The 144179-nt window shown below is 49.4% G+C and overlaps 3 protein-coding genes across 5 annotated transcripts; all 3 read right to left on the bottom strand.

Annotated features, from left to right (window-relative positions):
• Nucleotides 1-10708: 10708 nt before the first annotated feature.
• On the bottom strand, nt 10709-12959 carry LOC142302799 (E3 ubiquitin/ISG15 ligase TRIM25-like). The gene has a single exon (XM_075343911.1). It carries the CDS (start codon nt 12945-12947, stop codon nt 11352-11354), a length of 1596 nt encoding a protein of 531 aa, XP_075200026.1. The 5' UTR covers nt 12948-12959; the 3' UTR covers nt 10709-11351.
• A 40154-nt stretch (nt 12960-53113) lies between these two features.
• LOC142302798 (E3 ubiquitin/ISG15 ligase TRIM25-like) lies at nt 53114-55476 on the bottom strand. The gene is given in 2 exon segments (XM_075343910.1): nt 53114-54191; nt 54193-55476. Coding segments are annotated over 2 exon segments (1602 nt in total). The 3' UTR covers nt 53114-53873.
• Nucleotides 55477-70224: 14748 nt separating this feature from the next.
• On the bottom strand, nt 70225-142729 carry BRAF (B-Raf proto-oncogene, serine/threonine kinase). 3 transcript variants are annotated; one of them, XM_075343906.1, is made up of 20 exons: nt 142423-142729; nt 132832-132933; nt 131920-132174; nt 131136-131239; nt 118665-118767; nt 100066-100214; nt 90882-91001; nt 89578-89737; nt 89282-89321; nt 86954-87073; nt 84861-85000; nt 84670-84787; nt 83760-83844; nt 80659-80835; nt 80513-80559; nt 80272-80390; nt 80063-80194; nt 73658-73792; nt 73198-73351; nt 70225-70664 (listed from the first exon to the last, which is right to left on the bottom strand). In XM_075343906.1, exons 1-20 carry the CDS (start codon nt 142543-142545, stop codon nt 70642-70644), a joined length of 2406 nt encoding a protein of 801 aa, XP_075200021.1. In that variant the 5' UTR covers nt 142546-142729; the 3' UTR covers nt 70225-70641. The 3 variants fall into 3 exon arrangements, with proteins under 3 accessions (XP_075200021.1, XP_075200024.1, XP_075200022.1); XM_075343909.1 differs by lacking the exon at nt 142423-142729 and adding an exon at nt 136278-136358; XM_075343907.1 differs by lacking the exon at nt 86954-87073 and having other exon boundaries at nt 142423-142728.
• Nucleotides 142730-144179: the final 1450 nt, after the last annotated feature.

Below are 144179 nucleotides of genomic sequence, written 5' to 3'. Positions count from 1 at the left end.
CATAAGTGATCCATGTATACCATACGGCTACTAAAATAGACTAGTTCACTAGGTGGACACAAACTAAAGGCTGGCTATCCCTAATTGCACACATCTGTCAATGGGTGTTATCCAACACACATAATTACAAGCAAGAAGTTGACCAGGTAACATGCCATAGTAAACCAAAATTACATGCATGCATATCAAAATGAACATACACACCCTTAATGTTGGTAAAATTATTCCAACAGATCATAATGTTTTAAGAAAAAAAAAAATAAAAAAAAATATATATATATATATATATATATATATATGTACATACATTCTGATATAAAAGACTGCCCATATAAGAGTATGTAAGCGCATAGGCAGAAATGTATAGAAAGACATATGTATATAAAGAAAACCTCCGATTGTAAATATGCAATATCCAAAACCATCCGGGGATCATACAAAAATATTCATCCAAAGAGGAGAGAATGTCCGGCCAGAAAAAATGTGTATGTCCAGATATACATGCATGTTCATTTATATAAATGCCTATGTGAAAAAAATTCCCTTTTCCACCAAAATAAATACCGGCATTATGTTCACATTATAGCGATTATATATTCATACATAACTTGAATTTAAAAATTCCTCTAAACCGAGTATAAGGCAATAGACATCACACCGAATGTCCTCAGCAGATGAAAATACAGGATGATGGAATATAAAAATAATCTAGATGTATCAAAAAATATAACGCAAATCAGAGCGGTAATTAAAACCGCCAGGGTATCTTGAATCCAACCGCAGGATCCATTTAGCCTCCGCCAGTAAAAGAGCCTGAAGCCAATCACCTCCACGGGGGGGTCTGGGAACAGACTCCACACCCGTGATTATCAGAGATGAAAAATCTGCTGAGTGACACTCAATGTAATGCCTGGTAAGGCCAGACAGAGAACGTTTCCTAACTAATGCCACATAATTCAGAGAGGTTTTATCTTGGGCTGCTGATGGTATTCGGACATGCTCAGAAATCCTAGCCCTCAAAGCTCTGGAAGTGCAACCTACATAATTTTTACCGCATAATGTGCATGTGGCTACATAAACCACATGTGTGGAAGCACAATTAATAAAAGATTGAATGTTGAAACACTCTCCATTGCTGTTGAAAAAGGACTTGTTATTGCGCATAAAGCGACAAAGACCGCAACGATTAGACCCACATTTATATGAGCCGGTGACATTAAGCCAGGTTTTATTAGTCTTCCTAGAAGAATACATACTAGGGGCCACTAAATTTCCGATGGTACAAGCTTTTCTGGCCACAATATTAATTCCTGGATGAAGGATCGTGTAGTTCGCTTCATGAGAGGCTGTGTATAATGATCCAACCAATCACTCAGGTTGCTAGTTGAAGACCCAGTACTGGCAACTATTGGTCTTAAAAGGGGAGGAAAAATACCCTTGTGGATCTTCGGAAGACCCTGGAATATGGGACAAACCGGAGAATCAACAAGAAGGTATTCATAAGTTTTTTTATTCAAAACCCCCCATTCAAGTCCCCGTAATAGTAAGGTATGCAGCTTGGAAGAAAAATCAGATGTAGAATCACAGGGAAGCCGTCTATAGGTGGAAGTATCACTCAAAATCGCATTAACCTCCTTCTCATACAGTGTGCTATCCAGCACTACTACTGAACCTCCCTTGTCTGCCTTGCGAACAACAATATAATCATTACCCTTCAGACAATATCCACAAGGGTATTTTTCCTCCCCCTTTAAGACCGATAGTTGCCAGTACTGGGTCTCTAACTAGCAACCTGAGTGATTGGTTGGATCATTATATACAGCCTCTCATGAAGCGAACTACGGGATATATAAGGGACACCAAAAGTTTGTTACAGTGTTTGGAGAGAATACCATGGTCTGACAACCTTTTCTGGATAACAAGTGATGTAAATTCGTTATATCCCAGTATACCACACAGGGAAGCCCTTCAAGCCCTATATTTTCCCTTGGAGAAATACAGCCCATTAGATGATGTAACTAAAGAATTTATTCTTATGACCACTGGTTTTTTGCTGACCCACAATTTTTTTCAGTTTAATGGGGTCTTTTTTCTCTAGACAGCCGGTTGCCCTATGGGGGAGAGTTTTTCATGTGCTTTGGCCAATATTTACATGGCCTGCTGGGAGGAGCAATATATCTATGTGGATAACAAACCATTTTTGGATTTACTTTTTTGGTACGCAAGATATATTGATGACCAGATCCTGATATGTAGGGCAGATGGTTATAATTCCCCCCAGCAGGCCATGGAGGCCCTCAATATTTATTCCAATGAGAATTCTCTTAATTTGAGATTTATTATGAATTTGCACATGGAATCGGCCCCCTTCTTGGACATCTTGCTGTCTGGGAATTCTCTGTCTGGCGTTATTCACTCCTCTTTGTATAGGAAACCTATTTGTGGGAACACCTCCCTCCATGCCAGTAGCTGCCACATGCCCCACACTTTACTTAATTTACCCGTGGGAGAATTTTTGCGAGCAAAACGATCGTGTTCATTGGAGGTGTCTTATAATGATGAGGCAGCCCGCATTAAGCATAGACTTAGTGAAAGGGGATATTCTAATCATGTTCTAAATAGAGCCACTTCTATAGCAGCCAGTAGAACTAGATCTAATTTATTGAAGGATCGCTCCATACTGACCACCCCTAGTAATCGGGTTACCTTCTCCACACCGTTCAGTACTGACTTATGTAGCCACATGCACATTATGCGGTAAAAATTATGTAGATTGCACTTCCAGAGCTTTGAGGGCTAGGATTTCTGAGCATGTCCGAATACCATCAGCAGCCCAAGATAAAACCTCTCTGAATTATGTGGCATTAGTTAGAAAACGTTCTCTGTCTGGCCTTACCAGGCATTACATTTGTCGTGGGCGGAGGAGGGGACGCCGCGCTCTCCCACTGCTCGGGTCCGGCTGCCGCTGCGGCTGCGGCCCGCTGCTGCTCGGTGGCTCGTGCGGGCATGCACATCCACTCTACACCCCTCTCAGGCATCGATCTCCCTACGCAGCTGCCGTTGCCGCCGCTCCAAGCCGGGAGCACTTTCTGTTTGCTCCGGTTCAGCGTGTGCTGGGGATGGACTCAGCCAGAGTCCCTCCGTGTCGGCTACGACCGGCACCTTCAGTAATGAGGGACCCCGCTGTGACATGGCCTGCTCTGCCTCCTGGCAGCTGCATCCCCGCCGTCCCTCCGGTGCATCTTTGCTGACGGCCTCAGCCTTCGGCTTCTCCCATGGAAGCGGATCAGGGCGGTCACGAGCTTCTGCTGCAGGTCGGTCCGCCGGGGCGGATTGGCAGGGTACCGCTACCGGTGGTGGTGGTAGCGGGCCTAGTGGCGGGGCAGCAGCAGCCAACACGGGTAGTGGGGGAGGTAGCAGGGCGAGCGGGTATGGACCGGGTCCCTCAGCCGCGATGACCGACCCACTAGGGGTACAGGGGCGTGGGTCACTTACCCTCCCTTCCAAGACTCCCTCCACTTCGCGTCTCCGTATGGCCGCCACCACTTCCGCCATGTCGGCCTCCCACTCCTCCAGGAGGAGCTGCATGCGGACCTGCAGACGGCTGCTTAGCTGGACGGTCCGGACTTCCACCCACGCTGCGGGGCCAGGCGCGGGGACCACGGTGTTGTCGGTCGGACTCAGCATCTTTAGCAGCGGCCTCTTCCAGGAATCAGTCAATGGCTGCAGGGTCCTGGCGTCCCCGCTTCTATAGCCGCGGCTACATGCGACCAGTCGCCATTTCGTCCCCCTTAGCCTTTTTCCGGCTCCTCCTCTATCGGGGCGGGGTCTTGGCCTTCGCGCCTCCGCTACTCGAGAAGACGCTCGAGCGGGAACTTTTCGCGCCAAAGATGGCGGCTTCTGAGATTTTTCGGCCGGACACCTCCGGCGGTCACAAGGCGCACCTCTACCCAACGGCAGAGCGGTAAGATCTTGTTTGTGACGCCAAGTTGTTGCGGGCGGAGGAGGGGACGCCGCGCTCTCCCACTGCTCGGGTCCGGCTGCCGCTGCGGCCCGCTGCTGCTCGGTGGCTCGAGTGATGGGCCGGATCCCGGGGACTCGAGCGGCGCTCCTCACCCGTGAGTGAAAGGGGATTGGTTTTTGGGATTGTTTATTGTCCGTGACGCCACCCACGGTTGTGGTGATTGAGTGGACACCACCGCTGCTCTGTATGGGGATCCCGGGAGCGGTGACAGGGAGCAGCAAAGTTGTTGGTTCTCCCCTCCGTGGGTAGGGGGTAGTTGTCCCGGGGCCCAGTGATGAGGTGGGTGATGAGGGATGGCGGGGCCGGTGCAGGGCTTGGTGGGGTGCAGGGACGCGGGGGCAGCGCTGTGCCTCACGGCACTGTGGTACTCACTCAGCCTGAGACGGGGACACAGTTCTCGGTAAAACACACGGCTGGAAAGACGGTTCCCACGGACGGCTGCAGTTGCTTTTCCCCAGTAGTTGACGGTGACGGTCCCTTTTCCTGCACCTAAGATGATGTTGGTAGCGATGGGTTCCCACCGGTGACCCGCTCCCCGGCTTGGATATGGGCCGGAGGAGCCTCTCTCTGCCCGCAGGCGCTGGCCCTGAGAAACTGGTGCCTTGGCGGTGGCGGTGTCTCTCTCCTACGGTTGGATTGTTGCCTTCATTCGGGACTTGGTTGTGGGGAGACCCAGAGGTCCCCTTCACTGGCGGATTTGGCAAATTCACGGCGACTCCTAGCCTTGCCGGGATCCGAAAGGCCCCTGCCAATGGTGCTGGCTTCTCTTTGTATACCGCTCCGGTACCGCCGGGCCACCACCCGTCCACGGTCCTTTCGGCAACCTCCAAGCAGCCTCTCCTGCAGACAGTCACCGCCGTCTGCTGACCTTGCTGTTCTCAGTCCGGGGCACACACCCGGACCAACTTCAGGCTGCTCTTTTTCTACTTTTCCTCCTTCTACTTCAACCTCCACAACTAGCTCCTCTACCACTTCACTTCCCTAGCTTAACTGCCTGGTTTTCCTGCCTCCAGGGCTGTGAACTCCTCGGTGGGTGGAGCCAACCGCCTGGCCCACCCCCTGGTGTGGACATCAGCCCCTGGAGGAAGGCAACAAGGATTTTTGGTGTAGCTTTGGTGTACCTATCTGGGGTGTAGGGTGTGGAGGTGTCATGACCTGTGACCCCTGGCTTGCCCAGGGCGTCACACATTGAGTGTCACTCAGCAGATTTTTCATCTCTGATAATCACGAGTGTGGAGTCTGTTCCCAGACCCCCCCGTGGAGGTGATTGGTTTCAGGCTCTTTTACTGGCGGAGGCTAAATGGATCCGGCGGTTGGATTCAAGATACCCTGGTGGTTTTAATTACCGCTCTGATTTGCGTTATATTTTTTGATACATATAGATTATTTTTATATTCCATCATCCTGTATTTTCATCTGCTGAGGACATTCGGTGTGATGTCTATTGACTTATACTCGGTTTAGAGGAATTTTTCAATTCAAGTTATGTATGAATATATAATCGCTATAATGTGAACATAATGCCGGTATTTATTTTGGTGGAAAAAGGGAATTTTTTTCACATAGGCATTTATATAAATGAACATGCATGTATATCTGGACATACACATTTTTTCTGGCCGGACATTCTCTCCTCTTTGGATGAGTATTTTTGTATGATCCCCGGATGGTTTTGGATATTGCATATTTACAATCGGAGGCTTTCTTTATATACATATGTCTTTCTATACATTTCTGCCTATGCGCTTACATACTCTTATATGGGCAGTCTTTTATATCAGAATGTATGTACATATATATATGTATATATATATTTTTTTTATTTATTTTTTTCTTAAAACATTATGATCTGTTGGAATAATTTTACCAACATTAAGGGTGTGTATGTTCATTTTGATATGCATGCATGTAATTTTGGTTTACTATGGCATGTTACCTGGTCAACTTCTTGCTTGTAATTATGTGTGTTGGATAACACCCATTGACAGATGTGTGCAATTAGGGATAGACAGCCTTTCCTTTGTGTCCACCTAGTGAACTAGTCTATTTTAGTAGCCGTATGGTATACATGGATTACTTATGATTAAGGACTCTTTTTTGTTTTAATGCGGAAGTCCGAAACGCGTTAAGCTTCCATGGATTAACACCTCTTTCGGTTTCACGGATGGAAATAAAGTTTGGATGATTTTATCTTAGAAGAGGTTGTGCCGGATTTTTTTCCCTTCTTTCCATTACTATTAATATGAAACCACTTATGAACACATATCCCTAGACCAGTGTATTGCCCATCAAAGATGCAAAGATGGCCAAAGTAAAACACAAAACACAGCAACACAGCAAATGTAATTATACAGAGACTGTCCCAAATTCCGTGCTTTGCAATCTATGGAATCAGTTAATGGACGGACAACAGATTATCTTATTACTCTACTAGAAGGTGGCCCGATTTTACGCATTGAGTATTCTAGAATTTACGTATTGTGTAGTTCATGTATGATTTTTGTTATAGATATAGATATAGATGTTGTTGTGTGTAGTTACCAAGTGTTTGTGTAGGGCGCTGTACATGTTCTGGGTGTTGTCTGGGTGTGGCGGGGGGTGAGAGCGGTGTTGTATGTGTCTTACGTTGTTTGTGGAGCGCTGTGTGTCTGTCGCGTTGTGTGTGTGTTGCATGGTTTGTGTGAGTGTGGTGTGTTTTGGGGGGAGGTATGTTTTGTGCAATGTGTGTGTTGTGCGGTATGTGCGTATATTTATGTATGCCGCGGTGTTTGTGTGTTGGGTGTTGTGTGTGTGCAGGGTTGTCTGTGTGTGTGGGTGTCTGTGTATGGCGGTGTTTGTGGTTCCCTGTGTGTGTGTGTGTGTGTGTGTTGGGGGGAGGTGTGCACCTCCCATCGTGCTCCATCCCCCATGCTGCGCACCCCCCATCGTGCCCCATCCCCTATGCTGTGCATTCCCATCGTGCTCCATCCCCCATGCTGCGCACCCCCCATCGTGCTCCATCCCCCATGCTGCGCACTCCCCATCGTGCTCCATCCTCCATGCTGCGCACTCCCCATCGTGCTCCATCCTCCATGCTGCGCACTCCCCATCATGCTCCATCCCCCATACTGCGCACCCCCCATCGTGCTACATCCCCCATGCTGCGCACCCCCCCTCGTGCTCCATCCGCCATGCTGCGCACTCCCCATCGTGCTACATCCCCCATGCTGCGCACTCCCCATCGTGCTACATCCCCCATGCTGCGCACTCCCCATCGTGCTACATCCCCCATGCTGCGCACCCCATCGTGCTACATCCCCCATGCTGCGCACCCCCCATCGTGCTACATCCCCCATGCTATAATAGTTCTCCTATTATAATCAGAGAGGAGTATAATAGGAGGACTGTAATAGGAGGAGTAGTCCTGGGGGGAGAGGAGTATAATGCCGGCTCCCTGCACATGTGTACCGGGAGCCGGTGTACGCTGGTAACTATGATACACATCGGGTAACCAAGGGACCTTAGTTACCCGATGTGTATAATGGTTACCAGCGTTCACGGCCTCCGTCAAGATCCCAGCATCGCAAGGTTATGTCTGGCGCTGCTGGGATCGTGACGGAGCCGGTGTACACTGGTAACTATGATACACATCGGGTAACCAAGGGACCTTAGTTACCCGATGTGTATAATGGTTACCAGCGTTCACGGCCTCCGTCAAGATCCCAGCATCGCAAGCTTATGTCTGGCGCTACTGGGATCGTGACGGAGCCGGTGTACACTGGTAACTATGATACACATCGGGTAACCAAGGGACCTTAGTTACCCGATGTGTATAATGGTTACCAGCGTTCACGGGCTCCGTCAAGATCCCAGCATCGCAAGGTTATGTCTGGCGCTGCTGGGATCGTGACGGAGCCGGTGTAGAAGCAAGCGATATCCCAGGATGTTGTGAGTGTGTGGATGTGATGTGTGAGGTGTGTGAGAGTGAGTGTGATCTGATGTGTGTGTGTGTGTACTCACCTGGGAGTCGGAGCTCCGTGTCAGTTGGGCCAGAGCGAGCGTGCATTGCGTGAGGGGGGCGGGGCCTGCAGAGAGCCGGGGCGAGAGGCCAATCCGTGTGGGGGAGTGGGGCCATGGCGAGCCGAGCGGCCAATCAGCTTTGTGTCACCGTAAGGACACAATTTTGGAGCATGACAGACAGACAGACAGACAGAATAAGGCAATTATATATATAGATATTTCAACTCTCATTCAGACATGCATGAAAAAACAATACTCACTGGTGATGCCAGAGTTCTTGAACCATGTGTACAGCCTTAGGCCTGAAACACACATCCGTGAAACACGTGCGTGTTTGGTCCGTTTCCGTGTATACTGGAGACACGGCCAAACGTGCACCAATGTTATTGTATGATAAAAGCTCCACATGCGTTTTTGATGCATGTCCGTTTGTCCGTGTCCGTGATCCGTACCTGTGTGCGTTTTGTACGGAAGCATGACCGTTTTCTGCACGCAACACGCAGCACAGACCCAATGAAAGTCAATGGGTCTGTGCGCACGTCCGAGTGACACGGACGCATCTCTGTTTGCTCCCTGTACGTTTTGTGCTTTTTTCATGTCATGTCGGTCTTTTTTCTTTTTCTGTTTCGTTCTCTCCCTCAGTCCGTCGGTCGGTCTCTATGTCTGTCGGTCGGTCTCTCTGTCTTATCTGTCCCTCTCGCTGTCTGTCGGTCAGTTCCCCCCCTCTCTCATACTTACAGTTCCCCGATCACCGGCGCGGCGCTGCACTCCTGTTATAAAAACTCCGGCGGCTTTTACTATTTTGAAAAAGCCGGCCGCCCATTAATCAATCTCGTATTCCCTGCTTTACCCGCCCACCGGCGCCTGTGATTGGTTGCAGTCACACACGCCCATCACGCTGAGTGACAGCTGTGTCACTGCACCCAATCACAGCAGCCGGTGGGCGTGTCTATACTGTGCAGTAAAATAAATTAATTAAATAATTAAAAAAAACGGCGTGCGGTCCCCCCCAATTTTAATACCAGCCAGATAAAGCCATACGGCTGAAGGCTGGTATTCTCAGGATGGGGAGCTCGACGTTATGGGGAGCCCCCCAGCCTAACAATATCAGTCAGCAGCCGCCCAGAATTGCCGCATACATTAGATGCGACAGTTCTGGGGCTGTACCCGGCTCTTCCCGATTTGCCCTGGTGCGTTGGCAAATCGGGGTAATAAGGAGTTATTGGCAGCCCATAGCTGCCAATAACTCCTAGATTAATCATGTCAGACGTCTCCCCGAGATACCTCCATGATTAATCTGTAAGTGACAGTTAAAAAACACACACACACCCGAAAAAATAATTTATTAGAAATAAAAAACACTAACAAAGTCCCTCATCACCAATTTATTAACCCCGACAAAGCCCTCCATGTCCGGCATAATCCACGGACCTCCAGCGTCGCTTCCAGCTCTGCTGCATGCAGGTGACAGGAGCTGCAGAATACACCGCCGCTCCTGTCAGTTCCACGCAACAAATGAGGTGAGTAGCGCGATCAGCTGCTGTCAGTCAGGTAACTCGCGGCCACCGCTGGATCCAGCCCCAGAACTGTCGCATCTAATGTATGCGGCAATTCTGGGCGGCTGCTGACTGATATTGTTAGGCTGGGGGGCTCCCCATAACGTGGAGCTCCCCATCCTGAGAATACCAGCCTTCAGCCGTATAGCTTTATCTGGCTGGTATTAAAATTGGGGGGACCGCACGCCGTTTTTTTAAATCATTTATTTATTTCTATACTCCATAGTGACACGCCCACCGGCTGCTGTGATTGGGTGCAGTGAGACACCTGTCACTCAGCGTGGGGGCGTGTCTCACTGCAACCAATCATAGGCGCCGGTGGGGGGAGAAAGCAGGGAATACGAGATTGTTTAATGAGCGGCCGGCTTTTTCAAATTAGAAAAAGCCGCCGGAGCAGTGTGAACGCCGTGCAGCGCCGGTGATCGGGGATCGGTGAGTATGAGAGGGGGGGGACACTTCAGTCACTCGGGGGATTAGCGGTCACCGGTGAATCCTTCACAGGTGACCGCTAATCAGTACACGGCACACAGACAGAGCCGCAGCATGACAATGAAGTCGGGTGAAGTTCACCCGAGTTCATTCTCATCCCGCTACTCTGTCTTCCGACATGTAGTAACGTAACGACATTTTGCATCACACACGTACATTTCACATGGACAACACACACATATGTCAGTTATTTCACTCACGCACACACGGACATTCCACACGCACATACGGCTAGCATACGGGATACACACGCAGGCCACACATACCATAAAAACGGACCTAAAAAACGGAAAACGGACCCGAAAAACGGCCCGTTTTACACGTGCGTGGTTTTCAAGGACGGGTGTTTTAGGCCTTACCCAGAATATTCGGAAAATCAGAGAGAGTGAAATAAAGTGTAAGAATAAAGCTTCTTACCTTGCTGCAGCTGAAATTTCACTGTCTCAAGAGTCCCCAAACCTTCTTCCGAATAGGCTGGTTGGCCACGGCTCCACGTTGGGCACCAAAAACTGTTGTAACTGTTCTGTTTCAAAAGTAGCTTATGGGATCACCAGTGAGGTCCTCTGAATTAGGCCTCTTCAGGCCTAATCAAGATCGAGCACTCGGAGAAAAGACCTGCATTCATGTGAACATGATCACCTTTCTCTTTATTCAGCCGAGATACAGTTTATTTATACCATTTACAGATCAATGTGATATTGCAAAAAAGGCTTCTAGCTGGACTTTACAAGTTGCTCATATGACCTTTAAGTTTTAGCAAAACAAAAATGTAGAGTCATGCATATAAGATAAGAAGGAGATAAGAGGAACATTTAGCAGATAATAATAATCCTTGAGCCTGTTTCTCATTCCGAAGGCTCCATAATGACTATGAACTACCACCAGATATACTTACTAATGGAACAATAAAATATCTTTAATAAAGAAATAGAGAAACTATTAACCCTTCTATATCAAAAGCATGGGTAAAAACTGCGGAAAAGCAATAAAAAATGCACATTTTTTCAGCTGCTTTTTTTCTGCAGATTTACTGCACATAAAAATGCAACGTGGGTCCATAGCCTTAATAGTCGCCTCATCTATGGAGAAAAACTGAAGAAAATCTTATCAGAGATTCCATTATAGAAGAAGAGAACAAAGGTATAAAAATGTCTTCTAGTAACAGAGGGAATTGTAAGCAGCGTATAGATATATGATCAGGAGGATATAATATTAGCATCAGATTATCAGCAAAAGTCACATGATCATTTCACTATTATATTCTTTATCACCAGTTTCTTATATTATGATGGTTTCTTCCTGCTGCTGCTTCCCCCTAATATCTTTATAGAACAGTCCCTTACACATAACGCAGCATGAAGGGGCTCGGAGAAGGCGGCAGTGAAGGTGCGCAAGTGTCTGATGGGGTCACACAGCTCATAAAAGGACAACTGCCCGGCCTCATAATCCAGACAGATCCTGAATCTATCACTGGAGATCTTGTCAGGTAACCGGATCTCTATCCTGTCATGTATCACTGAATACTGATTATTATATCTCAGCAAACTCCAGGACTTGTTATTCTCTCCAATCAGTGACAGCCACCCCCTGTCTATACTGGGGTAACACATCCCTACACTCCACCCCCCGGATCTACTGATCTCCACATCCCAGTAATGTCGTCCTGAGGTAAATCCCCTCCTGCTCATCACCTGATTATACTTGAATCTCTCTGCTGTTTCTGGACGTTTCTGCTTCTCTTCTGTGCAGGTCGCAGTTTTCAGGTCGTCTGATATAAGGAGATTATTACCAGCTGTGTTTACATCCAGTAATATGTCTGCAGGACCCTCCACATAGATCCCGCTCCTTATACCTGATATTACCTCACATAATGTGTGTAATGTGTGTGAGATCACAGCCACATCCAGGTCATCTCCATCATGGAGCTGTTTATCATGTCCCCCTGTGTCCTCATCACCTCCCTCCTCCTCAGGATCACACAAGTCCCCGGTGTCTGGTTCCTGTAAGACGGTCGATGGATCAGTCATGTTACACAGCTCCTCAATGTGCCTCATTTTCCTGGACAGCTCGTCGTTCTTTATTTCCAGCTGATGGATCAGAGCAGACAGTGACAGTGACTCTTCCTTTTCCTGCCTGGAGATCTCACTCAGGACCTTCTTCTCCAGGTCGTCCACCCGTCTCCTGATGTCTGTACACAGGGCAGTGACTCTCTCGGCTTCTCCAGCTGCTTTTTCTTGAGCTTTTCTCCTGCGCTCCTCCAGTCTCCGGGTTCTTTCCTCAGTCTCCTCTCTCTTTGTTTTCAGGTTCTGGAGAACATTTCTCAGTTTCTTCTTCTTCTCTGAGGCCTCATCCAGCATCTCCACCCGGTGTCCCCGATGTTCTCCAGCCAAACTGCAGGACACACAGATACAAGCAGCGTCCTCAGTGCAGTAACATTCCAGGATCTTCTTATGGACAGAACATTTCCTTTTCTCCAGAGAAGTGCTGGGATCAGATAAGACATGTTCTGGTGATTTGCTGTGAGCCCTCAGGTGTTTCTCGCACAAAGACGCCTCACACAGCAGACAGGATCTAACAGCAGGTACAGGAGAGTCCACACAGTAAGTGCAGTAGATCCCAGTGATCTCTTGTTCTTGCTGAGTAATCAGGAAACGTTCTGCGACATTATGAAGATTTATGTTCCTCATCAGCGCCGGCCGCTCCTGAAACTCTTCTCTGCATTCAGGACAGGAATAAACTCCAGACCCGTCCTGTGTATCCAGCACACGATCAATACAGACCCGGCAGAAGTTGTGTCCACATCGCAGCATTACAGGATCCTTAAAAATAGATAAACAGATGGAGCAGAGCAGCTCGTCATTCAGAATAGCAGATGCCATGCCTGATGGAGGAAGGAAGAAATGAAACTAAAAGTGCCTGATACTCAGAAAGCAAAGGTGGAGAGCTTTACTATGTAGACATAGGGTGCGGCAGAATTGTAAGGGTATTTGCACATGCTGCGTTCTGTCAAGTGCAGAAGAAATGCAACCTCTAGAATACTGGACAACTGTAAACACTGCGTTTGACGAAAAAGCCGTTAACGGATTTCGCTATTTTCCATAGCGGTGGATTGCGACGAACGCAAGTGTGAAAGTAGCCTAACCTGAGTGACGTCACTGCTGATAGCACGACTCACTTCAGTTGCTGCGTGAAGCCCATAGAGAGCGGTCATGGTCTGTGGCTGCTCACTCACAGCTTCCGATGTAGCAGAGATGAAAGCGTCGTGGGACCTCGTGTGGATTACGTCGGACCTGAAGGGCTGTTTGGTGATTAATAAAGTGGTGAAAGAGGGTGTTTTTTTGTCTTTTATTCCAAATAAACACATACACCCAAAAAATCCTTTATTTTCTTTATCTTACAGATTAATCATGGGGGGTGTCTCATAGACACCTGCCATCATCATTACGCTGATTGCCACCGTACCAGGGCAATTCGGGATGAGCCGGGTAGAGTCTCGGGACTGTCGCATCAGCTGCTGGCTGATATTTTTAGGCTGGGGGGCTCCCCATAATGTGGGGCTTCCCCATCCTGAGAATACCAGCCTTCAGCCGTGTGGCTTTACCTTGGGGGGGATTGCACGTCATTTTTTTTTTCATTTATTTTACTGCACGATATAGACCCGCTCACCGGCAGCTGTGATTGGTTGCAGTGAGACAGATGTCACTCAATGTGGGGGCTTTTCTGAATGCAACCAATCATAGGCGGCGGTGGGCGGGGGAAGCAGTGAAACTAGATGGAATAATGAACGAGCGGCCAGCATTTTCAAAAGCCGGAGCTTTGTGACAGCTGTGCAGCACTGCGCCGGTGATCGGTGAGTATGAAAGAGAGAAGGAGCAACCGACAGAGAGAGAGAGAGAGAGACCGACCGACAGACAGAGAGAGATTGACTGACACCGACAGAGAGATTGAGACTGAAAGACCTGCTTTTTTTTTGTCAAAAAAGCATGCAGAATGCAACAAAAATGCAGTCCAAGAGCACAGCTAAACATTTTGGTTGCGCTTTGACACACCTCTTTGATTTCAATGGGTAGAAAATGCAACCAAAACGCACAAAAGAAGTGACATGCTGCTTTTTTAAACACATTGATTTTGTCAAATATTTGGCATCCAAAACGCTGCGTTTAAAAAAGTAACGTGAGCATGGAATTTGCTAACTTCTCATAGACTTTGCTGGGGAAGCACAACGCATGCATTTTGACAATGACACGCTGCAGTTTTCAACGCAGCCAAAACACAGGAAAAAACGCAACGTGCACACACAGCCTAACAAGTATTTAGTCCTCTAAATTTGATGTATGACTATGTTATTCCATTATAGTCTTAAGTCTTATAGATATGTATGTATATATATATATATATATATGTGTTTGTCACAATTATGTTTCAATTATTAAAAAAAAAAAAGTAGTGATGAGCGGGCACTACCATGTTCGGGTGCTCGGATGGGCTCAACTCATGAACCGAGTATAATGGATGTCATTGGGAAAATGCATTCCCCTATTGACTTCTATTATGAGTTGAGCCCTCTCTAGCATTCAACTGCTCGTAATTAAGTCCCTTGGGATGAAGCTTATGCGAAACGTGCATCAAGGTGGCCAGGAATCCCTCCAGGTCTTTTGGCTTCCTCCATTCTTGCAGCCAGACAACAGGTCTTATTGTATTTTCTTGTCTGCTGTGTGAATCTTTTCTACTTTATCTACAGTATCTGTTTCTTGAGCCCACACATACTGTATATACATTTTTTATATCTATGAATTGCTTGTTTATCCCTTGTTATCTACCTCTTGCCTTTTGCACAATCTGGGTTATTGTTATTCTTTTTATGTCATTTATCACTTGATATCTATTTATTCATCTTTGCACAATTAGGGTTACAGTGTGTCCATTATAAATTATTATACTTTTTTCCCCAGGTCACTTTGTGTAATCTGATATGGGCTATGTACAATTATTACACGTTAAATAAATTTTTACAGTTGGATTTCATCTACTGCAGAGACCTCTAGTGGCGAACACTGTGTATTGTTTTTCTTTTTCTTATATGTGTGGCATATTTATCAATTATTGCATTTGTTCTTTCTGTCTCACTAATTGAGAGATATAGCATATCGCGTGTATGTTTGCGTCTCTTGTGCTTTGTATATGTCGCGGGCGGAGGAGGGGACCCTACGCTCTCCCACTGCTCGGGTCCGGCTGCCGCTGCTGCTTCGGCCTGCTGCTGCTCGGTGGCTCGAGCGATGGGCCGGGGGTTGTTTATTGTCCGTGACGCCACCCACGGTTGTGGTGATTGTGTGGACACCACCGCTGCTCTGTATGGGGATCCCGAGAGCGGTGACAGGGAGCAGCAAGGTTGTTGGTTCTCCCCTCCGTGGGTAGCAGGTGGTTGTCCCGGGGCCCAGTGATGAGGTGGGGGATGAGGGATGGCGGGGCCGGTGCAGGGCTTTGTGGGTTGCAGGGATGCGGGGGCAGCGCTGTGCCTCACGGCACTGTGGTACTCACTCAGCCTGAGATGGGGACACAGTTCTCGGTAAAACACACGGCTGGAAAGACGGTTCCCACGGACGGCTGCTGTTGCTTTTCCCCAGTAGTTGACGGTGACGGTCCCTTTTCCTGCACCTAAGTCTATGTTGGTAGCGATGGTTTCCCACCGGTAACCCACTCCCCGGCTTGGATATGGGCCGGAGGAGCCCCTCTTTGCCCGCAGGCGCTGGCCCTGAGAAACTGGTGCCTTGGCGGTGGCGGTGTCTCTCTCCTACGGTTGGACTGTTGCCTTCAATCGGGACTTAGCTGTTGGGAGACCCAGGAGGTCACTGACGGATTTGGCAAATTCACGGCGACTCCTAGCCTTGCCGGGATCCGAAAGGCCCCTGCCAATGGTGCTGGCTTCTCTTCGTATACCGTTCCGGTACCGCCGGGCTACCACCCGTCCACGGTCCTTTCGGCAACCTCCGATCAGCCTCTCCTGCAGACGGTCACCGCCGTCTGCTGACCTTGCTGTCTCAGTCCGGGGCACGCACCCGGGCCAACTTCAGGCTTCCTCAACTGTCACTTTCTCTTCCACTTTTACTCCTCTCTCTTGCTCCTCTACCACTTCACTCTCAAACTCATCTCACACTGTCCTCTTCTCAAACTGTTCTCACTAAAACTGCCTGGTTTTCCCACCTCCAGGACTGTGAACTCCTCGGTGGGCGGAGCCAACCGCCTGGCCCACCCCCTGGTGTGAACATCAGCCCCTGGAGGAAGGCAACAAGGATTTTTGGGTAGCTTCGGTGTACCTATCCGGGGTGTAGGGTGTGGTGGTGTCATGACCTGTGACCCCTGGCTTGCCCAGGGCGTCACATTCGCCCTTAGCAAAATGCAGACCGTCCGCGGGCTGCCCGTCCAACACCGGTTTTATTTTTCTGAAAAGATGAAAAACGGTAACATATACAAGTAGAAGAACATCATCCCACAACGGGAGGCACTTTTTCTTAAACGTTACGGTAACATTTTAACGGTTGCTACTGCCTCTCTCTCCCGCCCAAGTAACCTGGCCCTGATGCTGCCTCTAAGAAACAGGCAGCACCCCTTGACCCCAGTCCTGAACCAGTTAACCGAGCGGGATCTGTCCTTCCCCTCCAGAGGGTAGCCACCGGTTTCGGTGGTGGCTGGGCCCCAGCCTGCTCCACTGCGGGCCCTCCCTCCAACCTGCCTCTCCGGAGGCAGTAACGGTAGCTGCAACAAACATACAGTCAGGGCCAGAAATATTTGGACAGTGACACAAGTTTTGTTATTTTAGCTGTTTACAAAAACATGTTCAGAAATACAATTATATATATAATATGGGCTAAAAGTGCACACTCCCAGCTGCAATATGAGAGTTTTCACATCCAAATCGGAGAAAGGGTTTAGGAATCATAGCTCTGTAATGCATAGCCTCCTCTTTTTCAAGGGACCAAAAGTAATTGGACAAGGGACTCTAAGGGCTGCAATTAACTCTGAAGGTGTCTCCCTCATTAACCTGTAATCAATGAAGTAGTTAAAAGGTCTGGGGTTGATTACAGGTGTGTGGTTTTGCATTTGGAAGCTGTTGCTGTGACCAGACAACATGTGGTCTAAGGAACTCTCAATTGAGGTGAAGCAGAACATCCTGAGGCTGAAAAAAAAGAAAAAATCCATCAGAGAGATAGCAGACATGCTTGGAGTAGCAAAATCAACAGTCGGGTACATTCTGAGAAAAAAGGAATTGACTGGTGAGCTTGGGAACTCAAAAAGGCCTGGGCGTCCACGGATGACAACAGTGGTGGATGATCGCCGCATACTTTCTTTGGTGAAGAAGAACCCGTTCACAACATCAACTGAAGTCCAGAACACTCTCAGTGAAGTAGGTGTATCTGTCTCTAAGTCAACAGTAAAGAGAAGACTCCTTGAAAGTAAATACAAAGGGTTCACATCTAGATGCAAACCATTCATCAATTCCAAAAATAGACAGGCCAGAGTTAAATTTGCTGAAAAACACCTCATGAAGCCAGCTCAGTTCTGGAAAAGTATTCTATGGACAGATGAGACAAAGATCAACCTGTACCAGAATGATGGCAAGAAAAAAGTTTGGAGAAGAAAGGGAACGGCACATGATCCAAGGCACACCACATCCTCTGTAAAACATGGTGGAGGCAACGTGATGGCATGGGCATGCATGGCTTTCAATGGCACTGGGTCACTTGTGTTTATTGATGACATAACAGCAGACAAGAGTAGCTGGATGAATTCTGAAGTGTACCGGGATATACTTTCAGCCCAGATTCAGCCAAATGCCGCAAAGTTGATCGGACGGCGCTTCATAGTACAGATGGACAATGACCCCAAGCATACAGCCAAAGCTACCCAGGAGTTCATGAGTGCAAAAAAGTGGAACATTCTGCAATGGCCAAGTCAATCACCAGATCTTAACCCAATGGAGCATGCATTTCACTTGCTCAAATCCAGACTTAAGACGGAAAGACCCACAAACAAGCAAGACCTGAAGGCTGCGGCTGTAAAGGCCTGGCAAAGCATTAAGAAGGAGGAAACCCAGCGTTTGGTGATGTCCATGGGTTCCAGACTTAAGGCAGTGATTGCCTCCAAAGGATTCGCAACAAAATATTGAAAATAAAAATATTTTGTTTGGGTTTGGTTTATTTGTCCAATTACTTTTGACCTCCTAAAATGTGGAGTGTTTGTAAAGAAATGTATACAATTCCTACAATTTCTATCAGATATTTTTGTTCAAACCTTCAAATTAAACGTTACAATCTGCACTTGAATTCTGTTGTAGAGGTTTCATTTCAAATCCAATGTGGTGGCATGCAGAGCCCAACTCGCGAAAATTAAGTCACTGTCCAAATATTTCTGGACCTAACTGTATTTTATTTACATGCCACTAATGTTTGTGGTTGCCCTGCAAGTTCTCGGGCCTGTTCATAGAGAGTTCCCTATGCAACTAGCTGGTCCCTTCGGGGACAACAATGACGGCAACGGCCGGTTCCAAATCACGGTTAATCAGGTGAACTTCGGTTGATCACTCATTTTCATTCTTTAAACTATTCAAACTTTTAAACACACACACTTCCTCCCCCCCCCTTTTAAAGAACGGTTTCCCTGTACCTAAGTGGGGGCCTACCTAGGTTGGGACGGGTGGACCTCCGGGGTCCGATGTAAGTGGGGCTAGGTAGTGGGGCAGAGGGAAGAATCAGATCCTCCTCCCTGCTATCGTGTGGGGCAGGCGGAGGCATAGGGGAGCTGGGTACAGGTTCATCCCTGGGCACTGGTTCTGGCTCACGGTTGACCACCTCCATCACTTCTTCATCCACGGTTTGTGGGAACAGTATCACTGGAAGAATCACCGCGCCGTTCTGTGTAGGCCAGTCTGCTGGGAAGTCACCCATCACAGTGTGGATCACCTCTTTTGCCTTCTCTGCTGGTGGAGGAACCGGTACTTCAGCCGTTGCCCTCAATGCTGGTTGGCACCTTTTCAGATGGTCCCGGGAAACCGTGGCCAAAGTGCCCCCTTGGTCACAACTGATTTGGTAGGCCTTCCCATCTTCCCATCCTGTGGGCTGTATGACGTATGGGGTTTGTTCCCATTGATCATCCAGCTTGTGGGTTCTCCTCTTCCGCTTCAGCACTACATCTCCGGGCTGAAAAGGGCCAGCAGACGCCTTTTGATTGAAGCGCTGCTCCTGCTGTTCCCGACTCCGACTCAAGTTCTTCTCGACATATTCTTGAATCTGCCGGTATTGTACCCTCCGCCGAGTTTCCCATTCAGCTGTCGAAGGGAGTGCTTCTGGGGCCTCCAATCCCATGTCCAGATCCACCGGTAGCCGACCGGGCCGAGCCCTCATCAGGTATGCTGGGGTGCACTTCGTCGAACTGGAAGGGATACTGTTGTACATATCGACCAAGTCGGGTAGCTTCTCTGGCCACCGGTTCCGCTCTTCCAGCGGTAACGTCTTGAGGAGTCCCAGGACCAAGTGGTTCATCTTCTCACACATGCCGTTGGTCTGGGCATGGTAAGGGGTGGTCCGGATCTTCTTGCAGCCGTACAACTGGCAGAACTCATGGAACACCTCCGCTTCAAAGGCCGGGCCTTGGTCAGTAAGCACTTTCTCTGGGTATCCATGTGGTCGGCAGAAATAAGCCTGGAACGCTCTAGCGGCAGTACGACCAGTTAGGTCCTTGACTGGGACAACCACCATGAACCTCGAATAGTGGTCTACTATGGTCAACACGTAGGTGTACCCACTTCGGCTGGGGGTGAGCTTGACATGGTCCAGGGCGACCAGCTCCAATGGCTGATGTGTAATGATCGGGTGTAGGGGCGCCTTCTGGCTGGCCTCGTCCTTCCTCCTCAGCGTGCAAGGACCGCACTCTCGGCACCAGGCCTCTACAGACTCCCGCATCCCACTCCAATAGAACCGCTCTCTCAACAGCATCTCCAGCTTCTTCCATCCGAAGTGTCCGGCACCATCATGGTATGCCTGCAGAACAGTGGGCACATCAGCTTGGGGAATAACCAACTGGCGGATTTTCTCATGAGTCTTCGGGTTCATCAGCTCACGGTACAACTTCCCTTGATGTAGATACAGCCGGGTCCGTTCCTTCCACAAGCGTTGGGCTTCAGCTGGGGCGGCAGGGTCCATCCCAGCAGCGCCTTGCTCCACCAGGGTCTTGACTAGGCGGACAGCGGGCGCCCGGTTTTGAGCTTCCTGCCACTCCTGACTGGGCAGTGGATCCAGGTTCACCCGTTGTTGGTGGACATGTACCTTCTCAGTTGGTGGCTGGTGAAATGCAGGCAACTCGATCTCTTCGAGGTCGTCATCCTCGCACCCTTCTTCTGACAAGTGGGGCATCCGAGAGAGTGCATCAGCATTAATGTTGACACGACCGGCCCTGTATTTGATTGTGAAGTCATAGTTGGCTAGCCTGGCCACCCACCGCTGCTCCAACGCGCCCAACTTGGCCGTGTCCAGGTGAGTCAACGGATTGTTATCCGTGAAAGCGGTGAATTCTGCTGCGGCCAAGTAGTGGCGGAACCGCTCGGTGATAGCCCATACCAGTGCCAGGAGCTTGAGCTTGAAGGAGCTGTAGTTCTGAGGGTTCCTTTCAGTCGGCCGGAGCTTTCGGCTAGCATAAGCAATCACTTTTTCCTTCCCGTCCTGGACCTGGGATAGGACTGCCCCCAAATCCACATTGCTGGCATCTGTGTAGAGGATGAATGGGCAGCCGTAGTCAGGGTATGCTAGGACCTCCTCTCCGGTCAAGGCCGCTTTCAGCTGGCGGAGGGATTCCTCATGCCTTTCTTCCCACACCAGTGGAGCTCCGATGGGTCTACCACCTTTGGTCTGTCCCACGAGGAGGTCTTGCATGGGGGGCAGCCATCTTCGTGTACCCCTTAATGAAGCGTCGGTAGTACCCCACCAGACCCAGAAACTGCCTTACTTCTCTCACTGTGGTTGGTCTCGGCCAGTCTTGGATGGCAGTAATTTTCTCGGGGTCGGGGGCGACACCTTCTGCACTCACTACATGCCCCAGGTACTGCACTCTGGGTTTCAGTAGATGACACTTAGAGGGCTTCAACTTCATCCCGTATTTGGCAAGGGACGCGAACACCTCGGCCAGGTGCTCCAGATGGGCTTCATACGTCTGAGGGTACACAATCACATCATCCATGTATAACAGGACGGTCTCGAAGTTTAGATGTCCCAGACAGCACTCCATCAGCCATTGGAAGGTTCCAGGGGCGTTGCACAGCCCGAACGGCATACTATTGAATTCACAGAGCCCCAATGGGGTGGTGAAGGCGGTTTTCTCCCGGTCCTACGGTGCCACTGCCACTTGCCAGTACCCACTGGTGAGGTCAAGGGTAGAGAAGTAATTCGCAGTTCTCAGTGCGGCCAAAGACTCTTCAATACGGGGCAGTGGGTACGCATCTTTATGCGTTATCTGGTTAATCTTCCGGTAGTCCACACACATCCGCATGGTGCCATCCTTCTTCTTGACCAGTACCAACGGGGCGGCCCAGGGACTACAGCTGTCCCGAATAACCCCTGCCTCTTTCATGTTCCTCAACATATCTTTGGCACATTGGTAATGCGCAGGGGGAATAGGCCTGTACCTCTCTTTGATAGGGGGGTGCTCACCGGTGGGGATGTGGTGTTGGACCCCTTTGATCTGCCCAAAGTCTAGTGGATGTTTGCTGAAAACTTGCTCATACTCCCGCACCACCCTGTATACCCCTTCTTTGTGATGTGTAGGGGTATCGTCAGTGCCCACGTGTAGCTGTTGGTGCCACTCATTTAACTCCCCTTGGGGCGGGTGAGTGCTGGTAGTAGGTGGGGAAACTGGGGGAGCTGCCTCATGGATGGTGTGGGGATCCAGGGTGAGCAACTTGGCAAGGGTGGCATACCGGGGAAGCCTGACTTCTTCCTCCCCACAGTTCAGCACCCTCACGGGCACTCTCCCCTTCTTTACATCTACCACCCCTCGGGCGGCCATTACGGTGGGCCAGTGCTCGGAGGGCATGGGCTCTATCATGGCAGGGTAGTCACGCCCCTGAGGCCCTACTGCTGCTCTACACCAAATCATCATCTCACTCCTAGGGGGCACAATCAACGGAGCAGCATCCATCACTCTCACTCCACCAATCTCTCCTCCTGTTGAGTTTACATGCTGGCGGTACATCAAGGCTCGGATCTCACGCTGCACAGCTCTCTGTCGGCTCCCTGCCGCCGTGGCGGCCAGTTGCTGCAGTAGGGCCAACACATCACCCATACAGTGCTCCATCACATTGGTTCCTAGCACTATCTTCGGGTTATGATCACTGGGTTCATTCATGATCACAATCATACCCTGGTGTTGCAGTTCAGCTCGCCCCACTGTCATAGCCACTTGTTTATACCCCACTTGGGTCAATGGGAGTCCATCAGCAGCAATCAGTGTTATACTAGTATCTGGGGGAGCCAGCTCGTCTGTCCCCCAATACCGTTGGTATAATGTGTATGGTATGGTGGTTACCTGTGATCCAGTGTCCAAGAGAGCCATCACCGGTATGCCGTCCACAGCCACGGGGATGATGGGCCGGGCCCCGATATACCGGTCCCGCCAGTCTGGGGGGTCACGGGGTTCTACTCCTGAGGATTGGCCCGTGGCCCCAGGGGTTGCTCGTTTAACGGGCACTGTCGGAAGTAATGGCCAGGCTTGCTGCACTTGTAGCAGGTTGGAGGTCTGTTCCGCGAGTTGTTAGCACTTCTCCGCTGCATCCAGGGAACATCCTCAGGGCGAGGGAGTCCAAAATGGCCACCGTCAGGAGCAGACGTGAGTGAAGGTGCTCCTGACAGATCCATCAGCATCTGGCCTCCTGACGGTTAATTCACCTGTCTGGCTCCTCCATTCGGACCCCCAGACTGCCAGAAGGGTGGGGAGACCACCATTTTCTGTGTGCATACACAAGGGCGCATCTGAAGAACCCCCTAAAGTGGTGGCCTGACGGGGCATGGGGGCTTACAGAGCCTGAGAAATAAGAACTCAGAGAATCGGAGGCACCCACCTGAAGAATAACAGAGCACTTCAGGGGATCCCTGAGGAACAGACCGAGAAGGCCGGACGACCCCTGCCTACCCTCACCCCAGTACAGGTTGGTCTGGCGCTCCGGACAGCAGCGGGAGAGGAATAGCAGCCGCCATCTTAACTTGGCAGCCGGCCGGGCCCGAGGTGGGAGGACAGGGCTGCGGCCTCACGGGACGCCAGAGCAAGTCGGAGGACCTGAGGAGCTAGAGCGCCCGGATACTCACCTGCCTGTCGGGTGGCTGATCTGCGGTGAGTGAGCGGCGAGACGCGAAGGCTCCAGGGAGGCCGCGTGGAGCTCCGGGGAGACGGCGGGAGATCTCGCGGCGGCTGGGAGCGGCATCTCAGAAGTACTCTGCAGCGCTCGGCGGTGAGTGTGGTCCCCTCTGGCAGCGGACGTAACGCCGACTCCCCTTCAGCACCGAAGTCCGGGACCCGCACTGCGGTGCCTCTCGGGCCTAGCCGAGGCACTTGCATTCCCGGCGCTCCCAGACACAGTCCCCCCTCCCCCCCCCCGAGCCTCAGGGAGCAGATCAGGGCTGAGAGAAAGACATTGGACATAGTCCCCCTGCACTGGGCCCATATTCGTCCTTCCTGACGCCCCGGAGGGCCGCGGGTGGAGAACGGCCGCCATCTCGAGCTCTGTCAGCGCGCGCGCTGCTCCATCGCACCGAAGCCCTGAGCCTGTGGCCCAGCTAGGGTCCTACCACGTGCAGCCGGCGTTCTGTGCCCACCGACGTCTACCTACACAGATTGCCCTCGCGGCTCAGTGACAGGACACACCGCTGAGGGTTGCTGACAAGGGATCCCTGAGTCCAGAGGCTAGTGCTGGGGACGAGTCGCTGGGAAGCATTCCCCTGTGCTGGGGGTCAGCTGAGTGGAGGGCGAAGGTGGAGGAAGGGTTCAGGCTGAAGGGGATCTCCCTTCTAACTTGCAAGTGGGCACCAGGAGACACAGGGGGTTACCTCGCTCCCCAACCCTCCACCTACTTCACACACAGCAGGGAACCCTGTCAGATCTGGACTTCCATCAAGTGGCGGGCTAGCTGGAAGTAGGGAAATCTCCCAAATACCAGTCCCATACACCTGCACGGGCACTGAGGCTACAGAAGCGGCCCCTGGAGGAAGATGACATAGAGAGAGGCTACATAGTCATATTGCCAACATAAAGACTCTCTCCTCTCGCCTCTCTCCACCTCTTTGAGGGAATATAATGTTCTAAAACCGGTGCCATCTAGGGGGAGCGGAGTGGCCTAACCCATACTATACATTCTCTCAAGCATAAAAACACTTATGTCTGACTTTACCATGGTCAAAATCGGCAACGCACGGGCCAGCTCTTTGCCCAGACCAGCCAAATCTACTACCCAGGCGGATCTAGATAAATTTCTTAAAAAACACCTTCATCCAGCTGACGCTAAAACAGGCAGCCCTCAAAGTACGTCTACTAATGACATACAGGATATGGAAGATGATGAAAGTGACACTGAAGGAGCGGATAATAGCAAGAGTCTCCCCATCTCAAGATCCTTTATAAAACGAATCCTTAAAAATGCGTTGGAGCCGATGGCAAAGGAGCTTTCAGATATCAAGCAAGAAATTGGCCAAATTGGACACAGGGTGGAATCCCTCGAAGCGGCCCAAGCCACAATAACCTCTACCTCCAATTCTGTCATCTCCTGTCTACGTCAACAAGAGGATAATATCAATCAAATACATGCTATTCTGGAAGACCATGAAAATAGAGAAAGGCGAAACAACCTCAGATTAAAGGGCCTTCCAGAATCGATAGCGAATGAGGCTTTGATCCCGACCCTACAGGGCATATTTGCTGATTTGATAGATACAGATCCTGCTCCAACACTGGAACTGATAAGAGCACATAGATCGCTGAGACCCAGACCTAAACAAGGGGAACCACCAAGGGATGTTATATGCCGCTTCCTGGATTATCGAGTTAAAGAACTTATTCTGAAAAAAGCCAGAGAAGCGGATTCTATAAGTCATGAAGGCTCTAACATTATGATTTTTCAGGACCTCGCTTCTACCACCCTGACCAAAAGAAGGCTCTTACAACCCTTCACAACGGTGCTACGCCAACGCCAGTTTCCATACCGCTGGTTATATCCGTTCGGCATTGCCATAACTGCCAATGGAAAACATTACCAAGCCAAAACCTCGGTGGAGATAAGAAGGATTTGTGAAGATTTGGGGATCATTCTGGATAAATATCCGGAGTTGGAAATTCACCGCTCGGCGGCTACACTGCAATTGCTTCCTGATCCAGCCCCATGGCATAGCCTTACCCCGAAGACCCACAGAGCCCGGCGCAAAGCGGCGAAGAAACTGCAGATGTACTCTGAGGGCGAACCTCCCTGAAGGGGTTTCCTGATTGGGTCTTCTGATATATCTAACTGATTATGCTAACCTAAAATGTGAAGTTATTACAGGGGTTTTGCACTTATTGCTCCCTCTTAAGGCACACTCTTTTTTTTTTGTTTGAACTTCAACTAGTTGAAAATGTTGATACTAATACCTTGTTCTTCTTTAAATCTTTTTCTACTCCCCAATCTATCTGTCTTCTTCACTCTTTCATTGGTCATAGGTCCGATCCATCCATCCCAAAGGGATAAGAACAGATTGTCATCCCGTTTGCACCAACATGGCGTCACATCATAAGGTATTTACGGTAATAAGCCTTAATGCGCATGGCCTGAACTCCCCTGTACAAAGGTCACAGACCTTGCATAGTCTAAAAAAGAGACATGCGGATATGATATTCTTCCAAGAAATGCATTTTCGTGAATGCAAAATCCCAAGCTTTACCAAAGCACACTACAACACTTGGTTTCATGCTCCTTCCACACGCAAAGGTTCTAGAGGAGTTTCCATAGCACTCGCTAAGGATATACCCTTTCTAGCTCAAGATATCGCTACTGACCCTGAGGGTCGATATATTTTCGTCAAGGGTATGTTGGCGGGTTCTATGGTGACCCTAGGGAATGTATATGCCCCAAATGTCAAACAGATTCGATGGTTGCTGTCCACGCTCAAAAAATTCCGCAATTTTTCAGAAGGTACTCCTATATTGTGCGGTGACTTTAATGTGGCTATGGAGCCCAAATTAGACTCTACTGCAAGGAAAAGCCACCTCTCTTTAAGGGACCTATCTCGGATTAAATGCTCTCTCCAATCCCTCTCTCTAATAGACATCTGGCGCTACCAACACCCCACAGCAAAAGATTTCACATTCTTCTCGAATCCTCATAAATCGTACCACAGACTAGACTACATTTTTCTACCTAGACACCTATTACCCAATGTAAACGATTCAGAGATCCAATCTACACCCTACTCTGACCATGCTTATGTTGCAGCTAGTTTCTCACTCCTGAGGCCGTATTGGCTACATCGTACGTGGAGATTGAATGAGTCAATTCTCTCCTCGGAAGAAAACAAGAAACGCATATCTGAATGTCTCCGTAATTACTTTGCAGAGAACAAGGCACCAGATATTGCGGCCCCGTTGTTGTGGGAAGCGCATAAGACGGTCATTAGGGGAGAACTAATTTCCATCTCCTCACATCTCAACAAGTAGAGGAATTTGTTCTTGCAGACTCTGTATGCTGAGATAGCGACGTTGGAGGCTCAGCATAAGAAATCTCTTTCCCAACAGACATTAGAACAATTGACGGCGAAGCGCATTGAACTGAGAGATATACTCAATAAACAGTCGGCTAAGTTCTATCTCAGTTGGAGGAATCGTATGTTTCTACATGGGGACAAGGCCTCTAAACTTATGATGTCCATGATAAAAAAAAGACAGGCTCGTACGTTCATACATGCAATTAAAACCCCACAGGGCCACCGCACGCAAGACTATTCTCAAATATCGGAAGAATTCCTTCGCTTTTATAAAAATTTATACCAAATTCGACCGGAAGAGTCGGCAGTGGAGAGAGATAAGAGGAAATGTGATATACAAAACTACTTAACTAAATTAAATCTTCCGAAACTCTCTAAAACACAACAGGCGTCCTTAGAAAAACCGTTCTCCCGAACGGAGGTTCAGTCCATCCTGTCCAAGAGCCCCGTGGGAAAGGCTCCAGGTCCAGATGGCCTTCCCATTATCTATTATAAGAAATTCTTTGATGTTTTGGGGATCATCTCTTAGCTTCATGCAACGCTCTTCTACTCGGCATCCCTATACCCAAACAAGCACTAGAGGCACATATATCATTAATACATAAAGATGGGAAGGACCCAGAGTGCTGTGGAAACTATAGGCCCATCTCACTTCTGAATGTGGACCTAAAGATATATACAAGCTTAATCGCCAACCGTGTGGCAGATATTCTCCCAGATCTCGTCTCCCCAGAACAATCAGGTTTTGTCAGAGGGCGAGAGGGGAAGGATAACGCACTAAGAGTACTGAACTTGATGCAATACGCCAGGATTCATAAGCTGCCTCTGGTGCTGCTGGGAACGGATGCCGAGAAGGCGTTTGACAGGGTGGACTGGACATTCTTGCGGGGGACGTTGGAGGCCTTCCATTTCCCACCAGACATCATAAGCGCAATACTACAGATGTACACATCACCCACGGCCAGGATTAAAATAAATAATACCCTCACCGACCCTTTTGACATTAAGAACGGTACAAGGCAGGGTTGCCCCTTGTCCCCCTTACTCTTTGTCCTGGTCATGGAGCCTTTGCTAGCCTCCATTCAACAGGACCGGGACATTGAGGGGTTCAATTTACAAGGAATTCACCACAAGTCCGCCGCCTTTGCTGACGATTTGTTGGTGGTAATGTCCAAGCCGGAGAGGGGCTTCCCTGCCTTTATGAAAATATTAGAGGAGTACGGCCGAAGGTCTAACTTCAAAATTAACTTATCAAAATCAGAAGCACTAAGTATTAACCTCGCCAGCAAAGTTACTAAATCTCTTCAAAATTCGTTTCCCTTTAGGTGGCCAAATAGTCACATAACATATTTAGGCATTAAGTTGGGGAAAACCTTCAAATCTCTATTTGATCTCAATTACAAGCCCCTTCTTCCTACACTTTCTGCACATATAGCCTCATGGAAGGCTCCCTTCCTCTCGTGGATAGGTCGGAAAAATTTAATTAAAAGCATTATACTTCCTAAGTTTATTTACCTTTTTCAAATGCTACCCATACCAATTCCCATATCTTTTCTATCCAAGTGTAACTCTTTAATATCCAACTATATCTGGCACAAACATAAACCGAGAATCAACTTTCAAACATTGAGTTTACCAAGGGACAAGGGGGGCATGGGATTACCCAATATAGCACTTTATTATCATGCCGCAGTCCTCTCTAGAACGATAGACTGGATTAGACGCCCTCCGACTAAATTATGGATTTCTATAGAAGAATACCTACCGTGTTTCCCCGAAAGTAGGACCCCCCCGAAAGTAAGGCAGGGTGGGCGTTTCGGGGGGTCCGCCAATGTAGGGCACCCCCCGATTGTAAGGCAGGGTAGCGAGGGGGCCCGGGGAATGTAAGGCCGCCTATGGGTGGGGTCAGTGGGGACAGTATGGCCGCATATGGGTGGGGTCCCTGGGGAAAGTACAGTAACTTACCGCTGCCGCTGTTCCCTCGCTCCATCCAGGCCTTCTCCAGTCTCGTGCCACCCGTGGTCCGCCTCCGGTGAATGGCCCCCGCAATCTCGCCGGCCTGCGGCGCGTCCCGTGTCAACTTCCTTCATGCTCGATGCTGATTGGCCGATCAGCCTGTTCGTCACAGGCTCCCTGCTGGCCATCAGCTCGAGCTGTGATTGGCCAGTCAGCCGGCCAGTCAGCCGCTCCGATTGGTCCAGCGTCCCCGGCATCCGATTCGTCAGCCCGGCACCGCAGAGGAGATCGAAACAGGAGGAAAGTAACGGTAAGTTACGAAACTCTCTGTGTGTGTGTGTGTGTGTGTGTGTGTGTGTACGGTATGTGTATGGGTGCCGTATGGGGCTGTATGTGTCAGTGTGTGCAGGGGGGAGGATGCCGGACTGTGAAACATTGGGGAGGCTGCAGGGGGGAGGCTGCAGGGGGGAGGATGCCGGACTGTGAAACATTGGGGAGGCTGCAGGGGGGAGGCTGCAGGGGGGAGGATGCCGGACTGTGAAACATTGGGGAGGCTGCAGGGGGGAGGCTGCAGGGGGGAGGATGCCAGACTGTGAAACATTGGGGAGGCTGCAGGGGGGAGGCTGCAGGGGAGAGGATGCCGGACTGTGAAACATTGGGGAGGCTGCAGGGGGGAGGATGCCGGACTGTGAAACATTGGGGAGGCTGCAGGGGGGAGGCTGCAGGGGAGAGGATGCCGGACTGTGAAACATTGGGGAGGCTGCAGGGGGGAGGATGCCGGACTGTGAAACATTGGGGAGGCTGCAGGGGGGAGGATGCCGGACTGTGAAACATTGGGGAGGCTGCAGGGGGGAGGCTGCAGGGGGGAGGATGCCGGACTGTGAAACATTGGGGAGGCTGCGGGGGGCAGCTGCAGGGGGGAGGCTGCCGGACTGTGAAACAATGGGGAGGCTGCAGGGGGGAGGATGCCGGACTGTGAAACATTGGGGAGGCTGCAGGGGGGAGGATGCCGGACTGTGAAACATTGGGGAGGCTGCAGGGGGGAGGCTGCAGGGGGGAGGATGCCGGACTGTGAAACATTGGGGAGGCTGCAGGGGGGCAGCTGCAGGGGGGAGGCTGCCGGACTGTGAAACAATGGGGAGGCTGCAGGGGGGAGGCTGCCGGACTGTGAAACAATGGGGAGGCTGCAGGGGGGCAGCTGCAGGGGGGAGGCTGCCGGACTGTGAAACATTGGGGAGGCTGCAGGGGGGAGGATGCCGGACTGTGAAACATTGGGGAGGCTGCAGGGGGGAGGCTGCAGGGGGGAGGATGCCGGACTGTGAAACATTGGGGAGGCTGCAGGGGGGCAGCTGCAGGGGGGAGGCTGCCGGACTGTGAAACAATGGGGAGGCTGCAGGGGGGAGGCTGCCGGACTGTGAAACAATGGGGAGGATGCAGGGGGGCAGCTGCAGGGGGGAGGCTGCCGGACTGTGAAACATTGGGGAGGCTGCAGGGGGGAGGATGCCGGACTGTGAAACATTGGGGAGGCTGCAGGGGGGAGGCTGCAGGGGGGAGGATGCCGGACTGTGAAACATTGGGGAGGCTGCAGGGGGGCAGCTGCAGGGGGGAGGCTGCCGGACTGTGAAACAATGGGGAGGCTGCAGGGGGGAGGCTGCCAGACTGTGAAACAATGGGGAGGCTGCAGGGGGGCAGCTGCAGGGGGGAGGCTGCCGGACTGTGAAACATTGGGGAGGCTGCAGGGGGGAGGATGCCGGACTGTGAAACATTGGGGAGGCTGCAGGGGGGAGGCTGCCGGACTGTGAAACAATGGGGAGGCTGCAGGGGGGAGGCTGCCGGACTGTGAAACAATGGGGAGGCTGCAGGGGGGAGGCTGCAGGGGGGAGGATGCCGGACTGTGAAACAATGGGGAGGCTGCAGGGGGGAGGATGGGGTGGATGCCGGACTGTACAACAATGGGGAGGCTGCAGGGGATGCCGTACTGTACCATACAACAATGGGGAGGCTGCAGGGATTGCTTGCTTGTTGAACAGTCTACCGTAATGTAAAGTACCGTACTGTAAAACAGATACGGAACCAGAAACAATGCTGATACCGTATATTTTTACCCCCAGATGAGCTCTTCCGGTCCCAGTAAAAGAAAAAGCTACTCTGTGGAGTACAAAAAAGGGATAGTGGAGGAATCTCGGGGCAAGAATCTTGCGGAATTCTGCAAACAAAAAATGCTGGCTGAACGTTTGGTCCGCAAATGGCGAGCTGATTATGATCAGCTAAGTGAACGAGCGGAGACCGGAAAGGCTAAAATGCGTAAGGTTGGATGTGGTCGGCAACCAATGTTTACTGAGCTGGAAAGCCTGGTCTCTGAGTGGGTTGCTGACAGGAGAGCGAAGACATTGGTGGTGACCAGGGCTCAGATTCAGGAATTTGCTCTTGCAAGTGCACCACAGTTTGAGATTTCCCCTGAGGAATTCAAGGCCTCACAGCACTGGGTGGATAACTTTCTGGAACGCAATGACCTGTCTCTGAGAAGATCCACCACACTCTTTAGGCTGGAGGATGCAGAAATAGTGAAACGTGCTTTTGCCTACAAAAAGTTTGTGGATGACACTGACTTCACAAAGTACAGTCTCTCCAACATGATTGCCATGGACGAAACCGCAGTGTTCATGGGTCAAGCTGCTCAAACCACCATCGAACAACGAGGTGCCTCCTCCGTGTACGTTCCCTCCACTGCGTATGAAAGTGCACGTGTCACCTGCATTTTGGCAATTCGGCTGGATGGCACTAAAGTCCCACCGCTACTCATTGCAAAGGGCAAGAAGGACAAGATTGAGAGGGTGTCTGGCATTTATGTGCTGGAAACTGAGAAAGCCTGGGCCACACAAGCGGTTATAAGGAAGTGGCTTGATTTAATGTTGCCGCTTGTTATGCGAGGCACCCAAAGAGGAATGCTGATCTGGGATGCAGCCAGCACACACCGCGCCAAAGACATGAAGAACTTTCTTCATGAGCGACGAATCGACCAGATCATGATTCCGGCAGGGATGACGGCTTATCTCCAGACTCTGGATATCGCCATAAACAAGCCCTTCAAGGACTATCTCCGTGCCGAGATCAATGACTACATTGAGAACAGAATGGAGAGAAATGTGCGTGGGAACTTTGTGAAGCCCAGACTGCCAGAGATTGTGAATTGGGTCAAAAATTCATGGGCTAAGATCACGGACACTTGCATTCAAAATGCCCTACGAACTGGCTACCTGGACAAGACCTGCTCATTTCTGGACAGTGCCGTGGCTACACATGAGCGATATGGCCCAATGATTCTGCAGAAACTTGAGTCCCAAGCAATTCCAGAGGAACCTCAAAACTTGGATGTTTATGGTGATGTTCCAGAAGAGGATGACATGGTTGTCCTTGAATAAATCTTGCTTTATGTTACGGTGTTACATACGGTATTGAGACTGTTCGTTACTGTTCATTGTTTTTCATGTTATACATGAAAATACCGTAATGATACGGAACTTTAGTACGTAACAAGATATTCTTGAGACATTTGTTTGATTATTTGTTTGACCATACTGTTCAGCCTGTTAATAAATGATAATTTTATTGTTAAAAAAAATTGTTATTTTTTTTTTCCAATGTAAGGCCTCCCCCGAAAGTAAGGCAGGGTGGGATTTTTGGGGGTAAAATTAATGTAAGACAGGGCCTTACTTTCGGGGAAACACGGTAGCCCCCACATCTTTGCGAGCAATGCTACTTTCCCCTGCTAATCAGAGGGACAAAAGATCCTCCATAAATGAGCTTACGAGAACTCTCCTGCACAAATGGAAGGAGAACAGCGAGATATTGGCCCCGCCTCTCTCCCCTCTAATCCAAGTTTCCGACATCTTAGATGCCGATGTAAACCGGGCCGCGTCCACGAAATCCCCTTTCCTGACCAAGGTGAATGTTCCGTTGGCTGATCTTCTGATGGACGGCTCTCTGATATCTGAACGGGAGATGGGCATGAACCCAGGCCTCTCTAAGCTCACGTTTCTTCATCATACAAAGTTAAAACATGTGATTCAGCCATTATTACCTCATACTCATCTCGACAGACCTTTAACTGCATTCGAATCTTTTTGCATGCAAACCCGAGCTCCCAGGAAAATTCTTTCTAACTTATACCATACCCTGCTTACAAAAAAACTGGTGGTAAAGAGAGCATATATACTGAGATGGGAAAGGGACCTGAGCTCTACATTTACTGATTTACAAACAAACCAAATTTACAATGCCTCACACGGTCCGTCATGCTGTGTGAGAGTTCAAGAGAATTCATTTAAAGTGATAACGAGGTGGTACATTGTTCCCACCTCGTCTAGTACATGGAGCTCCTCCAACTCAGATCAATGTTGGCGCTGCGTGAGAGACAGGGGTACTTATCTGCACATGTGGTGGACTTGTCCGATTATCCAGACCTTCTGGAAGATAGCATCACAGTTAATATTTGAACTCACAGGCAAACAGGGGGTCCTGGAACCTGGACAGATGCTCCTGAACTTCCCAATGTGGCCTAAAGATAAAGCCTCTTCAAAACTGGCGTCATTTGTAGGTTCAGCTTGTAAGCTTCTCATAGCCCAACTGTGGCGCACAACGAAAACCCCTACTCTCGCGCAGCTTTTGACGAAGATCGACCAATTATATCACGTCGAAGAACTCTCAGCCCTCTCGCGTCAAAATATGCTCTCTTTCCTCCAGGTCTGGGAAGGCTGGCAGGTCTATAAGTCTAAACCTCAATTTTCAATAGTGACTTCGCAGAAGGCAGCATAGGGGTCTATGAGCCACCCCTCACCCCCTTCCATTGAGATGAGTGACAGATGTCTAATAATTCTTATCACGGAGTGATCGGATCTAGGACCAAAATCCTCTCCTCTCTTCTCTCCTTTCTTTCTCTCCCCCCTTTCCTATTGTCTCTTAACCCTCTAACTCTAATTATGGAGCTCAATTTCAGGCATTAAAATTCGCTTAACTAGATTCTAGCTCCCCCCTACTTCATGTTTCTTTGAATTTGTTGTTAAAAATGTTGCAGCTTAGTACAGAAACCAGGCTACTAAATTAAGTCGGACTTCCCCAGTTCCAGATGGTTCAGTCTATTTCAGGAGTAATTCGAGTCGTAGAGTTAAAACGGGAAGCATCTGACGTGAATGTTATTGTATTAGTTAAGACTGTGATTTCTGATGTATGTGAATTATTATCATCTTTTGCTTCAATAAACAAAACATTAAAACAAACAGGGAACATCCTCAGGGCTGTCGGCGAGCTGTATCTTGGTTGGAGGCTGGGATCTGGTCAAAGGTTGGAGTGCAGCGAGAATCTTGGCGAGGTCTCCGTCCATGCGGCGGACCTGGGCTGCCAGTTCTTCCATCGTGCTGCTTGGAGCTGTAGGTATTGGAGAGGCTGGTAGGGCAGAGGCCATCACGACGGGGGCTGTCTCAATTGGCCACGGGGCTGGCTCCAAGATTTCTGAAGCTGGGGGTTGCAGTGCTTTAATGGCCCGTTCCTTTAACACAGCAAAGTCCACATCAGGGTGTTCCAGGGCCCACAGCCGGAGTTGTTTGCGATCCTCAGAGGACCTCATCCCCTGCACAAATTGCTCTACTAACATCTTGTTGCTGTCCGCCTCATTGATAGTGTCCACCCGCTTTAGTGTGCGGAGGGCGGTTTGCAGATGTAAAGCATAGTCCCGAATGCTATCCACAGACCATTGCCGGCACTGGTAAAACTGCATCCTCAGCCCAGCTTCGGTACGGGTCTCAAAGGCAGTCTGTAGCTTCTCAAAGATGGTGGCTACAGAGAACCGGTCCCCTTCGGCCCAGGTCTCCGCCTCCTGCTCAGCCGCGCCGGTTAGCTGGCCCAGCACTACCGCTGCACGTTGCTTATCGGTCAGGGGGTACAATTCCAGAAGCGGATTAAGCTTTTTCCGGAAGACCTGTAAAGCATCAGGTTTCCCGTCATACTGCGGTAGCCAGGTAGCTCCGGGCACATAGGGCAAGGAGAACGGCATCACCTGAGTGAGAGCGGGGGCCGCGGCACCTCCTGCCAGCACGGCCGGGACCTGGGCAGGCCCATTCCCATCCACGGGTGCCACTGCGGCTGCGACCACCGCTCCTCCAGCGACTCCGTCGAGCGCAGACATCTTGTTTCCGTCCCCCTTAGCCTCTTTCCGGCCCCTCCTCTATCGGGGCGGGGGTTTGGCCTTCGCGCCTCCACTACTCGAGAAGACGCTCGAGCGGGAACTTTTCGCGCCAAAGATGGCGACTTCCAAAATATTTCGGCCGGACACCTCCGGCGGTCACAAGGCGCACCTCTACCCAACGGCAGAGCGGTAAGATCCTGTTCGTGACGCCAAGTTGTCGCGGGCGGAGGAGGGGACGCTACGCTCTCCCACTGCTCGGGTCCGGCTGCCGCTGCTGCTGCGGCCTGCTGTTGCTCGGTGGCTCGAGCGATGGGCCGGATCCCGGGGACTCGAGCGGCGCTCCTCGCCCGTGAGTGAAAGGGGATTGGTTTTTGGGGTTGTTTATTGTCCGTGACGCCACCCACGGTTGTGGTTATTGTGTGGACACCACCGCTGCTCTGTATGGGGATCCCAGGAGCAGTGACAGGGAGCAGCAAGGTTGTTGGTTCTCACCTCCGTGGGTAGGGGGTGGTTGTCCCGGGGCCCAGTGATGAGGTGGGGGATGAGGGATGGCGGGGCCGGTGCAGGGCTTTGTGGGTTGCAGGGATGCGGGGGCAGCGCTGTGCCTCACGGCACTGTGGTACTCACTCAGCCTGAGACGGGGACACAGTTCTCGGTAAAACACACGGCTGGAAAGACGGTTCCCACGGACGGCTGCTGTTGCTTTTCCCCAGTAGTTGACGGTGACGGTCCCTTTTCCTGCACCTAAGTCTATGTTGGTAGCGATGGGTTCCCACCGGTAACCCGCTCCCCGGCTTGGATATGGGCCGGAGGAGCCCCTCTTTGCCCGCAGGCGCTGGCCCTGAGAAACTGGTGCCTTGGCGGTGGCGGTGTCTCTCTCCTACGGTTGGACTGTTGCCTTCAATCGGGACTTAGCTGTTGGAAGACCCAGGAGGTCCCCTTCACTGACGGATTTGGCAAATTCACGGCGACTCCTAGCCTTGCCGGGATCCGAAAGGCCCCTGCCAATGGTGCTGGCTTCTTTTCGTATACCGTTCCGGTACCGCCGGGCCACCACCCGTCCACGGTCCTTTCGGCAACCTCCGATCAGCCTCTCCTGCAAATGGTCACCGCCGTCTGCTGACCTTGCTGTCTCAGTCCGGGGCACGCACCCGGACAAACTTCAGGTTCCTCAACTGTCACTTTCTCTTCCACTTTTACTCCTCTCTCTTGCTCCTCTACCACTTCACTCTCAAACTCATCTCACACTGTCCTCTTCTCAAACTGTTCTCACTAAAACTGCCTGGTTTTCCCGCCTCCAGGACTGTGAACTCCTCGGTGGGCGGAGCCAACCGCCTGGCCCACCCCCTGGTGTGAACATCAGCCCCTGCAGGAAGGCAACAAGGATTTTTGGGTAGCTTCGGTGTACCTATCCGGGGTGTAGGGTGTGGTGGTGTCATGACCTGTGACCCCTGGCTTGCCCAGGGTGTCACATATACGTGGGAGGATTCATTCCAAGTGTGAGCAATTCACAGCCTCTGAATGGATCTTACTGGGGTTAAAACAACATTTTCATATGTAGTGTGTCCAAAGTAAAAAGAACCCTGCCGTCCCTCAAATGGAAATGTTGTGCTTATGGCTGTATGTGGGCGGAGAGCCGAACTGCCCAATCCATTATGCTCATTACTCAAGTAGGGCACTTTCAGAGAGTTTGACCTGTTTGATTCGAGTACCGAGCACCCGAGCATTTTAATGTCTCAGGTTCTCTGTTCTCATCCTTTTTGGCTGTTATTTTGGTCACTTTTGTATTTTGTCTTTGCCCTCACCCCTAGAGGAAGTATGAGGTGGTGTGTACAGCCCACAGAAGTTGCTCAGGTAGTGCAGCTCATCCAGGATGGCACATCAATGAGAGCTGTGAGAAAAAGGTTAGCTGTGTCTGTCAGTACAGTATACACAGCATGGAGTAGATACCAGGAGACAGGCCAGTACACCAGAGGAGGGCAACAACCTAGCAGAAGACCACTACCTCCTCCTTTGTACAATGAGGAGCAGGAGGATCAGTGCCAGAGCCCTGCAAATTGACCTCCAGCAGGACACTAATATCCATATGTCTGTTCAAACTGTCAGAAACAGACTTCATGAGGGCCGAATGTCCAGAAGTGGGTGTTGTGCTCACAATCCAACACCATGCAGGGTTATTGACATTTTCCAGAGAACACCAAGAAATTCAACATTGGTGCACTATGCTCTTCATGGATAAGAGCAGGTTCACACTAAGCACATGTGACAGATGTGATAGGGTCTGGAGATGCCGTGGAGAACTATCTGCTGTCTGCAACATCCTTCAGCATGACCGTTTTGGCAGTGGGTCAGTAATGGTGTGGGGACATATTTCTTTGGAGGGCCGCACAGCTTCCATGTGCTCGCCAGATGTACCCTGACTGCCATTAGGTATCTTGATGAGATCCTCAGAACCACTGTGAGACCATATGCAGGTGCAGTGGGCCCTGGGTTACTTCTGATCCATGACACTGCTAGGCCTGGTGTGGCTCAAGTGTATGAGCAGTTCCTGCATGATGAAGGCATTGATGCAATGGACTGGTCCGCCCATTCCCCAGACCTGAATTGAATCAAGTACATCTGGGACATCATGTCTCATTCTATCCACCAATGCCACGTTGCACCACAGACTGTCCAGGAGTTAAATGATGCTTTATTCTAGGTCCAGGAGTAAATCCCTCAGGAGAACATCCACCAGCTCATCGGGAGCATGTCCAGGCATTGTAGGGAGGTCATACAGGCACGTGGAAGTCACCACACATTACTGAGCCTAAATTCCTTGTCTTGAGGTATTTCCACTGAAGTTGGCTCAGCCTGTAATTTGATTTTCTACTTTGATTTTGAGAATCATCCCAAATCCAGATCTCCATGAGATATTGATTTTGATTTACATTAATCATTCTTATGTATTATTGTTCTCAATGCATTTCAATCTGGAATGAATAAAGATTTGCAATTGGGAAATTTCATTCATTGAGATCTAGGATGTAGGATTTTACCGTTCCCTTTATTTTTTTGAGCAGTGTATATGTAAGACAATTTTTGAGGTAGGCCTCTAAATATTATGAAGGAGGGCATCGTACACACCCCTGAAAAATCACACTGTTGATAAATGTGCAGTAAGAGGTGAAGGGTGTAGGAAGTAGTGTAGGAGGGGGAAAATTACATATTTTTTTTGCTTCCCTTTATATGATATATTGTGGAAGGGCATAGCCACTAAATTATTGTCCACATATATAGGAATCCATTGGACAATTATATTCCCTTGAGGAAGATCTTTAAAGGGATTATACCTATTTTCGGCAAATTAATTTTTATGTGAAATGGATTTATTTTTGTTTGCATTTCATTATTACCCATAATTAATGTAATGTATGATTTATTATTATTATTATTATTATTATTATATATTCATATCAGGGTCCCTCTGTTTTTTCTGTTCTCGTGATTTTTAATATTATTGTATGTATTTTTAATCATGTTTCTATAAACATTTTATCATAAGGGCTTGCATATTTTCAGAGTGGGAGATTTTTAGTGTTGGCGGTTGGGAAAACAATAATTGAACTTAGACCTGCAATACCAGGCGTCAGCAGCACAAGAGTCATTCTTTCCTCCTAATTGTGCCCTGATATCACTGTGGGATAGCGAGGGACAAGGGGCTCCTATGCTGTCCATCACACTAGGGGACACTAGGCTACCCCTCAGCTCAGGATTACCCCTGATGGTGGAGACACCAGAGTCCCATATCTTACTCTACTCCTGAGTAAAGCTGATCTGTACGACCCTCCGTCCGGGGAAGAAAGGGGCAGGAGTGTGATGGACGCACAGATGAGACATGCAGGGATAACAGAAACTCAGTTACACTGCAAACTCACAGGAACAAACAGTAAGAGACTAAGGAGAAAAGCAAGAGAAGTAAGGTAGCAACAACAGGACAACAAGATTTAACACCACAATCACACCCACAATAGTATCACAGCCACCGATAAATCTGGATATAACATTATTATAAGTTATAAGATATAACTGGCATCATAAGAACAGAGCAGCCAGCATATACAGTGGTGTGAAAAAGTGTTTGCCCCTTCCTGATTTATTATTCTTTTGCATGTTTCTCACACTTAAATTTTTCAGACCATCAAGCAAATTTAAATATTAGACAACAATGACACAAAAAAACACAAAATGCAGTTGATAAATGAAGGTCTTTATTATTAAGGGGAAAAAAATCCAAACGTAGAAAGCCCTGTGTGAAAAAGTGATCGCCCCCTAAACCTAATAACTGGTTAGCAGCAAAAACTGCAGTCAAGCGATTGTGATAACTGGCTGTGAGTCTTTTACAATGCGCTTGAGGAATTTTCGACACTCATTTTGTTGTAATTCAGCCACATTGGATGGATTCTGAACATGAACCTCCTTTTTAAGGTCCTGCCACAGCAGCTCAATCAGATTAAGGCTGTGCGCACACGTTGCGTTTTTTACCGCGGAAACGCTGCGTTTAGAACCGCAGCGTTTCAGTGGCAAATTGCATGCATTCAGCTTTCCCAGCAAAGTGTATGAGAAAGCCAAAAAATCAGTGCACACGCTGCGTTTCTAAACGCAGCGTTTTGGATGCCAAAAATCGGTGCAGAAAGAAAAGCAGCATGTCACTTCTCTTGTGCGTTGTGGCTGCGTTCTCTCCCCCATTGAAATCAGTGATGCGAGTCAGAAAGCAGCTACAACGCAGTGAGCTGCTTTTTTGTTGCGGTCCGCGGGCTTTGTCGGCATACAGAACGCAGGCATTTACCTGGAAGTGAGGTCAAGAGGTTTCCTGTTGACCTCACTACCTGGCAAAGTTCAGGAAAGCACCCGGTGTCGCCAAAGTGCCCGCCCCGACCCCCGATCCCCCTCCCAAAAATCCAACATGGCCGCGCCCACAGCAGCGCACCGGCCGCCCTATTCCTCTGTTTCTGTCGCATGTGCAATAACACATGCGACAGAAAACTGCTCCCCAGGCCCTGCCAGGTCACCCCCTATTCCCCCCGGTGTCCTCCGGTGTCCCCCGGTAACCCCCGTACCTGTCACAGTGTTGATCCCCCGCGGCCCCCTCCTTCACAGTGCACGCCGGTCACATGTGCCGAGCAGCTGACGACTTCCTGTGTTCAGTGTGAGCTGCGCTGGCTGCTGCTCGGCACACTACAGCTGTGAGCCGGGGAGAGCGGGTGCAGATTCTTTGCACCCACTCTCCTCAAATGGAGGGTCTACACTACTAGAAAATGGGGGACACGTTCCCTGAGCGTGCCCCCCATATTCTAGAAGGTCCAGAGGCGACGTGGGACGTCAAAAATGCATACTGCGGACCCAATTTTTTTTCTTTTCAATAAATTGGTGAAAGAGGATAGTGGGGGGAGTGTTTTTTCAAATACATTTTTTTTTGGTTATCAATTTTTTTTGCTATTACTGTCAATTAGTTATGTCTGGTATCAAATAGACGCCGTGACATCACTAATTGCTGGGCTTGATGCCAGGTGACATTACACATCTGGTATCAACCCCATTTATTACCCCGTTTGCCACCGCACCAGGGCGCGGGATGAGTTGGGACGAAGCGCCAGGATTGGCACATCTAATGGATGCGCCACTTCTGGGGCGGCTGTGGCCTGCTATTTTTAGGCTGGGAAGAGTCCAATAACCATGGGTCTTCCCATCCTGAGAATACCAGACCCCAGCTGTCAGCTTCACCTTGGCTGGTGATCTAATTTGAGGGGGACCCCACATTTTTTTTTTTAAGTATTTATAAATAAAAAAAACAACAGCTTGGGGAGCCTTCCAAATTGATCACCAGACAAGATGAAGCTGTCAGCTGTGGTTTGCAGGCTACAGCTGTCTGCTTTACCCTGACTGGCTATCAAAAATAGGGGGGACCCCATGTCATTTATTTTATTTTTATTTTTTTGGGCTAAATACAAGGCTAGGCACCCTTTAGTGCCACGTGAAAGGCACTAAAGGGCGCCAGCTTAGAATATGCAGGGGGGGGTGAGACGTTATATATATGTTTGACATCCATAGACACAATTTAGGCGCTGTGTGCCCACAATCAGGGTTTGCAGCGTTATGGGCGCGGAGTGTTTTCCCTGCGTCCATAACGCTGCGTTGTGCAGTAGAAGCACAGTGGAAGGAATTTTAGAAATCCCGTGCCCACTGTGCTTCTCTTCTCCGCAGCATAAACTGACCTGCGGCGTGGCTTCCCGAGCCTCAGCATGTCAATTTATGCTGCGGAGACAAGAGTGTTCTCTGCAGGTAGCATAGAGCTCCACAGCAGCCTGAACCCAAATCGTGGGCATGGGCAGCTGCGTTCTCCTGTGGACAACACTCACATCTCTGCAGGAAGGCTGGCACTGTGTACTGGATGTACTGTGGCACTGTCACTGGATCATGTGGTCAAAAACGCACCTGAAGAAAACGCATGGAAAACGAATGAAAAACACATGAAAAACGCATGTGTTTTTGATGCGTTTTTCCAAAACGCATTGTTTACAATTCTCCCCTCTGCCAGAGGGTGCGTTTTTTTCCGCGCTGAAAAAAACGCAACGTGTGCACATAGCCTAAGGTCTGGACTTTGACTAGGCCACTTCAAAGTCTCAATTTTGTTTTTCTAAAGCTTTGCAACTCCAGTGAACCATAGTGAGAGCCATTATCCACAAATGGTGAAACTTTGGCACAGTGATGAACGTGCCCAGGAGTGGCCTGCCAACCAAAATTACCCCAAGAGTGCAGTGACGACTCATCAAGTTCAGTGTTCATGACTCCACCATAAGAAAGAGATTAGGCAAAAAATGGCCGCATGGCAGAGTTCCAAGATGAATACCACTGCTGAACAAAAAGAACATAAAGGTTCATCCCAGTTTTGCCAGAAAACATCTTGATGATCCCAAAGACCTTTGGAGAACACTCTCTGGACTGACAAGACAGAAGTTGAACTTTTTGGAAGGAGTATGTCTCATGACATCTGTCATAGAAGTAACACAGCATTTTGTAAAATAAACATCAAACCTTCAGTAAAATATGGTGGTGGCAGTGTGATGGTCTGGGGCTGTTTTGCTCTTTCAGGACCTGGAAGACTTAGGCGGGCTTTGCACACTACGACATCGCAGGTGCGATGTCGGTGGGGTCAAATTGAAAATGACGCGCTTCCGGCATCGCATGCGACATCGTAGTGTGTAAAGGCTCGATGATACGACTAACGAGCGCAAAAGCATCATAATCGTATCATCGGTGCAGCGTCGGCGTAATCCATAATTACGCTGACGCGACAGTCCGATGTTGTTCCTCGCTCCTGTGTCAGCACACATCGCTGAAGCAGAAAAGACTTGTTTGGGCTAAAGAAAACAAGGAATGGACATTAGACCAGTGGAAATCTGTGCTTTGGTCTGATGAATCCAAATTTGAGATCTTTGGATCCAACCACCGTATCTTTGTAGAAAAGGTGAACAAATGGACTCTACATGGCTGGTTCCCACCATGAAGCATGGAGGAGGAGGTGTGATGGTGTGGGGGTGCTTTGCTAGTGACACTGTTGGGGATTCATTCAAAATTGAAGGCATACAGAACCAGCATGGCTACCACAGCATCTTGCAGCGGCATGCTATTCCATCCGGTTTGTGTTTAGTTGCACCATCACTTATTTTTCAACAGGACAGTGACCCCAAACACACTTCCAGGCTGTGTAAGGGCTATTTGACTAAGAATGAGAGTGATGGGGTGCTACGCCACATGACCTGGTCTCCAGTCACCAGACCTGAACCCAATTGAGATGGTTTGGGGTGAGCTGGACCGCAGAGTGAAGGCAAAAGGGCCAACAAGTGCTAAGCATCTCTGGGAACTCCTTCAAGACTGTTGGAAGACCATTTCCGGTGACTACCTCTTGAAGCTCATCAAGAGAATGCCAAGAGTGTGCAAAGCAGTAATCAAAGGAAAAGGTGACTACTTTGAAGAACTTAGAATATAAGACATATTTTCAGTTGTTTCACACTTTTTTGTTTAGTATTTCATTCCACATGTGTTAATTCATAGTTCTGAAGCCTTCAATGTGAATCTACAATTTTTAGAGTCATGAAAATAAAGAAAACTCTTTGAATGAGAAGGTGTGTCCAAACTTTTGGTCTGTACTGTGTGTGTGTGTGTGTGTGTGTGTGTGTGTGTGTGTGTGTGTGTATATATATATATATATATATATATATATATATACTGGAATCGTTTGGGATTTGGGATATCTGCAGATCTGCCGGGCTGTGTTTGTGACAGTTACCAATTGTGATATTCATACCAACAAGAAGACCTTTTCAGAAGGAGTAATAATGCACGTGTTTCCATGCTCTATAATGAGAACCAAGCTGTGGCTACAACAGACAGGACAATTTACCAACCGTGACTCAGTTGCTGATAGGATCAAGGACGGGAAGAGAAACAACAACTTTAGAATCTGTTCAAACCACTTGGAAGCCGATTGTTACATGTTTAATTGAGAAAGAAAAAAACGCTGCTTGTAGGATTGTGATGTGCCAACAATGTTTTGCAATAAAAGTTTACTCCCTCCGCCAGCAAAAATACTTTGATTGTTTGAAGGTCATAACTATTTACTTCTGAGAAAAAGCATGAAAACAAGTGATCCGACTTGTTCAACAATATTTACTGGCATAGAGTCAGCCTGTAAACTCAGAATGTGAACTAATTCCTCAATTAAACATACAAATGGCTTAAGAGCCTCTAGATGGTTTTTGGAAACTAGCAATGTGGAACCGGATATGATTGAGTTGCTTTTGATTCTGTAAGAGTTCATTCTTAATCATAATTGCTTCATTTTTGATAAACAAATGTACCTTCAATTACAGGGAACTGCAATGGGGGCAGCTTGCGCCCCGTCCTACGCAAATTTATTTTTAGGGGCATGGGAACGAGAAATTTTTTGCAGTAATCCGATTCCAGGCACTGAGCGTATCCAACAATGGATGCGCTTTATAGATGCTATCTGGTTCATTTGGGATGGTAGTATGCAAGAATTAGATCAGATGATGATAAGGTTAAACAACAATGATGTTAATATTAAATTAACATATAAGGCAGGCAGGAAATTGGAATTTTTGGACATTTTGATCAATACCAATGAACAATGAATTCTTATGACTGATATATACAGGAAAGAGACTGTTACAAACTCTTTATTGCGAGCTGATTCTTCCCATCTTTCTTCCATAATTTATGGGTTCCCCGTAGAACAATATCTCCGAATAAAGAGGATTTGTTCAGATGAAGATACTTTTGAATATCAGGCAGATATTCTGAAAAATAGATTCCTGGAAAGAGGATATAGCAAAAGACAAGTCCATAGAGGGTACAATAGAGCGAAAAACACTCCAAGAAATGAATTGCTATATAAAAAAAAACAAAAATCTCAATAAAAAGAAAGATGACAAGGTGCGGTTAATTACCACCTATACGAAACAGTGGGGTGAATACCTAAACATCATTAAAAAACATTGAGAATTTTGAGAAGTGATCCGATTCTGAAGAATTACCTTCCAATCACTCCTTCAGTCACGGCAAGAAGATCCAAAAACATCAGAGATATTCTGATACACAGTAATTTTGAGACCAGTAAAAGTAGAAGTTGGCTTAATACCAGGGGATTCTTTCCTTGCGGGAGATGTGTAGCGTGTCCAAACATGACAAAAAGTACAAAGTTTCGTAATTCAAGTGGCACAAAAGAATATGAAATAAAACAACATATCTGATGTTACACGAAGGGGGTCATATGTGATGCAGAATGCCCTTGTAAAAAGTTGTAAGTAGGTTTAACATCTAGGGAACTCAAAATAAGAACTCGGAAACATGTACGAGATATTGATAGTGGTAAGGATTTGGAAGACCCTAAGTTATTAAAAACAATTGCAAGACATTTTTACTATCATCATCAAAGTGATTCCAAGCTCCTCAAGGTAAAAGGGATAGATGTGGTGAATTTAGGGGTGAGAGGTGGTAATTTGGCAAAAAAAAAACTATCACAAGTGCAAAGTAAATGGATTTTAAGATTGGACGCTGTAAGTCAAGTGGGACTTAATGAAAATTTTGGTTTCAGTGTATTTTTTTAGTAATTTGATGTAGTTTTATATGTTTTTAATAGTATTTTATTTTAGATTATAGATAATACTTACTGACAATGTGGTGGTTGGTTTGTGTGGTGTATCGTAGTTCCATGATGCTGTGATGATATCATTTGAAAACCTGATCCCGTTCGTAGAAATAATGAAGACATTTCCTTAAAAAGTCATTTTTTTTTAAATATAACAAAAAAATGTAACATATTTGTATTTATGGGTATAGGTTGCACATTACTGAGTATGTTAATGTATTTTAATATTTCATATTTATTATTTCTTATCACACTGATATATTAGAAATTAATAGGGGTATATGCAATAATATTGTGGTTCACTTTTTTAGCTTAGTATATTATGGTATTTTATGATATTTAAGGCAGCACAATATTTATTTTTCATATTTTTCACTGGTAGAATAGGTAGATATAATATGGAATTAATACAAACAAATATTTTCTTTTATTTGATAGGCTTTTCTATTGGGTTAACTTTAGTTGGGGTTAATTTGAACAGTATCCATACACAAAGAAATAATGTTGTTCAAAATCAGTGTCCTTAGTATAAAATCATGAATTTGAAAGATAATATTTCTTAATATAGAATTTATTACGTTATACACTTTGCCTGTGTGCTGTGCGCATGGTCCAGTTCCTGTCCTCAGTCCCTATTGTCCTCCGGCAGTTGAGGTGCGAGAATAGCGTCACTAGTTACTATGGAGACACATGTGGTGCCCTGGAGAAGCCAGGACGTCACAGGTACTGCAACAACACACCCCACACCCTGGTTAGGCACATCAGTCACACACAAATCCTTGTTGCCTCCGTCCAGGGGCTGATGTCCACACCAGGTGGGGCGGAGCCAGGCGGTTGGCCCCGCCCATCGAGGAGTTCACAGTCCTGGAGGCGGGAAAAGGAAGCAGATCAGTTTAGGGAAGTGGTAGTAGAGGAGCTGACTGACCGTGTCCGGGTACGTGGCCCGGGCACCTGAGAGCAAGGTTGGCAGATGGTGGTGACCGTCTGCAGGCGAGGCCGATTGACGCACAACTGTAAGGACTGGGGTCGGGCGGTGGCCCGCCGGTACCGAACCGGGGAGCGAAGAAAAATTCCAGGCAAAAGATCGGAGTCAACAAGTCAGCTCGTTGCAAGGTCTATCAGTTCTGGGGTGAAAAACATGACAGTGAGGCTTGAATGCCCTCATCTTCACCGCACACATCCCGACACTACGGGGTACTTTCCACGCTGTGACATCGCAAGCCGATGCTGCGATGCCGAGCGTGATAGTCCCCGCCCCCGTCGCATCTGTGATATCCTTGTGATAGCTGCCATAGCGAACATTATCGCTACGGCAGCTTCACATGGACTCACCCCATGATAATACCAGACCCCAGCTCTCTGCTTTACAATGTCTCGTTATCAAAAATGGGGGCAACCCACACTCTTTTTTTCAATTATTTATTTAAGACATTGTGCCCACTCTATTTTTCCTAACCAGCCAAGGTAAAGCTGACAACTGGGGGCTGCTTTTTCAAGGATGGAAGATCCATGAATACTGAACCCTTCCCAACCTGACATCATCCTGCAGCTGCTGCTTTAGCTGGTTAGCAAAATAGGGGGGTGACCCCACGTCATTTTTTTTTTCATTATATATTTATTTATTATTACACTACAATACAGCAGACTGACAGCAACGAATCACAGACGGTGGGTGGAGGAAGCAGGGAATATTAATTTTGTTTAAACATTGGGCCAGTGTAGCAGTCTGATGACCATGTTATCTTCAGACAAACATAGTATGTATAATTGTCCTGCTATTACCCCATTTACTTCCTTTTGTCAGTCCACTAGCCTTTACTAGGACCATTTGACAGCACTTAAGTTTTGGTTCTCAGTGAGGCCGAACACAGCAAATCCGAACATCCACAGGTCCGGCCATCCGTACTGATACTTACCCTCCCTTCCCTACCTGAGCTTACTCTTTTACTCCTCTTCCGCTCCCATCTATTACTCACTGCTTTTTCTATCTCTTTTTTTCTCCCCTTCTTTTTCTCCCTCTCCCCTTTTCTCTTTTTTTCCATTCTTCCTTTCTTCTTTACTTGGAAAATATACTCTTCTTTTTATGTTTTAGCAAAGTACACATTCACTAAAAAATTTGATAAGCAAGTTATTTCACTGTATTTTGGTTGAATGTACTTTATTGTTTGCACTTATTCAATTTAGTTTTACCTCTTTTTGTCTTTTTTTTTTTGCTGTTCACTTTAAATTAATAAACGATTATGAAAAAAATATTTCTTAATACACATTTAAATCAGAATCATCCAAAAGAAGAAAATATAGAAGGAAAGTTACAATCAGTGTGACTGAGACCAAGAATGAGATATTCCACAACAATCCCAGATATTAATGGAGGACAGTAACAATTATATCATCAGATGATCTGAGTCAGATATAAGTGACCTGTTCTTTATTATCCATCTATTAGATTGGCAAATGGCAAATTTCTACTTATCACTAAGAAGTTTCCTTACGAATTGTTGAGCACTTTATTACAATAGTACAGAAAAGAAAAATCAACAATTTCCAAAGATGATAAGAAAAGCCGATCTGACCTTTACTAGTCGCCTCATTTATGGAGAAAAAGTAAAGAAAAATCTTATCAGAGATTCCATTGTAGAAGAAGAGAACAAAGGTCTAAAAATGTCCGGGTACGTGGCCCGGGCACCAAGAGCAAGGTTGGCAGACGGTGGTGGCCGTCTGCAGGAGAGGCAGATCAATGCAGAGCCGTAGGACCGGGGTCGGGCGGTGGCCCGCCGGTACCGAACCGGGAAGCAAAGTGAAGCCAGCACAAACCGGCAGGGCCTGCGGACCCCGACCAGGCCTGGAGTCGCTGTTAAATAGGTCAAATCCGTCAGTGACCGGAACCCCAAGGGTTTTCCTAACAGCCAAGACCCGATTGAAGGCAACCGTCCAAACAGCAAAAGGGAAATACAGCTACCGCCACAGCTAGAGTTCCCAGGGCCAGAGCCTGTGGGCAAAAGGGCTCCTCCGGCACATCTACACGCTGGGGAGCGGGTTACCGGTGAGAAGCCATCGGGACCAAACTGACACAAAAGGTGCAGGGAAAGGCAGCCACCACCAACCGTCCGGGAGAAGCCACAGCAGCCAGCTGCGGGATCCGTCCATCCAGCCGTTTGTTTTACCAGAGACTTTGCATCCATTTGTGGATGAGTGAGTATTACCTTGCCATCCGGCACCGCACTGCGCAGTCCAAGCGACCCTGCACCTTCCCAACCCTGCCTCCCCGTCACCTCACCGGGCCCCGGGACCACCAACCCCCTACCAACGAAGGGGAGAGAAACATCCCAGCTGCTCCCTGCCATCGCTCCCGGGATCCCCGTTAATAGCAGTGGTGGTGCCCAACCTCACCACAAACCGTGGATGGCGTCAGGGACCAAATCCCCAAACCAAACTACCCCCTTTCACTCACGGGCGAGGAGCGCCGCTCGAGTCCCCGGATCCGGCCCATCGCTCGAGCCACCGAGCAGCAGCAGCAGCGCCGGACCCGAGCGTGGTGAGCGCAGCGCCCCGCCGCCCGCGACACTGCCACAAGTAAAAAAAAATGTAAATATTAAATCAGACAGTCTGGGGGTCTGGGGAGCTGTTGTATATGATGGGGGGCTGAATATGGGAGCCCTATGGGGGGCCTTATATGAGATACAGCCCCCCCATAGGGCTCCTATCATGTGAGCCTTATGGAGGGGCTGTATATGATATGAGAGCCCTATGAGAGCCCTATGAGGGGCTGTATATGACATGGGAGCCCAATGGGGGTGCTGTATATAAGATGAGAGTCCTATGGGGGGCTGTATATGAGATGGGAGTCCTATGGGGGGCTTTATATGAGATGGGAGCCCTATGGTGGGCTGTTTATGAGATGGGAGCGCTATGGGTGGACTGTATATGAGATGGGAGCCCTAAGGGTGGACTGTATATGAGATGGGAGCCCTAAGAGGGGACTGTATATGAGATGGGAGCCCTATGGGGGGTTGTATACAGTTTGTGTTTGTGGGGGGCTCTAGGACCCGGAAGCAGCATGTGACCGGTGACGATGTCCGGTCACATGGTGCTGTTTAAGGTCCTGCGCTGCATAAATGCTGAAATACGCAGCATGTAATAGAAGTTAGAACAAACAACATACACGGGTTATCGAGCCGTGCCATAATGTGTACATGAATAGAGCCATATACAGAACATAAATGCAGAAAAAAGGAAGAAAAACTGTACAACGGCAATTTTGTGAAATTAGAAAATGAGTTTATTAAGTATTTAATATAAACAGGAAAATGGCATAAAAGGATTAAAAGAGACTTTGGTGAGAGGACCAGCAGGTGGCGTACTCACTCCACAGCTCAGTAGTATTGTAAGAAGAGATAAAGTGAAAGAGACATAAAATTGTAGCTAGACAAAAGCACCATACAAAAATGTCCACCAGCCACCACTTACAAAGTTAAATGTAAAAGGCTACTGCCACATACCATAGAGATTAGGTATCCAAGGTAAAAAATTGTGGTATTTGGAGGACATCAAGCAGGTGCAATTGAAAAAAGCAAAAAAAAGTCAAATTCAGTAATAATATAACATATACCTGAGTCGTGGAGTGAGGATCCAGGAAACCCCGACCTATAGGTTTCGATCTAATGCCTTCTTCCGGGGGCATACGCAGCATGTGAACGCACCTTTTTCTTTAAAACAACTAATCGTTCAAATGTATTCCAGTTATTATTTATTAGTTTGCTTCTTATTTACTTATTTATTTCTGTAGGAAATGAAATTGAGAGGAAGCGACTCAGCCTAGAGACATTTAACCATAAATTCCATGTTTTCCAATAGGTGTATAATAGTGATCACTGATGAGCGAGTGTAATCATTACTATTCGCGTTATTGGTTATTCGGCCGGTATCGCTGGTGCTCGTGAGTGATGTGTCCATCAATATGGATCTGACACAATGTGACAGCTCCCTTCACTACATAAAGTGAGCGGACACTCAGTGAGAGCAGATTGAACGTTAGGCTCTCTCTGGGGGGCACTAAAAGGTGTTTTATATAGTAGAAATGTTTAAAGGCCCACTCTCCCGCCCTGTCTCGGAAAGACTCGTTTTATGACCGGATGTGTGTGGGCGGAGCCTATCACTAATTGGAAATTGGGACTGGATTGAAACAAAAGTTTTGAACAAGTTTTCTTCAAACCCAAGAAAAATTATATTAGTACAAGACGTAATCGGAAGAAAAATCTAAATTCATTTGCAAGTAAATAATTGTAATAACTAATAAAGCGCTGCTATAATTACATTCAATTCTCTTAAAATTTTCGTTTCATTCAGCTTTTCCGTTCTAATATTTTACAACCTGAGCGACCATGGCTTGCCCCCCCCCCCCTAGTTTTCATCCTGGGTACGCCCATGGTTACCATGGCAGCGATCGGGTCTCTGTGATCGCATTACAGGGACCCAATCACCAGGGAGAGATAAGTGATTCCTCTCCCTGCCTCCTGAATGCTGGGATCGCAAAGATCGCAGCATTCAGGGGGGTTAAACTGCTGGGAGCGGTGCGGGCACTGTTCCTGGCCGTGAGAGGCGGGTCCTGGCTGTAAGGTTAGCCGGTGACCCGAAGGGGACTGCGGGGGTACACTGCCTAAACCATATCTCCCAACCGTCCCGGATCCTGAGGGACTGCCCTGATTTTAGAGGTGTGTCCCGCACTCCCGCAGCTCTCAGCTGATGTCCCGGCTCCTCCCCTCAGTGCAGTGAATACATTAAATTAAATCTTCATCAGGTCTGGTTTATCAGGGTGGCCAGGACTCAAACCCGTGAACTGTGAAAGCTCACTGCTCCATAGGCAGCAGCTCTACCACTGAGCCACTGCCCGTACTGAAAAGCATAGGAAAATTTGGTAAACTTGACCTCTATATTGCAATAGAGAAATCAGAAGCAGATTATCCAGCTGCAAAGATGGAGGGATGGAGGGAGGGATAGAGGGATGATAGACTAGATAGAGGGATAGATAGATAGATAGATAGATAGATAGAGGGATAGATAGATAGATAGAGGGATAGATAGATAGAGGGATAGATAGATAGATAGAGGGATAGATAGATAGAGGGATGATAGACTAGATAGATAGATAGAGGGATAGATAGATAGATAGATAGATAGATAGATAGATAGATAGAGGGATAGATAGATAGAGGGATAGATAGATAGAGGGATAGATAGATAGAGGGATGATAGACTAGATAGATAGATGGATAGATAGATAGAGGGATAGATAGATAGAGGGATGATAGACTAGATAGATAGATAGATAGATAGAGGGATAGATAGATAGATGATAGATAGATAGATAGATAGATGATAGATAGATAGATAGATAGATGGATAGATAGATAGATAGAGGGATAGATAGATAGAGGGATGATAGACTAGATAGATAGATAGAGGGATAGATAGATGATAGATAGATAGATAGATAGAGGGATAGATAGATAGAGGGATAGATAGATGGATAGAGGGATAGATAGATAGATAGAGGGATAGAGGGATGATAGACTAGATAGATAGCTAGATAGATAGAGGGATAGAGGGAGGGATAGATAGATAGATAGATAGATAGAGGGATAGATAGATAGATAGAGGGATAGATAGATAGAGGGATAGATAGATAGAGGGATAGATAGATAGATGGATAGATAGAGGGATAGATAGATAGATAGATAGATAGATAGAGGGATAGAGGGATAGATAGAGAGATAGATAGATAGAGGGATAGATAGATAGATAGATAGATAGATAGATAGACTAGATAGATGGATGGATGGAGGCTAGATTAGATAGATGGATAGAAGATAGAGGATAGAAGATAGAGGATAGATTAGATAGAAGGATAGAGGATGAAGGATAGAGGATAGATAGAGGAAAGATAGATAGAGGATAGATGGATAGATAGAGGATAGATAGAGGATAGAGGATAGATTAGATATAAGGATAGAAGATAGAGGATGAAGGATAGAGGATAGATTAGATAGAAGGATAGGAGATAGAGGATAGATTAGATAGAAGGATAGAGGATAGATGATAGATTAGATAGAAGGATAGGAGATAGAGGATAGATTAGATAGGATAGAAGGATAGATGATAGATTAGATAGAAGGATAGAAAATAGAGGATGAAGGATAGAGGATAGATTAGATAGAAGGATAGAGGATGAATGATAGAGGATAGATGATAGATTAGATAGAAGGATAGAGGATAGAGGATAGTTTAGATAGAAGGATACAGGATAGATTAGATAGAAAGGATAGAGGATAGATAGATAGATAGAGGATAGAATAGATAGAAGGATAGAAGATAGAGGATAGATTAGATAGAAGGATAGAAGATAGAGGATAGATTAGATAGAAGGATAGATGATAGCGGATAGATAGAGGATAGATGGATAGAGGATAGATAGAGGATAGATAGAGGGATAGATAGATAGATAGATAGATAGAGGGATAGATAGATAGATAGAGGGATAGATAGATACTGCATCTCTTTGTAGGTGAAGGAAAGAGATTCATTTCTTCCCATAAAACTATTATAAAGAAATGAGGAAAAAATTACAAGTACATTTTTTTTTCACCACCTTGGATTCAAACCAGCAACTTTCAAACATGTGTCCAGCAGCCTCCTAGCTTTCTAGCTGCTCTAGCTGTTGAGCCACTAGGAATTGATGATGTAAGGAGGATTTTATATGAATAAACCTACAATGCAGCCTCTTACACAGCAGATTACACAGGACATAGAGCTCCATTGTACAGAGCAGCGTATGTGTCCTGTACAATGGAGGGAGAAGAAAAGAGGGTTTTTTTTTTTCTTCTAATAAAATTACTAAAGATAAAAAAAATAGAATAATGTCATTTTATTACACTTTTTTTTTATAAAATAATAAACATCACAAATCAGCAAATAACATGGACATATTTGTTTCCCTGTAATCGTAACGACCCGAACAACACAGCGATCAGATTATTTATAGGGATCAGTAAATGGCGGGGAAAAAAAAGGCGCAATTTATTATTTTTCTTTATTAAAACCCATAAAAAATGTAATAAAAATGTATCACTGAGGCCGTGTTCACACGAAGCGTAAATGCTGCGTTTTTCTGCAGGATCCGCACAACGAGTGCAATAACATTCTTCTCTGATTATTGCGTGTTTGCGGTATTTTTTATGCATTGTCCCCTTATTTGATACGTTTTGTGCAGATGTGAATCCTGAAGATTATAAAGAAAAAAACACCAAATCCGCACAATTCAGCGGCGACTTCAGACCGAGGACGGAGATTTCATGACGTCTCATCCACTTTGCTTGAAATTTAGTCCATGTTCACATGTAATGTAAATGCTGCATTTTTTTCTGCTGCTTTTTTCTGCAGATTTTCTCCACATAAAAACGCAACATTGGCCACATAGCCTTAATAGTCGCCTCATTAATGGAGAAAAACTGAAGAAAATCTTATCAGAGATTCCATTGTAGAAGAAGAGAACAAAGGTCTAAAAATGTCTTCTAGTAACAGAGGGAATTATAAGCAGCGTATAGATATATGATCAGGAGGATATAATATTAGCATCAGATTATCAGCAAACGTCACATGATCATTTCACTATTATATTCTTTATCACCAGTTTCTTATATTATGATGGATTCTTCCGGCTGCTGCTTCCCCCTAATATCTTTATAGAACCGTTATATACATATAACGCAGCATGAAGAGGCTCGGAGAAGGCGGCAGTGAAGGTGTGTAAGTGTCTGATGGGGTCACACAGCTCATAAAAGGACAACTGCCCGGCCTCATAATCCAGACAGATCCTGAATCTATCACTGGAGATCTTGTCAGGTAACCGGATCTCTATCCTGTCATGTATCACTGAATACTGATTATTATATCTCCACAAACTCCAGGACTTGTTATTCTCTCCAATCAGTGACTGCCACCTCCTGTCTATACTGGGGATAACACATCCCCACGATCCACTTCCCTGATCTACTGATCTCCACATCCCAGTAATGTCGTCCTGAGGTAAATCCCCTCCTGCTCATCACCTGATTACACTGGAATCTCTCTGCTGTTTCTGGACGATTCTGGTCCCTTTCTGTGCAGGTTGCAGTTTTCAGGTCGTCTGATATAAGGAGATTATTACCCGCTGTGTTTACATCCAGTAATATGTCTGCAGGACCCTCCACATAGATCCCGCTCCCTATACCTGTTATTACCTCACATAATGTGTGTAATGTGTGTGAGATCACAGCCACATCCAGGTCACCTCCATCATGGAGCTGTTTATCATGTCCCCCTGTGTCCTCATCACCTCCCTCCTCCTCAGGATCACACAAGTCCCCGGTGTCTGGTTCCTGTAAGACGGTCAGTGGATCAGTCATGTTACACAGCTTCTCAATGTGCCTCATCTTCCTGGACAGCTCGTCCTTCTTTATCTCCAGCTGATGGATCAGAGCAGACAGTGGCAGTGACTCTTCCTTTTCCTGCCTGGAGATCTCACTCAGGACCTTCTTCTCCAGGTCGTCCACCCGTCTCCTGATGTCTGTACACAGGGCAGTGACTCTCTCGGCTTCTCCAGATGCTTTTTCTTGAGCTTTTCTCCTTTGTTTCTCCATTCTCTGAACTCTTTCCTCAATGTCATCTCTCTTTGTTTTCAGATTCTGGAGAACATTTCTCAGTTTCGTCTTCTTCTTCTCTGAGGCCTCATCCAGCATCTCCACCCGGTGTCCCCGATGTTCTCCAGCCAAACTGCAGGACACACAGATACAAGCAGCGTCCTCAGTGCAGTAATATTCCAGGATCTTCTTATGGACAGAACATTTCCTTTTCTCCAGAGAAGTGCTGGGATCAGATAAGACGTGTTCTGGTGATTTGCTGTGAGCCCTCAGGTGTTTCTCACACAGAGAAGCCTCACAGTGTAGACAGGATCTAACAGCAGGTACAGGAGAGTCCACACAGTAAGTGCAGCAGATCCCGGTGATCTCCTCTTGTTCTTTCTGAGTAACCAGGAAACGTTCTGCGACATTATGAAGATATATGTTTCTCATCAGCGCCGGCCGCTCCTGAAACTCTTCTCTGCAGTCAGGACAGCAATAAACTCCAGACTCGTCCTGTGTATCCAGCACACGATCAATACAGACCCGGCAGAAGTTGTGTCCACATCTCAGCATTACAGGAGCCTTAAAAATAGATAAACAGATGGAGCAGAGCAGCTCGTCATTCAGAATAGCAGACGCCATGGCTGAGGGAAGAAGGAAGAAATGAAACTGAAAGTGCCTGATACTCAGAAAGCAAAGGTGGAACTTAACTATGTAGACACAGGGTGCGGCAGAATTGTAAGGGTATGTGCGAATTCTGCGTTCTGTCAAGTGCAGAAAAAATGCACCCTCTGGCAGACTGGACAACTGTAAACACTGCATTTAACAAAAAAGCCGTTAACGGATTGCGCTATTTTCCATAGCGGCGGATTGTGACGAACGCAAGTGTGAAAGTAGCCTAACCTGAGTGACGTCACAGCTGATAGCACGACTCACTTTAGTTGCTGCATGAAGCTCACAGAGAGCGGTCATGGTCTGTGGCCGCTCGCTCACAGCTTCTGATGTAGCAGAGCTGAAAGCGTCGTGGGACCTCGTGTGGATTACGTTGGACCTGGAGCGCTGTTTGGTGATTAATAAAGTGGTGAAAGAGGGTGTGTTTTTTTGTCTTTTATTCCAAATAAACAAATACACCCAAAAAATCCTTTATTTTCTTTAACTTACAGATTAATCATGGGGGGTGTCTCATAGATGCCCGCAATGATTAACCTAGGACTTAGTGACAGCTATTGGCTGCCATTAACTCCTTATTACCCTGATTGCCACCATACCTGGGCAATTCGTGATGATCCGAGTAGAGTCCCAGGACTGTTGCATCAGCTACTGGCTGATATTTTTAGGCTGGGGGGCTCCCCATAACGTGGGGCTCCCCCATTCTGAGAATACCAGCCTTCAGCCGTGTGGCTTTACCTTGGGGGGACTGCACATCTTTTTTTTTTTAATTATTTTTTTATTTTACTGCACGATATAGACCCGCCCACCGGCGGCTGTGAGACAGCTGTCACGCAACGTGGGGGCTCGTCTGAATGCAACCAATCAAAGGCAGCGGTGGGCGGGGGAAGCAGTGAATACGAGATGGAATAATGAGCGGCCAGCGTTTTCAAAAGCTGGAGAAGCCGCCGGAGCTTTGTAACAGCTGTGCAGTGCTGCATCGGTGATCGGTGAGAAAGAGAGAGAGAGACCGACCGACAGAGAGATTGACCGACACTGACAGAGAGATTGAGACTGAAAGACCTGCTTTTTTTGTCAAAAAAGCATGCAGAACGCAACAAAAATGCAGTGCAAGTGCACAGCTAAACATTTTGGTTGCGCTTTGACATACCTCAATGATTTCAATGGGTGGAAAATGCAACCAAAACGTACAAAAGAAGTGACATGCTGCTTTTTTAATCGCATTGATTTTGTCAAATATTTGGCATCCAAAATGCTGCGTTTAAAAAAGCAACGTGAGCATGGAATTTGCTGACTTCTCATAGACTTTGCTGGGAAAGCAGAACGCATGCATTTTGACAATGACACGCTGCAGTTTTAAACGCAGCCAAAACGCAGGAAAAAACGCAAAGTGCACACACAGCCTGACAAGTATTTAGTCCTCTAAATTTGATGTATGACTATGTTATTCCATTATAGTCTTATAGATATGTATCTCTGTATATATATATATATATATATATATATATATATATATATATATTATTCAAAAATAGTAGTGATGAGCGGGCACTACCATGCTCGGGTGCTCGGATGGGCTCAACACATGAACCAAGTATAATGGATGTCATTGGGAAGATGCATTCCCCTATGGACTTCTATTATACTGGGTACACGAGTCGAGCCCTTTCTAGCATTCAACTGCTCGTTATTAAGTCCCTCGGGATGAAGCTTATGCGAAACGTGCATCAAGGTGGCCAGTAATCCCTCTAGGTCTTTTTGCTCCCTCCATTCTTGCAGCCAGACAACAGGTCCTCATTGTATTTTCTGGGCTGCTGTGTGAATGTTTTCTACTTTATCTACAGTATCTGTTTCTTCAGCCCACACATACTGTATATACATTTTTTTCTAACTATGAATTGCTTGTTTATCCCTTGTTATCTACCTCTTGCCTTTTGCACAATCTGGGTTATTGTTATTCTTTTTATGCCGTTTATCACTTGATATTTATTTATTCATCTTTGCACAATTAGGGTTATGTGCATTATAAATTATTATACTTTTTTCCCCAGGTCACTTTGTGTAATCTGATACGGGCTATGTACAATTATATACACATTAAATATATTTTTACAGTTGGATTTCATCTACTGCAGAGACCTCTAGCGGCGAACACTGTGTATTGTTTTTCTTTTCTTATATGTGGGGCGTATTTATCAATTATTTATTTGTTCTTTCTGTCCCACTAATTGAGAGATATAGCATCTCCCCACATTATCTGCTTTTTTCTTTTTCATATCGCGTGTATTTCTGCGTCTCTTGTGCGTTGTATACGTGGGAGGATTCATTCCAAGTGTGAGCCAATCACAGCCTCTGAATGGATCTTACTGAGGTTAAAACAACATTTTCATAGACCCGCAACACACATCCGTGTCATTTGTACGTGTGCGGTACGTATTTGCACGTACCGGAGACACGTACACACGGAGACCCATGTTAATCAATGGTAGATGGCGCACACACGTAAAATCACACAAAACGTGTGTCCGTGTCGTAAGTAAGTGTGTGCGCTTTTCTACCGGGACGACATGTCCGTTTTTGGCTGGCAGCACGCAGGCACGGACCCGCTTTAGTCTATGGGTCCGTGCCTGCACGTACCGCACACGGAGTATGTCCGTGTTCAGCACGTTTCGTGCATGTGCGTTTTTACACTAGCGATCTTTTTTTAATTTTTTTTTAAATTAAATTCAGTATACTTACCTTTTTTTCTGCTGTTCTCAGTCATACTAACATTGGCGCTCGGTTTTTTTCTTCCCCCGGCTCATACCGCTCCCCGATCACCAGCGCGGCGAGGAACAGCTGTGCAGAGAATACGTGGCAACAATTACTTTGAATATGCCGGCCGCTCATGAATCAATCTCGTATTCCCTGCTTTCCCCACCCACCGGCGCCTGTGATTGGTTGCTGTCAGACACGCCCCCACGCTGAGTGACAGCTGTCTCACTGCACCCAATCACAGCAGCCGGTGGTCGTGTCTATACTGTGCAGTAAAATAAATAAATAATTAAAAAAACGGCGTGCGGTCCTCCCCCATTTTAATACCAGCCAGATAAAGCCATACGGCTGAAGGCTGGTATTCTCAGGATGGGGAGCCCCACGTTATGGGGAGCCCCCCCAGCCTAACAATATCAGTCAGCAGCCGCCCAGAATTGCCGCATACATTATATGCAACAGTTCTGGGACTGTACCCGGCTCTTTCTGATTTTCCCTGGTGCGTTGGCAAATCGGGGTAATAAGGAGTTATTGGCAGCCCATAGCTGCCAATAAGTCCTAGATTAATCATGTCAGGCGTCTCCCCGAGATACCTTCCATGATTAATCTGTAAATTACTGTAAATAAACACACACACCCGAACAATCCTTTATTAGAAAAAAAAACACTAACAAATTGCCTGGTTCACAATTTTATAAGCCAGAAAAAGCCCTCCATGTCCGGCGTAATCCACGGACCTCCAGCGTCGCATCCAGCTGTGCTGCATAAAGGTGACCAGAGCTGCAGAAGACACCGCCGCTCCTGTCACCTCCATGCAGCTAATGAAGGCAATAGCGCGATCAGCTGAGCTGTCACTGAGGTTACTCGCGGCCAACGCTGAATACAGCTGATCGCGCTATTGCCTTCATTAGCTGCGTGGAGCTGACAGGAGTGGAAGCTGGAAGCGACGCTGGAGGTCCGTGGATTACGCCGGACATGGAGGGCTTTTTCGGGCTTATAAAATTGGTGATGAGGGACTTTGTTAGTGTTTTTTTTTTCTAATAAAGGATTTTTTTGGGTGTGTGTGTTTATTTACTGTAATTTACAGATTAATCATGGAAGGAATCTCGGGGAGACGCCTGACATGATTAATCTAGGACTTATTGGCAGCTATGGGCTGCCAATAACTCCTTATTACCCCGATTTGCCAACGCACCAGGGCAAATCGGGAAGAGCCGGGTACAGTCCCACAACTGTCGCATATAATGTATGCGGCAATTCTGGGCGGCTGCTGACTGATATTGTTAGGCTGGGGGGCTCCCCATAACGTGGGGCTCCCCATCCTGAGAATACCAGCCTTCAGCCGTATGGCTTTATCTGGCTGGTATTAAAATGGGGGGGGACCGCACGCCGTTTTTTTTAATTATTTATTTTACTGCACAGTATAGACACGCCCACCGGCTGCTGTGATTGGGTGCAGTGAGACAGCTGTCACTCAGCGTGGGGGGCGTGTCTGATCTGCAACCAATCACAGGCGTCGGTGGGTGGGGAAAGCAGGGAATACGAGATTGATTAATGAGCGGCTGGCATATTCAAAGTAATTATTGCCGCGCATTCTCTGCACAGCTGTTCCTCACCGCGCTGGTGATCGGGGAGCGGTAAGTATGAGAGAGGGCTGGTAACTTCAGTCACTCAGGGGATTAGCGGTCACTGGTGAATCCTTCACAGGTGACCGCTAATCAGTATGCGGCACACAGACAGAGCCGCGGCATGACAATGAAGTCGGGTGAAGTTCACCCGAGTTCATTCTCATCGCGCAACTCTGTCTGCTCTCAGCCGACATGTATCGACGACATTGTGCAACACACGAACGAACATTCCACACGGACATTCCACGTACACATACACGGGCATTTTACACACAAACACGGACATTTTACACATACACACGGCTCGCATACGCCATCACACAGATGCCATACGTACCGGAGAAACGCCCGAAAAAAACGGAACACGGACCCGGAAAACGGGCCGTGTCACACGGACTTTTTTTTGCGGAAGTGTGTTTTAGGCCATATGTAGTGTGTCCAAAGTAAAAAGAACCCTGCCGTCCCTCACACGGAAATGTTCTGTTTATGGCTGGCTGTATGTGGATGGAGAGCCGAACTGCCCAATCCATTATGCTTATTACTCGAGTAGGGCACTTACAGAGAGTTTGACCAGTTCGACTTGAGTACTGAGCAGCACCCGAGCATTTTAATTTCTCAGGTTCTCTGTTCTCATCCTTTTTATCTGTTGTTTTAGTCACTTTTGTATTTTGTCTTTGCCCTCACCCCCAGAGGAAGCATGAGGCGGTGTGCACAGCCCACATAAGTTGCTCAGGTAGATCAGCTCATCCAGGATTGCACATCAATGAGAGCTGTGAGAAGAAGGTTAGCTGTGTCTGTCAGTACAGTATACACAGCATGGAGTAGATACCAGGACACAGGCCAGTACACCAGGAGATGTGGAGAGGGCCATAGGAGGGCAACGACCTAGCAGCAGGACCACTACCTCTTCCTTTGTACAATGAGGAAGAGGAGGAGCAGTGCCAGAGCCCTGCAAAATTACCTCTAGTAGGACACTAATATCCATGTGTCTGTTCAAAATGTCAGAAACAGACTCCATGAGGGTGGTATGAGGGCCCAACGTCCACAAGTGGGTGCTGTGCTTACAACCCAACACCATGCAGGGTGATTGGCATTTGCCAGAGAACACCAAGATTGGAAGATTCCACATTGGTGCCCTGTGCTCTTCATGGATGAGAGCAGATTCCCACTGAGCACATGTGACAGATGTGACATAGTCTGGAGATGCCGTGGAGAACGTTCTGCAACATCCTTCAGCATGAGCAGTTTGGCAGTGGGTTAGTAATGGTGTGGGGACAAATTTCTTTGGAGGGCCGCACAGCCCCCATGTGCTAGCTAGATGTACCCTGACTGCCATTAGGTACCAGGATGAGATCCTCAGAATTATTGTGAGACCATATGTAGGTGCAGTGGGCCCTGGGTTACTTCTGATCCATGACAATGCTAGGCGTCATGTGGCTCAAGTGTATGAGCAGTTCCTGCATGATGAAGGCACTGATGCAATGGACTTGACTGCACATTCCCCAGACCTGAATCGAATCAAGTACATCTGGTACATCATGTCTCATTCCATGCACCAACGCCACGTTGCCCCACAGACTGTCCAGGAGTTAAATGATGCTTTAATCTAGGTCCAGGAGTAAATCCCTCAGGAGAACATCCACCAGCTCATCAGGAGGATGCCCAGGCGTTGTATTGAGGTCATACAGGCACGTGAAGGCCTCACACATTACTGAGCCTCATTTCCTTGTCTTGAGTTATTTCCACAGACGGATCAGTCTGTAATTTGATTTTTCGCTTTGATTTGGAGTATCATCCCAAATCCAGGTCTCCATGGGATATTCATATTGATTTACATTGATCATTTTTATATTTTGTTCTCAATGCATTTAAATCTGAAATGAATAAAGATTTGCAATTGAAACATTTCATACATTGAGATCCAGGATGTGGTATTTTATAGTTCCCTTTATTTTTTTTTGAGCAGTGTATATGTGAGAGAATTTTCAAAGTAGGCCTCTAAAAATTATGAAGGAGAACATCGTACACACCCCTGAAAAATAAAGAGCAAGGGTCACATGATCACCCTGTTGATAATGTGCAGGAGGAGGTGAAGTGGGTGCAGGAACTAATATAGGAGGGGGAAAACAACATACCGTGTTTTTCCAAAAATAAGCCCTAGCACGGATTTTCAGCATTTTCGGAGCAAGGCTTAAATATAAGCCCTTCCGCGAAAATAAGCCCTAGTCCCGGATCAATAATGAAGTGTCCGTGCAGCTAAAAAAGGTTACAAATATTGCAGGACACTTCATTATAGACAGCGGCACCCGGCAATTACACTCATCCGATGCTGAGCGGCAGGACCTGCAGTGATCACACACCCACACACATCAGATCTCTCACACAAACATCGGATCGCACACACAGTCAGATCGCACACACAAACATCAAATCACACAGACAAACATCGGATCGCACGCACATCGGATCACACACACTCACCTCATCCAGCGACACCAATGTCTTCTCGCCGGCAGAATCCTGAGAGGCAGTGGAGCACAACGAATAGGACCTGCGGCGGAACATGTGACTTGCTCTCATCATTCCCTGCGGCCGTAAGCACTGGATGTGATGTGTGCGATTGGCTGTGTGTGCCTGCGATCAATCGGCTGTGTGTGCCTGCGATCAATCGGCTGTGTGTGCCTGCGATCAATTGGCTGTGTGTGCCTGCGATCAATCGGCTGTGTGTGCCTGCGATCAATCGGCTGTGTGTGCCTACGATCAATCGGCTGTGTGTGTGTGTCAGCTAGCAGCAGGGTAGGACGGCGTGCAGCACCGACCGGAGATCACAGGAAGGACCTGGGAGCCACGTAGCCGTCCAAGTCTGGTGAGTATGAGTCTCCTGGGAAGACGGGGGTTTGCTTTGGGGAGGGGGGGGGTGGGGGGGTGGCGTAAACTTACCCCCAACCGTGTTTCTTCAAGAATAAGACCTCCTCCAAAAATAAGCCCTAGTGCTTTTTTGGGGGGCAAAAAAAATATTATATAATATAGCCACTAAATTATTGTCCACATATATAGGAATCCATGGTACAATTATATTCCCTTGTGGAGGTTATTTAAAAGGATTATACCTATTTTCTGCAAATTAATTTTTATGCAAAATGGATTTATTTTTATTTGCATTTTATTACATATGAATAATTTAATGTAATGTTTGCATTATTATTATTATTATTATTATTATTATTATTATTAAATATTCATATCCGGGACCCTCTGATTTTTCTGTTCTTGACATTTTTAATATTGTTGTATGTATTTTTAATCATGTTTTTATAAACCTTACCTATTTTATCATATGGAATTGTATCTTTTCAGATTGGGAGAGTCTTCGTGTAGGAGGTGGGGAAAACCCTGATTGAACCAAGACCTGCAATCCTAGGCATCAGTAGCCATGAGTCGTTCTTTCGTCTGAATGGTGTCAGGATTTGAGGGACAATGGGTTCCTATGCTGTCCCTCACACTAGGGGATCCTAGGCTATCCCTCAGCTCAGGATTACCCGATGGTGGAAAGGAAGGGTCCAGAGTATGGTGGAAGCACAGATGAGACAGACAGGGATAACAGAAACTCAGTCAGACTGCAAACTCACAGGAACAAACAGTAAGAGACTAAGGAGAAAAGAAAGTGCTGTAAGGTAGAAACAAAAGGACAACAAAGGTTAATATCACAATCACACACCACAATAGTATCACAGCCATCAATAAGTCTGGATCACAACACCCCACCAGACCAGGTCAAGTTACATCTGGCATCATAAGAACAGAGTATACCGCCTACCTGGATCCACAGACTCAGACGGGCTGTAATGGGGAGGCTAGAGGGAAGCCACTCACCAAGCAGGACCCCCAGAACCCTGAAACCCTTTAACCCCTATACAGGGATTTGGAATTACACAGGACCCTGGTGATCACTACCTGTGGAAGGCTGCAGTCAGAGAGTAGTCGTCAGGCAGGGTCAAACCAGGAATTGCAGAACAGGGACAGAATCAGCAGACAAGGACGTAATCAGAAAACGTAGCAGAGGTCAAATCCGGACCTGGCAGCGAGGTACATAAACAGCAGGCAGGAGGGTAGTCAGAATACAAGGAAAAGTCAGAACACCAGAATCACAAAACAGAACAGGAGCCAGAATATCAGAACTATCTCTGGCAGAGGTCAGCAGACAGGAGGGGAATTAAGAAGGTTGTGGTGTCTTCCCATTGGCTGTAGCTGAATGATGGTAACTTCAGCTGGAAGATACACGCCACCTATAGTCAGCCAGTGGTACTGCAGATCCCAAGATAACCCAGCCCACTGGATGAGCGGAGCCTGCGCCCACCGGCATCGACTCATCTCCCATCACCAGAACCATCAACGGCAGGAACACAGCATCGCCTGGCGATCGGAGCAGAAGTCGCTGGAGCGGACTCCGGTGGTGACGTAACAGAGCAGCTAGCATATACAGTGGTGTGAAAAAGTGTTTGCCCCTTCCTGATTTCATGTTTGTCACACTGAAAATGTTTCAGATCATCAAACAAATTTAAATATTAGACAAAGATAAGACAAGTAACACAACATGCAGTTTATAAATGAAGGTATTTATTATTAAGGGAAAAAGAAACCCTATCCTACATGGCCTTGTGTGAAAAAGTGATTGCCCCCTAAACCTAGTAACTGGTTGGGTTGCCATTAGTGGCAACAACTGCAATCAAGCGATGGTGATAACTGGCAGTGAGTCTTCTACAATGCTCTGGAAGAATTTTGGCCACTCATGTTTGCAGAATTATTGCAATTCAGCCACACTGCAGGGTTTCCATGCTTGAACCGCCTTTTTAAGGTCAATGGGATTAAGGTCAGGATTTGACTAGCCCACTCCAAAATCTTAATTTTGTTTTTCTAAAGCTTTGGGACTTTGAACCACAGTGAGAGCCACTTTCCACAAATGGTGACACCTTGGAGCAGTGGTGAACCTTCCCAGGAGTGGCCAGCCAACCAAAATTACCCCAAGAACGCAGTGGCGACTTATCAAAGAGGTCACAAAAAACCCAACAACATCCAAAGAACTAAAAGGCCCTGCTTGCCTCAGTTACGGTCACTGTACAGGAGTCCATTATAAGGGTGCCCTCACACGAGCGTATAACTCGCATGAGTATCGGAACGCATCACCCGGCGCGGCTAGTTTCTCTGCTGACAGGAGCGGCTCAGCTGCATGTATTTCTATGCGGCTGACATGCTCCTGTCCGGAGAGTGTGCGGCCGCACCGAGTGATGCGTTCCGATACTCATGCGAGTTACACGCTCGTGTGAGGGCACCCTTAAGAAAGAGACCGGGCAAAAATGGCAGCATGGCAGAGTTCCAAGATGAAAACCACTGCTGAGCAAAAAACAAAAGGCTCAATTTAGTTTTGCCAGAATACATCTTGATGATCCCAAAAGACCTTTGGAGAACACTCTGGACTGACAAGACAGACATTGAACTTTTTGGAAGGTGTATGTCTCATGACATACATCCAGTCAAACATCAGTACAAATTACCCATAGAAGAATGTAGGATCACCACCAACGCACGTTTCGCAGAGGTACTGTTGCTTTCTCAAGGAGGAAGATCCTAAATCAGGATCTTTCTCTGATGTTTGACTGGACTGGGGTTCCCCTGTACTGCACCTGCACTTTAGGTAATTACGATCTTTTCATATTACTACTATTTTTCTAAACTCTGCATTTCAATCATGGCTATGTTGGGGACCCTGTCCAGCCTTGTGCACATGCACTTTAACATTTTTGGTGGGCTATTATGAGAATATTTCAGTTTTATTCCCTCCCCTCTCTACCCCTTAATTCAACCCTTAGGGTATGTGCGTATTACATGCAGTTACGCTGCGTTCTGCACCGCAGCGTAACTGCATGCGTCCTGCGTCCCCTGCACAATCTATGGAGATTGTGCAGGGGCCGTGCGCACGTGGCATGTTAGAACGCAGCGATTCGGCTGCTTGCCGAATCGCTGCGTTCTAAGAAGTGACATGTCACTTTTTTCGTGCGTTCTGCATGCTGTCTATAGGGAGAGGCAGCATGCAGAGCGCAAGAATCTGCCGGCACCATGCGCTTCAGAACGGAGCTTTTCAGCTACGCTCTGAAGCGCACATTTTCGGTGCGGTGCAGAGCGCACACGTGCACACATAGCCTTATCCTGCGTCTTGTATTATATCCAACCCACTAGTACCTTGTGGATTGATGAGTGGTTAATGGGATTTTCTTGGCACCTGTTATTTAATGGCCTGTTATACATCTTGTACTCCCCCTATATCTCCTGGTAGATTTTATTCTGTGATATTGTCTTTTGTTGTGTGTGATCTTTAATAATAAATTTTGTATTTTCCACTATTACTCACATTTCTCCTGGTTTTTCCACTATCTAGTACTCGCATATTCGTTACGAGTAGCGGGCGTAATGTAAGTGTAACGCCTGCCTGGATCCACAGACTCAGACTGGCTGTAATGGACAGGCTAGAGGGAAGCCACTCACCAAGCAGGACCCCCAGAACCCTGAAACCCTTTACCCCCTATACAGGGATTTGGAATTACACAGGGCTCTGGAGATCACTACCTGTGGAAGGCTGCAGTCCAGAGGAGAGTAGTTGTCAGGCAGGGTCAAACCAGGAATAGCAGAACAGGGACAGAATCGTCAGGCAAGGACATAATCAGAAACAAGCAGAGGTCAAAACTGGATCGGGCAGCGAGGTACAAAAACAGCAGGCAGGAGGAGGGTAGTCAGGAAACAAGCGGTAATCAGGACACGAAATCACAGAACAGGAGCCAGAATATCAGAACTCTCTCTAACAGAGGTCAGCAGACAGGAGGGGCATTAAAAAGGGTGTGGTGTCTTTAGATAAGCTGTAGATGAATGATGGTACTTCAGCTGGGAGACACCCGCCACCTATAGTCAGCCAGTGGCACTGCAGATCCCCAGGAAACCCAGACCAGTGGATGAGTGGAGCCTGCGCCCACCGGCGTCGCTAGCATCGACTCCTCTGCCAACACGGCGTCGCCTGGCGATCGGAGTAGAAGTCGATGGAGCGGACTCAGGTGGTGACGTAACAGTAAGTCAATGCAAGTAGTAACTCAAAAGCCGTACTATTCGCTACTCGCACGATAAGTACGGCTTTCGGGTTACTCGCAACTTAGCACGTATTTCCCCATTGACTTACATTGCTACTTGTGTATTCGTTACGAGTAGTGGGCGCAGACAGTACTAACAGCAGAGAGTACGAATAGCTAACTACTTGCTCAACACTATTCATTGCAGATCCATCTTGTACTAAACTTCAACGTAAAAAAAAAAACAAAAAAAAAAAACAACACAGACGAGATCGCTTTAAGACTTGGGTTAATGGACACGATGTAAACATTTGGAAATATGGTCTTTATTATAATTTACACACCACTTTTATACATATCCCCCAGTATTTCCAACCTGAATGTGCACTGTAAGTCAGTGACTGACAGTTATGTACAGCAACATAGAATTCGCTTTATACGGGTGCGTTATTACTGGAACCATCCGATACAAGACCCGGTGCTGGAGAGGTGCGAGATGTAGAAACACACGAGAAGAAGACGATGACGACGACTCGAAAACTCGTAAGTCATTCCAGAACGTTTAATGGAAATAACCACGGAATGTCCAAAAACAAAACAAAAAACTAAAAACAAAAATAAAATAAAATGTAAAATAAACTTGGATTTAAATCCTCTAAGTTTATCCCAAATATAAAAAGTAAAAAAAAAAAAAAAAAAAAAAGTTAGGCTTTATATTTCCTTAATCATTCAAGAAAAAAAAAAATAAAGTTGTCCTTAACATTCACTATGGATTTTAAAGCCCAGATCATCGGCCGCAGAATAACATCACTGTCTAGTAATGTCACCGAGCCGCCGGCATAAATAAGGGGCGGGTGCTCAGGCAAGCCCCGCCCCCTCATCTCTGACAACAGCCTGTCTTTTCACAGTATCGGCAGGGGGCGGGGCAAGCTAGCGCTTATGAATGAGGGCTATGCGGTAGGCAAAACTGTTTATGGAAAGTACAGTAAGAGATACATCGTTGGAATCAGGGTCTCTGTCACTAATTTATGCTCTCTAGCAAACCTGGTTAAAAATTCCCTTTAAGGGGTTAGTCCAACACCTCGGCATCGGGAAGAGTAATACCGGAAATCTTCCGTCTACTCATACCTGACAAAACGTGCGCGTGATCGGCAGTGATCATGAATTGGACTAAACCTGCAAACATCTCGGCAGGTTACGTCATCACTGGACAAGCCCTTTAAAAAGGAATCTGTCAGCAGCTTTTATGTAATCGGAGAGCACCATAATGTAGGCACAGAGACCCCGATTCCAGCGATGTGTCACTTAGTTTACTGAGTACAGGAGTTGTGTTACAATCCCTTTTTTTCACTGCTGTAGATCTAGGAAGGATGAGCCCTGTATAACCCCACCCACAATGCTGATTGGTAGCTTTCGGTCAGTGAACAGAAAAAGCTACCAATCAGTGCTGGAGGCGTGGCTGGACTAGGAGGCATGAGACAACTAGTCCTGTAGTGATAATCTCCTGCTGATAAAACACAGTAAGTGATATAGAACTGGAATCAGTTTCTCTTCTCACAGATTACATAGAAAAAAAAAATAAAAAAAATTGTTGTCAGATGCCCTTTAACTATTAGAATCTAGTGGTTTAACAAAAAATCCTTTTGTTAAAGAGAAAAAAAAAAAAGTTTTTGCCCATCTGCTATTTTACTAGTAATACTAAAGAAAATTTTCGTTTTTCTAAGAGATTTGGGGTGTAAAATTAAAAACCTCAAGAATACATCCCTTATGTACTAACTGTAAAAAAAAAAAAAAATAAAAAAAAATATAAAACAGAAAAAATAAAACAAAAAATAAAAAAATAAAAATAAGTGCAAACTGCATTGCTCTGCATTTTTAGAATGAAAAAATGCATAAAAATACAAAAAAAAAAAATCTTTCACAAGTGTGTTCCAAAGTAGTGAATATCTGTGAATATTCTAGAGAGATATGTACACTGGTCACTGGGGCAGTTTACGTCGCGGCCACAGCATGACGTCCGTCCCGCAGACGGAACCAGACGGAAAAAATAAAAACTAAAAAAAGAAAAAAAATTCAAAGCAATGGAGAGTGGGGGTGGGGATCATTACACAAGCAGCTGGTCTAGTTTTCATATCAACAAACTCTGGCCAAACTTTCAAAGCGTTCCACATTTACATAGCAAAATAAATTAAATAAATAGAAAAAAAAAAACAGAAAAAGAATGAAGAAAAAAAAAATTCTGTACAAAAGGAAAATAAAATATGACCTCGTCAGTCGCTACTGGTTTAGGCTTTGGAGTATAAATATTTAGTCATGATGTAGATACCAGTAGCGTGAACACACAAACGTACGCTCACACGCTAAAATACAGCCAGTCTTTTATAAATGACCGAAAAAAAATTAAAAAAAAAAAATGCAAAAAAATTATCCCGTTGGGGGAAACTAAAGACAGGAAAGTGAATTTATAAAGTATTCGCCTTAGCAGGGTGCGTCTTTCAGCACACAAAAAAAGAACATAAGCAGGGGTGGGGTTTATGGTGATCATGTGACTATTCAGCACGGAATGTTTAGCTCATTTTTTTCCGGGGTGCTGCCCATTACCCTTGTAGGATATGACTTGAATTCCCCCCCCAAAAAAAGTCCGGAAACACAAAAACAGTTCTGATTCAGTCCATGCAAGGCCTCACCAAAAAGAAATGAAATACCAGAACAGATTAGAGAAGATAGGCAAGAGATTCCTTGTAGCCCCTCCCCTGAGGAACCGAAAAAATAAAAATAATGGATATTGTAACAAGAGGGAAGGATAGTTTGTTTTGTTTTTTTGCATTAAAGTGTTAGGATAGTTAATAAAATGCAGAATCTCCATTTCATTGAGTAGAGAGCAATTATGTTTGCTGCCACTCCTTGAAAATAAGTACACCCTCCCAAAAAGACATGGCAGGTAAACATGATAAAACACTGATGTACTTGCTGATATGATTCTTCTACAGAAAAGGCAATATTTTAGGGGGGGGGTGATATGCCAGTTTTAACAGTTTTCAGGTAGAACAGCGCCACTGCCATCCATGGCTGTGTCTGGTATTGCAGCCTTGTAACAAATTATAGGAGCAATTGCTGGTTTAGTTGGGTGTTGAATGGGACGAATGGGGAAAGTTATTCCGTACCAGAAAAAAAAAAAAAAAAAAAAATATGGTATGGCAAAGGGGGGGGGGGGGGGAAGAGATCCAGCATTTTATTTCCCAAAAGACATTAATAATGAAAGAAAATCCTTAGCAGACAGTCCCCATCATGATTGGAGCAGGATCCACACAGAACAGGAGGGCTTCAGTTCAGGGTTAGTATTGTCGACAGTCAGACAGTCTCTGCAATGAGGAAGATCCTCCATCTCATTGCCAAGACTACGCCTCTCCTCAGGGGCGTGTCGAAGAGCGGTGCTGGGCAACTCCCTAGAGGAGCACAGGCGATTTATCTGGTCCCTTTTTCTCCCCCCCCATTGTTTTTTTTTTCCCTCCTTTGATGGTTCATGCTGCTCCCACTCACAAAATAGGTGAAATTATCAGAATTTTTGTAATGTAGTCCCAGCGCTAAGAAACTAGAGGAACACGAGACTTAAAGTAGTAACAGAGATGCTTGTGCTGACTGTGCCGTTACTTGAAGGCTGTAAATTCTCCTGCGGAGGGAGTATAAAAAGAAACAAAAAGTTTGTTAAAAAAGAAGCAAGAAAAAGCGTCTAATGCTTGTGTGAACCACAAGCAAGACCGGTTAATGCGAGCACAAAAGAACAAAACAGAGAAACAAAGGGTTACAACCGTCTGTATACACAAGGCAAGGGGTTAAAATATCAAGAAAGGAGGAGAGAGAATTTCACAAATTTTTGGATTTTTTTTTTACTGATCCAAGATAGATTTCTTTGTTTGTTTTCGGATCAGTACAGACTGAGCAACGAGCCTGTGAGCTTTCTGGTCCATAGTCATGGTAGCAACGTCTGATAAGGGACCCTCCCCAAACTTCATTTGCACTCCCCAGACTTCTCCCCATCAAATCAGTCACCATTCTCATCAATGTACACTCCCTGACGGAAGTTGTGTCGCTTATCCATGTTATGTAAATAAAAGCTTATAACCTGACTTTAAATTCATCCATTGGTTTTATAAATTACTCTTGAAAGCTGAAACCCTCCCAAATTTGGTTTAGGTTATGAAAATAAAGCTGCTCCAAAGCTGAAATATTGATCATTTAATGAACACAGAAAGGTCAGATTTTGGCAAGAAAAAAAAAAAAGTTGTCGCCTTGTCATATAATGCACCCAATCCTAGGTTACATCCTCACCTGTACTCACTAAATGATCGGTTAATTAGTGGGTGTGTATAAAAAGAAACCCAGCACCCCAGACCTTCACTTGAACTGCAACTTGACCTCTGACAACATGCCAAAAATCCACCCTGTGACTAAAGCCTTGATTATCAAGAGGCTGAAGACCAGATCCACTGCAGAGGTGGCTGGCACCTTTAATATGTCTCAGCGTCAAGTACAAAGAATTAAAAAAAAAAAAAGAGTTGAATTGACTGGAGATGTTTTTGACAAGCCCAGGTCCGGCAGACCCCGCAAGACAACTGCTCAGGAGGAACGTTTGTTGGTTAGAAAATCTAAAGCCAGCCCCTCTTCCACTGCAGCAGAGCTCCAACAGGCCTGGTCACCTCAAGTCGCTGTGTCAACTAGAACAGTTTGTCGGATTCTGTCTTGAAATAGCCTCCATGGTCTAATCAGTGCCCAGAAGCCAGTGCTAAACAAAAGGCAATTAAAAAAACGTGTGGCATTTGCCAAGTCCCACAGCCTGCTAAACAGATGGACGCTGGAAAAGTGGCAGAAGGTTGATTTCTCTGATGAATCTTCAGTTGAATTACACCACAACCGCCGCAAATACTGCAGGAGCCCTGCTGGAGCCCGTATGGATCCAGAAACAGTTCAGTTTGGTGGTGGAAAGATCATGGTCCAGGGTTACATTCAGTATGGGGGTGTGCGAAACATTTGCAAGGTGGAAGGCAATATCAATAGCCTAAAATATCAGATAGTATTAGCTACCTCTTACATTCCCAATTATAAAAGGGGTCAAATTCTGCAGCAGGATGGTGCTCCATCTCATACATCCATCTCTACAACAAAGTTCCTCCTGGCAAAGAAGATCAAGGTGCTCAAGGACTGGCCAGCCCAGTCACCAGACATGAACATCATTGAGCATGTTTGGGGTAGGATGAAAGCGGAAGCTTGGAAGACAAAACCAAAGAACCTAGATGAACTCTGGAGGCATGGAAGACTGCACTCTCTGCTATTCCTGATGACTTCATCAATAAATTGTATGAATCATTGTTGAACAGCATGGATGCAGTCCTTCAAGCTCATGGAAGTCACACAAAATATTAAATATGGCTCAAATAGCACCACAACTTCATTCACCAATGTTATGCAACATATCTTTGTATTAGAAGTTAATTTGTTTGAATGTCACATTACTTTCTGGGGGCGACAAAACTTTTGTCTTGCCAAAATCTGACCTTTCTGTGTTCATTAAATGATCAATATTTCAGCTTCGCAGCAACTATATTTTCATAACCTAAACCAAATTTGGGAGGGTTTCAGCTTTCAAAAAGAGTAATTTATAAAACCAATGGATGAAATTGAAGTCAGGTTATAAGCTTTTATTTACATAACATGGATAAGCGACAGAACTTCCGTCAGGGACTGTAATGACAGGTCACTGCTTCCTACAAGTCCAACATCATCATCTGCTCCGGTCATGATTCGATAGAGCTACAACTGAAAGACGCGAAAAGGGAATATGGCGAAAAGGGGGGGGGGGGGGTGGAGGAAGAAAAAAAAAAACAAAACAGAACACTTGAGCACGGGCAAAGTGGGATTGCAGCTCAGTTTCATTCACTGCAATGAAGCAGAGCTGCAATTCCAGATATGACCTGTACACATGGGTGGTGCAGTTTTCTGAAGGAAAAAAAAAAAAAAGTGCAATGATCCATTAAACCATAGGCGGCCGCACATCTGCACTCCCAATAAAATATATATTATTTTTATATATCTACATATGTAATAGACTGATCAGGCGCACAGACATTTACATTCTCCTGCCAGCAGGGGGTGCATTTTTTTTTTGTTTCTTTGAGTCTTCCGCGGTCAGTTTATCATGAACCCACCATATCCCCCGGCCTGGATGGGTGTTTTTGGAGAAGCACAAGCGTACAGACTGAAATCCTCTGTCTGGAAGCCGGCTCTGTTCAACGACGGCTCAGACGCACTGCGGTGAATTTTTGGCAATGACCGGGCCAGGAGTTCAATGGAGGCGAGAATCTAGAAGAGAAAAGAACAGGATAGGTTTGGGGCGTCTTGCAGACTGAAAAGTGGTGGAAGAGATTAGAAAAACATGGCGCCTTTCCCCCCTATTACAGCGCCCCCCCCCTGTCCACAGGTTGTATTGGGTATTGCAGCCGAAACTCCTTCACCGGGGCTCAGCTGCAATATCAGACACAACCTGTGGATAAATGTGTGAAACTACAACTCCCAACATTTTCTGATAGACAGTTCTGGGAGTTGTAGTTCCACAACAGTCAACAATAGACCAATTATAGTGGAGAGAACCGCATCCATTGCACTTACCTGTGGAAATAAGGGCCGCTCGTCCCTCTTCTTTTTTAGACAGTCGGCCATTAACCTCTTCATTGCTTTGGGACAGTTACTCCGAACTTTGCTCAGGTCTGGAGATAAATATCCTCGACCGACCATGAATATAATCTAAAAATAAAAATTGGATCACACTATAAAAGTATCTTATTGCACATGCTATTCTACCTACTGCCACCAGAGGGAGCCCAATGATTTATTCCAGTGTTCTAAATGGAACAGCGCCAATTCCAAAGCAGAGAGCTCCCTCTGGTGGTGACAATGGGTATTACATCATGATGAAGAAGGGAATTTTGTTTACTTACCGTAAATTCCTTTTCTTCTAGCTCCAATTGGGAGACCCAGACAATTGGGTGTATAGGCTATGCCTCCGGAGGCCGCACAAAGTATTACACTAAAAGTGTAAAGCCCCTCCCCTTCTGCCTATACACCCCCCGTGCTCCCACGGGCTCCTCAGTTTTGGTGCAAAAGCAAGAAGGAGGAAAAAAATTATAAACTGGTTTAAAAGTAAATTCAATCCGAAGGAATATCGGAGAACTGAAACCATTCAACATGAACAACATGTGTACACAAAAAAACAGGGGCGGGTGCTGGGTCTCCCAATTGGAGCTAGAAGAAAAGGAATTTACGGTAAGTAAACAAAATTCCCTTCTTTGTCGCTCCATTGGGAGACCCAGACAATTGGGACGTCCAAAAGCAGTCCCTGGGTGGGTAAATAATACCTCATAATAGAGCCGTAACTGCTCCGTCCTACAGGTGGGCAACCGCCGCCTGAAGGACTCGCCTACCTAGGCTGGCATCCGCCGAAGCATAGGTATGCACCTGATAGTGTTTCGTGAAAGTGTGCAGGCTCGACCAGGTAGCTGCCTGACACACCTGCTGAGCCGTAGCCTGGTGCCGCAAGGCCCAGGACGCTCCCACGGCCCTGGTAGAATGGGCCTTCAGCCCTGAGGGAACCGGAAGCCCCGAGGAACGATAAGCTTCGAGAATTGGTTCCTTGATCCACCGAGCCAGGGTTGATTTGGAAGCTTGTGTCCCTTTACGCTGGCCAGCGACAAGGACAAAGAGTGCATCCGAGCGGCGCAGGGGCGCCGTACGAGAAATGTAGAATCTGAGTGCTCTCACCAGATCTAACAAGTGCAAATCCTTTTCACATTGGTGAACTGGATGAGGACAAAAAGAGGTTAAGGAGATATCCTGATTGAGATGAAAGGGGGATACCACCTTAGGGAGAAAGTCCGGAACCGGACGCAGAACCACCTTGTCCTGGTGAAACACCAGGAAAGGGGCTTTGCATGACAACGCTGCTAGCTCAGACACTCTCCGAAGTGAAGTGACTGCAACTAGGAAAACCACTTTCTGCGAAAGGCGTGCGAGAGAAATATCCCTCATTGGCTCGAACGGTGGTTTCTGAAGAACCATCAGCACCCTGTTCAGATCCCAGGGTTCTAACGGACGTTTGTAAGGAGGGACGATGTGACAAACCCCCTGCAGGAACGTGCGTACCTGTGGAAGTCTGGCCAGGCGCTTCTGAAAAAAAACACAGAGAGCGCAGACTTGTCCCTTAAGGAGCCGAGCGACAAACCCTTTTCCAATCCGGATTGAAGAAAGGACAGAAAAGTGGGCAAGGCAAATGGCCAGGGAGAAAAACCCTGATCAGAGCACCACGACAAGAATATTTTCCACGTCCTGTGGTAGATCTTGGCGGACGTTGGTTTCCTAGCCTGTCTCATAGTGGCAATGACCTCTTGAGATAATCCTGAAGACGCTAAGATCCAGGACTCAATGGCCACAGTGTCAGGTTGAGGGCCGCAGAATTCAGATGGAAAAACGGCCCTTGAGACAGCAAGTCTGGTCGGTCTGGTAGTGCCCACGGTTGGCCGACCGTGAGATGCCACAGATCCGGGTACCACGACCTCCTCGGCCAGTCTGGAGCGACGAGGATGGCGCGGCGGCAGTCGGCCCTGATCTTGCGTAACACTCTGGGCAACAGTGCCAGCGGAGGAAACACATAAGGGAGTTGAAACTGCGACCAATCTTGAACTAAGGCGTCTGCCGCCAGAGCTCTGTGATCGTGAGAACGTGCCATGAATGCCGTGACCTTGTTGTTGTGCCGGGATGCCATGAGGTCGACGTCCGGCACCCCCCAGCGGCAACAGATCTCCTGAAACACGTCCGGGTGAAGGGACCATTCCCCTGCGTCCATGCCCTGGCGACTGAGATAATCTGCTTCCCAGTTTTCCACGCCTGGGATGTGAACTGCAGAGATGGTGGAGGCCGTGGCTTCCACCCACATCAAAATCCGCCGGACTTCCTGGAAGGCTTGCCGACTGCGTGTGCCGCCTTGGTGGTTGATGTATGCCACCGCTGTGGAATTGTCCGACTGAATTCGGATCTGCTTGCCTTCCAGCCACTGCTGGAACGCTTTCAGGGCAAGATACACTGCCCGTATCTCCAGAACATTGATCTGAAGTGAGGACTCTTGCTGGGTCCACGTACCCTGAGCCCTGTGGTGGAGAAAGACCGCTCCCCACCCTGACAGACTCGCGTCCGTCGTGACCACCTCCCAGGATGGGGGTAGGAAGGATTTCGCCTTCGATAATGAAGTGGGAAGAAGCCACCACCGAAGGGAAGCTTTGGTCGCCTGAGAGAGTGAGACGTTCCTGTCGAGGGACGTTTGCTTCCTGTCCCATTTGCGTAGGATGTCCCATTGAAGAGGACGCAGGTGAAACTGCGCGAAAGGGACTGCCTCCATTGCTGCCACCATCTTCCCCAGGAAGTGCATGAGGCGCCTCAAGGGGTGTGCCTGACCTTGAAGGAGAGATTGCACCCCTTTCTGTAGTGAACGCTGCTTGATCAGCGGAAGTTTCACTATCGCTGAGAGAGTATGAAACTCCATGCCAAGATATGTCAGCGATTGGGCCGGTGTCAGATTTGACTTTGGAAAATTGATGATCCACCCGAAACTCTGGAGAGTCTCCAGAGTAGCGTCGAGGCTGTGTTGGCATGCCTCTTGAGAGGGTGCCTTGATCAGCAGATCGTCCAAGTAAGGGATCACCGAGTGACCCTGAGAGTGGAGGACCGCTACTACAGTAGCCATAACCTTGGTGAAAACCCGTGGGGCTGTTGCCAGGCCGAACGGCAGTGCCACGAACTGCAGGTGTTCGTCTCCTATGGCGAAGCGCAAGAAGCGCTGGTGCTCTGGAGCAATCGGTACGTGGAGATAAGCATCCTTGATATCGATCGATGCAAGGAAATCTCCTTGGGACATTGAGGCGATGACGGAGCGGAGGGATTCCATCCGGAACAGCCTGGTCTTTACGTGTTTGTTGAGCAGTTTCAGGTCCAGGACGGGACGGAAATACCCGTCCTTCTTTGGAACCACAAACAGGTTGGAGTAAAAACCGTGACCCTGTTGCTGAAGAGGAACAGGGACCACCACTCCTTCTGCCTTCAGAGTGCCCAGCGCCTGCAGAAGAGCCTCGGCTCGCTCGGGAGGCGGGGATGACCTGAAGAATCGAGTCGGGGGACGAGAGGTGAACTCTATCTTGTAACTGTGAGACAGAATGTCTCTCACCCAACGGTCTTTTACCCGTGGCAGCCAGGTGTCGCAAAAGCGGGAGAGCCTGCCACCGACCGAGGATGCGGAGTGAGGAGGCCGAAAGTCATGAGGAAGCCGCTTTGGTAGCGGCACCTCCGGTGGTCTTTTTAGGACGTGACTTAGACCGCCATGAATCGGAGTTCCCTTGATCTTTCTGAGGCCTTTTGGACGAGGAGAATTGGGACCTGCCCGCGCCCCGAAAGGACCGAAACCTCGACTGCCCCCTCCTCTGTTGGGGTATGTTCGGTTTGGGCTGGGGTAAGGATGTATCCTTTCCCTTGGATTGTTTGATGATTTCATCCAAACGCTCGCCAAACAATCGGTCGCCAGAGATTGGCAAACTGGTTAAGCGCTTTTTAAAAGCAGAATCTGCCTTCCATTCCCGTAGCCACAAGGCCCTGCGGAGTACCACCGAATTGTCGGCTGCAACCGCCGTACGACTCGCAGAGTCCAGGACAGCATTAATAGCATAAGACGCAAATGCCGACGTCTGAGAGGTTATGGACGCCACCTGCGGCGCGGACGTGCGTGTGGCTGCGTCAATTTGCGCTTGACCTGCTGAGATAGCTTGTAGCGCCCATACGGCTGCGAATGCTGGGGCAAAAGAAGCGCCGATAGCTTCATAGATGGATTTCAACCAGAGCTCCATCTGCCTGTCAGTGGCATCTTTGAGTGAAGCCCCATCTTCCACTGCCAGTATGGATCTAGCCGCCAGTCTGGAGATTGGAGGATCCACCTTGGGACACTGAGTCCAACCTTTGACCACGTCAGGGGGAAAGGGATAACGTGTATCCTTAAGGCGCTTAGAAAAACGCTTATCTGGACAAGCACGGTGATTCTGGACTGCCTCTCTGAAATCAGAGTGGTCCAGAAACATACTCTGTGTACGCTTGGGAAACCTGAAACGGAATTTCTCCTGCTGAGAAGCTGACTCCTCCACTGGAGGAGCTGAGGGAGAAATATCCAACATTTGATTGATGGACGCAATAAGATCGTTCACTATGGCGTCCCCGTCAGGAGTATCAAGATTGAGAGCGGCCTCAGGATCAGAATCCTGATCAGCTGTCTCCGCTTCATCATCCAGAGATTCCCTGAACAATATGAAGATGTCGAGGGAAGTTCCCAGCGAGCTCGCTTAGTCGGTCTGGGGCTGGGGTCTGTGTCAGAGACCTCACCCTGGGATCTATGAGACACCCCGGGGGGACCTTGCTGGTCCAACTGAGGGGGGCCAGGGAGCAATGATTCAACAGTGCCCCTGTGCTGAGATACCGGTCTGGACTGCAAGGCTTCTAGTATCTTAGCCATAGTCTCAGAGTTTATCCGTAAAGACTGCAAACTCCGTCCCCGTCACTTGGACAGTGTCAGCAGGTGGTTCCCCCTGGGCTCCCCTTAGCAGAGGCTCCGGCTGAGTAAGTGCCACAGGGGCCGAGCAGTGCACACAATGAGGGTCAGTGGAACCTGCCGGTAGCGGGGTCGTACATGCGGCGCAGGCAGCATAGTAAGCCTGTGGTTTGGCACCCCTGCCTTTTGTGGGCGCCATGCTGTTGTCTTCCCTGAGCAACACAATAGGGTATATAGCCAGAATCAACTGTGCACCATACAGTGTAAAGTATATCCTATAAACATATAATTTATAATTACACTTCTGCACAAATGGGGCTAGCACCACAGGTGCTGCTTACCGCCCGCTTAAAGCGGTTGTGAGGCCACCAGAATCCCTGCCTGGGTCTCCCAGAATCTGTCCCCCTCTGCAGCGTTCAAGGAGCTGACAGGAATGGCTGCCGGCGTCCTGAGGAGAGGAGGGAGCCGTGGGCGTGACCCAGAAAGTGCGGGAACTGGTGCCCCACTGTGCACAGTGAGAGGGGTGGAGTATGCAAAGCATGCTCCAGCCCTCAGTGCTGCTCGTCCTGTGCAGCGTCCCGCCCTTCCCCTGACTGGCAGGGCTGGGGGCGGGAGGAAAAGAGACTAGGCCGCAAAAGCCGGGGACTCTAGTAATAAGCGCGGCCGGCGCGGAAGTCCCCGGCGCACTACAAGTCCCAGCCGCGCCGCAGTGTTAACAATGGCAGCGGCGGTCAGCGCGGTAGTCCCCATACATAAACACACTCAGCGACGCTGCAGTGTGTAATGGCACATTTAACACGGTCAGCGCCGCGGTCTCCGGTGCACTAGCACACCCAGCAATGCTGGAGTGTTGCTGTGCGCGGTCCCCACGGGGACACAGAGTACCTCCAAGTAGCAGGGCCATGTCCCTGAACGATACTCGGCTCCTATCCAGCAGAGTCCTCAGGAGCTGTGGATGGAGCACGGCCTCAGTGCCTGGAGACCGATTAGGATCCCACTTCACCCAGAGCCCCAAGGGGGATGGGGAAGGAAAACAGCATGTGGGCTCCAGCCTCCGTACCCGCAATGGATACCTCAACCTTAACAACACCGCCGACAAGAGTGGGGTGAGAAGGGAGCATGCTGGGGGCCCTATATGGGCCCACTTTTCTTCCATCCGACATAGTCAGCAGCTGCTGCTGACTAATCTGTGGAGCTGTGCGTGCATGTCTGCCTCCTTCGCACAAAGCAAAAAACTGAGGAGCCCGTGGGAGCACGGGGGGTGTATAGGCAGAAGGGGAGGGGCTTTACACTTTTAGTGTAATACTTTGTGCGGCCTCCGGAGGCATAGCCTATACACCCAATTGTCTGGGTCTCCCAATGGAGCGACAAAGAAAGTGAAATTCTGTGCTCCTTGGTGGTCTCTAGTTCCCCAAAATAAATAAAATGTCGCCCCTCACCTGGTCTCTGTTGTTGATATTCTGATACGGTAGCTGCCCAGTCATCAATTCATATAAAACTATTCCAAAAGCGTAGACGTCAGACTGAAAGCTGTAGGGATTCTTATCCTGCATCCTAATCACCTCTGGGGCCTACAGGGTGGAAAAATATTAGGAAAAAGAAAATGTGACCCCCCCCTTTTAACAGTGGACGTAGAGGACCTCCCTACCATCCATAGTATGGAGCCCGATAACTGCTCGAACTGGTGAGAGCCGCTCCACCGAGACTTCACCGTGGCCAGGCCAAAGTCACCGATCTTTACCGTGAGGTCTTCATGAAGAAAAATATCTAGAGAAGGTGAAGGGTTAAGGATAGGATGATGAGGAATACGGACGATGGGACATATTACAGACCCTCGCGGGAGGCCAAAAACAGAGGCTAACGGACGACCAACGTCAAACAAAGGATACTATTGCTTTTCAGATCTCTGTGGATGATGGACTTGGCGTGCAAGTAGCTGAAAAGAGAAAGAAAAAAAAAAAGTATCAGTGAGGTCCGAGAGCGGAGCTGGGGAGACGCGAGGGGGCGGCCAGGAGCCGCGGGGGTGGCCACTTACTCCATGCCTTGTGCAGTCTGCCGTGCAATGTCGATTAGCTTAATCATCTCGAATTTGGTCTCTATGATGTGGAGGTGGTGGTACAGGCTGGAGCCCTCGCACCACTGGGTCACTATTGCCAGCTGGGGTTTGGTGGAGTAGCCCATGAAGAGCAGGATGTTCACGTGCCGAGTTTTCCTACAAAAAAAATAGGAACAGAATAGGACAAAGAGCGAAGGGACTAACCGGCTCATACACTGCCACCTCAAAAGTGCGTAACACGGCCGCAAGCATTAGGTAGGGTCTTTAGGCATCACCAAATTACAATCCTCAGGAATGGTGGGATCCCGCTTCCCCCTGCTCCAGGAATGGGCTCCTCCGCTTCCCCCCACACCAGGAGAGGGCGCCTCCCCCTACACCAGGAACGGGCTCCTCCAGCTTCCTCCCATGCCAGGAGCGTGCGCCTCCCACATCCCCCGACACAGTTGCCCTCCGGTCACCCAAAGATTTGCAGCGAGGCCCTTGACTTAAGTAATGACCGCTTGGGGTCTTCTGATATGATCTTTGGGATCCCCACCGGCTAAATCAAGAGGCCATGGAGTGACTTTGTTGCCAAGTTCCCTTTAGTACTTCCATATCCGCCCTCCCCCAGTGCTTTCCTCCTCAAGATCCGCCCTCCCCCAGTGCTTTCCTCCTCAAGATCCGCCCTCCCCCAGTGCTTTCCTCCTCAAGATCCGCCCTCCCCCAGTGCTTTCCTCCTCAAGATCCGCCCTCCCCCAGTGCTTTCCTCCTCAAGATCCGCCCTCCCCCAGTGCTTTCCTCCTCAAGATCCGCCCTCCCCCAGTGCTTTCCTCCTCAAGATCCGCCCTCCCCCAGTGCTTTCCTCCTCAAGATCCGCCCTCCCCCAGTGCTTTCCTCCTCAAGATCCGCCCTCCCCCAGTGCTTTCCTCCTCAAGATCCGCCCTCCCCCAGTGCTTTCCTCCTCAAGATCCGCCCTCCCCCAGTGCTTTCCTCCTCAAGATCCGCCCTCCCCCAGTGCTTTCCTCCTCAAGATCCGCCCTCCCCCAGTGCTTTCCTCCTCAAGATCCGCCCTCCCCCAGTGCTTTCCTCCTCAAGATCCGCCCTCCCCCAGTGCTTTCCTCCTAAAGATCCGCCCTCCCCCAGTGCTTTCCTCCTAAAGATCCGCCCTCCCCCAGTGCTTTCCTCCTCAAGATCCGCCCTCCCCCAGTGCTTTCCTCCTCAAGATCCGCCCTCCCCCAGTGCTTTCCTCCTCAAGATCCGCCCTCCCCCAGTGCTTTCCTCCTCAAGATCCGCCCTCCCCCAGTGCTTTCCTCCTCAAGATCCGCCCTCCCCCAGTGCTTTCCTCCTAAAGATCCGCCCTCCCCCAGTGCTTTCCTCCTCAAGATCCGCCCTCCCCCAGTGCTTTCCTCCTAAAGATCCGCCCTCCCCCAGTGCTTTCCTCCTAAAGATCCGCCCTCCCCCAGTGCTTTCCTCCTCAAGATCCGCCCTCCCCCAGTGCTTTCCTCCTCAAGATCCGCCCTCCCCCAGTGCTTTCCTCCTCAAGATCCGCCCTCCCCCAGTGCTTTCCTCCTCAAGATCCGCCCTCCCCCAGTGCTTTCCTCCTCAAGATCCGCCCTCCCCCAGTGCTTTCCTCCTCAAGATCCGCCCTCCCCCAGTGCTTTCCTCCTCAAGATCCGCCCTCCCCCAGTGCTTTCCTCCTCAAGATCCGCCCTCCCCCAGTGCTTTCCTCCTCAAGATCCGCCCTCCCCCAGTGCTTTCCTCCTCAAGATCCGCCCTCCCCCAGTGCTTTCCTCCTCAAGATCCGCCCTCCCCCAGTGCTTTCCTCCTCAAGATCCGCCCTCCCCCAGTGCTTTCCTCCTCAAGATCCGCCCTCCCCCAGTGCTTTCCTCCTCAAGATCCGCCCTCCCCCAGTGCTTTCCTCCTCAAGATCCGCCCTCCCCCAGTGCTTTCCTCCTCAAGATCCGCCCTCCCCCAGTGCTTTCCTCCTCAAGATCCGCCCTCCCCCAGTGCTTTCCTCCTCAAGATCCGCCCTCCCCCAGTGCTTTCCTCCTCAAGATCCGCCCTCCCCCAGTGCTTTCCTCCTCAAGATCCGCCCTCCCCCAGTGCTTTCCTCCTCAAGATCCGCCCTCCCCCAGTGCTTTCCTCCTCAAGATCCGCCCTCCCCCAGTGCTTTCCTCCTCAAGATCCGCCCTCCCCCAGTGCTTTCCTCCTCAAGATCCGCCCTCCCCCAGTGCTTTCCTCCTCAAGATCCGCCCTCCCCCAGTGCTTTCCTCCTCAAGATCCGCCCTCCCCCAGTGCTTTCCTCCTCAAGATCCGCCCTCCCCCAGTGCTTTCCTCCTCAAGATCCGCCCTCCCCCAGTGCTTTCCTCCTCAAGATCCGCCCTCCCCCAGTGCTTTCCTCCTCAAGATCCGCCCTCCCCCAGTGCTTTCCTCCTCAAGATCCGCCCTCCCCCAGTGCTTTCCTCCTCAAGATCCGCCCTCCCCCAGTGCTTTCTCTCCCTATCTACAGCGTCCCTGAATACCTGGGTGATTTGGACGTGACAGATCACTTTGATACAAAAGGTTTTTGCTGCTTTCTATCATACTTTATCAGTTTCCAAAAGGTCACTAAACATAAGACAGCGGAAAAATGAGCTCTGAGGAGGAATATCTCCATTTACTGACAGCAAGCAGAGATCTGGAGAAGAGTGAGGAGCATATCATTATACAGTAAATGAAGAGGAGGAGCTGGCCTTGACTCCTTAAGAACCAACCAGGCTGGAGCATTATATATATATATATATATACACACACATATATATATATATATATATATATATATATATATATATATATATATATATATATATATATATATATATATATATATATATATATATATATATATATATATATATATATCTCAACATTTTTATTTTTTATTTTTACAAACTCTGCTTGCTGTTTCTCTGTAGTTCCTCCTGGAAAAGTCAAATTCAGATGTTTTCAAGAGGGCCCAAAGAAGAACAATTGCATGAACATAGCTGTAAAGTCTCTTGATAATTGGTGGATCATCACAAAAGGTGCGACTTTCATTATAATATGACGGCCCGATAATTTACCTGAGCACTCCGACTTCATTTTTAAAGGCCTGTAGTTGCTGAGGCGTCGGTGCGGTTACATTCAACATTTTTACAGCTACATCACCTAGAACAAAAAAAGATTAAAAAACATAATGGAATCGGCTGTGGAGGGGGGAATTGTACGTGTAGCTGTGAGGTCTGGGATGTTGTGGCCCTCATCAGCTCTCATCTTTGTATGCCATTCTCGTTCGGATCCTTGACAGACCGTGACATTGAGGAGTCTGAATTCCTCCTGCCTGCTGTATATGCGTATTTATCCCCATACATCTAGGCAGTGCGATTTAGCCAACCTCTTCCTATGCTTTCCTCCCCATCTACAGCCTCTGATCTGCCCTTTCTGAAAACCTGGCTGCTCCCTCCCCTCTCTACACTTGGATTTGCCTTGTGCACCCTTCCTCACCCTCCCTGATGAAAGGGCAGGAAAAAAGGCAACACTGGGTGCAGTAATCTGGTTCGGAAGCAGCAGCATAGCCGGCTATGTAAAAGGAGTTGCACAGACTCTACAGCAAAAAAAAACAAAAAAAAAAAACAATTATATAGGGAAAGTCCATTGAAAAAAGTTGCTTGGGAAAGTAAATGAACACTACTAACAAAATCTGTACCAAGATATCTACAGCCTTTAGGAGATTTTTGATTTTTTTTGTCCTGGATCCAAACAAGGGGTTAAAAGTTACTTCCATTCGCTTAAGTGCTGGCCGGCAAGACAACACTCCACCGGCACTACAGGCCCTTTATTGTCAAGGTTGGAGGCTGGACACCCCCGATCATACTAAAGTGATGCGTTGTGACTTTACCAGATGGTAATAACCCTTTAAATACTGGAAAAAATAATAAAAAAGGCAGAAATTTTCAAGTATGGCGCTATTCTGGCCAAGATCAAAGAACGTACCGTGCCACTTTCCCTTATACACCGTCCCAAAGGATCCAGATCCTATCCGTTGCCCCACGGTGATCTGTCCGTCCGGGATTTCCCAGTCGTCACTGGAGTCTCTGCGTCCGAGTGTTTTCTGGAAGAAAAACCCCGGTCAGCGCCGCCGCCGGTGACCGCGTCATGGCTGCTTAGCGTTAAAGCCGACTCACCATCCGACTCCGGTCTTCTGTGGAGGAAGAGGACGATTTCCGCTCTCTCTGCTGACCAGGAGATTTCTGAAGAGCTTTGACATTGGTGAGGGATCCGGGCAGGGAGGCCGGAGGGGTGGCCGATAAGCCCGGGGTGGTGCCTGTCAGCACACAAGAACAAGACATCAGAGGGGCGGAAGGGTCAGAAAAGGAAAATAGGCAGGGGGGAGCTAAACCTAAAAAAAAGTGTGTGACAGACAGTAACTGATCTTGGGGGCTTCCAATCAGGAGACACACCCCCCCCCCAATGGCTCAGCTTCAGTCTGGTGCTGCCACTGTCAGGAGGGACCGCCCCGAGGACTCTACTCCCTTCCTTGGTCATTAGGAAAGGTCAGTTTTATGAGCAGTTTATTTCCCCGGCGTATTCATTATATTTTTTCTTTATAGGGAGGGATAGGTCTAAATATATTTTGTTGTGGGCAAGTTGCGATTCTTATTTAAGCGGGGGGTGTGGTCTAAATAAATTTCTGTAGGTTAGAGTCATTTTTTAAGCAGGGGTGGGACCTAAACTTGAGTAGGTGTGGTCTACTGTAGGTGTAGGTGAGATACTGGAAAAAAAATAAATATAATAAAAATATGTATGAATATCAGGGGCATGGTCAAAAAAAAAATTAAAAAAGTGGCTAAGAAACTTATGAATTAAGCAGAGGTGTGTTCTAAAAAAAAGTAGGTGAGAAACTGCAAAATTTTTTTTTTATATTATATAATATATTATATAATATATATATTATATAATATATATTATATAATATATATATTATATATATTATATATATACATTTCTAATTATATATAAAATATTATAATATATATATATATATATATATATAATTAGAAATTTATATATAGCAGGGGTGTGGTCTAAAAATTAAGTGAGGGTGTTGCGGAACACGAAAAAACAACACACCGAACTTCCGGTTGTTCATTGTTCCCGAGGCAGCACACATCGCTCCGTGTGACACCCCGGGAACGATGAACTGCAGCTTACCTACGGCCGACGGCAATGAGGAAGTAGGGAGGCGGGCGGGATGTTACATCCCGCTCATCTCCGCCCCTCCGCTTCTATTGGTCGGCCGCTGTGTGACATTGTGGTGAAGCCGAACGTCCCTCCCCCTTCAGGAACAGGATGTTCGCCGCCCACAGCGAGGCCGTTTGGAAGGTAAGTCCGTGTGATGGGGGGTTACGACTTTGTGCGACAAGGGCAACAATTGGCCTGTGCCGCACAAACAATGGGGGCGGGTACGATCGCACAACTAATCGACGCGTGTAAAGCGGCCTTAAGGTTGAAACTTATTTTTTTAAGCAGGGGTGGGGGCCTGAACACATTTGTATGGGTATGGGTAAATAAATTATTCTGGCAGGTGGGCCCTTTAATTTTAAGATGGTGCGGAACTAAAAACTTTAAGCAGGGGCGTGGTCTAAAGTATTTTTTTTTTTTTTTTTTTTTTTTTATTAATTGTGACATAGGCATCACTGCAGGATAGGTTTGGGGTGGGGTTACTTATACAAAGGTGTCGGCCCAATGTTTGCTAACATTATTGGATTGTCTATTATTTCCAGTCCCATTTTTTACGACCCATTGGGCTTAATTCTGACCTGAAGACGGACACCTCAATATGGGCAAAACAGTCATAGGATGCCGACGCGCTTCAGGTCAGGCCGGCTACACTTCAGTCATATATTCAATGTATCTCACGACATCCCAACATGCACAACGGACAGACGGACAGACAGTGGTGATGTACAACTTGAAAAGTTAGTGACAGGGAAAAAAAAGTGAAAAATGAAAAAAAGGTGACAGTGAAAGTGCCAGCGTCGGGCTCCTCATGCGGGTGGGCGGCCGGACTGGGCGCTAGTAATACACATAGGACAAGACTAAAGAAAACCACAGATAACTACATCTACTGGGAGAAAAATAACATCCAGCACCGCCTGGGTTCTGCGCGTGTGCGCGAGGCGCGGAGAAATAATCAGTGGCAAATCAGAGGGAGGATTTCAGCTAAATTTAAGGGAGTAATTAAAAAAAACAAAAACAGATATAACAGCCCAACTACCTCTGCAAACGGGGTCGGACTCAAAATCAAAGACTATTTCACTGGGGAGAGAATGGAGGAGTGGGCTGGGATTCCGAGAGTGGTATTTCCGATGGCAGCGGGTCGGCTGGACCTGGGGGGCTGCGGGAGAAACACAGGCATAAAAAGGAAAAAAAACGGAGAATGGTGGAGAGGGGGGGGGAAAGAGAGCAGAAAAGGGGATTAAAATGTAGCAGCAGAAAGGGGAGGGGGGGGGGTGAGGAGAAAAAGTTTGAGTTGGGAGGGCAGAATTAAAGACATAATTAGCAAAATATACAGACATTAATATTCACAGTTTAAATTCGGGGCAATTATAAGCAAAGGGGGGGTTAGAGGGATTTAAAGGACATGTCCACCTCTGCAACCAAATGACATATTGCTCCAAACCATCCAAAATAACAATGGATATACAGCGCTGATGTGTGTGACCCTGAAAGTAGTCTTTAATACATTCTTATCATAGGATCTTAGAAAACACAAGGGAAAAAAAAAATATATCATAATTCAAAATCTGACTACACAGACTGTTTGTAGTCTGTCACCATGGAGACCGTTCTACAGGTAAATTCAAATATCTGACTACACAGGGGTTGTTTGTAGTCTGTCACCATGGAGACAGTTCTACATGTAAACAGTATAAAAAAAAGTTTTGTTTTTTTTTGTGCTGTGAAGCAAGAAGGCTGCAGAAGTCTACACACCCTTTACTGAGCATTCAGCTGTTTCTTTTGCTTTAGACATGCCCGCCATACTGTTTCCCAGCTTTCACAGACTCCTGAAGTATACAAAATCGCTGATCGGGGAGGATCTTGACAAGCCACAAGTTGAATTTAAAGGGGTAAGGAGGAAAAAAAAAAAAAATAATTAAAAATAAAAAAACAAACTAAAAAACATCCTTACCTTACTTGATCCTCTGCCGCTCCAGTCTGGATAGTTCCTGGTTCCCCGCCGGTTTCTGTCCTTCTGAGCGACACCGATTGGCTGCGGCTGTCACATGACTACATGCACTTGCAGTTTCTGTACTCTCAGGCAGATGATCATGTGCCTTCGAGCCACAGCGATTGGCCGAGTGATTAGTCACATGGTCAGATGCTGGCGAGTACAGAGACTGGGAAGCATCAGAAGCAGGTCTGGGAAAGCTGGGTATCGGGGGGTTGTGGTCACCCAGTATTTCTGGCAACAGAAGAAACAGCTGATGGGAACTTTATAATGGTCGGAGGACTCCATTGCTTTATTTTAATAAAAGGGAAAATATAAGTGTAAAAATAAAGTTAGGGAATAGAGTATATATAAAAGCAGAAATATGGGAAATTATAAAAAAATAAAAAATAAAATAAGGGATTAAAATTGCTAAATATGGAATAAAAAAAATAAATAAATAAATAAAATTGGGACAGTCCAGCATAGAAGCTATAGGCGACTATGTAACGGCAGGTATATAGGTATATACTACTAGCAGTGACTGGGAGGAAGCCTGGGAATCTAGACCAAGTGTGACGATACATAAATCCTCTGATGAGCGCTGGACTATGAGGACACAGACAGAAGACGATCGGAATCACCAGTGATGGAGACTATGGAGGTGGACTCATGTGGCTTATACAGATTGTGGTATAAATAATGGAGGACCCTTCACACACTCCTGACACATCTGGTTTGTCTTTGTCCTTATACTTAGGTTTCACCCTCTGTTGCTCCTCGGGGGCGTGTCCTATGCGCTCAGTGGACAGCAGTGCAGGACACTCCCCATTAAGAATAGTAATTGTTTTTAAATTACACTCACACTTCCAGGAGGAACATTAGAGGGACGGCACAAAAAAAAAAATAAATAAATATATTTATATATCCAAAATAAAATATAAAAATATATATATTTTCATATATCTAAAATAAAATATAAATATAATATATTTTACTAATTTATACTTTCTGTATTATACATTTGCTAAGAATCATACATCTGATAAAATTTTGGTTTGTAAATTATATTAAATCCATATTTTATATAATTAAAATGATAGATATATCTATATATACATATTTATAATTTTTTTAAAAAAAACTTATATATAACATTTAAAAAATTCTATAATTCATTTTTTTTAAATTATATAAAGTGTATTTTTTAATATAATTTACAAAACAATTTTATCAAGTATATTAATTTAATATATCATGATTTTTAACAAATAAAAAAAGTATAAGAAAATATTATATATATATATATATTTTTTTTTTTTATTTTTAAATAGCGGATTCAGGTGAGTAGAAAGGTCCTCCAATATCAGTGAGGAGATGTAGGGTGTCACTTACCTCCCTCGCTACGCTGAAGGCCCTGGTCCTGGATTAAGTCCTAAATGATAGTGAGAAAGAGGCAGATGAGTCCGGTTGCCAGAAAGATAGCATTGGTTGGGGAATGAAAGGGGTCATCTTTCATTCTTTAGGGTCTACGCTGCCATGAATTATGCAGATGACCCATGTGAATGAGTGCAGTGTAATACTTCATGTCTCCTGTGGGAGCGCTGCAGGGAAATTGCTCAGGTTTTGCTATAGGTTATCGGGTATTCTAGGTTGCGGGCCACAAATCCTGGACACGTCGGGTCACTCACATCGATATTAACAGGCTCAATGGTGTTAATGTGAACATTGGGGGCGGAGGACGACCGGTCTCGCTGGCCAAACTGGTTTCTGTGGTCTTCATCGGCAGGCCGGAAAGGCTGGGGAATAGGAATGGACTTGGACGGAGAACTACTGGGGAGACTGGGAGGCCTAGAACGAAAAGAACAAAACATTTAGTGAGATCACTCGAGAGGGAAGATCGCAGTGGTTCTCCTTAGATCCCAGCTGTTGCGGCCATGCATGGTGTCAATGCCGGTCCACTGGCAATTAGGCCATGGCAAAGAGCATAGAGACCCCTGTTCTAGCAAATGGTCCTACATTTATGTTTTTTGGAAAAGCCCCTTTAATTGGCCATCACAAGAACAAGGATACAATGAAGAGACCGGCAGCCCCTCATCCTCCGAAACTGGTGGGGTTGTGCTATCCCTCCATTGTTCCTCTTGAAAATGTATGACAGGGCATTGCCAGACCCTTGTCATCGCGTTATGTTGCCATCACCACTGATTGGGAGGAGGCAGCAACATTTTTTTAAACAAGGGGAATTTTAATGTCCAGTGTCAAAATTGCCCAAAAAAAAAAAACTAGCGCCCCCTAGTGTCAGGGAGGTCAGGGATGCCTCATATTGACATGTGGGAGGAGAACTCCCCGTTATCAAAATATTCACTCATTTCCAGGAGGAACAAAAGAGGAACATAAAAAGGAAGAGAGTTTTTTTCTTCCCCTTATGAAATTATTAAACAGGAGAGAGAAAAAAAATCCCCCCAGGTTATGTTGTATAGTTTACCTGGCTCTATCAACTGAGCAGCGGGACGATCCCAAATTACACAGAGGCACCTACCGACCCTCTCCTCAGTGACTGAACTTTTCCTTTGTAAACTCTGTTCCAAAATGCCAGATTTTACCATTATTGAGAGAGGAGCTGGAGGCTGACACTTAAGTCTATGGAGGGGGCGGAGCTAGAGGGGGCGGAGCTAGAGAACACAGACATTCTACTGAGAGATCACCTGACGTGACAGTTACAGTTTAAATTTTATTTTTTAAATCATCAACTGCCGTCTCCGGCCTCAGTGATGGGAGAATACGCGGTCACCGAGGACGGGCTGAAAGGGATCGTCCTATCCAGGAAGAGGAAGAAGCAGATTGCTCTCATACATTTCCACTGTAAGAAGCGCTTCGTAAAATAAAACCATGGCAGCTGCAGAAAGGGAGAAGGCCGCCGAGACCATTCATGGTGGGCTAAATGCCAGGGGAAGAATTGTCCTCCATGTGTCTCGGGAATACTAGTAGACCTTACCCGCTGATATCTGGAGGGGGTGAGGGGGAGCAGGATTCGACGGCTGGGGTGACCTCCTCGAAGGGACCTTCATCCTGAGATATCGGGTGGTGTTCAAAGAACTTCGAGACAAACAGCAAACTGCGAGAGAAAATACACAGAGGCTCAGGATCTTCGTGTGTGGTGAACCTGGCTAGTCTGTACAGAATTCTGCAGAGTCATTTCGAAAGGTGTACAAGAGGTACAGAGACAGCCGGACTTGACATTGAGAAGACAGCAACAGTTTATTACGGTTCCTGCCTCCCTGACTGCAATACAATAAATGCTCTGTGAGTGTATACAGGTCAAAAGCAGCTTAATGCTTCAGGGTGATCACGTGATATAGCCACATAAGAAGGAAATTAGCACAAAAAAAATAAATAAATAAATTTTTTACCACTTATTCTTTACTAGTTATATTAGGGATATTTTTTTAGTTTCCTATTGTAAAAAAAAAAAAAAGATTTTTGTTTTGTTTTACAATAGGAAACTAGTAAAAAATATCCCTAATATAACTAGTGAATAATTGGTAAAAATTGGTAAAAATTAAACAAAACAAAAAAAAAAAAACCCAAGCACCTCAGGAAAAAAAAATAAGGCAACTATGAAAATCACCTTTAGTCCTGCCCCTGAGGAGCCAAAACTATTCATACAAATTACCATGAGAAAAAAAGGGAATTTTGTTTAGTTACCGTAAATTCCTTTTCTTCTAGCTCCTATTGGGAGACCAAGACAATTGGGTGTATAGCTTCTGCCTCCGGAGGCCACACAAAGTATTACACTTTAAAAAGTGTAACCCCTCCCCTCTGCCTATACACCCTCCCATGGACCATGGGCTCCTCAGTTTTGGTGCAAAAGCAGGAAGGAGAAAACTTATAAATTGGTCTAGGGTAAATTCACTCCGAAGGATGTTCGGAGAACTGAAAACAATGAACCAAGAACAAATCAACATCAACAACATGTGTACACAAAAGAACAACAACCCGAAGGGCACAGGGGCGGGTGCTGGGTCTCCCAATAGGAGCTAGAAGAAAAGGAATTTACGGTAAGTAAACAAAATTCCCTTTTTCTTTGTCGCTCCATTGGGAGACCCAGACAATTGGGACGTCCAAAAGCAGTCCCTGGGTGGGTAAAAGAATACCTCAATAAAAAGAGCCGAAAACGGCCCCCTCTTACAGGTGGGCAACCGCCGCCTGGAGGACTCTCCTACCTAGACTGGCGTCTGCCGAAGCATAGGTATGCACTTGATAGTGCTTCGTGAAAGTGTGCAGACTAGACCACGTAGCTGCCTGACACACCTGCTGAGCCGTCGCCCGGTGCCGCAAAGCCCAGGACGCACCCACGGCTCTGGTAGAATGGGCTTTCAACCCTGAAGGAAGTGGAAGCCCAGAAGTACGGTAGGCCTCGAGAATTGGTTCCTTGATCCACCGAGCCAAGTTTGACTTGGAGGCCTGAGAGCCCTTACGCTGGCCAGCGACAAGGACAAAGAGCGCGTCTGAACGGCGCAGGGGCACCGTGCGAGACACGTAGAGCCGGAGTGCTCTCACTAGATCCAAAGAGTGCAAATCCTTTTCACACTGGTGAATTGGATTAGGGCAAAAGGAAGGCAAGGAGATATCCTGATTTAGATGAAAAGGGGATACCACCTTAGGGAGAAATTCCGGGACAGGACGCAGAACCACCTTATCCTGGTGGAAAACCAGGAAGGGGGCTTTGCATGACAGCGCTGCAAGCTCAGACACTCTCCGAAGTGATGTGACTGCCACCAGGAAGGCCACCTTCTGAGAAAGACGGGAGAGAGAGAGAGAGAGAGAGAGAGAGAGACATCCCGCAGCGGCTCAAAAGGCGGCTTTTGAAGAGCCGTCAGAACCCTGTTAAGATCCCAAGGTTCCAACGGACGTTTGTAAGGTGGGACCATGTGGCAAACTCCCTGCAGGAACGTGCGGACCTGCGGAAGCCTGGCTAGACGCTTTTGAAAAAACACGGAGAGCGCCGACACTTGGCCCTTGAGAGAGCCGAGGGACAAACCCTTGTCCATTCCAGATTGTAGGAATGAAAGAAATGTGGGTAAAGCAAACGGCCATGGAGGAAAACCGTTATCAGAGCACCAGGATAAGAAGATTTGCCAAGACCTGTAATAGATCTTGGCGGACGTTGGCTTCTTGGCTTGTCTCATGGTGGCAATGACATCCTGAGATAACCCTGAAGACGCTAGGAGCCAGGACTCAAAGGCCACACAGTCAGGTTGAGGGCCACAGAATTCAGATGGAAAAACGGCCCTTGTGACAGCAAGTCTGGGCGGTCTGGAAGCGCCCACGGTTGACCCACCGTGAGATGCCACAGATCCGAATACCACGACCGCCTCGGCCAGTCTGGAGCGACGAGAATGGCGCGACGGCAGTCGGACCGGATCTTGCGTAGTACCCTGGGCAGCATCGCCAGAGGGGGAAACACATATGGCAGTCGAAACTGCGACCAATCCTGGACCAGAGCGTCTGCTTGCCAGAGCTCTGTGATCCTGAGACCGTGCCATGAAGGCCGGGACCTTGTTGTTGTGTCGTGACGCCATGAGATCGACGTCCGGCGTTCCCCAGCGGCGACAGATCTCTCGAAACACGTCTGGGTGAAGAGACCATTCCCCCGCGTCCATGCCCTGACGACTGAGAAAATCTGCTTCCCAGTTTTCCACGCCCGGGATGTGAACTGCGGAGATGGTGGAGCCTGTGACTTCCACCCACTGCAGAATCCGCCCGACTTCCTGGAAGGCTTGACGACTGAGAGTGCCGCCTTGGTGGTTGATGTAGGCGACGGCAGTGGCGTTGTCCGACTGGATTCGGATCTGCCTGCCCTCCAGCCACCGATGGAAAGCCAATAGGGCTAGATATTACTGCCCTTATCTCCAGAATATTGATCTGATGAGACGATTCTATTGGAGTCCAGGTTCCTTGAGCCCTGTGGTGGAGAAAAACCGCTCCCCAACCTGACAGGCTCGCGTCCGTGGTGACCACGGCCCAGGTTGGGGGTAGGAAGGATTTTCCCCGGGCCAGAGATGTGGGTAGGAGCCACCACTGAAGTGATGTTTTGGTTGCAAGTGAAAGAGAGATGTTCTTGTCGAGGGAAGCCGAACTCTTGTCCCATTTGCGAAGAATGTCCCATTGGAGTGGCCATAGATGGAATTGCGCGAACGGCACTGCCTCCATAGCTGCAACCATCTTCCCCAGGAAGTGCATGAGGCGCCTTAAGGGGTGTGACTGACTCCGAAGAAGTGACTGCACCCCCGCCTGCAGAGAAAGCTGTTTGTCCCGCGGTAGCTTGACTAACGCTGGCTGGATATGAAACTCCAACCCGAGGTAAGTCAGTGATTGGGTCGGCGTCAACTTGGATTTCGGGAAATTGATGATCCACCCGAACTGCTGGAGAGTCGCCAGAGTGACGGTAAGACTTTGTTGACACGCCACCCGAGAAGGGGCCCTGACTAGGAGATAGTCCAAGTATGGGATCACCGAGTGGCCCTGAGAGTGCAGGACCGCCACGACGGATGCCATGACTTTGGTGAAAACCCGTGGGGCTGTCGCCAGGCCGAAGGGCAATGCGACGAACTGGAGGTGTTCGTCCCCGATGGCGAAACGCAGGAAACGTTGATGTTCGGGTGCGATCGGCACATGGAGATAAGCATCCTTGATGTCGATTGATGCTAGGAAGTCTCCTTGTGACATCGAGGCGATGACCGAGCGGCGAGATTCCATCCGAAACCGTCTGGTTCTCACATGTCTGTTGAGCAGCTTGAGGTCCAGAACGGGACAGAATGACCCGTCCTTTTTTGGCACCACGAACAAGTTGGAGTAAAATCCGCGACCACGTTCCTGAAGGGGAACGGGAATCACAACTCCTATCTTTAGAGCGTCTACTGCCTGAAAAAGTGCGTCGGCCTGTGCGGGGGGTGGGGAGGTTCTGAAAAAACGAGCCGTAGGTCGAGAGCTGAACTCTATCCTGTAACCATGAGACAGAATGTCTCTCACCCATCGGTCTTGAACGTGTGGCCACCAGGCGTCGCCAAAGCGGGAGAGCCCGCCACCGACCGAGGATGTGGCTAGATGAGGCCGAGAGTCATGCAGTGCCTCCTGCGGCCTTTTGGGGGCGTGACTTGGACCGCCACGCATAGGAGTTCCTCTGGCCTTTCTCCGGCCGGTTGGACGAAGAGGATTGGGGCTTGGCGGAGGGACGAAAGGACCGAAACCTCGATTGGATTTTTCTCTGCTGAGGTCTCTTAGGTTTGGACTGGGGTAAGGAGGAGTCCTTTCCCGAGGATTCCTTAATAATCTCATCCAACCGTTCGCCAAACAAACGTTCGCCAGAAAAAGGCAAACTAGTTAAGAACCTTTTGGAAGCAGAGTCTGCTTTCCATTCGCGCAGCCACATGGCCCTGCGGACTGCCACGGAGTTAGCGGATGCTACAGCCGTACGGCTAGCGGAGTCCAGGACGGCGTTCATGGCGTAGGACGAAAATGCTGATGCCTGAGAGGTCAAGGAAGACACATGCGGAGCAGAATTCCGCGTGACAGCATTAATCTCAGTCAGACATGCCGAGATTGCTTGGAGAGCCCACACAGCCGCAAAGGCTGGGGCAAAAGACGCGCCCGTGGCCTCATAAATAGACTTCACCAAGAGCTCTGTCTGTCAGTGGCATCCTTCAGGGATGAGCCATCGGCAACAGACACAACGGACCTAGCAGCCAATCTAGAGACTGGAGGATCCACCTTGGGAGAGTGTGCCCAGCCCTTAACGACTTCAGGTGGAAAGGGATAACGCGTGTCAGTGTGCCGTTTAGCAAAGCGCTTGTCCGGGACCGCTCTGGGCTTCTGGACAGCGTCCCTGAAGTTAGAGTGATAAAAAAACGTATTGCGCGTACGTTTGGGGAATCGAAATTGGTGTTTCTCCTGCTGAGAAGCCGGCTCCTCTGCAGGAGGAGGTGGTGGAGAGAGATCCAACACCTGGTTGATGGACGAGATAAGATCATTTACTAAGGCGTCCCCCTCAGGGGTATCAAGGTTAAGGGCGAAGTCAGGGTCAGAGCCCTGAGCTCCCACGTCCGCCTCGTCTTCCTGAGTCCTCAAACTGGGATCCAGAGCAGCGTGAGGAGGCCGGGGAAGAATCCCAGCGAGGCCGCTTAGCAGGTCTGGGGCTGCGATCCGGGCAGGAGTCCTCCGCCTGGGACCTAGGGGCTATCCTGGGAGCGTGCTGCGGCGCGGACCGAGAAGGGCCTGGAGGAGACAAACTAACAGGGACCGGGGCCTGTGAAGAGCCCGGTCTGGACTGCAATGCCTCAAGGAGCTTAGATGACCATTTGTCCATAGACTGTGCAATGGACTGAGTAAGTGACTGAGAGAGTTTCTCAGCGAAAGAGGCCAACGCCGGTGACTCTGTCCCTGCAGACTGCTCAGGGGGAGCCGGGGGATCTACATGAGCCGAGGGGCCCACAATTGCCCTAGGCTCCGGCTGAGCAAGCGTGGCAGGAGTCGAGCATTGATCAGTGAGGGTAGGTGGATCCCGCAGGCAACATAGCCCCACAAGAGGTACAGGCCGCGAAAAAAATCTGTGGCTTAGTAGCTTTGCTCCTTGTGGACGACATGCTGTTGTCTCTTAGGAGAGTGACCACTGAGGGTACAGTTAGGTCCAGAAATATTTGGACAGTGACACAATTTTCGCGAGTTGGGCTCTGCATGCCACCACATTGGATTTGAAATGAAACCTCTACAACAGAATTCAAGTGCAGATTGTAACGTTTAATTTGAAGGTTTGAACAAAAATATCTGATAGAAATTGTAGGAATTGTACACATTTCTTTACAAACACTACACATTTTAGGAGGTCAAAAGTAATTGGACAAATAAACCAAACCCAAAAAAAATATTTTTATTTTCAATGTTTTGTTGCGAATCCTTTGGAGGCAATCACTGCCTTAAGTCTGGAACCCATGGACATCACCAAACGCTGGGTTTCCTCCTTCTTAATGCTTTGCCAGGCCTTTACAGCCGCAGCCTTCAGGTCTTGCTTGTTTGTGGGTCTTTCCGTCTTAAGTCTGGATTTGAGCAAGTGAAATGCATGCTCAATTGGGTTAAGATCTGGTGATTGACTTAGCCATTGCAGAATGTTCCACTTTTTTGCACTCATGAACTCCTGGGTAGCTTTGGCTGTATGCTTGGGGTCATTGTCCATCTGTACTATGAAGCGCCGTCCGATCAACTTTGCGGCATTTGGCTGAATCTGGGCTGAAAGTATATCCCGGTACACTTCAGAATTCATCCGGCTACTCTTTTCTGCTGTTATGTCATCAATAAACACAAGTGACCCAGTGCCATTGAAAGCCATGCATGCCCATGCCATCACGTTGCCTCCACCATGTTTTACAGAGGATGTGGTGTGCCTTGGATCATGTGCCGTTCCCTTTCTTCTCCAAACTTTTTTCTTCCCATCATTCTGGTACAGGTTGATCTTTGTCTCATCTATCCATAGAATACTTTTCCAGAACTGAGCTGGCTTCATGAGGTGTTTTTCAGCAAATTTAACTCTGGCCTGTCTATTTTTGGAATTGATGAATGGTTTGCATCTAGATGTGAACCCTTTGTATTTACTTTCATGGAGTCTTCTCTTTACTGTTGACTTAGAGACAGATACACCTACTTCACTGAGAGTGTTCTGGACTTCAGTTGATGTTGTGAACGGGTTCTTCTTCACCAAAGTATGCGGCGATCATCCACCACTGTTGTCATCCGTGGACGCCCAGGCCTTTTTGAGTTCCCAAGCTCACCAGTCAATTCCTTTTTTCTCAGAATGTACCCGACTGTTGATTTTGCTACTCCAAGCATGTCTGCTATCTCTCTGATGGATTTTTTCTTTTTTTTCAGCCTCAGGATGTTCTGCTTCACCTCAATTGAGAGTTCCTTAGACCGCATGTTATCTGGTCACAGCAACAGCTTCCAAATGCAAAACCACACACCTGTAATCAACCCCAGACCTTTTAACTACTTCATTGTTTACAGGTTAACGAGGGAGACGCCTTCAGAGTTAATTGCAGCCCTTAGAGTCCCTTGTCCAATTACTTTTGGTCCCTTGAAAAAGAAGAGGCTATGCATTACAGAGCTATGATTCCTAAACCCTTTCTCCGATTTGGATGTGAAAACTGTCATATTGCAGCTGGGAGTGTGCACTTTCAGCCCATATTATATATAGAATTGTATTTCTGAACATGTTTTTGTAAACAGCTAAAATAACAAAACTTGTGTCACTGTCCAAATATTTCTGGACCTAACTGTATATGGGAAAAGGGTATACCAGAGAGACAGAGAGACAGATAATATATATATATCTCCATATCCCGCCACCTTAGGGGGACCAGCACCGGGTGACCGGTGTGGCTTACCAACCGCTCACGAGCGGAGTGTGTCCTCCAGATTCCCTGTCGTGGATCCCCCGGAGCTGCAGAGCCTTGCTGCTGAATAGCATCCACCGGCAGAATGCTAAAAATGGCTGCCGGAGCTCTCGGGGGGGAGTGGAGCCGAGGGCGGCGCTAGCAGAGAGCGGGAATCTGGAGTCCCCAAGTGGTCAATGAGGGGGGAGGGAGACATGCAGGATGCTCCAGCCCTCAAGGCCGACATCATGTCGGTAATCCCGCCCTTACCCCTGACAGGCAGGCTCGGGGGCAGGATTTTTCGGACTAGGCCGCGGCGAAGCCGGGGGCTCAATTTAAGGCCGCGCCCGACAAGCAGGCACGGTTGGCGCGGAAGTCCACCGAAAAAACAACGGACGGAACCACCGCGGCTTCCGGGGAGAAGGTGCGACCCCTGTACAGTCCCCACATGAGGATACAGAGTACCTTCAAGTTGCAGGGCCCGGTCCCTGGGGATGAAGAAGCTCCGGTCCGGCAGGTTCCACCAGGGGCTGCGGATGGAGCACGGTCCCAGCACATGGATGACTGCATAGGATCCCACTTCTCCCAGAGCCGCATAAGGGCTGGTGAAGGAGACGGCATGTGGCTCCAGCCTCTGTACCCGCAATGGGTACCTCAACCTTAACAACACCGCCGACTTAGTGGGGTGAGAAGGGAACATGCCGGGGACCCCATCGGGGACCTCTTTTCTTCCATCCGACATAGCTATGTATGAGAATGCATGAGTGGATGTGTGCCTCCTTCCACACAAAGCATAAAAACTGAGGAGCCCGTGGTCCACAGGAGGGTGTATAGGCAGAGGGGAGGGGTTACACTTTTTTAAAAGTGTAATACTTTGTGTGGCCTCCGGAGGCAGAAGCTATACACCCAATTGTCTGGGTCTCCCAATGGAGCGACAAAGAAAAGGCCACTATTATAACATTAAAATATGTTTAATTTTTTTTTTTTTTGAGCCAGATCAGACACCCCCATACTTTGCACTGACGAGGGGCAAGCACCCCGAAACACCGTGTCTGCAAATTGGGATTCTGATCTGGCTTATATATCCTGAGTCATATTGCAAAGGATTGTTGAAAATCCACTTGTGACTTTTAGGATCGCTACTTCCAATAGGTGGCGCTGTGCTAGAGTTTGTCTCCTTTACTGGAGAGACAATTTGAATATAAAAATAGCAAATTTATTGCAAAAAAAATAAAATACAATTAATACAATTCTAACCAAAATAAAGAAAGCTTTCAAAAACACTTTAATAGTAATAAAGCAAATAAATAATAAAAAAAATAAATAATGTCTAAACATGGAGGTTGGGGAAGGAGGTTGGGGAAGGAGGGGGGAATATGGCAAAAAGTTAATCTGGTCAATAAAGTTTATAGAAGTTAAACAGCTTCTCACAGAGCTGAAAATCCCACACAGTAAACAAGGCAAGTGATAAAATAGTGTCTGCTGCCAGTCACCACCAGAGGGAGCTCACTTGTTCAATATATGATCAGTATGCACAGCTCCCTCTAGTGGTAGCTGCAGACAGTAAGTTATTTACCCCATAGCTATAGGGGTTGATAATAATGGGAGGGGGAAAAAAAAAAAAAAAAAAAAATTTAATCAGCACAGAATTTAGGACCCAAACACCACAAAGAGTTCCCTTGACTCTCCCCATCCTAATAAATGGATATAGACCTTGGCGCCATTAGCACCGGTTGCCTTCTCCTCGGGACAACTTACTCGAGTTGGTCGTAGTTGACGCACATGAGTGGCACCTCCGTGCTGCACCGCTGGTGGAACTTGTACCCGCATGTCTGGCACCGAAAACCCTGGAACAGCAGCTTCCGGCAGAAGTCACAGAACGCTAAAGTGAAGAAGGTTTTCCGTACCTGAAAAACACAGAAGGACTCAGGTCAAACATGGCAAAAAAAGAAGGGAATTTTGTTTACTTACCGTAAATTCCTTTTCTTCTAGCTCTAATTGGGAGACCCAGACAATCGGGTGTATAGCTTCTGCCTCCGGAGGCCACACAAAGTATTACACTCAAAAGTGTAACCCCTCCCCTCTGCCTATACACCCTCCCGTGCATCAAGGGCTCCTCAGTTTTGGTGCAAAAGCAGGAAGGAGGAAACTTATAAATTGGTTTAAGGTAAATTCAATCCGAAGGATGTTCGGAGAACTGAAAACCATGAAACAATTGAACATGAACAACATGTGTACACAAAAGAACAACTAGCCCGAAGGGAACAGGGGCGGGTGCTGGGTCTCCCAATAGGAGCTAGAAGAAAAGGAATTTACGGTAAGTAAACAAAATTCCCTTCTTCTTTGTCGCTCCATTGGGAGACCCAGACAATTGGGACGTCCAAAAGCAGTCCCTGGGTGGGTAAAAGAATACCTCAATAAAAAGAGCCGACACGACTCCCTCTTACAGGTGGGCCACCGCCGCCTGAAGGACTCGCCTACCTAGACTGGCATCTGCCGAAGCATAGGCATGCACTTGATAGTGCTTTGTGAAAGTGTGCAAACTAGACCACGTAGCTGCCTGACACTTGTAGAGCCGTTGCCTGGTGCCGCAATGCCCGGGACGCCCCCACGGCTCTGGTAGAATGGGCTTTCAGCCCCGAAGGAATCGGAAGCCCCGAAGAACGGTAAGCTTCAAGAATCGGTTCCTTAATCCACCGAGCCAAGGTTGACCTGGAAGCTTGCGAACCCTTACGCTGACCAGCCACAAGCCAAAAGCGCATCTGAACGACGCAGGGGCGCTGTGCGAGACACGTAGAAACGGAGTGCTCTCACTAGATCTAATGAGTGCAAATCCTTTTCAAAGCGGTGAATTGGATTAGGGCAAAATGAAGGTAAGGTGATATCCTGATTGAGATGAAAAGGAGATACCACCTTAGGGAGAAATTCCGGAACAGGACGGAGAACCACCTTATCCTGGTGAAAAACCAAGAAGGGGGCTTTGCATGACAGTGCTGCAAGCTCCTACACTCTACGGAGTGAAGTAACTGCTACTAGAAATGCCACTTTCTTTGTCGCTCTATTGGGAGACCCAGACAATTGGGTGTATAGCTACTGCCTCCGGAGGCCACACAAAGTATTACACTTAAAAGTGTAAGGCCCCTCCCCTACTGCCTATACACCCCCCGTGGGATCACGGGCTCCTCAGTTTTCATGCTTTGTGCGAAGGAGGCACACATGCACGCATAGCTCCACTGTTTAGTCAGCAGCAGCTGCTGACTTTGTCGGATGGAAGAAAAGAGGGCCCATACTAGGGCCCCCAGCATGCTCCCTTCTCACCACACGTTTGTTGGCGGTGTTTGTTAAGGTTGAGGTACCCATTGCGGGTACGGAGGCTGGAGCCCACATGCTGTTTTCCTTCCCCATCCCCTTAGGGCTCTGGGTGAAGTGGGATCCTATCGGTCTCCAAGCACAGGAGACCGTGCTCTGTCCACAGCCCCTGGGAATCTGCTGGACGTGGAGATGAGTATCGTCAGGGACAGGACCCTGCTACATTAAGGTACTCTGTGTCCCCGTACAAATCGCGCACACACACACCAGCATTGCTGGGTGTGTTAGTGCGCCGGGGGCAGCAGCGCAGCGCGCTTGTGCTATACTCACTACAGCTTGCTGAGTGAGTTTATGTGTTAGGAACTACCGCGCCGACCGCTGATGGCGGTTTTTACAGCAGCGCTGCGACGCGGCTGGGACTTGTGGTGCGCCGGGGACTTCCGCGCTGGCCGTGCATATATGACATGACGGCCGCGCTTATAAATCGAGTCCCCGGCTTTCGCGGCCTAGTTCCGTTTAGTTCCCGCCCCCAGGCCTGCCAGTCAGGGGAAGGGCGGGACGCTGGTCAGAACGTCAGCGCTGAGGGCTGGAGTCTGCTTAGCATACTCCACCCCCCTCACTGGACACAGTGGGACGCCAGTTTCCCGCACTTTGTCTGGGGCACGCCCACGGCCCGCCCCTCTTCATAGGACGCCGGCAGCCATTCCTGTTTGCAGTCTGACTGGAGAGGGGAGACAAGCTCTGGGAGACCCAGGCACGGGATTCTGGCGACCACACACCCGCTGGCAGCGGGCGGTAAGAGGCACCTCGGGTGCTGACCCCATTAGTGCCGAAGTGTTCATTTGTACTTTATGCTTGTATGCTATACAGTGCACTGTACGGTCGCTATTCTTGGCTATATACCCTCCTAGATTGCTAGACAACAGCATGTCGTCCGCAAAAAGCAAGGGGGCCAAGACACAGGCTTTCTATGCTACTTGTACCGCATGTGGGGCTGTTCTACCGGCAGGTGCCACTGACCCCCATTGTATGCAATGCTCGGCCCCTGTAGCACTTGCTCAGCCAGGGTCTCTGCTAGAAGTGGCCCAAGGAGAACCGCCTGTGAACACTGTCCAGGTGACAGGGACGGAGTTTGCAGTTTTTGCTGATAAACTGTCGGTGACTATGTCAAAAATCCTTGAGACTTTGCAGTCCAGACCGGTACCTCAGACCATGGGCACTGTTGATTCAATGCTCCCTGGCCCCCCTCATTTGGAACAAATCCGTGCTCCGGGGGGGTCCCATGCATCCCGGTGTGATGGCTCTGACACGGACGACAGTCCCAGACAGCCTAAGCGAGCTCGCTATGAGCGACCCTCGACTTCATCACACTGGTCAGGGTCCCAGCAGGACGACTCTCTGTTTGATGAGGCAGAGGTAGCTGATCAGGATTCTGATCCTGAGACCGCTCTCAATCTGGATACACCTGATGGGGACGCAATAGTGAATGATCTCATAGCGTCCATTAATAAAATGTTGGATATTTCTTCCCCAGCTCCTCCAGTGGAGGAGTCAGCTTCACAGCAGGAGAAATTCCATTTCAGGTATCCCAAGCGTAAATTGAGTACTTTTCTGGACCACTCTGACTTTAGAGAGTCAGTCCAGAAACACCACGCTTATCCAGATAAGCGTTTCTCCAAACGTCTTAAGGATACACGTTATCCCTTTCCCCCGGACGTGGTCAAGAGCTGGACCCAGTGTCCAAAGGTGGATCCCCCAATCTCCAGGCTTGCGGCTAGATCCATAGTTGCAGTGGAAGATGGGGCTTCACTTAAAGATGCCACTGACAGACAGATGGAACTCTGGTTGAAATCCATCTATGAAGCTATCGGCGCGTCGTTTGCTCCTGCATTCGCAGCCGTATGGGCACTCCAAGCTATTTCAGCTGGTCTGGCGCAGATTGACACTGTCACACGTACATCTGTTCCGCAAGTAGCGTCCTTAACCTCTCAAATGTCTGCATTTGCGTCTTACGCTATTAATGCTGTCCTGGACTCTACAAGCCGTACGGCAGTGGCGTCCGCCAACTCCGTGGTTTTACGCAGAGAATTGTGGTTAAGGGAATGGAAGGCAGATTCTGCTTCCAAGAAGTGCTTAACCAGTTTACCATTTTCTGGTGACAGACTGTTTGGTGAGAGATTGGATGAAATCATTAAACAGTCCAAGGGTAAGGATTCTTCCTTACCTCAGCCCAGGTCAAATAAACCCCAACAGAGGAAGGGACAGTCCAGGTTTCGGTCCTTTCGAGGCTCGGGCAGGTCCCAATTCTCCTCGTCCAAAAGGACTCAAAAGGATCAGAGGAGCTCAGATTCTTGGCGGGCTCAGTCACGCCCAAAGAAAGCAGCTGGAGGAACCGCTACCAAGGCGGCTTCCTCATGACTCTCGGCCTCCTCTCTCCGCATCCTCGGTCGGTGGCAGGCTCTCCCGCTTTGGCGACATTTGGCTGCCACATGTCAAAGACCGTTGGGTGAGAGACATTCTGTCTCACGGGTACAGGATAGAGTTCAGCTCTCGTCCTCCAACTCGATTCTTCAGAACGTCTCCGCCTCCCGGCCGAGCCGAGGCTCTTCTGCAGGCGGTGTGCTCTTTAAAGGCAGAAGGAGTGGTGATCCCTGTTCCTCTTCAGGAGCAAGGTCACGGTTTTTACTCCAATTTGTTTGTGGTGCCAAAAAAGGACGGGTCTTTCCGTCCTGTTCTGGACCTAAAACTGCTCAACAAGCACGTGAACACCAGGCGGTTCCGGATGGAATCTCTCCGCTCCGTCATCGCCTCAATGTCTCAAGGAGATTTCCTAGCATCAATAGACATCAAGGATGCTTATCTCCACGTGCCGATTGCTCCAGAGCACCAGCGTTTTCTACGCTTCGTTATAGGAGACGAACACCTTCAGTTCGTAGCCCTGCCTTTCGGTCTGGCGACAGCCCCAAGGGTCTTCACCAAGGTCATGGCAGCAGTAGTAGCAGTCCTGCACTCTCAGGGTCACTCTGTGATCCCTTACTTGGACGATCTGCTTGTCAAGGCACCCTCTCAAGAGGCATGCCAACACAGTCTGAACGTTGCGCTGGAAACTCTCCAGAGTTTCGGGTGGATCATCAACTTTTCAAAGTCAAATCTGACTCCAACCCAATCGATAACATACCTTGGCATGGAGTTTCATACTCTATCAGCGATAGTGATGCTTCCGCTGGACAAACAGCGTTCACTACAGACAGGGGTGCAATCTCTCCTTCAGGGCCAGTCGCACCCCTTGAGACGACTCATGCACTTCTTAGGGAAGATGGTAGCAGCAATGGAGGCAGTCCCTTTTGCGCAGTTTCATCTGCGTCCACTACAATGGGACATTCTCCGCCAATGGGACGGGAAGTCGACGTCCCTAGACAGGAACGTCTCCATTTCTCAGGCAGCCAAGGACTCTCTTCAGTGGTGGCTTCTTCCCTCCTCACTGTCCATAGGAAAATCCTTCCTACCCCCATCCTGGGCGGTGGTCACAACGGACGCGAGTATATCAGGGTGGGGAGCAGTTTTTCTCCACCACCGGGCTCAAGGTACGTGGACTCAGCAAGAGTCCACCCTTCAGATCAATGTTCTGGAAATCAGAGCAGTGTATCTTGCCCTCCGAGCCTTCCAGCAGTGGCTAGAAGGCAAGCAGATCCGAATTCAGTCGGACAACTCCACAGCGGTGGCATACATCAACCACCAAGGAGGGACACGCAGTCGGCAAGCCTTCCAGGAAGTCCGGCGAATTCTGACGTGGGTGGAAGACACAGCATCCACCATATCCGCAGTTCACATCCCGGGCGTAGAAAACTGGGAAGCAGACTTCCTCAGTCGCCAGGGTATGGACGCAGGGGAATGGTCTCTTCACCCGGACGTGTTTCAGGAGATCTGTCGCCGCTGGGGGAGGCCGGACGTCGACCTAATGGCGTCCCGGCACAACAACAAGGTCCCGGCCTTCATGGCACGGTCTCACGATCTCAGAGCTCTAGCGGCGGACGCCTTAGTCCAAGATTGGTCGCAGTTCCGGCTGCCTTATGTGTTCCCACCTCTGGCGCTGTTGCCCAGAGTGCTACGCAAGATCAGGTCCGACTGCCGCCGCGCCATCCTCGTCGCCCCAGACTGGCCGAGGAGGTCGTGGTACCCGGATCTGTGGCATCTCACGGTAGGACAACCGTGGGCAATGCCAGACCGACCAGACTTGCTGTCTCAAGGGCCGTTTTTCCATCAGAATTCTGCGGCCCTGAGCCTGACTGTGTGGCCATTGAGTCCTGGATCCTAGCGTATTCAGGACTATCTCAAGAGGTCATTGCCACCATGAGACAGGCTAGGAAACGAACCTCTGCTAAGATCTACCACAGGACGTGGAAGATATTCTTAGCTTGGTGCTCTGCTCAAGGAGTTTCTCCCTGGCCATTTGCTTTGCCTACTTTTCTTTCCTTCCTGCAATCCGGGTTGGAAAAAGGTCTCTCGCTCGGCTCCCTTAAGGGACAAGTCTCTGCGCTATCTGTATTTTTTCAGAAGCGCCTGGCACGACTCCCTCACGTACGCACGTTCCTGCAAGGGGTTTGTCATATCGTCCCTCCTTACAAGCGGCCGTTAGAGCCCTGGGATCTGAACAGGGTTCTAATTGCTCTCCAGAAGCCGCCTTTCGAGCCTTTGAGGGATGTGTCCCTTTCTCGCCTTTCACAGAAAGTGGCCTTTCTAGTAGCGGTCACATCTCTTCGGAGAGTGTCCGAGCTAGCAGCACTGTCATGCAAATCCCCTTTCCTGGTGTTTCACCAGGACAAGGTGGTTCTGCGCCCGATTCCGGAGTTTCTTCCTAAGGTGGTATCCCCCTTTCATCTCAATCAGGATATCTCCTTACCTTCTTTGTGTCCTCGTCCAGTTCATCAATGTGAAAAGGATTTGCATTTGTTGGATCTGGTGAGAGCACTCAGAATCTACATTTCCCGCACGGCTCCTCTGCGCCGTTCGGATGCACTCTTTGTCCTTGTCGCTGGCCAGCGTAAAGGATCGCAAGCTTCCAAATCCACCCTGGCTCGGTGGATCAAGGAACCAATTCTTGAAGCCTACCGTTCTGCGGGGCTTCTGGTTCCCTCAGGGCTGAAGGCCCATTCTACCAGAGCCGTGGGTGCGTCCTGGGCATTACGGCACCAGGCTACGGCTCAGCAAGTGTGCCAGGCGGCTACTTGGTCGAGTCTGCACACTTTTTCCAAGCATTATCAGGTGCATACCTATGCTTCGGCGGACGCCAGCCTAGGTAGACAAGTCCTTCAGGCGGCAATTGCCCACCTGTAAAGAAGGGCCGTTTTTATGGCCCTATCACGAGGTATTATTTTAACCACCCAGGGATTGCTTTTGGACATCCCAATTGTCTGGGTCTCCCAATAGAGCGACAAAGAAGGGAATTTTGTTTACTTACCGTAAATTCCTTTTCTTCTAGCTCTAATTGGGAGACCCAGCACCCGCCCCTGTTTTTTTGTATACACATGTTGTTCATGTTGAATGGTTTCAGTTCTCCGATATTCCTTTGGATTGAATGTGCTTAAACCAGTTTATTGGCTTTCCTCCTTCTTGCTTTTGCACTAAAACTGAGGAGCCCGTGATCCCACGGGGGGTGTATAGGCAGTAGGGGAGGGGCCTTACACTTTTAAGTGTAATACTTTGTGTGGCCTCCAGAGGCAGTAGCTATACACCCAATTGTCTGGGTCTCCCAATTAGAGCTAGAAGAAAAGGAATTTACGGTAAGTAAACAAAATTCCCTTCTTCTGCGAAAGACGTGATAAGGAGACATCCCGCAGCGGCTCAAAAGGCGGTTTCTGAAGAGCCGTTAGCACCCTGTCAAGGTCCCAGGGTTCCAGCGGACGCTTGTAAGGTGGGACTATGTGGCAAACTCCCTGCAGGAACGTGCGGACCTGCGGAAGCCTGGCCAGGCGCTTTTGAAAGAATATTGAGAGTGCCGATACTTGCCCTTTGAGAGAACTAAGTGACAACCCCTTATCCATCCCGGATTGAAGGAAGGAAAGAAAAGTGGGTAAGGCAAAAGGCCAGGGAGTAAAACCTTTATCAGAACACCAGGACAAGAAAATCCGCCAAGTCCTGTGATAGATCTTGGCGGACGTCGGTTTCCTGGCCTGTCTCATAGTGGCAATGACATCCTGAGACAACCCTGAAGACGCTAGGAGCCAGGACTCAATGGCCACACAGTCAGGTTGAGGGCCGTAGAATTCAGACGGAAAAACGGCCCTTGCGACAGCAAGTCTGGGCGGTCTGGCAGCGCCCACGGCTGACCCACCATGAGATGCCACAGATCCGGGTACCATGACCGCCTCTGCCAGTCTGGAGCGACGAGAATGGCGCGACGGCAGTCGGACCTGATCTTGCGTAGTACTCTGGGCAGCATTGCCAGAGGAGGAAATACATAAAGGCAGTTGAAACTGCGACCAATCCTGAACTAATGCGTCCGCCGCCAGAGCTCTGTGATCGTGCCATGAAGGCCGGGACCTTGTTGTTGTGCCGTGACGCCATGAGATCGACGTCCGGCGTTCCCCAGCGGCGACAGATCTCTCGAAACACTTCTGGGTGCAGGGACCATTCCCCCGCATCCATGCCCTGACGACTGAGAAAATCTGCCTCCCAGTTTTCTACGCCCGGTATGTGAACTGCGGAGATGGTGGATGCTGTGGCTTCCACCCACTGCAGAATTCGCTGGACTTCCTGGAAGGCTTGACGACTCCGCGTGCCGCCTTGGTGGTTGATGTATGCGACGGCAGTGGCGTTGTCCGACTGGATACGGATCTGCCTGCCCTCCAGCAACTGCTGGAAAGCCAATAGGGCCAGATACACTGCCCTTATCTCCAGGACATTGATCTGCAGGGAAGACTATCGGAGTCCAGGTTCCCTGAGCCCTGTGATGGAGGAACACCGCTCCCCACCCTGACAGGCTCGCGTCCGTGGTGACCACAGCCCAGGTTGGGGGCATGGGAAGAAGCCACCACTGAAGAGACGTCTTTGTTGCAAGGGAAAGAGAGACGTTCCTGTCGAGAGAGCTCGACCTCCTGTCCCATTTGTGGAGAATGTCCCACTGGAGCGGGCGCAGATGGAATTGCGCGAAGGGCACTGCTTCCATCGCTGCCACCATCTTCCCCAGGAAGTGCATGAGGCGTCTCAAGGGGTGCGACTGAGTCTGAATCAGAGACTGCACCCCTGCCTGCAGTGACAGCTGTTTGTCTAGTGGAAGCTTGACTACCGCTGACTGTGTATGAAACTCCATCCCTAGATAGGTCAGAGATTGGGTCGGTGTCAACTTGGATTTTGGGAAGTTGATGAGCCACCCGAACTGCTGGAGGGTCTCCAGAGCGACGGAAAGGCTGTGTTGACACGCCGCCCGAGAAGGTGCCCTGACTAGGAGATCGTCTAAGTAGGGAATCACCGAGTGCCCCTGAGAATGCAGGACCGCCACAACGGATGCCATGACTTTGGTGAAAACCCGTGGGGCTGTCGCCAGGCCGAAGGGCAATGCCACGAACTGAAGGTGTTCGTCCCCGATGGCAAAACGCAAAAAGCGTTGATGTTCTGGTGCGATCGGCACATGGAGATAGGCATCCTTGATGTCGATCGATGCGAGGAAGTCTCCTTGTGACATCGAGGCGATGACCGAGCGGAGAGATTCCATCCGGAATCGTCTGGTGCTCACGTGTTTGTTGAGCAATTTGAGGTCCAGAACGGGACGGAATGATCCGTCTTTCTTTGGCACCACGAATAAGTTGGAGTAAAAACCGCGACCCTGTTCCTGAGTGGGAACGGGGGTCACGACTCCTCCTTTTTTTCAGAGCGTCCACTGCTTGAAAAGAAGGGAATTTTGTTACTTACCGTAAATTCCTTTTCTTCTAGCTCTTATTGGGAGACCCAGACGATTGGGGTATAGCTACTGCCCTCTGGAGGCCACACAAAGCACTACATTAAAAGTGCAAGGCCCCTCCCCCTCTGGCTATACCCCCCCGTGGTATCACGGGTTCTCCAGTTTTAGTGCCAAAGCAAGAAGGAGGAAGCCAATAACTGGTTTAAACAAATTAACTCCGAATAACATCGGAGAACTGAAAAACCGTTCAACATGAACAACATGTGTACCCGCAAACAACAAAAACATCCCGAAGGACAACAGGGCGGGTGCTGGGTCTCCCAATAAGAGCTAGAAGAAAAGGAATTTACGGTAAGTAACAAAATTCCCTTCTTCTTCAGCGCTCTATTGGGAGACCCAGACGATTGGGACGTCCAAAAGCTGTCCCTGGGTGGGTAAATAAATACCTCATGTTAGAGCTGCAAAACAGCCCTCCCCTATGGGGGTGTCACTGCCGCCTGCAGGACTCTTCTACCTAAGCTGGCATCCGCCGAAGCATAGGTATGCACCTGATAATGCTTGGTGAAAGTGTGCAGACTGGACCAGGTAGCTGCCTGGCACACCTGTTGAGCCGAAGCCTGGTGACGTAATGCCCAGGACGCACCCACGGCTCTGGTTGAGTGGGCTTTTAGCCCTGAAGGAACCGGAAGCCCCGCAGAACGGTAGGCTTCAAGAATTGGTTCTTTGATCCATCGAGCCAGGGTGGCTTTAGAAGCCTGCAACCCCTTGCGCGGACCAGCGACAAGGACAAAAAGTGCATCGGAACGGCGTATGGGCGCCGTGCGGGAAATGTAGATTCTGAGTGCTCTCACCAGATCTAGCAAACGTAAGTCCTTTTCATACCGGTGAACCGGATGAGGGCAAAAAGAAGGCAAGGAAATATCCTGATTGAGATGAAAAGAGGATACGACCTTAGGAAGAAACTCCGGAATGGGGCGCAGCACAACCTTGTCCTGGTGGAACACCAGGAAGGGAGCCTTGGATGACAGAGCTGCCAGCTCAGACACTCGCCGAAGCGATGTGATGGCAACAAGAAACGCCACTTTCTGCGACAGCCGAGAAAAGGAAACTTCCTTCAGAGGCTCGAAGGGCGGCTTCTGGAGAGCAACTAGTACCCTGTTCAGATCCCATGGATCTAACGGTCGCTTGTACGGGGGCACAATATGACAGACCCCCTGCAGGAACGTGCGCACCTTAGGAAGACGTGCTAGACGCTTCTGAAAAAACACGGAAAGTGCCGAAACTTGCCCTTTAAGGGAGCTGAGCGACAAGCCCTTTTCTAACCCCGATTGCAGGAAAGAAAGAAACTTGGGTAATGCAAATGGCCAGGGAGACACTCCCTGGGCCGAGCACCAGGATAAGAAAATCTTCCACGTTCTGTGGTAGATCTTAGCAGAATTCGACTTTCTAGCTTGTCTCATTGTGGCAATCACTCCTTGAGATAATCCTGCAGATGCTAGGATCCAGGACTCAATGGCCACACAGTCAGGTTCAGGGCCGCAGAATTCTGATGGAAAAACGGCCCTTGGGACAGTAAGTCTGGTCGGTCTGGCAGTGACCACGGTCGACCGATCGTGAGATGCCACAGATCCGGGTACCACGACCTCCTCGGCCAGTCTGGGGCGACGAGTATGATGCGGCTGCACTCGGATCTGATCTTGCGTAGCACTCTGGGCAAGAGCGCCAGAGGCGGAAACACGTAAGGGAGCTGAAACTGCGACCAATCTTGAACCAAGGCGTCTGCCGCCAGAGCTCTTTGATCGCGCGACCTCGCCATGAATCCTGGGACCTTGTTGTTGTGCCGGGATGCCATTAGGTCGACGTCCGGCACTCCCCAGCGGCGACAGATTTCCTGAAACACGTCCGGGTGAAGTGACCATTCCCCTGCGTCCATGCCCTGGCGACTGAGGAAGTCTGCTTCCCAGTTTTCTACGCCTGGGATGTGAACCGCGGATATGGTGGATGCTCTGTCCTCCACCCACATTAGAATGCGCCGGACTTCTTGGAAGGCTTGCCGACTGCGCGTCCCTCCTTGGTGGTTGATGTATGCCACCGCTGTGGAGTTGTCCGACTGAATTCGGATCTGCTTTCCTTCCAGCCACTGCTGGAAGGCTAGTAGGGCAAGATACACTGCTCTGATTTCCAGAACATTGATCTGAAGGGTGGACTCCTGCGGAGTCCACGTCCCCTGAGCCCTGTGGTGGAGAAACACTGCTCCCCACCCCGACAGACTCGCATCTGTCGTAACTACTGCCCAGGATGGGGGCAGGAAGGATCTTCCCTGAGATAATGAGGTGGGAAGGAGCCACCATTGTAGAGAGTCCTTGGCCGTCTGGGAAAGCGAGACTTTCCTGTCCAGGGACGTTGACTTCCCGTCCCATTGGCGGAGAATGTCCCATTGAAGTGGGCGCAGATGAAACTGCGCAAAGGGAACTGCTTCCATGGCTGCCACCATCTTCCCTAGGAAATGCATGAGGCGCCGCAAGGGATGCAACTGGCCCTGCAGAAGAGATTGCACCCCTGTCTGTAGTGACCGCTGCTTGTCCAGCGGAAGCTTCACTATCGCTGCTAGAGTATGAAACTCCATGCCAAGATACGTTAGTGACTGAGTCGGTGATAGGATCGACTTTGGAAAGTTGATGATCCATCCGAAAGACTGTAGAGTCTCCAGCGTAGCATTCAGGCTGTGCTGACATGCCTCCTGAGAGGGAGCTTTGACCAATAAGTCGTCTAGGTAAGGGATCACCGAGTGTCCCTGAGAGTGCAAGACTGCTACCACCGCCGCCATGACCTTGGTGAAGACCCGTGGGGCTGTCGCCAGACCAAATGGAAGAGCTACGAACTGAAAATGGTCGTCTCCTATCACAAAACGTAGAAAACGTTGATGTTCTGTAGCAATTGGCACGTGGAGATAAGCATCTTTGATGTCTATTGAGGCAAGGAAGTCTCCTCTGGACATTGAGGCAATGACAGAGCGGAGGGTTTCCATCCGGAACCTCCTGGCGTGCACATGTTTGTTGAGCCGTTTTAGGTCCAGAACAGGACGGAACGAGCCGTCCTTTTTTGGAACCACAAAGAGATTGGAGTAAAACCCTTGCCCTTGTTCCTGAGGAGGGACTGGGATAACCACTCCTTCCGCTTTTAGGGAATCCACCGCCTGCAGCAGAGCATCTGCTCGGTCTGGATGTGGGGAGGTTCTGAAGAACCGAGCTGGAGGACGAGAATTGAACTCGATTCTGTACCCGCGAGACAAAATGTCCGTCACCCACCGGTCTTTGACCTGTGACATCCAAATGCCGGAAAAGCGGGAGAGCCTGCCCCCGACCGGCGATGCGGAGGGGGGGGGCTGGAAGTCATGAGGTAGCCGCTTTGGAAGCGGTACCTCCATTTGCTTTCTTGGGGCGTGTGTGAGTCCGCCACGAATCTGAGTTTCTTTGCGTCCTCTGAGTCCCTTTGGACGAGGTAAATGGTGTCTTGCCCGAACCTCGAAAGGACTGAAACCTCTGCTGCCACTTTTTCTGCTGAGGTTTGGATGTTCTGGGTTGTGGTAAAGAGGAGTCTTTACCCTTGGACTGCTTAATGATGTCAGCCAATGGCTCGCCAAACAGTCTATCTCTAGACAAAGGCAAACTGGTTAAACATTTTTTGGAACCAGCATCTGCTTTCCAGTCCTTTAACCACAAGGCTCTGCGCAAAACTACCGAATTGGCGGACGCCATTGAGGTGCGACTGGTAGATTCTAGGACCGCATTGATAGCGTAAGACGCAAACGCCGACATCTGCGTGGTAAGGTGCGCCACTTGCGGCACTGCTGGATGCATGATAGCATCCACTTTTGCTAAGCCAGCTGAAATAGCCTGGAGTGCCCATACGGCTGCGAATGCCGGAGCAAACGACGCGCCTATAGCTTCATAGACAGATTTTAACCAAAGGTCCATCTGTCTGTCATTGGCATCTTTAAGTGAAGCTCCATCCTCCACTGCAACTATGGATCTAGCTGCAAGTTTGGAAATCGGGGGGTCTACCTTTGGACACTGTGTCCAGCGCTTGACCACCTCAGGGGGGAAAGGGAAACGCGTATCTTTAGATCGTTTAGAGAAACGCCTTTCTGGGTGAGCGTCGTGCTTCTGGATTGATTCTCTGAAGTCAGAGTGATCTAACAAAGCACTCAATTTACGCTTGGGATAAAGGAAACGAAACTTTTCCTGCTCCGCAGCCGCCTCTTCTGCTGAAGGGGCTGGGGGAGAAATATCCAACAGCCTATTGATGGCTGAGATAAGGTCGTTTACCATGGCATCCCCATCCGGGGTATCCAGGTTGAGAGGGGTTCCAGGAGTGGATTCCTGATCACTCTCATCAGACACATCACAGGGAGACTGATTGCGCTGAGACCCTGAGCAGTGTGAAGACGTCGAGGGTCTTTCCCAGCGAGCTCGCTTAGGGTGGCTGGGGCCATCATCTGAGTCATAATCCTCGGCCTGTGAAGCCGGGGACCCCCCTGTGGGCTGGATACATTCCAAGTAAGGGGGACCTGAGGACAGAGGCCTCGCCGTGCCCAGAGACTGAGCCCCATGCATAGATTGCAAGGTCTCAAGTATTTTTGCCATAGATACAGACATATTATCTGCAAAAACTGCAAAGTCTGTCCCTGTCACCGGGGCAGAACTTACAAGCGTCTCAGCCTGGGTCGCTACCTCTCCTGACTCCGGCTGGCGAAGCAGCACCGGGTCGGAGCATTGCACACAATGGGGGTCATCGGAGCCTGCTGGTAGATTAGCCCCACATGCAGCACACGCTGTATACACAGCCCTTTTTGCCTTGGCCGCCTTGCGTTTTGAGGATGACATGTTGCTGCTTCCACAGAGCGATCTGGGATATGCAGCCAGAAGCGCACCTCACAGTGCAAGTAATACAATAACTATATATCTGTACCAGTACACTGATACACAGTGAGGCACTAGAGGGACCAGCACAGAAAAATCGCTTACCGCCCGCTTAAAAAGCGGGTGTGTGGTCGCCAGATAGCCCCTAGCCAGGTCTCCCAGAGCCTTGCGTCCTTCCTCCAGCCAGGCATGCATGTAATGGCTGCCGGCGTCTCGAGAGAGGAAGGGGGGCGGGCCCTGGGCGTTCCTGGCCGAGAGCGGGAAGCCTGCTTCCCTCTGTGCCAAGTGAGAGGGCTGGAGCATGTAAAACAGGCTCCAGCCCTCGTCGCTGCTAGCGAACAGCGTCTCTCCCCTACCCTGAATGACAGGGTGGGGGCGGGAACGAAACGGAGCTGCCGGCGTCCTAGGCCCAAAAAGCCGGGGACTAAATTTATAACCGCCGCCGCCGTAAAAGCGCGGACGGCGGATCCCCGGCGCACCACAAGTCACAGCAGCGCCGCCCGGTCCAGAGGGGGTCGGCGCTGCGTTCCCAAACACAAACAATCCCCCAGTAATCTGTAGGGACACCAACTCCACGTTGCGGTCCCCGGCGCACTACAACACCCAGCCAGCCCGGAGTGTGTCTGTGCCTGCCGGGGACACAGAGTACCTGTATGATGCAGGGCCTGTCCCTGATCGTACTCCTGCTCCGTCTCCATCAGGTTCTAATGGGTCTGTGGATGGAGCCCGGCATCAGAGCTGAGAGGCCGGCAGGATCCCACTTCCACAGAGCCCTACAAGGGGATGTGGAAGGAAAACAGCATGTCAGGCTCCAGCCCTGTACCAGCAATAGGTACCTCAACCTTACAACACCATCCAGGGGTGAGAAGGGAGCATGCTGGGGACACTATATGTGTCCTCTTTTCTTCCATCCGAAATAGTCAGCAGCTACTGCTGACTAAAATCTGTGGAGCTATGCGTGGATGTCTGACCTCCTTCGCACACAAAGCTAAAACTGGAGAACCCGTGATACCACGGGGGGGTATAGCCAGAGGGGGAGGGGCCTTGCACTTTTAATGTAGTGCTTTGTGTGGCCTCCAGAGGGCAGTAGCTATACCCCAATCGTCTGGGTCTCCCAATAGAGCGCTGAAGAAAGTGCGTCTGCTCGCGCGGGGGGCGGGGAGGTTCTGAAGAAACGAGTCGGCGGACGAGAGCTGAACTCTATCCTGTAACCGTGAGACAGAATGTCTCTCACCCAACGGTCTTGAACATGTGGCCACCAGGCGTCGCGAAAGCGGGAGAGCCTGCCACCGACCGAGGATTCGGTTCGGGGATGCCGTGAGTCATGAGGAGGCCGCCTTGGAAGCAGTGCCTCCGGCGGTCTTTTGGGGGCGTGACTTAGATCGCCACGCATAGGAGTTCCTCTGGCCTTTGTCCTGTCTATTGGACGAAGAGGACTGTGGCTTGGCGGAGGGACGAAAGGACCGAAACCTCGATTGAATTTTTCGTTGCTGAGGTCTCTTAGGTTTGGACTGGGGTAAGGAGGAGTCCTTTCCCTTGGATTCCTTAATAATCTCATCCAAACGTTCGCCAAACAATCTCTCGCCAGAAAACGGCAAACCGGTTAAGAACCTCTTGGAAGCCGAGTCTGCCTTCCATTCGCGCAGCCACATGGCCCTGCGGACTGCAACCGAATTAGCGGATGCCACCGCTGTACGGCTAGCAGAGTCTAGGACTGCGTTCATGGCGTAGGAAGAAAACGCCGACGCCTGAGAGGTTAAAGATGCAACCTGCGGGGCAGACGTACGTGTGACCGCATTAATCTCAGCCAGACAAGCTGAGATAGCTTGGAGTGCCCACACGGCTGCAAAAGCCGGGGCAAAAGACGCTCCCGTGGCCTCATAGATGGATTTCACCAGGAGCTCTTTCTGCCTGTCAGTGGCATCTTTGAGCGATGAGCCATCTGCAACTGATACTACAGATCTAGCCGCCAATCTGGAGACTGGGGGATCCACCTTAGGACATTGAGCCCCACCCTTAACTACGTCAGCGGGGAAGGGGTAACGTGTGTCAGTAAGGCGCTTAGTAAAAGCGCTTGTCCGGAACCGCTCTGGGCTTCTGGATGGCATCCCTGAAGTTAGAGTGATCAAAAAATGCACTCCGTGTACGTTTGGGAAACCTAAACTGGTGTTTCTCCTGCTGAGAGGCCGACTCCTCTATAGGTGGCGGCGGGGGAGATAGATCCAACACCTGATTGATGGACGAGATAAGATCATTTACTAAGGCGTCCCCTTCAGGTGTATCAAGATTGAGAGCAACATCAGGGTCCGAGCCCTGAGCTGCAACCTCCGCCTCGTCCTCCAGAGAGTCCTCAAGCTGGGAACCCGAGCAGCGTGAGGAAGTCGGGGAAGATTCCAAGCGAGCCCGCTTAGCTGGTCTGGGACTGTGGTCCGTGGAGGAGTCCTCCACGTGAGACCTAGGGTCCACCCCGGCCGGGGTGTACCGAGAGGGACCTGGAGGCGCCGATCTATCAGGGTCAGGGGCCTGTGTAAGGACCGGTCTGGACTGCAGGGCTTCCAGCAACTTGGCAGACCATTTGTCCATAGACTGAGCCATGGATTGTGAGAGTGACTGACAGCTTTTCAGCAAAAACTGCAAACTCTGTCGCTGCCACCTGGACAGTGGAAGCAGGGGGGTCTGCCTGAGCCGAGGGGCCCACTAGTGACCGAGGCTCCGGCTGAGCAAGCGTAACAGGGGTCGAGCATTGCTCACAGTGAGGGTAGGTGGAACCCGCAGGTAGCATGGCCCTACAAGAGGTACATGTCGCAAAAAAACCCTGTGGTTTAGTGCCCTTGCTCCTTGTGGCCGACATGCTGTTGTGTCCTAGGAGAGTGATCACTGAGGGTATATAGAAAAAAGGGTATACAGCCCGACCGAACAGAAATAAGTATATATATACGTATCTATACCGGCACCCAAGGGGACCAACACCGAGTGACCGGTGCAGGCTTACCGACCGCTAAAAAGCGGGGTGTGTGTGCTCCAGATTCCCTGCCTGGTCTCCCAGAGCTGCAGAGCTGTTCTCTGTGATTCTCCACCGGCAGAATGTCCTAAAGATGGCTGCCGGAGCTCTCAGGGGAGGAGTAAAGCCATGGGCGGCGTTAGGAAAAGTGCGGGAATCTGGGGTCCCCACAGTGATCAGTGAGGGGGGAGGGAGCATACAGGATGCCCCGGCCCTCACATCCGACGTCAGGTCGGCTGTCCCGCCCCTATCTCTGATAGACAGGCCCGGCGGCGGGAGTTTTGCCACTAGGCCGCGATGAAGCCGGGGACTAAATTTAATACCGTGGCCGACAAGCAGGCGCGGTCGGCGCGGTAGTCCCCGGTCTTCACAATTCAGCAGTCAGATGCGGCGTCCGGAAACCAGGCGCTCCATACACAGTCCCCATGGGGACACAGAGTACCTCGTGGATGCAGGGCCCTGTCCCTGAGGATAGATAAGCTCCTGTCCAGCAGATTGCCTCAGGGGCTGCGGAGGGAGCACGGTCCCAGAACCTGGATGACCACTTCGGATCCCACTTCTACCAGAGCCCGCAGGGATGGAGAAGGAAACACGGCATGAGGCTCCGGCCGTCGTACCCGCAATGGGTACCTCAACCTTAACAGCACCGCCGACTTAGTGGGGTGGGAAGGGAGCATGCCGGGGGCCCCGTGGGGGCCCTCTTTTCTTCCAACCGATACAATCAGCAGCTGCTGCTGACTAAAATGGAGATGTGTGAGTGGATGTGTGCCTCCTTCCACACAAAGCATAAAACTGAGGAGCCCGTGATGCACGGGAGGGTGTATAGGCAGAGGGGAGGGGTTACACTTTTGAGTGTAATACTTTGTGTGGCCTCCGGAGGCAGTAGCTATACACCCAATTGTCTGGGTCTCCCAATGGAGCGACAAAGAAATAATTTTTATTTAAAATATAATATTATTATATGTACTGACTACACATGTGCAGAGACCAATACCACGTATCCTCTATACTGATGAGTAATAGTACACCACAGCTGCTGCAGAAGCTCTTTCTGAAGAGTAGGTGTCATATGATATACTACCATCCTATTCCAAGTGAAGGACTTTGGATGTTCTGCAGCAGCTGAGGGAAGAGATGAGCGGACTCCCAGTCGTGCTGCTCATCTCTGGTCTGGACCTTTAGAAACAGACATCAGTGGTGAATCTCCACGTCCCTCCATTCTACCTACAAAGTTATGTGTGGTGAGGGGCACGTTCTCCAGGACCTCCACGTGCAGCTCCTCCCCGGTCAGCCAGCTGATGTCCGTGTCCCAGCCGATCGGCTTCTTTTCTCTGGTGGGATAAAGTTAAAATTAGTGTCACTGTTTAAAGCAGTGTTTCCCAAACTCCGGTCCTCACGGAACCCCACCCCCCCCCAACAGGTCATGATTTCAGGATTTCCTTAGCATTGAACAGGTGATTGAATACTTCTCAAGGCATCACCTGTGCAATACTAAGGAAATCCAGAAAACATGACCTGTTGCGGGGTCCGTGAGGACCGGAGTTTGGGAAACTAGTTTAGAGTAATAAAAAATTAAAGAAAAAAAACCCCAAAATAATTGTGTTTTAATATTTTTCAATTTGTACAATATTTTTATAATTTAAAAAAAATTAAAACTACAAATATATTTTTCTATGTTTTAAAAATATTTAAAAAAAAAAAAGAAAAAACTATATATTTTGTAATTGAAAAAAACAAAAACAAAAGCCTAATGAACAAAATAGTTTGGGCTGGTGTGCACAAACGTTTTTGTTCAGATGGAGAGATAGATCCTATTTAGCAAAAATGTTTGTGCACACCAGCCCAAACGGTTTTTAGTTATTTAAAATAAAAAAATATATATATATATATAATAAATAATAATCATCACCATCATGATAAAAAAAAATATAAAAAAAAAAATGTATAGAATAAATGTATATTTTTGAATAAAAAAAAATAAAAAAAAAAATTACAGCACACTGCCCAAATGGTTTTGTTCATTAGTTTTCTTTAGATTATTGCTGTAAAAAAACAGGGAGAAAAAAAAAAAACCCCAACAAAAACCATGTAACAAAAAAAAAATAAAAATAAATAACACAATAATTGTATATGTATATATTATAAATTTTCATTTACTGTTATTTTTTTTACACTTGTTTTGTTGATTTTTTTTCTGTTTTTTTTTTTTTACAATAATAGAAAAGAAGGGAATTTTGTTTACTTACCGTAAATTCCTTTTCTTCTAGCTCCTATTGGGAGACCCAGACAATTGGGTGTATAGCTTCTGCCTCTGGAGGCCACACAAAGTATTACACTCAAAAGTGTAACCCCTCCCCTCTGCTATACACCCCCCGTGCATCACGGGCTCCTCAGTTTTGGTGCAAATGCAGGAAGGAGGAAACTTATAAATTGGTCTAAGGTAAATTCAATCCGAAGGATGTTCGGAGAACTGAAACCATGAACCAAAAGAACAATTCAACATGAACAACATGTGTACACAAAAGAACAACAGCCCGAAGGGAACAGGGGCGGGTGCTGGGTCTCCCAATAGGAGCTAGAAGAAAAGGAATTTACGGTAAGTAAACAAAATTCCCTTCTTTGTCGCTCCATTGGGAGACCCAGACAATTGGGACGTCCAAAAGCAGTCCCTGGGTGGGTAAAAGAATACCTCAATAAAAAGAGCCGAACGGCCCCCTCTTACAGGTGGGCAACCGCCGCCTGAAGGACTCGCCTACCTAGGCTGGCGTCTGCCGAAGCATAGGTATGCACCTGATAGTGTTTCGTGAAAGTGTGCAGACTAGACCAGGTAGCTGCCTGACACACCTGCTGAGCCGTAGCCCGGTGCTGCAATGCCCAGGACGCACCCACGGCTCTAGTAGAATGGGCTTTCAGCCCCAAAGGAAGTGGAAGCCCAGAAGAACGATAGGCTTCAAGAATCGGTTCCTTGATCCACCGAGCCAAGGTTGACTTGGAAGCCTGCGAACCCTTACGCTGGCCAGCGACAAGGACAAAGAGGGCATCTGAACGGCGCAAGGGCGCCGTGCGAGACACGTAGAGCCGGAGTGCTCTCACCAGATCTAATGAGTGCAAATCCTTTTCACATTGGTGAATTGGATGAGGGCAAAATGAAGGTAAGGAGATATCCTGATTGAGATGAAAAGGGGATACCACCTTAGGGAAAAATTCCGGGACCGGACGCAGAACCACCTTATCCTGGTGAAACACCAGGAAGGGGGCTTTGCATGACAGCGCTGCTAGCTCAGACACTCTTCGAAGTGATGTGACTGCCACTAGGAAGGCCACCTTCTGCGAAAGGCGTGATAGAGAGACATCCCACATCGGCTCGAAAGGTGGTTTCTGAAGAGCCGTTAGCACCCTGTTAAGATCCCAGGGTTCCAGCGGACGCTTGTAAGGTGGGACTATGTGGCAAACTCCCTGCAGGAACGTGCGGACCTGCGGAAGCCTGGCTAGACGCTTTTGAAAAAAACACGGAAAGCGCCGATACTTGTCCCTTGAGAGAGCCGAGAGACAAACCCTTGTCCATTCCGGATTGAAGGAAGGAAAGGAACGTGGGTAAGGCAAACGGCCAGGGGGTAAACCCCTTATCAGAGCACCAGGCTAAGAAGATCCTCCAAGCCCTGTGATAGATCTTGGCTGACGTTGGTTTCCTGGCCTGTCTCATAGTGGCAATGACCTCTTGAGATAACCCGGAGGACGCTAGGAGCCAGGACTCAATGGCCACACAGTCAGGTTGAGGGCCGCAGAATTCAGATGGAAAAATGGCCCTTGAGACAGCAAGTCTGGTCGGTCTGGGAGCGCCCACGGTTGACCCACCGTGAGGTGCCACAGGTCCGGGTACCACGACCTCCTCGGCCAGTCCGGGTGAAGAGACCATTCCCCTGCGTCCATGCCCTGGCGACTGAGAAAGTCTGCTTCCCAGTTTTCTACGTCCGGGATGTGAACCGCGGAGATGGTGGAGGCTGTGGCCTCCGCCCACAGCAGAATCCGCCGAACTTCTTGGAAGGCTTGACGACTGCGAGTGCCGCCCTGGTGGTTGATGTACGCGACCGCCGTGGCGTTGTCCGACTGTATGCGGATCTGCCTGCCCTCCAGCCACCGATGGAACGCTTTTAGGGCTAGATACACTGCCTTTATCTCCAGAACATTGATCTGAAGGGAGGACTCTGTCGGAGACCAGGTTCCCTGAGCCTTGTGGTGGAGAAAAACCGCTCCCCACCCTGACAGACTCGCGTCCGTCGTGACCACAGCCCAGGATGGGGGCAGGAAAGATTTTCCCTTCGACAGGGAAGTGGGAAGAAGCCACCACTGAAGAGAGGTCTTGGCTGCCAGAGAAAGAGAGACGTTCCTGTCTAAGGACGTTGCCCTCTTGTCCCATTTGCGGAGAATGTCCCATTGGGGTGGACGCAGATGAAACTGCGCAAAGGGAACTGCCTCCATTGCTGCCACCATCTTCCCCAGGAAGTGCATGAGGCGCCTCAAGGGGTGTGACTGGGCCCGAAGGAGAGATTGCACCCCTGTTTGCAGCGAACGCTGTTTGTCCAGCGGTAGCTTGACTATCGCTGAGAGAGTATGAAACTCCATCCCGAGGTAAGTCAGTGATTGGGTCAGAATCAATTTTGACTTTGGGAAATTGATGATCCACCCGAACCTCTGGAGAGTCTCCAGAGCCACGGTCAGACTGTGTTGACATGCCACCCGGGAGGGTGCCTTGACTAGGAGATCGTCTAAGTACGGGATCACCGAGTGGCCCTGAGAGTGTAGGACTGCCACAACGGATGCCATGACCTTGGTGAAGACCCGTGGGGCTGTCGCCAGGCCGAAAGGCAGTGCCACAAACTGAAGGTGTTCGTCCCCAATGGCGAAACGCAGGAAGCGTTGATGCTCTGGAGCGATCGGCACATGGAGATAGGCATCCCTGATGTCGATTGATGCTAGGAAGTCTCCTTGGGACATTGAAGCGATGACAGAGCGGAGGGATTCCATGCGAAACCGCCTGGTTCTCACATGTCTGTTGAGCAATTTGAGGTCCAAAACGGGACGGAATGAACCGTCCTTTTTTGGTACCACGAACAGGTTTGAGTAGAAACCGCGACCACGTTCCTGAAGGGGAACGGGGATCACAACTCCTTCTGTCTTCAGAGAGTCCACCGCCTGAAAAAGTGCAACGGTTCGCTCGGGGGGCGGAGATGTTCTGAAAAAACGAGTCGGAGGACGAGAGCTGAACTCTATCCTGTAACTGTGAGACAGAATGTCCCTCACCCATCGGTCTTGGACATGTGGCCACCAGGCGTCGCAAACGCGGGAGAGCCTGCCACCGACCGAGGATGCGGTTTGGGGAGGCCGAAAGTCATGAGGAGGCCGCCTTGGAGACGGTGCCTCCGGCGGTCTTTGGAGGACGTGACTTAGACCGCCATGCAGAAGAGTTTCTCTGGCTCTTCTGTGGCCTGTTGGACGAGGAGGATTGGGACCTGTCTGAGGGCCGAAAGGACCGAAACCTCGCTTGAATTTTTCGTTGCTGAGGTCTCTTTGGTTTGGGCTGGGGTAAGGATGAGTCCTTTCCCTTGGATTGCTTAATAATTTCATCCAATTGTTCGCCAAACAATCGGTCGCCAGAAAAAGGCAAACCGGTCAAGAACTTCTTGGAAGCAGAGTCTGCCTTCCATTCGCGTAGCCACATGGCCCTGCGGACTGCCACCGAATTGGCGGATGCTACCGCTGTACGGCTAGCAGAGTCCAGGACAGCATTCATGGCGTAGGATGAAATAAGAATTATTCTTACCGATAATTCGCTTTCTAGGACCTTCCACGACAGCATAGGAGGTTGTCTCTCCACGCCCTAATTGGGACAGGAAGTTCAAGAGGTTTAAAAGGACCCTCCCACCTCCCATAGCCAGTGTCTTACAAAGAATCCATAGCATATGAGAAGTACTACACATTCAGGAATACATGAATACATAGGGGAGGGAATTACCTGCTGTCGTGGAAGGTCCTAGAAAGCGAATTATCGGTAAGAATAATTCTTATTTCTCTAGTCCCTTCCACGACAGCATAGGAGGAATACCAAAGAATTGATACCTAGGGGGGGACCACAGCCTGCAGGACTTTCCTGCCAAAGGCCAAATCCCTGTTGGAATCCAGATCCAGACGATAATGCTTCGTGAAGGTATGGAGCGAAGACCACGTAGCCGCCTTGCAGATCTGCTCAGGGGAGGCCCCTGCCCGTTCGGCCCAGGAGGCAGAGGTAGCCCTGGTGGAGTGCGCCGTGAATCCAGTAGGCGGAGAGAGATGCTGAGCGAGGTATGCATCTCTAATTGCTCGCACAATCCAGTTGGCGACTGTACTCTTAGCCACCTTCTTGCCCTTATTGCGGCCAAAGGGCTGGATGAACAGGTTAGAATCAAGGCGCCAAGAAGCAGTAACCTCTAGGTAGTGCAACACTATCCGACGGACATCCAAAGAATGAAACACTTCCTCACCCGGAGTCCGAGGATTCTGACAGAATGAAGGCAGGACGATGGACTGCGAACGGTGAAAATCCGAAACCACCTTGGGAAGGAAGGAAGGGTCCAGCTGAAAAACAATGCTGTCATCTCTGATGGTCAGATAAGGTTCCCTAACAGACAAAGCCTGAAGTTCGCCGACTCTGCGAGCAGATGTAATAGCCACAAGAAAAGCAGTCTTGTGAGAAAGGGAACGAATGTTACAAGAGCACAGAGGTTCAAACGGAGATTGAGATAGTCCTGTAAGGGCCACATTGAGATCCCAGCGAGGCGTCAGGACCCTCCGACGTGGACAGAGTCTACCAGCGGACACAAAGAACCGACGGATCCAACGATGATCTGCCAGAGCCGTGTCAAAGACTGCACTGAGTGCAGACACCTGAACTTTCAGGGAGCTGGGCCTAAGACCTAAGTCTAAACCACTTTGGAGAAAGTCCAGAATCTGCGCAATATTAGGCCGAAAAGGGTCAGGAGGCCGAGAACCACACCAGGAGGAAAATCTCTTCCAGATTTTGTTGTATATACTATTAGTCACAGGTTTACGGTTCTTCTGCAGCGTAGCCACAACTTTGTCAGAAAGCCCTTGAGCCTTCAGTGCCCGGGCCTCAGAAGCCAGGCAGCCAAGTTGAGTTTCTGAGGAGCCGGATGGAAAATCGGACCCTGTGACAGTAAGCTGGGGTCCGAACCTAAGAGGACTGGGCCGTCGATTCCTAGCGTCATGACCAAGCTGTACCAACTCCTCCGGGGCCACAGAGGGGCTACCAGTATAGTTGGGACCCCCTCGTCTCTGATCTTCCTCAGGGCCCGTGCGAGAAGAGGAAGAGGGGGGAACGCGTAAGCGAGGCGAAAGGACCAACTGTGGCAGAAAGCGTCTACCCCTAAAGCCTCGTCCCTTGGGTTCAGGGAGAAATATGTTGCGACCTTGCGATTCTCTGCTGAGGCAAAGAGGTCCACCTCTGGTGCACCCCACCTTGCCACTAGAGAGCAGAACACTGCCTGATCCAGGCTCCATTCCCCTGGATGAACATCCCGACGACTCAGGAAATCCGCCTGAAGATTGAGGGAGCCCTTCAGATGGACCGCAGAAAGGGAGAGCAGAGATTGTTCTGCCCATTGAAAGATTCGGGAGGATACCGACTTCAGGGCGCCTGAGCGTGTACTGCCCTGATGGCGGAGATGTGCCACTGTTGTGACATTGTCTGAATATACCAGGACGTGAGAGTCCCGGACGAGGTCCTGAGCCGCAAGGAGGGCTTCCCTGACTGCCCTGAGCTCCCGGTAGTTGGAGGATTGGGAGCTGACGTAAGGACCCCAGACCCCTTGAAATGGGGAATTTGCCACCATTGCCCCCCATCCACGTAGGCTGGCATCTGTGGTCAGTGTAACCAGGGGTTTCTGAGTCCAGGCAACCCCCACCTGCAGGTTGGCGGGACTCAGCCACCAGAGAAGGGATGAGGAGACGGACTCCGAGAGGCGAAACCTTCTGTTTAGGGATGACGGGAGTCTGTCCCAGTGTGTCAGGATATGATCCTGGAGACACCGAGAATGGGCCTGAGCCCACCTGACCGAGGGGATGCAGGATGTCATGGAACCCAGGGCCGACATAGCCGCTCGAAGCGTTGGGCGAGCCTGCCTGCGGAGCTTCGAGATTTTGGATAACAGAGCTATCCTGTGGCCCTCTGGGAGAAAAGATGCCTGTCTGTCGGAGTCCAGCAGCACTCCGAGAAACTGCCGTGTGGAGGAGGGGGTTAACTGTGATTTTTTGAGATCGGGAATCCATCCCAGAGACCGAAGGATTCCCAAAGACCTCTCCACATGGCTCCGGAGGGTTGGAGCAGACGGAGCCATGAGAAGAAAGTCGTCCAGATACGGAACTAGACAGATACCCTGCAATCTTATGAAGGCGACCACCTCTGCCATGATCTTGGAAAAGATCCTTGGAGCTGAGGAGATCCCGAAGGGAAGTACATTGAATTGGAAATGAAGTACTTCTTCCCTGTGAAGCACCGCAAACCTGAGGTATTGTCTGTGTCCCGGATGGACGGGTACATGGAAGTAGGCATCTTTCAGATCGATAGAGGCCATCTGGTGGTGTAGACCTATCAGGGGAATAGCTGATCTCACCGACTCCATCTTGAACCGCCGGTACCTGACCTGACGGTTTAGACTTTTTAAATTGATAATTATACGGACGTCGCCGGATGGCTTCTTGACCAGGAAGAGACGGGAGTAGTGTCCTATCCCTTCTTCCCGACTCGGGACTGGGGAAACGACCCCCGAGTGCACTAACTCTAAAATCTTTGTGTACAACAGAGTCTGTGAACCCGGCGATGCCAGCGCAGTGACTCGGAGACCCGGAAGAGGGGGGGAAAGGAATTCTATGAGAAGACCGTCCGAGATGATCTTCAGAACCCATTGGCAAGAGGTTATGGACTGCCACTGGGTAAGAAACGCTGAGAGTCTTCCCCCCACCCGGGCCGAGTCACTGCTTGTCCTGCTGAGGACGTTGCTGATGTGGAGGGATGAGGATGTTTCTCCCTCTACCTTTGGGATAGCTCCACCTGCCTGCCTTCCCTTTCCCTCTGGGCTGGGAGGCCTGAGGCATCGAGGGACGAAAGGACCGCTTCCTGGTAGGTCTAGGATCGGGCAAGGCCTTACGATCAGTCGCCTTGTCCAGGATATCATCCAGGGCAGGTCCAAACACCAAATCCCCTTTAAAAGGAAGGGAACAAAGCCTCATTTTAGAGGTGGAGTCTCCACTCCAGGCCTTAAGCCAGAGGGCACGTCGGGCAGAGTTAGAAAGCACCGAGGTCCTGGCTGCCAGGCGGACAGATTCCACCGAGGTATCTGCCAGAAAACAGGTAGCCTTCCTAAGCAAGGGAAGGGATTCCAGTAATTCCTCCCTAGGGGTCCCTTGGGAAATATGAGCCTCCAACTGGTCCAACCACCTAATTAGGGACCTGGATACGCAGGTGGAGGCAATGTTGGCTTGAATAGAGGAAGACGATGCCTCCCAGGACCGCTTCATCAGGCCCTCTACCTTCCTATCCATTTGATCCTTCAGCTGGGAAGTATCCTCAAAGGGAAGAGCCGTTTGCTTAGCTACCCTAGCCACCTGAACGTCTACTCTTGGGATCTCCCAATGTAGTCCCGAAGGTTCCAGAGGAAACCGGCGTCTAAGGTCACTCCGTACCCGCCTCTCAGGACATTCCCATTCCTGAGAAACAATATCCAATATATTGGCATGAACTGGGAATCCCAACTGTTTGACTGACTTCAGGCCAGCAAACATTTCGTCCTGGATTGAAGGAAGAGACTGCACTTCCTCTAAACCCATAGTGCTCCGAACTGCCTCAATAAGATCCCCCAACTCTTCTGAGTGAAAAAGAAAGGACTGGTCAGACCCCCCAGATGGAAATCCTTCATCAGGACCCTCAGAGGTGGAATCAGCGTCCTCCTGATCAGAAGGGGTCGACTGGAGTCTCCTCTTTTTTGGAGGAGAGGGTCCAGGAGCAGGGCCAGGCACAGGGCCAGGCACAGGGCCAGGCACAGGGCCAGGCACAGGGCCAGGCACAGGGCCAGGCACAGGGCCAGGCACAGGGCCAGGCACAGGGCCAGGCACAGGGCCAGGCACAGGGCCAGGCACAGGGCCAGGCACAGGGCCAGGCACAGGGCCAGGAACAGGGCCAGGAACAGGGCCAGGCACAGGGAGAGAAGCCAGTGAGGCCCTAATCTCCTGTTTCATCATGGACCGCAACTCATCTATCAGAGATGGTTGTTCGGCCCTAATAACCTGGTCCGTACATTGCTGGCAAAGCTTTTTATCCCATACTGCAGGGAGCTTCTTTATACAGATGGGACATTTTTTAATTTTGTCCACTCTGTCAGGTCTATCAGGCTTATCGGACTTGTCAGTTTTTTCTGACTTCTCAGGCTTCTCTGATTTCCTCCTAGAAAACACAGAGCAGAGAGCCATAATCACTGATGAGACCTATGTCCGAGGGACCAGTCCCCTCCATACTCACAGTAGCAGGGGGCACACTGGGTTCTGCAGAGGCAGCTGCAGCGGAAGACATGACAGGGAGCACGGTCTTACCATGATCTGATGTCTTCGTGGCAGCCCTTATGGACAAGGGCCTGCCTCCCCAGTGACGGTGCACGTTTCCCCGCCTCCCGCATCCGGTCCTGGGCAGGTCGAGTCGCAGTCGGCATGCCTCCACGCTGCCTCCGCAAACCGGAAGCGCTCGACCGGAAGTCCGCAAGACCAGAAGTCCCGCCTCCGGGAGCACTTCCGGATCGCTCCGGCAGCGTGCATGCGGGAGGCGGCCGGCGGCTCAGGGAGGACGCCGGCCGGGGAGCTCAACAGCCTGCATCACCCCTCAGGAGGATCCGGAAGGCTGGAGCAGCGGTCCCCCACAGCGTGAGGGAACAGCAAGGGAGGAGCGGTGAAGGCCCGACCGATGCCGTCCGGCTGAAGGTAATAGGGGGGAAAAAAAAAAAATATACTGCAGTTCGCCGGCCACCACAGCATAGGAGAAAAAACAAAACCTCTCCATGCCCCATGGGGACAGGAAAGACACTGGCTATGGGAGGTGGGAGGGTCCTTTTAAACCTCTTGAACTTCCTGTCCCAATTAGGGCGTGGAGAGACAACCTCCTATGCTGTCGTGGAAGGGACTAGAGAAAATACCGACGCCTGAGAAGTCAAAGACGCTACTTGCGGAGCAGAGGTACGGATGACCGCATTAATCTCAGACAGACAAGCTGAGATAGCCTGGAGTGCCCACACTGCTGCAAAGGCTGGGGCAAAGGACGCGCCTATGGCTTCATAGATGGATTTCATTAGGAGCTCTATCTGCCTGTCTGTGGCATCCTTGAGCGTTGAACCGTCAGCCACTGCTACTACGGATCTAGCCGCCAGTCTAGAGACTGGAGGATCCACCTTGGGACATTGAGCCCAACCCTTAACTACGTCAGAGGGGAAGGGGTAACGTGTGTCAGTAAGGCGCTTAGTAAAGCGCTTGTCCGGAACCGCTCTGGGCTTCTGGACAGCGTCTCTGAAGTTAGAGTGATCGAAGAAAGCACTCCGAGTACGTTTGGGAAACCTAAACTGGTGCTTCTCCTGCTGTGCGGTCGACTCCTCTATAGGTAGAGTTGGGGGAGAAAGATCTAGCACCTGGTTGATGGACGCTATAAGGTCATTTACTATAGCGTCCCCTTCAGGTGTATCAAGATTGAGAGCAACGTCAGGGTCAGAGTCCTGGGCTGCGACCTCCGCCTCATCCTCTAGAGAGTCCTCAAGCTGAGACCCCGAACAGCGTGATGAAGTCGGGGAAGATTCTAAGCGAGCCCGCTTAGCCGGTCTGGGACTGCGGTCCGTGCCGGAGTCCTCCACGTAATAACTAGAGGCCACCCCAGGAGCACGCTTCGTCGCAGACCGAGAGGGGCCTGGGGGCGATCCCGCAGTGCCCGGGGCCTGTGTAAGGGCCGGTCTGGACTGCAAAGCTTCTAGTATCTTAGCAGACCATTTGTCCATAGACTGAGCCATGGATTGTGAAAGTGACTCAGAGAGTTTCTCAGCAAAAGCTGCAAACTCTGTCCCTGCCGCCTGGACAGGGGAAGCCCGCGGGTCCCACCAGTGCCCCAGGCTCCGGCTGAGCGATTGCCACAGGACCCGAGCATTGCTCACAGTGAGGGTAGGTGGAACCTGCAGGTAGCATAGCCGCGCAAGAGGTACAGGTTGCAAAATAACCCTGTGTCTTGGCCCCCTTGCTTCTTGTGAACGACATGCTGTAGTCTCCCAGGAGAGTGATCACTGAGGGATATATAGCCACAAGCTAACAGTACAGCCGAACCGAGAAAATGTATACATATATATATATATATATATATACATATATATATATACACATATATATATATATACACATATATATATATATATATATATATATATATATATATATATATATATATATATATATATATATATATATATATATATATATATATATATATATATATATATATATATATATATATATAGTTCGGCACTCTAGGGGGCCCAGCACCGGGTGTTTACCGACCGCTCAAGCGGTGTGTGGCCACCAGATTCCCTGCCTCGGGTCTCCCAGAGGTGCAGCCAGAAGTACTCCACCGGCAGAATGTGCTTAAAACATGGCTGTCAACGTTCACAGGGGAGGAGGGAGCCGTGGGCGTAACTACAAAAGTGCGGGAATCTGGTGCCCCAGAGTGATTAGTGAGGGGGGCGGAGGACAGCCAAGTGTGCTCCAGCCCTCACTGTCGGCGTCAGACCGACCGTCCCGCCCTTCCCCCTGACTGGCAGGCCCGGGGGCGGGAGTTTAAGGCACTAGGCCGCAAAAGCCGGGGACTAAAGTTAAAACCGCGGCCGGCAAGCAGGCGCGGTCGTCCCGGTCTCATACCAACACCGCAGTCGCTGCAGCGTCTGAGGCCAAGGTGCTCCATGCACCGTCCCCAAGGGGACACAGAGTACCTGTAGATGCAGGGCCCTGTCCCTGATGATACTCAGTCTCCTGTCCGTCAGACTCCCACAGGGGCTGCGGAGGGAGCTCGGTCCCAGTGCCTGGATGACCGGATAGGATCCCACTTCTCCCAGAGCCCCTAAGGGATGGGGAAGGAAAACGGCATGTGGCTCCGGCCTGTGTACCCGCAATGGGTACCTCAACCTTAACAACACCGCCGACTTAGTGGGGTGAGAAGGGAGCATGCCGGGAGCCCTGTTAGAGGCCCTCTTCCATCCGATACAATCAGCAGCTGCTGCTGACTAAAATGGGAGCATGAGTGCATGTGTGCCTCCTTCAACACAAAGCATAAAACTGAGGAGCCCGTGATGCACGGGAGGGTGTATAGGCAGAGGGGAGGGGTTACACTTTTTAAAGTGTAATACTTTGTGTGGCCTCCGGAGGCAGAAGCTATACACCCAATTGTCTGGGTCTCCCAATGGAGCGACAAAGAAATATAGTGAACAAAAAAATTATATATTTTTTTTTTTTTTACATTTGTACAGTTTAATAATTTTTAAAAATGCCTAATGAACGTGTGTGTCGGTGTGCACAATCACTAGGAGCGTCTGCTCTCTCTCTGGTCACTGAAGGGTTACACATGGGCGCTCCTCACCCGTCCTGTACCCTGTACACCGCACAGCATTCTGGGATCAGGCCTCGCATCATCAGCGCTTTCTTTAGACTGTCCCGCACGGTTACTCCACATCGGGCAGGTACCTGTAACGGCAAACAAAAATCCAGACTATGAGGTCGTGCCGGCAACAATGGAAACCTCCTCCTGCGTGGGCGGGCCCAATCAATCAGCTGTTTGCCGCAACCAGAAGTAAGCAGCTCTATACACCGTGTAGTGGCCGTTCTCTGGTACTGCAGCCCGGATCACACTCACCTAAACACCGTGTTTCCCCCAAAATAAGACTGTTTATTATTTTTTAGCGCCAAAAGATGCGCTAGGGCTTATTTTCGGGGAAACCCGGTACAATGGTGGTGCAATACCAGGCACAGCCTGTGCGCACAAGTGTGGAGTTGTTACTGGAAGAAGGCAGCCGTGTTTTCCTCTTTAACCTTCTGAGATAATATATTATCTAAACAACCATTCATTTTTATGGCAAACAAATACATTTTACAATTAGCAGTCATTAATAAATAAAAAAAAAAATAAAAGAAAAAAAAAAATGTATTGCAGGCTGCAGAATGAGTTAACTAAGAATCTGTCAGTGAGCTCGTTGTAGCTCAACTTTGATGTGATCAATAAATAAAACTCCTGGAAAGAGCTCACTGACCGATTATAATTAACTCATTCTGCCGGAAAGAATAAAATGCCCCTTAAGCCCCTTTCCAGTGGTAGTCTTCTTAAGGCAGATGACTGGTGATGAGCGCCCGCTCTGGAGGACACTCACCACCGTGCGCTGCTTGTTAGGTAGGAAGACTCGGACGATCGGCTTCTGAGGAGACTTGGGGTTAATCCGGGAGAGGTCGGAGGGATTCTGTAGGACGGAGAGGGACGAAGGCGCTAGAGACAGGGTGGAGGGGACGGAGGACAGAGTCATTTCTGAGGACAGGGAGGAAGAGTCCGTGCCGTTCCCCATGGACTCCAGTAACTGCTGCTCCCTCTGCTGGAGGGCGTCCAGTTTGCTTGTGTACTCTTCATAAGCCTGTGAGGGGGGGAGAAAGAGGATAAGTCAATATTTAAACATTCAGGTTCCAAAAATATGGCTGCTTTATTCTATAAGTGGCGCCCCTCCAGTGTACAGGTTGTGTCTGGTACTGCAGCTTATAAAGCCTATTAATTCCTTCATTCAGGATCCTCTCGGCCAGAAAGGAGAGTTACAAGAGCGTCTGTCCCCAAAGAAGATCCGGGTGTAATACCTCCTTTGCCCTGCGGTGGTGCTGTGGGGAAACTGCTCACTTACTGCCCGGTGATCACACCGATCACAGCTGATCAATGCGGCCGCTCTGTAATTTACTGATCAGGGGACTCTTCTAACAAAAGCCCAACAGCAATTATTCTCTGTTATTAGGCATCTAGATTACCCCCCCCCCCCCAGCGCTGAGGACCTTCACATTCATACAGACCCGTGGCCCTTTAAATCCGCGGACTAGGTGGGAGGCGAGCGCATGGCGGTAAACAGGCGGCTCGGCCAAGGGAGGTCGCAGGGGTGAAGGATGAGGCAGAATATTTGGGAACAGAGTCGTTTACACAACGCGGGAGATAAATCCTGGATCCGTGACAGCCTCGAGGATCCGCGGTGGGGAAACAGGTTTTATAGACCCTCACTTAACCCCTCAGTGACCGATGGTGCTGAACTTACTTCCACGTATATCGAGGGGGGGTTGTGCTCGCCTCCGAACTTGTCCAGGAGGGCTTCGATGTGCTCTTGTGTTAGCTTAATCATCTGCTTGATATTCCAGATCTGAAAAACAAAAAGTAACGAAAGAGGATTAAGATCCAAAGCTATTATTAACATACAGTAATGGAGAGTCACGCATGCGCAGCCGCCTCACCGCCAACATTTTACCAAAGAGCACCGATTCTCAAGTTGGAAGTGGAAGTCAGAGAACATGGCATAAATTATGGAAATACTCCTTAAAAAAAAAAAAAAAAAAAAAAGAAAGATATACCCATTCCGAAAATTGGGATCCTTTTCACACTGGTGAAAGGCTGCGCATGTGCAGCTCTCCGCATCAACACTTGCTCTGGTAAGTTTGTAGCTACTGTGAAAAGTAATGGAGACCCCCCCCCCTGCGCGAGAGAGAGAGAGAGAAAGACGACCCCCCCTGCGCAGCAGACAGAGAGAGAGAGAGAGAGGACCCCCCCCCGCGCAGCAAAGAGAGGACCCCCCCCCGCGCAGCAAAGAGAGGACCCCCCCCGCGCAGCAGAGAGAGGACCCCCCCCTGCGCAGCAGAGAGAGGACCCCCCCTGCGCAGCAGAGAGAGGACCCCCCCCCTGCGCAGCAGAGAGAGGACCCCCCCCTGCGCAGCAGAGAGAGGACCCCCCCCCCTGCGCAGCCTGCATTTATTCCTATGGGAGTTACAAAGAGTTGAGCACAATTACTCAGCTATATAGAAAGGTAATGGAGAGCTGCGCATGTGCAAACCTTACAGCTGTGAGGTGAGGGCCCAATCTCGAGATGGGAATAACTTTAAAAATGGAGCACGTATTTTAAGAAAGAAACTCCTTAGAAATAGGTTCTTCCCATAGCGAAAATAGGGCCCCATCATATACAGCTTTACACACAATTTTAAGCTTGCGCATGCGCAGCTCTCCATTATCTGTGTATATACCTGAGTAAATTGTGCTCAGCTCTTTTTTTTTTTTTAACTCTCGTAGGAATAAATGCAAATTGCCCCTTTGTATATATCTCAGTTATTGTGCTTGGTTCTTTTTGGAACTGCCATAGGAATAAATGCAGATAGCTGCGCATGCGCAATCTCACATGCCCGAGCGAAACGGGGACCTCCCCATCCAGAATGTGGAAATACCCCTTTAATAGGAGCATCCATATCACATGTTTATAGCAGATCTACAGCCCCAGATCTGGGATCCACAAATGTCGTGAATTGTGAATGATGAGATGGTTGCGCATGCGCGACTCTCCATTTACTTCTACAGGAGCTCCAAAAAAAAAAAAAAAAAAAAAAAAGAAGAGCTGAGCACGTCTACTCAGATATCTACGGAGGTCCCACAAAATACACAGAGGGTCTGGTATTGGCAGATGACGCAATATCCTTTAGATGACCTGGTGCCCATCTATCAGATGATGGTGGGCCATCGGGAAGATACAGGACGACCCCTTTATTAGGGGAGAGTCCCCCCAAAGGGCAAAATCCTCCTCCCCCTTTAATATGAAGCCCTGGACTGACATCTCTGGCAGACTGTGCACAGATGTCGGTTCGGTGGTGAGCTGACACTCGGATTGTCCTTGATCTTTGTTTTCCGCAATGGATTAAAGATTGAGATAAATAAAACCGAAGCAAAAAAAAAACAAAAAAAAACGCCCCGCGGTGTTTACATCTACAGGACAGAGAGCGATAAACATCTGTCCACAGAGCGGTCCCACCTGGAGGAGGCCAGAAGATACGCTTTTATGCCGGAGCCGATACGTTGCCCAGATTAACGCCATCCAGCGCAGACACTAGTCACACCACTACTAGACCTGCCAGACACTGGGCAATCCCCCCCGCCAACACTAGACCCACCAGACACTGGGCAATCCCCCCATCCTCCGAGACCCACCAGACACTGGGCAATCCCCCCGTCCTTCCAAGACCCGCCAGACACTGGGAAATCCCCCCACCAACACAAGACCCGTCAGACACTGGGCAATTCCCCCCGCCGACACAAGCCCCGCTAGACACTGGGCAATTCCCCCGCCAACACAAGCCCCGCCAGACACAATAGGCAATCCTCCCCTCCCTACAAGACCCGCCAGACACTGGGAAATCCCCCCCACCAACACAAGCCCCGCCAGACACTGGGCAATTCCCCCACCAACATAAGCCCCGTCAGACACTGGGCCACAAGGCCCACCAGACACTGGGCAGCCTCCCCCCCCCCCTCCCCTCCACAAGGCCCACCAGACACTGGGCAGCCTCCCCCCCCCCCCCGCACGTCCCTCCACAAGGCCCACCAGACACTGGGCAGCCTCCTCCCCCCGTCCCTCCACAAGTCCCACCAGGCACTGGGCAGCCTCCTCCTCCCCCCCACAAGTCCCACCAGGCACTGGGCAGCCTCCTCCTCCCCCCCACAAGGCCCACTAGACACTGGGCAGCCTCCTCCCCCCCTCACGTCCCTCCACAAGGCCCACCAGACACTGGGCAGCCTCCTCTCCCCCCCCACAAGGCCCACCAGACACTGGCAGCCTCCTCCCCCCGTCCCTCCACAAAGCCCACCAGGCACTGGGCAGCCTCCTCCTCCCCCCCCCCACAAGGCCCACTAGACACTGGGCAGCCTCCTCCCCCCCTCACGTCCCTCCACAAGGCCCACCAGACACTGGGCAGCCTCCTCCAACCCCCCCCCCCACGTCCCTCCACAAGGCCCACCAGACACTGGGCAGCCTCCTCTGCCCCCCCCACAAGGCCCACCAGACACTGGGCAGCCTCCTCCCCCCCCGTCCCTCTACAAGGCCCACCAGACACTGGGCAGCCTACAACCCCCCCCCCCCATCCCTCCACAAGGCCCACCAGACACTGGGCAGCCTCCTACCCATCCCCCCCCCCGTCCATCCACAAGGCCCACCAGACACTGGGCAGACTCCTCCCCACCCCCGTCCCTTCACAAGGCCCACCAGACACTGGGCAGCCTCCTCCCCCCCGTCCCTCCACAAGGCCCACCAGACACTGGGCAGCCTCCTCCTACCCCCACGTCCCTCCACAAGGCCCACCAAACACTGGGCAGCCTCCTCCTACCCCCACGTCCCTCCACAAGGCCCACCAAACACTAGGCAGCCTCCTCCTCCCCCCCCCCCGTCCCTCCACAAGGCCCACCAGACACTGGGCAGCCTCCGCCCCCCCCGTCCCTCCACAAGGCCCACCAGACACTGGGCAGCCTCCTCCTACCCCCACGTCCCACCACAAGGCCCACCAGTCACTGGGCAGCCTCGGCTAGGGCTGTAGGAGGGTGTTTTGTCCATCACCTGGGTCCATGGCCGCGCACTGCTCTGCATAGGAGCTGTATACACAAGACACTTCAGGATTTTGAATGATTCGCAAAATTACTTCAGAAGGGATTGAAAACTTATACAACTTCTCACTTTACCAAAAATGATCATTTTAGAAGTTTTGGGGGCTCCGATAGCGGAGATCCAGCCCGATGCTTAGGATTCCGGGAATGTGGAGACCGCCGGATTCCTCGTCCTCACGCTCCGGTCCGGGGAGATGAACCGGATAGACGAGTTCCATGTGGCTGGTTTCAGGCCCCGCAGCCTTGTGGGTGTCACTGGGATTAATAGTTTCTACCTGACACCTACGAGCAGTGGCCTCTATAGACTTGGGGCTGGATTACCACAGACTTCATCAGATATAATGGGAACCCTACCGGTCACTAGACGCGGCGTCTCCACGCCCTGCTTACTGACGGTTTCCTTTATCTCCAGATTATCTCTACTCATTATATGGGTCCCATGACAAATATATCAAAGTATTTGAGCGATCAGCTGGGATTGGTGGGATCGCCTTATTGCAAGTGTGCCCTTTTCCCTACAGCACGCCCGCAGGAGAAATGAGGTATTACACCCAGGCCTATTCAAATCAATGCGATGACTGTATCAGGACAGGTCCTCCGGAAAAAGCCTTTACACCCACTCTAACTCCTGATGACCCTAAAGTCTGGGGGATCAATTTGCAGCCTCCCCCACCCCCCCAGACAGGATTCGGCCAACTCTTCCAGCATGTCGCTCGTTCTACTGCATGGCTGCAGCGTCTCCAGACTTGTCTCCCATCGACCACATCATTGATCGGTGATTACATAGGGAGCTGCCAGCAGAGGATCTTGATTTGCCCAAGTGTATTCTCAGACCTCATTGATAGCAGTGGAGCACTTGGAGTCCTCAAGTGGCAACATGGAGGGCATATATATATATTGCAGTACTGAGCAATGAAGCTGAGAATCCAGCTCTGGGATGAGATAAAACACTTACTAGAGAATAAAACCACCAGTATGTATCTCTTCATCCCTCACTTTGCTGCTCCCTCCATAGACCTCAATAGGCAGCAGTAATCTGATCTCTCAGTGAGAAGACAGATTTCTGCAGTTTATACCATAGGGAATGATGAGACTGACATGAGGGAAGGGGAAAAAGTGGCTCATAAGTGGAGAAAGCAGCAAACTTCTCCAATATTCAATTGAAACATGGTCAGGAGACATTGTTATACCCCGAGCATTCCTACTCGGCAAAAAAAAAAAAAAAGAAGTTCATTGCATTCTGGAAACCATCAGCAAGCAGGTTCCCGAATCTTTCTACAGCTGCACTGAAATCCTGGGTCAGGGAAGGTCCCGATCTCCACAATGTGTCAGAATGGCCGGGACGTCATATCTGCACCAGGGATGTCAGGGAGACAGTTCTCCCCCTCGTGCAAAACTGGGGGAGACAGTGTGCAGCCCCCCCGACCCTAATCTAATTAGCAGGAAATGTGCACATCACCGAACGTATCTGCATTGGACCTGCCGGGATCTGGGGGGCTGCAGTCAATTCAGAAGAACATCCCACCATCCAACTTACTCTGGCAGATGACAACCTCTGCGTACAGGCAGTGCCCTCCAACAGAACCTGCCAGACCCCCCCCCCCCTTACACAAGACAAGCCAGACCCCCCCCTTTACACAAGTCAAGCCAGACCCCCCCCCTTTACACAAGTCAAGCCAGACCCCCCCCCCCCCTTTACACAAGTCAAGCCAGACCCCCCCCCCCCTTTACACAAGTCAAGCCAGACCCCCCCCCCTTTACACAAGTCAAGCCAGACCCCCCCCCCTTTACACAAGTCAAGCCAGACCCCCCCCTTTACACAAGTCAAGCCAGACCCCCCCCTTTACACAAGTCAAGCCAGACCCCCCCCTTTACACAAGTCAAGCCAGACCCCCCCCCTTTACACAAGTCAAGCCAGACCCCCCCCTTTACACAAGTCAAGCCAGACCCCCCCTTTACACAAGTCAAGCCAGACCCCCCCTAAGTCAAGCCAGACCCCCCCCTTTACACAAGACAAGCCAGACCCCCTCCTTACACAAGACCTGTCAGCCCCCCCCCCCTTTACACAAGACCTGCCAGGCCCCCCCCCCCTCCTACACAAGACCTGCCAGGCCCCCCCCCCCTCCTACACAAGACCTGCCAGCCCCCCCCCCCCTCCTACACAAGACCTGCCAGGCCCCCCCCCCCTCCTACACAAGACCTGCCAGGCCCCCCCCTCCTACACAAGACCTGCCAGGCCCCCCCCCCCTCCTACACAAGACCTGCCAGGCCCCCCCCCTCTCCTACACAAGACCTGCCAGGCCCCCCCCCCTCCTACACAAGACCTGCCAGGCCCCCCCCCTCTCCTACACAAGACCTGCCAGGCCCCCCCCCTCTCCTACACAAGACCTGCCAGGCCCCCCCCCCCCTCTCCTACACAAGACCTGCCAGGCCCCCCCCCCCCTCTCCTACACAAGACCTGCCAGCCCCCCCCCCCCCCTCTCCTACACAAGACCTGCCAGCCCCCCCCCCCCTCTCCTACACAAGACCTGCCAGGCACCCCCCCTCTCTCCTACACAAGACCTGCCAGGCACCCCCCCTCTCTCCTACACAAGACCTGCCAGGCACCCCCCCTCTCTCCTACACAAGACCTGCCAGGCACCCCCCCTCTCTCCTACACAAGACATGCCAGGAACCCTTACCCCCACTCCCTAGACAAGATCTGCCAGGCACCGGGCACCTCCCTCCTACAATGCCAGCTGTTTTGAAGATTACTCTGACCCATTCCTCCAGTCCTCGGTTCGGACTGTCACAGTTTCTTGGTCCTTCACACTTCGCTCATGTCTCCTGCTTCCAACACCTCAATTTCGAGAGCTGACTATTCACGTCCTCCCCAAATATATCCCCCCCCCCCGATAATCTGCGCTATTCACTGTGGTAGCTGAGGTTCAGTACAGGCTAGATGTCGCCACCCCCTCTGCCCAGCCGCCGCCATCCTCCTCATTTCCCCTCATCACTACTAATGAGTGGGGTCTTATCGCACAGTGACTGCTGACCACCCAGGACACGGACCCCAATCGTCAGGGTCATACAGACCCCGAGTGTGACCCCTCAGGACATGCCCGGCCTCTAGCTCTAGAGAAGATCTCATTCCTTCCAGATCTTCCACATTTTCCCAGGATGAAGGAGACAGCAGTGAATAACCAAGAGACCCCAGTATCCGCACAGCTCCCCCTAGTGGTGGCAGCGGACAGGACGCTGTGTGCAGGGGATTTGGTGCTCGGCATCATAAAAACACTAAAAAGAGACACTGAGGCTGCACAGGAGTCCTGAGAATGGATTGCAGCGCCATCATGTGAGCGATAGGGGGCGCTCCGCTGACCATCAGAGCTCAAGACGGAGACTCCATCAACCCCCGAGTGTCAGAAAGACAGAGACGGCCAATCACAGGCTGCCCCGCAGCAGAGACCCCCAGAAATCAGAGGGAAGGCTGAGGTAACAAAGCACTGAAGCTCCCTGCAGCGCCCCCGGAGGAGGAACAACGCATTACACAGCCCATAATAATTATAAGGAAACCCATCCTGTCTTCGCTCCACAGACAGGATCATATTACATGCTTAGTAGTCCAGTAGGCGGTCCCATTAATGAGCTACCAACCTGGAGAAGGACCGCCCACCGGACTACTAAACACCCGGCATATCAAGGAATAAAATACAGAATCTTACTGACTCTTCCCACAATCCTATACCTCGTTCTGCCCTCCGATCAGACACGTACAAGGCAGCCCCCCCCCCCTCCACCTCCCCTCCTATACTGGGGACCCTCCTCATCAGAATGAAGGGGTAGGTGGGCGGTCACCCCCTTTCCACCACGTCTCTGCTCTGCGGGAAAGGATGCAGAGATAGGCCCTTCCAGCACCCTTGGCCTTTCCAACCTACCCGGCCCCTACTACTACCCACCCCATTCAAGTGTCCTCGGCCTCTTCTACCTCCCCTGCCCTCAGCTCCTCCCCCCATTCAAGTGCCCTCTGCCTCTTCTACCTCCCCTGCCCTCAGCTCCTCCCCCCCATTCAAGTGCCCTCGGCCTCTTCTACCTCCCCTGCCCTCAGCTCCTCCCCCCCATTCAAGTGTCCTCGGCCTCTTCTACCTCCCCTGCCCTCAGCTCCTCCCCCCATTCAAGTGCCCTCGGCCTCTTCTACCTCCCCTGCCCTCAGCTCCTCTCCCCCCCCCAATTCAAGTGCCCTCGGCCTCTTCTACCTCCCCTGCCCTCAGCTCCTCCCCCCATTCAAGTGCCCTCGGCCTCTTCTACCTCCCCTGCCCTCAGCTCCTCTCCCCCCCCCCCCATTCAAGTGTCCTCGGCCTCTTCTACCTCCCCTGCCCTCAGCTCCCCCCCCATTCAAGTGCCCTCGGCCTCTTCTACCTCCCCTGCCCTCAGCTCCTCCCCCCCATTCAAGTGCCATCGGCCTCTTCTACCTCCCCTGCCCTCAGCCCCTCTCCCCCCCCATTCAAGTGCCATCGACCTCTTCTACCTCCCCTGCCCTCAGCCCCTCCCCCCCCCCCATTCAAGTGCCATCGGCCTCTTATACCTCCCCTGCCCTCAGCCCCTCTCCCCCCCATTCAAGTGCCCTCAGCCTCTTCTACCTCCCCTGCCCTCTCCCCCCCATTCAAGTGCTCACGGATTCTTCTACCTCCACTGTCCTGAGCCCCCCTCCCCCCCATTCAACTGGCTTAGGCCTCTTCTACCTCCTCTGTCCTCAGCCCCCCTACCCCCCATTCAACTGGCTTCGGCCTCTTCTACCTCCACTGTCCTGAGCCCCCCTCCCCCCCATTCAACTGACTTCGGCCTCTTCTACCTCCACTGTCCTGAGCCCCCCCCCCCCCCCCATTCAACTGGCTTCGGCCTCTTCTACCTCCACTGTCCTGAGCCCCCCTCCCCCCCATTCAACTGACTTTGGCCTCTTCTACCTCCCCTGCCCTGAGCCCCCCTCCCCCCTATTCAACTGACTTCGGCCTCTTCTTCCTCCCCTGCCCTGAGCCCCCCTCCCCCCATTCAACTGACTTCGGCCTCTTCTTCCTCCCCTGCCCTTAGCAACACTACTAACACCCTTGCCTCTTACTGCTCCCCAGCCTCTTATACCCCCCACCATCCTTGGCCCCTGCAGCCCACCAGCCTCTCCTACCCTGACCTGGAGAGTCTGGTTAGAGCCTCACACCTTAAAAAGGACATCACAGTGCCCCTTAATTATGCTCTGAAGAACCATAAGCACCAATATTCAGGGAGTCTACCTGAAAGATCCCAGACTGGAGCCCCCCGGACAGACCCCACTATATTCCTCAACACGATGACCTATCGGATCACAGCATTCATCGCCACAGGGCAGAAGATAAAAGCTGTGCTGTGATTGGCCGGTGTGTGCAGACCCCACACAGGCGGTCACATTGTTTCCTATAGTCCAGGCCGCCTTCTCCCACAGATGAGAGTTAACAGCCCCCAGCACTGCTCCTCCGCCATGCTTTACACTGCAGCTCTGCTCAGCCCCTATCACAGAGGACAATTGCAAAATACTAATAATAGGTGGCGGAAGAGGAATAAAAAAAAAATACAGGATATGTCACGATATAGGCTGATGAAAGATCCAATGTCACAACATCAGACTTTTAAGGACTGATGGTGTCAGGATATATCCTAACATTCTCTTATACTATCGTGACAGTCACACAAAAGCTAGGATATCATGACACAGATACAACCTGTCACAACATAACCACAATATCACCAGAGACAGAGCATCTATCGTGATACCAACAATGACAATAGCAGGGGAAGATCCTGAGAAAGGCAGAATATCACAGCCCATAAACACTGCTATAATATCGCGACAGACAAAACGGCAGGTCAGGAGCACAAAGCAATATCCTGACAGACATATCATAGCGCCAAATACAAAGGAAAGACACAGAAAAATCACGACATACACAAGGCCGAGGGACACAGATAACACTATGGGGACCGATCCGCACAAATAGCTCAGTCCCGGCCTCATTATGTCACGATATGAATGAAAACAAAGGAAACCATGCAGCGATGTCGCGATAGCCGGTGTCACGCACAATACTGCTGCCCGACAGCCACGTAATAACACGTCCTACTGACGCAATGTGCAGACAGAGGACAGATCCGCGCCGGTAACGGCACCGGCATATCGCGACGTGCACGGGCACCGCATCCGGGCCCCGCTCACCTCCTCCGGGTATCCCCCCGCCGCCGACATCTCCCCGGCTCCGCTCAGGCTCCCGGCCTCGGACTCCAGGTCCCCGTTGAGCAGTGAGGGCCCCTCGGCCGATCCCCCGCTTAGCGCCGCCATCTTGAAGTGATCGGGAGCCGCGGGAGCGAGCACGAAAGGCAGAAGGCCCAGCTGTCCAGTGCGTCACCTAAAGGGGCGGGGCGAGCAGGCAGCGTACGCGCACACGTAACCGATCAGCCAATCACAGAGGAGAGGGGCGTGACCTGAGATGTGTTTGGTGACGTAACGCAGGGAAACCCTCGCTTCATGGTCCCGCCCCCTGCTCAGGTGCAGAGAGCGCGTCCCCGCTGCGGCTCTGACGTCATTGGACCCTGCGGCCGTGACGTCACAGCTCTCCACTTCACTTTTAGAAACAAGGAATGAGATGGGAGACAGAGGAATCCAGAAAAAGAGAGGAACATACATCACTATACACTATACCATATACTGTATATACTACTGAGGAGCGGGGATAGAGGACAGGGGAATAACAAAGGACATGCCTGATACTGACAGCAAGAAGAAGCGTAACCAGTGCTCACACTATAATACTGCCCCTATATACAAGAATATAACTACTATAATACTGCCCCCTATGTACAAGAATATATCTACTATAATACTGCCCCTATGTACAAGAATATATCTACTATAATACTGCCCATATGTACAAGAATATAACTACTATAATACTGCCCCTATATACAAGAATATAACTACTATAATACTGCCCCCTATGTACAAGAATATAACTACTATAATACTGCCCCTATATACAAGAATATAACTACTATAATACTGCCCCCTATGTACAAGAATATAACTACTATAATACTGCCCCTATATACAAGAATATAACTACTATAATACTGCCCCTATGTACAAGAATATAACTACTATAATACTGCCCCTATATACAAGAATATAACTACTATAATACTGCCCCTATGTACAAGAATATAACTACTATAATACTGCCCCTATATACAAGAATATAACTACTATAATACTGCCCCTGTGTACAAGAATATAACTACTATAATACTGCCCCTATGTACAAGAATATAACTACTATAATACTGCCCTACATGTACAAGAATAAAACTACTACTATAATACTGCCCCTATATACAAGAATATAACTACTATAATACTGCTCCTATGTACAAGAATATAACTACTATAATACTGCCCCCTATGTACAAGAATATAACTACTATAATACTGCTCCTATTTACAAGAATATAACTACTATAATACTGCCCCTATGTACAAGAATATAACTACTATAATACTGCCCCTATATACAAGAATATAACTACTATAATACTGCCCCTATGTACAAGAATATAACTACTATAATACTGCCCCTATGTACAAGAATATAACTACTATAATACTGCCCCTATATACAAGAATATAACTACTATAATACTGCCCCTATGTACAAGAATATAACTACTATAATACTGCCCCTATGTACAAGAATATAACTACTATAATACTGCCCCTATGTACAAGAATATAACTACTATAATAGTGCCCCCTATGTTCAAGAATATAACTACTATAATACTGCCCCTATATACAAGAATATAACTACTATAATACTGCCCCTATGTACAAGAATATAACTACTATAATACTGCTCCTATGTACAAGAATATAACTACTATAATACTGCCCCTATGTACAAGAATATAACTACTATAATA

The sequence above is a fragment of the Anomaloglossus baeobatrachus genome, chromosome 4 (genome assembly GCF_048569485.1).
Source record: "Anomaloglossus baeobatrachus isolate aAnoBae1 chromosome 4, aAnoBae1.hap1, whole genome shotgun sequence".
NCBI classification, from domain to species: domain Eukaryota; kingdom Metazoa; phylum Chordata; class Amphibia; order Anura; family Aromobatidae; genus Anomaloglossus; species Anomaloglossus baeobatrachus.
Note: the sequence above shows the minus strand (reverse complement) of the source record. Positions and strands in the feature narration are given on the sequence as shown.

Coding starts and splice junctions, on each gene's coding strand:
- LOC142302799 (XM_075343911.1), bottom strand. CDS start 12,947: ATGGCATCTGCTATTCTGAATGACGAGCTGCTCTGCTCCATCTGTTTA.
- BRAF (XM_075343906.1), bottom strand. CDS start 142,545: ATGGCGGCGCTAAGCGGGGGATCGGCCGAGGGGCCCTCACTGCTCAAC. Junction 85,001..86,953: donor GTCCGACCCCGTTTGCAGAG/GTAGTTGGGCTG, acceptor GTGTGCTGACAG/GCACCACCCCGGGCTTATCG. Junction 80,560..80,658: donor CAGACTGCACAAGGCATGGA/GTAAGTGGCCAC, acceptor TTCTCTTTTCAG/CTACTTGCACGCCAAGTCCA.